At 35.1% G+C, this 144,179-nt stretch overlaps 1 pseudogene; it reads right to left on the bottom strand.

Annotated features, from left to right (window-relative positions):
- Positions 1–66,421: 66,421 nt before the first annotated feature.
- On the bottom strand, positions 66,422–129,342 carry LOC125113256 (spermine synthase-like; annotated as a pseudogene).
- Positions 129,343–144,179: the final 14,837 nt, after the last annotated feature.

Raw genomic sequence — 144,179 nt, 5'->3', positions numbered from 1 at the left:
ATCTGAGCCACATTTGTAACCCATCCTGCAGCTCATGGCAATGCCAGATCCTTAACCCATTAAGCAAGGCCAGTGATCAAACACACATCCTCCTTGATACTAGTCAGATTCTTACCCACTGAGCCACGATGGGAACTCCACACAAGATATCTCTGAGGCTTAGATATGGTTTGGTACATATCAATATAATTAAAAGATTTATGTCATACAATAGAATATACATATAAAATATAATATGTTGCATATATATTATATAATATAGGACATATAACATGCCATACAATATAATATATAATCAATACAATTAAAAGATTTGTGTCATACAAGGATATGTTCTTTGGCCACAATCAAAATAAAATTCAATAGCAGAAAGATAATTTGGAAACTAAGTAACATTCTAAATAGCTCAGCAGTTACAGAATAAAACCAAAAGGGAACTTTAAATTATTTTAAATCTACTAAAAAGGAAAATGCAACATAATAAATATTAAATAACTAACGGAAAAACAAATGCGCAGTCAGACAAGATTTAAACACTCCTCTCTCTACAATTACAAGAAAAACTATGAGTTCCTGTCATGGCTCAGCGGAAAAAAATCTGACCAGCATCCATGAGGATGCAGGTTTGATCTCTGGCCTCACTCAGTGGGATAAGGATCCAGCATTGCTGTGAGCTGTGGTGTAGGTAAGACTTGGCTCAGATCTGGCATTGCTGCGGCTGTGGTGTAGGTTGGCAGCTACAGCTCTGATGAGACTCCTAGCCTAGGAACCTCCACATGTGGTGGGTATGGCCCTAAAAAGACAATAAATAAATAAATAAATAAATAAGAACAACTAGTCCAAGTATGAGAAAAATAGAGAATTTGTAACAATATTGACTGTCTTAGCCAAGTTATTATATGTAGGACACTGTAACAAAAGCAGAATATTCTTACAAGCTGTACAAGGTACACTCACTAAGATAACAGGCTGGGCCATAAAAAACAGAAAAGACTTGGAGTGTGATATCTAATACAGAACAAATAAATTAATAAAAAATATAGTAAATTTTCAAATATTTGGAAACTATTTCATTGAAATAATGCATGGGTCCAAGAAGCAATCACAAGGGAGTAATTCATATATCAGCTAGTCCATTGGTTATTTACAGTTGCCAAGATATGGAAGCAACTAATTGTACATAAACAGATGAAAGGATAATGAAGATATGATACACACACACACACACACACACACACACACACACACACACACACACCCCAGAGGAATACTACTCAGTCATAAAAAGAATGAAATGCTGCCATTTGCAACAACATGAATGGACTTGGAGGGTATTATGCTAAGTGAAATAAGTCAGAGAAAGACAAATACTGTGTAATATCATTTGCATGTGGAATCTGAAACAGAAAAGAATCTAGTGAATATAACAAAAAAGAAACAGACTCACAGATATAGAGAACAAATTGCTAGATACCAGTGGGGAGATAGGAGACAGGGAGAGAAAGATAGAGGTAGAAGAATAAGATGTACAAGTGGCTATGTATAAAATAAATAAGCTACAAGAATATATAGCACAACATGGGGAATATACTCAATATTTTATAATAATGTAAGTGCAATATAGTCATTAAAAATTGTAAATCACTAAGTTGTACATTTGAAACATATAATTTTATACATCAACTATATCTTAGTTTAAAGAAAATAATAATGATATCTGATGGTGGGCAAAATACCTGCTCTCATTCAATGTATTGATGAGTATAAAACTGTATTTCAAGTTACCCACAACTGTGCTATGATTTGAAAATGCCATTTATTTCTATTACAACAATCACAGATACTGCTATATTGTTGCCTATATTAATGACTGAAGGAACTATTCAATTTCATTTCAAAAATAAGGATGCAATTTTTCCTGTCTTTGAATATTATCACCCCCCCCCAAAAAAAAAAAAAAAACTGCAGGGAAAGTCATCTTTAGGAGAATCAGAGAAGCCCTACCATAAAGGCACTTAGGGCTTCTTCTTGGCAATAGAAGAACATCGGAGAGTAGTATTCATAAAATTGATGACAGGATAGCATCTTCTCACACTCATGTCACATTGGAGTCTCTACAATGGTTCCTCAGAATGGTTACTAGTCATGATTCAAACACACACACTAAAGACTTCAACCACAGTGATAAGCTCCAGTCCACCCAGGATGCTGAATTGTTGCCAAGGCTGTAATTGCCATAAAATAGTTGAATCCTGGTCAGGACAAATCATGGCACTTTCAAAGACAGAAGGACTATCTCTACCCCTCATTGTAATTTATCCCAACACTGCCCTGATACTCCTAGAACTCTTGGTGCTTCTCCAACAAACCTTCACTGCTGACAGCCCTAAGCTCCTCGTTATCTTTCAACTTGTTTATTAATTGCCTATTCACAGTGCAATCATAATTAAGAGCTAGAAGAGATGCCTAATGAAGTTTTTGGGTTTCCAGACTTATTCTACCCTGCCCATATTAAGTATTTAATACTCTAACTTCTCCTAATGATAAAGATGAGGTACTCCATTTCTTGCCTACTTCCTTTTTTTTTAATTAGAGTTGATTTATAATGCTGTGCCAATTTCTGCTGTACAGCAAAGTGACTCAGTCATACATATACATACATTCTTTTTCTAAATATTGTTCTCCATCATGGTCTAGCCCAGGAGACTAGATATATATTTCCTGTGCTATAAACTAGGACCTTGTTTATCCATTCTAAATGTAACAGTTTACATCTACTAACCCCAAACACCTAGTCCATCCCACTCCCTCCTGCCCCCACCCTGGAAATCACAAATCTGTTCTCTATGTCTGTGAGTTTGTTTCTGTGCTTAGACAGGTTCATTTGTGCCATATTATAGATTCCACAGAAAAGTGATATCATATGGTATTTGTCTTTCTCTAACTTATTTCACTTAGTATGATAATCTCTTGTTGTATCCATGTTGTTGTGAATGACATTATTTTGTTTGTTTTTATGGATGAGTAGTATTCCATTGTATTTTTGTGCCACATCTTTTTTTTTCCCAGTGTCTCATTAGCTTTATTTTTTTCTGTGTGTATACTTTTTTTTTTTTTTGCCATTTCTTGGGCTGCTCTCACAGCATTCTCACGGCATATGGAGGTTCCCAGGCCAGGGGTCAAATCAGAGCTGGCCACAGCAATGCGGGGTCCAAGCTGCATCTGTGACCTACACCACAGCTCACGGTAATGCCAGATCCTTAACCCAATGAGCAAGGCCAGGGATTGAACCCGCAACCTCATGGTTCCTAGTCGGATTCATCAACCACTGCACCAAGACGGGAACTCCCTATTTTTTTCTTAATTGTAATCAATTGTTATTTCCCCAATACACTATTTTTTTTCTACTGTACAGCATGGTGACCCAGTTATACATATATGTATACATTCTTTTTTGTCACAGAAATGGTATTGACCTCTTCTAGAAAGATTCCACATCAGGCATAGAAAAACGGTTAAACATATAAGTCCGTTGTGTGTACCATCTTCTGCCATGAACTGTTTTATTCAGAGGCTAAACTATAAAAACAAATGGTGATAAGACAGGGACAGCCAACTCATCATCCTTTAAGCCTTTGAAAGTGGCAGTAATCTCTGGCTTTTTACTCAATATATGGCACTGCTTCTGATTTATAATCTTGGGTAGATGTGGAAGTTTCAAGAAGCCTTATTTCAATATTCAAGGAAATAACTGAAGCCATTCCAGGTGCTAAGTATATCCATTTTAAATACAAGCTTGAGGACTAGTACATGGCTACCTTAGATACATTGTAACTACTGAAAGGCACACACTGGCTACACTTTCACTTACTATCTGAATTTTATCTACCTCTATGTAAATGGCACTTTCTGGTATCAATGTTACCTTGGACAAAATGTTTAAAACCTCTTATAAAATCTGAGTATTTCTTTCCTGTGTACTCAGGAAAATGGCCATACTTCCCTTTGAAGAAGACCCTGAGAGATTACTATCACATGTGGTTGGATCATGTTATGATCCGTCAAGTGATATTAGCCTCTTCAATTAATTGCCTCTGGTGTGAGAAATGTCTCATATTTGGTAATGTGTGAGAGAGGGTTACTTTCCATTGGAGTAGTTGTTATCAACCTTATAATCATCCACTTTTTAAAATCAACTGTACCAGCTAATATTTTTGGCTCTGAATCCATAATTTCCCATGGAATCAGTGGTCCACTGTATCTTATTATAGTCTTCTCTATGTGTATGTCCTATGATTTCCATCTGATCAGAGGCTGTTAAAGAAATTACGTTTCTTTTGACTCCAGTGGTTAACTGCTGCCACCTAGCCTTCACTTTTCCAGAATTCTATCTCCTCTACTGACAGGGAGCCCAGGTTCATAACAGCATCTCTTAACATCTTCCTTGGTCTACTGAGCCTGACTTGAGCAAGAGGTGATTTGCTAAAGCTTCCAAGTTAATCTCTCTAGTTTGCTAACCTTATAATAAAGTTCCTTTAGATGTTTCCATGGAGGCATTCTGACATGCTCATTATGCCCTGAGTTGGAAATTAACTAACTTGATTGCTTAGCCTTCCTTAATTCAGGGCAACAAAGAAACTTAGCAAAAACCTACTAACTCCATAATCCCTTTAATTACTATTTTCTCATATCTATCCAATGCTAGCAAATTTTTTAAGCAAGAAGATCCCTGTTCAACTCTTCCAAACTACCTATAGGCAGTTCTAACAACATATTACAATGCTGCAGTATAGCAGCAGTAAGCAACACTCTACTTACTATGAACAATATGTAATCTAGCCAGAGAGGGATCCAACCCTAGAATCCCATCCTGACAGTGAGCTACCTAGAAGCACTTTTGGAACCAGGTTCGAGTTCCTCAGAAGCAAATGCTGAAACATGGATTTATGTGGAAATGCATAAGAAATGTTCCAGGAGTTGGGTGGCTTGTGGTAATATGAGAGCAAGTGATACTGAGAAGCTACAAAGCTCAAGCAAAGATGCAACAGCAAGTAAAGCTTCACAGGTGATAAGTTTGACTTAATTTTTCATTGGAATTTTGGAAACAATGTAGATTCTACATAGATCATGACGAAAGGAGCAAAGAAGCTAGAATATTTATTCCCCATAACCTATCAGTCAGAATTTAAGTGGTATCTGCTGGGAACATGAATTCCTTGTCACTTAAGGTTCTCAGTACTCCGGGGCACAGTAAGCTCTGGAAGGCTAGGACAGGTCTCTGAGAAAGATATGCAGGGGCTGGCTTTTGAGAGTGAAATCACACCAGAAGTCCAAATGCATGAAAATGGTAAAGGCATCAGAAGTGATCACAGATGGAACATTAATTTCATTTACAATTATATTTAAAGTTCTTTGGAAATTTCTGGATTTTTCAAAACTCCAGTAGTTTAATAAAACATAGCAATCTCTTAGCAGCTCAAACACTCATGATTGTTTTTAGTGCTTTGGGACAAAATTACTTTTATAAGGTTAGCACAGGGTTATATACTTGCAATTCCATATAACTTGTAATAATCTAATATTATTTTCCACTTGTGCCAATGTTACAAGTTATACAGTTTAAATAACCTTGATAAATCACTTAAAATATGATTTTCTCTCCAAACAGATATTAGATGTACATACATTTTTTCCCTTTTAAGAAGTCCTATATTTGTATCCATAACCAAAATAATGTAATAGAGTTTCTGATGGGTTAAAATTCAAAATGCATTTTATCAAATAGGGATAATTCTCACAATTCATAATGATTACTAAAAGAATATAATTCAACCTACATGGTTATATTAAAACACGGCATCCTTACCAGTACAATAATGGCTATGTCGGCTTCATTCATTTTTGTGTTTGTCATTGGGTTGAGGGTTGGGCATAGTTTTATACTGAAGGGAGTTGGGATAACAGAACTATCGCTTTTCCTCCTAGAGATTTCTTCAAGTAGCTCCCCAAAATAAATTTTAGAGTAATTTTAAAATATCAGTTTTCCATGATGTATATATTTACTATAATGTAATCTTCACTTTTGCCAAAAAGTTTTGTGGTATAAGGGTTGATATGACATTAGAAAATAGCGTGTTTTCACTCAGCATCCAGAGAAAATGTTAGTTTTCAATGAATATATCAACTAGGATTGAACACAATGTGATTGTCTTACAAACAAAATACTTGTCAAGAGGACAATGAAGAAGTGAAGTGGTTCATAGACTAAAACCAAAGAAGAGTAAAATTGTATTGGATTTATGTCATGAATAGATAGTTGCACTTGAGGAGGCAATTTACTACACAGTGACCCCCTTCCTGGTCCTCTGTCAAATTCAATTCCCCTCACTCAGATGACATGACTTATTTATAGTTTCTGTCTATACAAGCAAAGTGAAACGGACACTTGAGCATTTATCCAGTGATTTTAATCAATGCAGTTACTTTATGAATTCTCCATCTTTAAGAGAAGCAAATCATTTTTTATTACTTATCTTGAATGGTCACCATTCTTCCTCAAATTTTGACTCTCCAAATGTTTTCTTAGGCACTAATTTATTCATAGTAACTCTATGTTCTATACTAATCCATTCTATGAAAAAGAACTGAATAATTATATACACTACTTTTATTTTCAAAACCCAATTACTTTGCCTGCTATTAATTTTTTTTAGTCATTAATATTTTAGCAATATGCTAAAATAGGAATTATACAACTTGAGATGGCTAGTTCACTTTCCTCATCACATTTGGTAGTGGGAGTGGCTTTAACCTCTACAAGCACCATTTCTAGATGTAGGAAGAGCTAGTCATTTGTCGTCTTGGCAGATGTCTATGTTTGCTGGCCTAACAGGTACAATACTTTGCAATTTCATATTTTAATATGATTTCATATATGTTTGTTTACAACATAAGTTGACTTTGAGGAATTCCCATTGTGGCTCAGAGGGTTAAGAATCTGACTAGTATCATGGGAATTAGGGTTTGATCCCTATCCCTGCTCAATGGGTTGAGGATCTGGCATCACCATGAGCTGCGGTGTAGGTCACAGACGTGGCTCAGATCTGGCATGGCTGTGGCCAGCAGCTGCAGCTCTGATTTGACCCCTAGCCTGGGAAGGTCCATATACCATGAGTGTGGCCCTAAAAAAAAGACAAAAAACAATAATAATAATTTGACTTTGAAACCTAATATGCCATTTAATAAGATCTTTAATACCTGACATCTGCAAATAGAAAAGGGAAATGTCTGTGGAACACTGATATACTTTTAATATTTGCAAACAAAATTTGAAAGATGAAAATTCAATTTCTCTACTCTCATTGACTAAAAAAAAAAAAAAAAAGATTTTCCAAATGGATTCATAAAGCCATACAGGCCTCTGATGATACTGTATTTGACCCTAAGAATATGTTACTATCCCCTGAAGGATTAGTAATGCACATAAATAACAGATCTTGCTCATATGGGGCATGGGCCTTTAAGAAGGAAACAGACAAGTTGGTCACAGAAAAGGAAGAAGAAAAGGACATGTAGAAATCTTGATCAAAACTTAACTAAAAGCAATTTACACCAGCTAGAGACAAAGACAGTCACTGACAGAAGCCTAGTGATGACTTTTCAGTATGTTAAAAAATATCTGTTTCCCTGACAAGTTGGTTAGGAAATAACACAATAGTGTTTGGAGTAATCTTTACGGATAGATACATACCAAAGAGTCAAAGAATTGACTGCACATTTTCACCTTTACTAAAATTCCAGATTAGGCTCCACAATGAATTGATTTTCATATTAAAAGTGCTTAAGTGTTCACATTTCTACAAATTCCTCTCAGCTTTCAAACCATTACACTTCTATTAAAAGGTATATTTTAATATTATGAAACATCCCAAATATAATGACACATAATATTTATGTGAAGTTTACAACTAAGATGAAAATAAATATGCCTATGCTCAAATCAGGTTAAGAAAAAGAAATATGCCAAACCCTTGTAATCCCTGTGTGCACCTGTTTAATTTCAAACTCCTTATTCCTCCTAAGAGGTATCTTTATCCTGAATTCATGCTTGCTTTCCTTTTTTTAACCAAAGATTCAGTTATTTCTTTATATGAAAATCATACTATGTGTATTTTATGCAAATTGTCTTTATAGTCAACATTATATTTTAGATTTTAGGTTTGTGATGTTGATCAATTCAGGTCTTAGCTGTGGTTTAATCCTTTTCATGATTAAAGTAGTCTGATGTGTTAATACTGAACAATACATCTATCCATTCTCCCAATGATGAACATTTGCTGCCATTTTTAGGGTTTTTTTGTGTGTGTTATTTACAAACAAAGCTGCTATTAACAATATTATTCATGGCCTGGAGACAAATGAAAGTAGAATTGATGATCAAGAACCACATGTTTGAGAACCAACTCACTTTGTCTTGTATATATAACATGTCATATACAGATCAGCTGAAATGTATTTGGAAAAGAGAAGATAAAAGTCTGCAAGATAGAGCTATGAGAAAAACTAAGAGATTTTTTCTCAAAGAAGGAAGAGATGTCCACCGTTACAAAACTGTATCATTAAGAACTGAAGATATATTTCACAAGTGTTTTTTTTTAATGCACAGAAAAAAGTATTAGAATTGGAGAATGATCAGACAAGGGATAAGTCTTATAGGAGCTTTCTCAATTATTCTGATCCATCAACTACATGTTACATTGTCAAAGTCTGTGTCTATCAGACAAGAAGGGGCAGAGACAGAATTTCAAGGTTTTTGAATAGTAATCAAATATAGATTAAAAAGTAAGCAACGAGGTCTTACCTGTACAGTACAGGGAACTATATCCAATCTCTTGGGATAGAATATGATGGAAGATAGTATGAGAAAAAAGAATGTACATTTATGTATGACTGGGTTACTATACCATACAGGAGAAATTGAAAACACCGTAAATCACCTATACTCTAATAAAAATAAAATTAAAAATAAAGCATAAAAATAAGTAAGCAAGATCTGTATTAAAAAATAAATATAACTCACAGGGAAAAAACAAAAACAAAAATTAAACTGTTATTGTCATCACTGCCTATGTATGCTCAGAATATTCTTTACCTGATATCATTACTGTACTCTGAAAAAAATAAAGAAGAGGAAACTAGGCATGAATTCATATAAATTACACTCACCACTGAGAATATGCCAAGGAGGTGATTTCTTGTTGTCAGGAGGCATTTACTTTCAAGGTGAATTTTCATTCTCTTTACCGTGCTAAACATAAATCCATATGTAAATGCATTATGATGGTCTTCTAGAGGTGGAATTTGTCCAACAGTGCAGAATTTTATTTAGTTAATATTTGTTAAGTAAAGTGAGGAACTCATCTAGCCAAAATCTTAGGGATAATCTGTTAATTTCATGTTAACTACCAATCCCTATATTCTGAGAAGTTCAAAAAAAAAATAAACCTTAAGGAGAGTTCAAGTTTTCCCATAATTAAACTGGTTCCAATTAGTCTATCATTTGTCTTTCAAATTTATGAATGTGTATCAGTAGGGTTTGGTCAGAAAAACAAAACACTAAGTGAAAAAATACATTTTTTCCATGCATTTTTTCATTTAAATTATCCCTATATGATTTACTATATATAAAATATACAGATCTTGACTTTAAATAATTAGTAAAGTTCACTGAACAGTTTATGTTACATATGCAAGGCTATTGTCTTTGCATCCGGAGAGTTAGAGTCTCAAGTCTACAGGCATGCAGTCGAGAGGGAAAGATGACATAGAGTAGGCAAAACAAGGACAAACTAGAACCTATAAGTTCAAGCTATAACCCACACAGGACAGAATGCAACCCATTTCAGTATCTCATCATCTTCAACCCTACAACTTCAATGATCCTGCAGAAGTTTACACCTCTCATCACAGAACTAGACATGCACCTGGTCCAGCAGTCATAGGCACTAGAGGCAGCCCTGGAGAAAGATGAATAAGCTGCATAATTTAGACAAATTTTTGGGCAACAAGACAGTTTCATGTGTTGGTTTAACCACGACAGCTATGTTTTTGAGTTGCCAGTGTCAAGTACAGTATGAATAAACATACGCTTTTATTCTATTTGTATATGTTCTTCCTGAACTTACACAGCTGCATTACATCTACAAGATGTGCAAAGATCATGAAAAAAATGTATATTTGTTTTCTAAATTGAATCATTTTGACAAACTTTGAACAGTAATTATGTTAGCCTAAAGACAGTTTCACACTATGATTAGACAAAACCTTAGACTTATGCTATATTAATTTAGTAAATATTCATTAAGTATAATTTCTACATAAGGTGTAATACTGTCCTAACAGCCCCAAAGCTATCTTATTTTGAAGTTTTTCATATCATCTAGCATTCCAGACTGCTTCAATTGTGTAACCTGCCAAATTTCTTCCTAAGAAATAATTTTTGCTTATATCGAATTGGTTTTGAGTTAGAAAGTTATTGGAAAGTAATGAGACTTTCTTGTTCTGTGCCTGAATGTTGATGGATTGTATTTTTGTATGTCTTTGTTTGAATAGCAGGTTCTTGTAGATTTCCAATAAATAGCCTATATCACTTAGAAATCTCCTTGCCTTAAAGTAAGAACACTCTCGATTTTCTGTGGCTTTTACAAATTTGAGATTATTATTCACACATAACATTTGAGAGGCTGACTGGGGATTTTGAGTTGAAATGTAGAATGTGTACTTTTAAAATAATATTGTCTTTAAGTTACCTCTTCAAGCAGAACATCTGAATCCCAGAATACATCATTGATATTATGTGGGAGTTGCCTATATTTTATTTTTTGTTCTATATAATTAAAAGAAGCAACAGAGAAGCCTTGAAAATGGCTCAGGAAATTAGGTCTATTTGCCATAAACCATGTATCAGACAGTCCACCTCTGTTCCCCTCTTCCATTCCTCATATGCTATGAGACGTTGTGTTTGGTTGGTTTCTGTCTATTTTGAAGAGACTGTTTTCTTTTGCAGAATGCTGATGCAGCATATTTCACAGATGACAATCAATTAACAATGCAAGAGTTACAGTCAGATTAAGAACACAGTCTTAGAAAGAAGTACAGAAACGGATTTGTGATTGTTTGAGAATGAGGCCCTAAAGTCATGTATTCATTAGACTTACATGAAATGGACAATGTTCTGTGTCCCAATATTTACATCAGCGAACTCCCACATCAAACATATCTCCACTACTGCCATATTCCAATCCATTTCCACAGTGCATACAAAGCTTTCTAGATTATAATTCTGATTCTCTTACATCCTAATCAATATTGTTTCAAAAAGTAACTACCTCCCTTCTGAACAACATCCAAATATGTTTTCATCATTTATATTTGTTTTTCGGCCATAAATCATCAATAATGTTCATTAAGCTTGCAATATTAGGAGAAACTGAAGTAGGAAGTCTGAAACAAAGGTGAGAACAGCCACCAGAGAGGTTCAAAATCTAGGACAGTATTGGTAACTGAGAAAGTTTCATGAGGTAAAGAGTGTTCAGGGCACTGTAAAAAGTTAACCAATAGGGTAAACAAATAAACAATAGGGGGCCTATTTAAGGGAGTTAACTTTACATAGATATGTGATACTGCATATATATTTCATGATAAAATAACACCAGTCTCCTTTGGAAGATGTGTATTCAAAGATAAGTGTTTTGAATTGCAGATCTTGAATAGTTTTAAAGGAAGTAATTGGTATTGAACCCCTGTTGTCAAAAATATGGGAAACCAAGAAAATGTACATTAAAGCTAACATATTTTTTTCCCCTGAAAATTTGTAATTCAGTGTATATACTAAATAGATCAAGGGTATAACAGATAGGTCATGAAAATAATTTGAAGCTGCAATTTACAGCAAAAGAATAGTTAATGTTTATATAACTGATCTTTGTATTGGCTCAGAACCTGTCTAGCATTATAGTAACACAGGAGGCAAAAAAAAAAATCATAACTCTTAAATACATTATTTGTATCTGAAGCATAAAGTTGTTTTAAAAAGTGAATACATTTGGAATTTGAAAGGATTGTTAAAAAAAAAACAAAAAAAAACTGGAGTCCCTGTTGTGGCTCAGTGGGTTAAGGACCTGGCATTGCCACAAGCTATGGTATAGGTCATAGATGCAGATTGGATCTGGTGTAGGCCCCAGTTTAAGCTCCAATTCAACCCCCTGTCCTGGGCACTTCCATATGCCACAGGTATGGCCTTTAAAAACAAAAACAAAAACAAACAAACAAACCAAAAAAAACTTAATCACTGAACACATAATTTTAGCAAATAATTTCACTTCTTTAACCATATTTTGTAGTTTATGAAATTAAGGGTAACAATTTAAGTTCATTAATATTAGTCCCCTTCTTTTCCTATAATATAGAAAGAACATTTATACTTTACTCTTGTTTCTCACATAAGTAATGAGTTAAATATGAACTTATTTTTTTGTTAATTTTAGCAAGAAAAATTTAATGAAATATATTCATTCTATACCATTTTTAAAGAAATTCTGTTTCTTTGTTTACAAATACAACTCTTCCTGGCAATGAACAGTTGCAAATAAAACCATGATTAGAAACTAGAGTTTTAGAGGAGAATAGGTATTTCAGTAAATAGGCAGAGTTTTTCTCAGTCATGAGGAAGAGTTTGAACATTCTCCAGAGGGGTTTAAATGTGTATTAACCAGGAATATGATGTGAATTATAATTTAGAAATATTTCTCTATGTGCAATTTTGTAAACAGATTATGACAATTCTGAGGCAAGAGGCAAATTTAGCGGATGTGGCAAAATCCTGTAAAGAATTACAATGTCCAAAACTAAAAATTGGAAATAGAGATAAAAGGTATGGATAATAGTCCTGGAGACTGAATGGGAATGGAAAGTTGGGCAGAATAAAGAATTCTATGACAGTCCCAGAAAGTAAATTTTTAGGATGACAAGTAGCAGGGATTGTTCTACTGAAAATGAGAGGTAAGATCTGGAAACATTTCACAGCTTTGTTACTCAAAGTGTGGTTCATGGAACAGCAGCACAGGCTTCGCCTGGAAGCTTATTAGGGTTTTGGAGTTGGTGCTTCTATCCTAAAACCACAACATTTGAATGAGAATTTTCACAGGAGGAACTGACCTAGTGATTACTAGGTACAAGGATAAAATTGGGGGTAGACCCTCTCTCACAGTCCCTCGTCATTGAGAAGTTTGTTTCCTAACACTACAACTTGAGTTTCTACAGATGTAGAGATCCCGATTTCTGGAAATGGGACAGAATGCTTATACTACAGGACAAAGTGTGTAGTCCTGTAAAATTAAAGCTACCACAGCTAAGGCTCATTTTGGGCTCTTGTAATAGTAGACATGTGGGTCAAGAAAGGAATTATACCTTCTGTTAGTGTAATTACTATCAAGGCACAAGTGTTTCTGTCTCAAAATGTCATTTTTTTTAATCCATTAGACTCCTGGAGGGTATGCTTGAATGTGTAATTTCAGCCTGACAAAACATTGTAATCAGGGACTTAGATCACCCCAGAGATAAAGAACTAGACTACCTACTGAGGAAACATTAGAAAGAGTGACAAAGATAATAGATACTGACTACAGATTTGGGATCAACTTCATCAATCAATGAGGAATGCTGATTGACTCAAGAGACATTCTTTTACCATTTTAAGAAGTTATAAATACCCACTACCTCAAAGAACCAGTGATGGTACAGTATAAACTTTATGTGGTATACGTAACTAGACCAGAGTGATATGAAGATGGCCTGTAGCAGATCCTGAGTCTTACCTATCCAAATCCCAGCCTTTTCCATTTCCATACATGCAAGCCAAACATGCAGCATTTATGAATCTTTGCCTGAATATTTTCTTGACATTAATTCTATCTGCAGATAGGCTGAAAGTCCAGGAAAAATAATAAGTTCCCTACAAGGTAATGGATAAATATGCCTGCTCTCTGGCAGGTCTATCAATATAATTCAATCACATATTCTACCCTAAGAAACAGTCCACAGAATTTATCTCCAGTTGCTCATGGTAGTAAATTATCTGATAATGCACTCTTTTTGGCCTATTTTCCATTCTTATCTCATTTTCACACTCACCTACACTATGTTGAGATCCTCTGACCTATAAACTACTAGTGCCCAAAGCACTGTTTCAGGTGACTCCAAACTAAAATGGACACCATCAGCATACACTTATATTGGATTCGTGAACTTGGAAAACACTGCCAATGGAAACTTAGTAAAGCACAGATGTACAAAGATATTCGTAATAAAAAATAGCAACATTTGTGAAAGAGAAGAGGAAAAATGTCTACAATGGTTCTAAGACATGCAGTCAATAAAACAGTGGGAAGTCACTCTCGACTAGCTGAAAGGCAGCAAGGACGACAAGAAATGTCCACAGTGCCAAGAATTTCAGAAACGTGAAGTATTTTAATAACTAAAATCTGTCCATTCTTTTTAGCACACTGATAATATCTGTGGCCATGTACAGGCAGGGGTCAGATTCTAGCACATTTCAGAGGTTAATGGGAGGGAGACAGATGAGGTTAATAGGGGGAGGTTACAGAGAAAGGCAATGGGAAAGAATAAAACTTGACAAAGCGATTGTACGAGAGAAACTTGGAAGAGAAACTTTCTGTCTTTTTGAAGGCCGAAAACTAATGCTTTAAAAAAATATAAAGGGACACCAGAAGTATCAAGCCAAAGATCCTTGAGTGAGGGTGTAGTGTGATAAAGTAAGAAATATAATAAAAGAATGAGTTTAGGGCACGGGATGTAATGCTTGAAGCTAAACTAAAAAGGTGAGGTTAGGAATCACTTTGTTTTCCTACGTTTACATGTTTTTCAAATGAAAGCAATGTTTTTGACCTGTAATCATAAAAATCTAAATAAACCCCTTCAGAGCTCAGTAAAATAAAAGGTTCCCCTTCAAATACAGGGATTGGAGAAAAATAAATATTTAATGGGAAGATACATTTTTTGAACTGAATTTCAGGTATACACTATCAAAACAGCCTAAATTTATGAAATAAATAAAGATGTCCCACTTGATGAAAGCTTGGTAGGCCATCGCTTGAGACTGAGGTAACTGGCATTTGCCAAAATTACTTTAGACTCATCAGGTAGCATAGAGGAGTCAAGTAATTCTTGTAGGATTCTGGTGCTAAATACTACTACTTGATGATCTATATAGGAGGCTTACCAAATAATTGTCATTGTTTCATTTAAACTTGATTTTGACTTACTGATTCATTTTTAAATTATAAAATATGATCTGTGTACAAAAATGAAAGACTTATCAATATCGATTTCAATGCATTAGAATAATGTGAACATGTGTTTAACCACCATTGAAGAAAGAAACAGTCTATTTGCAGGAACCCAGAAACTACCTTCTTTCATTTTCTGATCAATATCCATTCCCTATCGCCCAAAGGTAACTTCTATCTTTACTTCTAACACTATAATTCAGAACTGCCTGATTTTGTACTTTAAGCAGGATAGGATTTCTTGTATCCAATATTAACTTTGTGAGGCTAACCCATACAATTCCATGAAGCTGTAGTGCATTACATGCAATTGAACTATAATATCCTTATAGTGTGAATACAGTGTAATATCAATCCATCCATTCTACTTCTGATGACTGTTTGAACTTTATCGATTTTGTACTGAAAACATTCTATTCCTTTGTGGTTAGAACTTATATTTTTCTTTGCCATTATATTTAGATCTATAGTCCATCCTGAATGAATTACGGATAATACTGCTTTGAATCTTCTCACACATGCACCTTGTTGCACAAGGAATTGCTAGGTAAGTTGCATATGCTCAACTTTAATAGACAATATCACCAGTGTTTGAGAGTTTCAGTCTCTCTCTATCCTACCTGCATATGAGTCCTGATGGTTATATTTTAGCCATTTTGGTTTTAGCTTTTATCCAATTTCCATATTCCCATTACCAGAAAAAAAGTCTTAGATTTAACATGCTATATCAAGTAAGTTAAAAAGGATCCCACACTCAGTAATAAATGTAAATCATATTTAGTCACCAAGGTTGACCATAGCTAGATATGCTAACATATGGGAATTTTAGGATAGCAAAGATCCTATGATTGGTCTAACATAACCCTTTTAAACATAAAAATACTAACTGTTGGAGTTAGCCAGACTGGAGTTAGACCTGAAGAATTCAGGCAAATTATTTAACTTCTTTGAATTTTTCTTCTCATTTAAAACAAGACTAATAGGACTTACCTCAAGATATTGACCAAGAATTACATTAAATAATATAATAGTATGTAAGATCTTTGGACATTATATGTAGTTAGTTATTAACATATTCTTTATCTCTTTATTTTTCAAATGTTTAAACAGGATCAGAGATTTAAGTTGACCAAAGACATATTATCAAAAATGTTTAACAGATACCCTGGTGCTAAAAACAGGATGCTAATTCACTTCCCAGTATCCTTTAAATCTCTGTAGTTTCACCTTCACTGCATACAAAATGAACAAGGAGGAAAACTGTTGTACTTTACTCTGATGATATATGAATTAAGAACATATAACTAGACATAACTTTAAACCCCCATTTTTAAATGTAAAAGTCTGTAAAAAGATAAACTAGAAATACTAAGATTTTTATATTTTGTATAATCTTTTTTCTATTTATTCAAAAATGTTCATTAAATACTTAGTTTACTGTTTATTTATAATAGTTAAACTAGTTTTATACCTCAGGCCTAAGATTTCATTTACTATCTTTGAGAGATCTATTTTTATTGCTTATGAGACACCTCTATCTATATGCCTAGATTTTTTCTTCCTTCTAGCATGATCCCATTCATCCTCCTATATATATTTATTTATGTCTGACTTTATAACATGACGCAACAAAAGGGACGTATAAGAAAAGTGTGATTCAATGTCATTTCTACAGAGTTTTGAGAAAGCATTCTTATTCCTTCACATAACTGTGTTTTTTCCAAGCCTCTCTAAATAATTAACCCAGACACTGTAGGTTAGCCAGAGAGATGTTAACTCCAATGAGATGAGTTAACTTCTTCTGAACCCATGGATATTGTCAATAAGAACAACTAAGAGCTCATTTGGGCTGTGGAATATTCTAACGCCAGCACTAGTCCCTGCCATTTTAGTACCACTGTAAAAAAAGAGAGCAATTTCTTCTACAGAAAGATTTAATTTAGATGTAGTGTCCATCACTTAAATAGCCACTTTTTACATCTCCTGGCAGCCCCCACTACACATTCTAAAAAATTCTCTTTTGCTGTAGTGCTTACAAAATACATCTCATTAGTACTGTGCATCAAAGCTCAGTACCTTGACAACATTAAATATATGCAGCTTTGTATCCATGGTCTCATGATTCTTTGCTTCCAATAAAGAAAAGCAGCATTTTAATGCTATTGCTATTAATCATAATTTTCTGTTGATCCTTCTTTCTCAATCCCCCAATTGCTAGGAGTTTCACATGTTTTACATAACCCCAGGGCTGGGTAAAAATTACCTTGGCTGGAGATCCTATTGTAGTTCAGTGGTAATGAACCCGACTAATACTCATGAGGATGCGGGTTCAGCCCCTGGCATTACTCAGTGGGTTAAGGATCTGGCAGTGCCAAGAGCTGTAGTGAAGGCTGCACATGTGGCTGGGATGTGGTGCTGCTGTGGCTGTGGTGTAGACTGGCAGCTGTAGTTCCCATTCCACCCCTAGCCTAGGAACTTCCATGTGCCATGGGTGTGGCCCTAAAAATATTAAAAACAAAGAATTTACCTTGGCATGTATTTTTAAATTGAGCACTTGCAGTGATTTTATCCTACAGAACACTTAACTGAAATTATGTCACATTTTCTTTCTGATTTCTTCACATGATAATGTGAAGGACAGAAACAAAAATAAAAAAAAAAGAAAGAGGCTGTTGTTAAGATGCTCGGGACATTTTTTCCTCTGAAGGTCACATTACTAACACAAATTTAGGATAACCTGTATGCTTAATGAGAACAATTAAGCAGTCAATTTGCTATACTGTTACATCTGACCTTCGATGGATCAAGCTATCACCTAACACTTTTATTAGCTTTTGATTTTTTTTAATAATTCAGATTTTAAAGTGACAATAAGTCACACACTGTATCCTAATGATGGTATTAAAATTCAAACCACTGCTCATAAAAGAGTTTGTTTCTTCACCCTTTATAAGCCACATTTCTGTAGTTTTATCAGTTGGCAGTAGAGAATTATAAAGGTTCCCTCCGGCTTTTCTCAGCAGGTAAGTATGTTTCTTGAAAACTCAGTGGCACCAATTCCTTCTATGCCACTGGTTTACCTGGAGATACACACGTCCAGAGGCAGATGGATTCCATCTTGACTACTCTGGCTTCATCTTTGTTTTTCCATAAAGGTGTGACAACTACTTTTGAGCTTCATCTTTTACAGCCTCTCCAGAAAACACATTTGATTCAGATATTTGCTAAAAAGAAACTATATTTAGGTCCTAATATCAAGTCACTAAAAAATACTCCAACACTCCTTAGAGATAGTGAATGTATAAGGACTCACAAGTCTTCCTGAAAAGAGCTAAGCGATATGTCTGCAGTACAACGGCAGACACATTTCAAATCATTTCATGAACCAGAGACTGCAAAATACATTGAAAAATCTCTTTTAATTTACATGTCCCTAAAAGCCCGTGTCTCATCCAAATAGTATGTTTTATTATAAGTGGTATTTTAGCCTCATTTCAAACCTGATACTTTTGGACTGAGAGACCTACACATTGGTTTTCAGTTTTCATTCAGAGATTAAATTGCCACCCACATTTAAGAAGATGTTTCTCGATTAAGACAGCAGAGTAGAAGGACTGGAGCTCAATTTCTTGCCTAAAAACAACAAAATTCACAACTAAAGACTGAGTAATCTCCACCCAAATGGACTGGGAACCTTAAAAAAGATACCCTACTCCAGAAGAAAAAGAGGAGGCCACATAAAGAAGTAGGAGGGGTGATTTTGCAATATAAACAACCCCATACCTCCTGGGTGGAAAGCTCCACAGACCGAAAACTAACTGGTTCACAGAGAGAGATTCACCTACTGGAGTGAGAGTTCTGAGCCCCACATCAAACCCTCACGTGCAGGGATCTGACACTGGTAGAAAGAGTCCCTGGAGCATCTGGCATTAAAGGCCAGTGGGGCTTGTGCACAGAGCTCCATGGGACTGGGGGAAACAGAGACCCCATTCTTAAAAGGTGCACATGGACTTTCACATGCACTGGGTCCCAGGGCAGAGTGAGGTCTCCACAGGAATCTGCAATCCTGACTGCAGTTCTTGGAGGACATCCTGGGAAAAGAGGGGTGAATGTGGCTTGTTGTGAGGGAAGGACATTGAAGGCAAAGCTCTTGGGAATATTCAGCAGCAGTGCCTTTCTGTGGAGGTGGCCATTTTGGGAAAATCTGGCCCCATCATCAGTCAACAGTCAGCGCTGAGAAGCTCCAGGGCAAACAACAATCCAGGTGGGATCACAAAACCCTGCCCCTCAGTAAACAGGCTCCCTAAAAACCCCCAGGCACACAGCCACCTCTAATCCCATCCAGAGACTAAGCCCCACTCACCAGAGGGATTAGAATCGGCTCCACCTACCAGTGGGCAGGCATCAGCCCCTCCCATCAGGAAGCCTATAGTAAGCCCCCATACACACTTCAGCCATAGGGGGGCAGACATCAGAAGTAAGAGAGGCTATAACACTATTATCTATAAAAAAACCTATAAAAATGAAAAGACAGAGAACTATAACTCAGATGAGGGAGAAAGGAAAAACCCCAGAAAAACAGCTAAGCGATGAGGAGACTCTCAGCCTCCAGGAAAAAGACTTTAGAGTGTTGATGCTGAAGATGATGCAAGACATTGGAAATAAACTGGAGGCAAAGATGGATAACTTACAGGAAACACTGACCAAAGAGATACAAGATATAAAACTTAAATAAGAAGAGATGCAAAATACAATAACTGAAATAAGAAAATCCCTAGAAGCAGCTAACAGCAGAATACAGGAGGCAGAAGAACAAATAAGCGAGGTGAAGGACAGATTAGTGGAAATTACGGACACAGAACAGAAAAGAGAAAAAAGATTGAAAACAAATGAGGAGAGTCTCAGAGAATTCCGGGACAATGTTAAACACACCAACATCCATATTACAGGGGTTCCAGAAAGAGAAGAGAGACAGAAGGGGACGGAAAAAATATTCCAAGAGACAATAGCTGAAAACTTCCCTAACAGGGGAAAGGAACCACTCACTCAAATCCAGGAAGCACAACGAGTACCATATAAAATAAACCCAAGGAGGAATACACTGAGACACATCTTAATCAAACTGACCAAAATTAAAGACAAAGAGAAAATCTTGAAAGCAGCTAGGGAAAAGAAACAAGTAACATACAAGGGAACCCCAATAAGGTTATCAGCAGATTTTTTAGCAGAAACTCTGCAGGCCAGAAGGGAGTGGCATGATATGCTTAACCTGATGAGAGGAAAAAACCTCCAATCACGATTACTCTACCCAGCAAGGCTCTCATTCCAATTTGAAGGAGAAATCAAAACCTTCACAGATAAGCAAAAGCTGAGAGAATTCAGCAACACTAAACCAGCCTTACAACAAATACTAAAGGAACTTCTATAGGCAGAAAAGAAAAGACAGCAACAGGAAACAAAAATTCCACAAATGACAAGGCTCACCAGTAAAGGTATATATACAGTAACAATACGAAATCATCCATGTACAATTATACCACCAAAATCAAAAATCATGAGAAGAGGTGGGTACAAATGCAGGACACTGGAGATGCACTTTCAATTAAGAGAACAACAGCTTCAAACAATCTCATATACATATAGGCTCATATCAAAACTTCAGAATAACTGCAAACCAAAAATCTACAGTTGATACACAAACAAGGAATCTCTGGAAAAGAAATATATCTCATAGTAAATAAGTGCATAATCCATCACGAAGGGGGTCATTTGATATCATTCTTGGAATGAAGTCTTCTTAGATCTGATTCTGATTTCCTCTCCATCAAAGAATTTATGATAATTATAAGTAAACAATGCAACTGTACAATTAAATAATACAGTTCCACAACTATATTATTAATAACCATTGCTCTCCATGGTACATTGTAAGGTCTATAATGTCTTGTTTATCACATCACCTAGAATGGTGTAATGCCTATATTGAAGAATCAATAAGATGTAACAAATTGTGAGGACATGTTTATATAGTTACCCTGTTTTTAAACCAATTTATGCATTTTATATTTTACTTATTTTCAGAGGGTGTATTATTTTTGTTATTCTTACCAGTTGTTATTCTTTTTATTATGCTATATAAAATATTTAATGGTATATAAGGCTTTCTTTATAAATTTTAGTTGAATGATATACACAATTTTAATATAATACTACTTTTTAAAGAAAAATTGAAATTTAATATATAATACTAAATAGTAAAGATGAAAGCCATACAAAATGGGATAAAGTATAGAATAAATTTCCTATTTGTCTCAGCATATTTTCCATTCCACTTCTCCAGAGGGAGTCATTTAATCTGTTTCTTAAGATCCATGATATAATAATCTGTGTGAATGTAATTGTGTTTAAATGTATGTATTTTATTCTGTAAAAAAAAAAATTAAAAAAAATGCTATTTCTCTTTTCAAGGTCCAAGAACATAGATAATCCTCTAAGAAGGCACAATATCATCTCTTCCATAGTCATACTGCTCTAAGTATCTCACATATTTAAGAAGAAATCAGATTATACTAATAAAAACATTGTCTCTACTTATGAATTATATATTTCTGAATATCCTCTCTTTCTAAAATGCCATAACAATTACATATAAGGACTGAGTGCATTTGTTTATACATTTTCATGTATGTGAATCTTCTCAATGAATAAACAGGCTCACTTTGATAAATTATTTTCCCTCTAATCCTCATTCCATATTTCTTGTTAAATTATTTATTTAAAAGAGCACTATAATACATATTAATAGAAAACAATACAAATATAATTGGAAAGATGTGTATCTGTTAGAAGGCATATTCAGCATGATCGGCATAAATTTTACATGAATTACTTAACTCCTCTATAGCGTTGATTTTTCTAGAATAATTCAGGCAAATAACAATTCCTCAAGGATCCTCTAAGAAGCTGTACAGTTTTCTATTTTGTTAACTACACAGTACTTCTGATGTTTTCAGTTTCAGGCTCTTTTACTTGCTACAATTCTTCAGACACAACTCCCTCCTTTATCGTTCATTGTGGCAGCTGGAGTTCCAATGGAGGAAGGGAATCATATGTATGTAGTATATCGCTGTATGTATACACATACATACACACTTATGTCATTGTCCAAAATTCGGTAACATGGCCATACCAACTATAAATGAGGCTGGAAAAGGCTGTATTTTCTCTGAATGAGTACCATCAATGAAGATAAAGTAGGAGGGGATCAGATTGTGAGTAGGCAACCAAAAATGATTTTCCACGCAAGTGGATTAGAACAATGAATCTCTAAGTTTAGAATTCTCTTTCTGCAGTTAATTTTCCCTCTATTTCACAATTATTTATTTTCTCTGTAAATTCAAATTCTATAATTCATTTATACATATTTTTCATATCATAACAGTTGAGGTAAATATCAAAGTAAGGATATCTAATAAAAGCAGGCAGCTAAAAATAGCAGTATTATTTCTATTATTTATTGCTTATACAGTAATATACTAATATTTGTACCCAATCATATAAGGTATTATGTATGAGAAGTATGAAAATGTGTTAATACGTTTAAAGCAAATTTCTCTTAATAAAAGTACAAAAACTACTTTAATAAAATAGTTCGGAATAAAATTTCAAATTATTTGCGATTAGCATAACTTAACATGCCTTTATCACCTTATGTTTAAAACTAGAGGCCACAGAAGTAGTAAAAATATATTACAAGAACACAAAAGCATAGAATCAATCATATCTAACAGAATATATTTGCATATACTTTAAGGTCTTTATGTGACCTTATGTTTGGATTATTTATAAATGATCAAAAAATATATCGTGTTGGAGTTCCCGTCGTGGCGCAGTGGTTAACGAATCTGACTAGGAACCATGAGGTTTCGGGTTCGGTCCCTGCCCTTGCTCAGTGGGTTAACGATCCGGCGTTGCCATGAGCTGCGGTGTGGGTTGCAGACGCGGCTCGGATCCCTCGTTGCTGTGGCTCTGGCGTAGGCCGGTGGCTACAGCTCCGATTCAACCCCTAGCCTGGGAACCTTCATATGCTGCGGGAGCAGCCCAAGAAATAGCAACAACAACAACAAAAAAGACAAAAAAAAATATCGTGTTCAACTTAGTACCTGATGCGGTTGGACCTTCTATATATTAGACTTTAATAACCAACAATGAAAGTAACATTAAGTGTTGATAGTGAAGACTATTTTCACATCTCTCTAATGTTCCCTACTTCGCATGTACATTCGATATTAAATATAAAAAAATTTTTCCCTGAGGAAAAATTTTAATGTATACTATTTTTTTTTCTTAAGACTCCAGTTATCTTTTAAGAGCCAGTGATATTTTCATGGGTGGGCAGATTTTATTTTTCATTTTGATGCTTTCCCAATATTTGAGATTTTTTTCCCAAATCAACTATCTTCCTCTAATCCAGTTATAAACATAATATACTGCTATTTTCTTTAGAGACTTGATTCAAAATATATTCTTAGCTTTACCACAGAGAAAAAAAATATTTTGTCATACCACTATAACTCTTCATACTAAAAATTAATAGGGCATAAAATTTGAACTTTAAGGTTATGAAAGTATAACCCAACTTGACATGTATTCTCTCTAAATAGCTTTCATCTTCAATTAGGACGAAAAAATTATTGTCTTAAGTGGTCAATTTAAAAAACTTAAAATTTTAGTGTAATTTAATACAAATTTAACAATAGGGTTAACAAATTAAGTGAAGCTTATTATTGGCAAAGTTCATCTTAGAGGAAAATTAGAAAGTCTTGGAAAATCCTAAAGTACATCTAATTAAGCCTACATCATTTGAAAGATTAATCTTACTACAAATCTATCTGGTATAATGAGAACTAGAATGGGTGTTTTAATAATACTGAGAAACCTAAAAGCAGCTCAAAAAAAAAAAAAAAAGGCAAGAATGGTCTTAAACTACTATAGACCTCTGGCTATAATAAATACCTTATAGCAGGCCAATTCTGCCTGAAAGAAAAACAAAAGTTCAATTTTTAAAAAATCATTTGATGTCATTAGGGAAATGCAAATTTAAAATATTAAGATCCCTCTCTATCTATTACAATGACTAAATCCAAAACATCAAATGCTGGCAATGACGTGGAGCACAAGGTACTCTTCTTCACTGCTGGTAGAAATGCAAAATGGTACAGGTACTCTGGAAGACAGTTTGGCTTTATTTCACAAAACTCATCATATTCTTACTTTATGGTCCAGTAATCATCATACTTGATATTTACCCAAAGCAGCTAGAAACTCCCATCCACACAAAACCTGCACGCAAATGTTTATATAAGCTTAATTCATGATTGCCAGAACTTGGAGGTAATCAAGATTGCTTTCAGTAAATGAATGGAAAAATTCTGTGGTATATACATACAGTGGAATATTTTTCAGTAATGAAATGAGCTATCAAACCAAAAAAAACAAAAACAAACAAACAAAAAATCCCACAAAGAAACCTTAAATGCACACTGAAAGGTGAAAGAAGTCAGTGTGAAAAGGTTACATATAAGTGATTCCAAGTATGTAGCATTCTGTAAAAGAATGTATAAAGGTATAAAGATAGTAAAATGGTTGGTGGTTGACAGACGTTGAAGAAAGGGAGAGTGGAGCAGTGGATTTTTAGGACAGTAAAATTATTCTGTATGATGCTATAATGTGGACACTGGTAATTACATATTTGTCAAAACCCACTGAATGTAAAACAAAAGGTGACCCCCCAATGTAAAGTATGGACTTTAATAATGTATGCATGTTGGTCTATTAATTGTTACAAAATATACTAATGTAAAATATTAATTATAGTGGATATTGTGGGAGGTTGGGGGGTTTATGAAAACTCTGTGAACGTTTTTGCTGAATTCTGTAAACCTAAAACTGCTTAAAATTACCGATTAATTTAAAAAGCAAGAATACTCTCCAAACAGCCAATATTAAATTCATTTCATGGAACCACTAGGAACAACAGCCATTTTGAAGAACAAAGCAGCACTTAAAACACAAATGTAGTTTATAAATCAATGCTTGACAAAATGCTGCAAGCAAATTTGTTTTGTCATTCTTTAATTTCAAATCTGTGTTCTTTTGGGCAGTGAATGTATTTTATTTCCTCATGGTTTGCTAAGCCTTGTGTATTAGTGTTTTAAAGAGAAAAAGAATCAATAGAATTTGGGTATAGATATAACAGATACATGAGGAGACTTATTACAGGAATTGGCTCACTTGATGTTGGAGTCCAAGAAGTCCCATGATCTGTTGTCTGACATTTGGAGAAAGAGGAAAGTCAATGGTATAATTCAGCCCAAGATCAAAGACCTGAGAGGCAGGGAAGTCCAATGAGTAAGTCTGAGTCTAAACCCAATTACAGGCAGGTCAATATTGAAGTCCTGGTTTAAGCCCACAGACTCAAGAACGAGGAGCGCCAATGTAGTAAAAGAAGATATGCTAATTCAAACAAAAAGAGCAAATTTTCCCTCCTTCTGCCTTTTTTGCTTTATTCAGGCACTCAATGGATTGGATGATGCCACCTCCATCAGTAGGAATGGATCTTCTTTACTCAGTCTACCTATTCAAATGTTAACTTACTTCATAAACAGTCTCACAGACACACTCAGAAACAACGTTTTACCAGCTATCTGGGCATCCCTTAGCTTCCTCAAATGGAGACATAAAATGAACTATCACACACTGCATTCCACACAATTAACATACACGTTTTCTCCCTGGCTCTTGTAGCATTTTATGTTTCTGCTTCCTAAAACAGGAACAAAAGGAATACCCTTTTGAAAATTGGATATTTTAGAGGAAGTCGAAAGATTGAGCTTAAGTATCTCTACAAATGTTTCAATGCTAGCCCTATGTTTAAATTATTTTAAACCATCCCAGTGCTCTATTTTCTTATCTGGAGAGCACAGAGAGGCATACCATTTCTGTGATCAGTTATTTTAAAACATGTATTCAACAAATATGCCTTGTAGTCTCTGTAAACAGAAGTTGATTCTCTGAAGTTTAACATCAAGTGATGGAGACAAAGTTAATAAGTAGACAAAATAATAAAATTATAATTTTAGATAGTGATAAGCGCAATAAAGAAAATAAATGTACCATGAAATAAAAATTACTTCTTTATCAGATGTTCACGAAGGCCTACTTGCTTTTCTTTAGTTCTCCTAATTATTTCACTCTTGGCTGAGAATTTTTGCCTCTTTGTTACAATTACATAGACTCGAAATTATAAAAAGTGGATATTCTTTTTGTACTGCAAATATAACTTTGTATCACATACATATTTACAAGAGAAATAAACTGGGTAATGTTGGACAGAGATCCATATATTGCACATAAGCACACAAAATACATCCACAGAGCTTAAGATATAAAGCTAATTAAAGGAAAGGAAAGTTGCCTAAATTTGAATCACTCCTATTCAGATACTGTATAATAGGTACATACATAAATGTATATATATTTTTGTATATGGAATTATATTATTTAGATTATGGAATATACAGGTCAGGTCAATACTTTGTAACAGTGTTTTTAAGTGGGAAAACTCTCAAAATTATACCTTTTATTAATAAATATATATGTACACAAGAAACTAAATTATTAAAGAACAGGTTTAAATGCTGAAAAATTTAAGAATATACTTCTTTTTGAGATATGTGATGTCCAGAGCAACAAGGTAAATTTAGATTGCAGACATATAAGCACAAGGTAAATTTAAAATACAGACATATATATATTTGCACACATATACAAAAGCCAGATAGATACTCTATAATCACTTAATATGAACATGTACACAAAATGATTTAGTATACATAAAATTTACTTTTGAATTTATGATTCAAATACAACCATAAGGGAAATTATAGGTTTTTAAAAAGTGTTTCAAAATAATATTACTACTGATGTTTGATATTGGAAAGAAATTATGATGCTTCTTAGACTTAATTAGATAAAAGAAAAAAAGCACTATCTTTTAAGGTTTTGGAAACTCTTTACCACATATTTATACATTAAAAAATGTATAAAAAATGTGTGAGATATAAAAATATAAAAAAAAGACATTTGTTAAGATTTATACATAAATACAAACAAACTACTTGCTGCTCATGTGGTAAATCTGGCTCTCAGCAATTTTTGCAAATCAAGTTTTATTTGAACAGTTCATAGCCATTGTTATCATACTGTGTATGTTGCTTTTACGCTACAATAGCAGATTTGAAAAGCCGTGATAGATACCATGGGCCCTAACATCCAAATATTTATAGTCTGGAAATCTACAATAATAGCTCTCCAACTCTTGGATTATACCTTAATAAACTGGGTCATATTAAAGTAATTCTAAAGTATTCATACTTTATTCATATGGAGAAAACTCTGAATATGTGTAGGTTTGTAATTACACTCCATTTTTATTACATGATTGTGCTACAGCAGTTCACAACTATTTGCATTTTCTGCAGACCTATTGTTTTAGAAGCTGCCAACGTGAAGAAATCTGAACCTAAGAAATAATCCTGCTTAACTTTGAAGTCATTTAAGTTGCTTGATCAAAACAAGAAATCACTTTTCTTCTTCAGAAGAAAAAGAACATGGTTTAATTTGTTGATAATTTTTCAAATAAATCAATTTCCTCTAATAAGGGGAAATAACTTACCATATAGCTCTATCAGTGTAGTATAATAAGTTACCACTTACACTTGATGCTACCCTGACTAGCTGTTTGCAACACTGATGAGGGAAATAGACCTAGGTTCGCCTCTCAGCTCCCCAATTAATTAGCTGGGATCCTTGGATAAAATTAGTTATACCTCCAAAATTCAATGATAAAAAATTTTTTTTTCCATTCCCTATGCTATAGTTTTGTGTGTATGTGTGATTCACAGAACATAACACACATAAAGCATTAATATATTATAGTGACAAAATCATTTCTATTTATAAATATATACAAATTATATAAGGTGAACTATAATAAAGAATTTCTCATTTCAATGATTGACAATAGTGGCCTCCTTACACTTACATCAGTGGACAAATTATCCAGATGGGAAATCAACACAGCACAGTGGTCTTAAATAACACAGAGACAAGCTGGACTTAATATATATCTACAAAACATTCTATGACATTCTTTTCAATGGCACATGGAATGTTCTCTAGAATAAATCACATGCCAGGACACAAAACAAGTCCCAGCCAATTTATGAGGCCAGAAATTATATTGATCAATATTTTTCTAATGATAACAATAAGAAATTAGAAATCATCTACATAAAGAGAAAACACAAAAAAATACAAACACATGTTAACATGCTACTTAAAAACCAGTGGGTCAATGAAGAAAACAAAAGGAAATGAAAATAGCCTGAAGCAAATTAAAACAAAAATGCAACTTTGCAACATCTTTGTGATATAGCAAAAGCAATTCTAAAAGGGATATTTATAGTGATGCATGTCTACCTGAAGAAACAAAAATTTCAAACAACCCAGTCTACCATCTATAGGAATTAGAAAAAGAAGAATAAACAAAGACCAAAGTCAGCAAAAGTAAGAAAATAATAGAGAGGAAATTTTATTAGTTTGTTTTTGTTTTTTGTCTTTTTGTAGCTATTTCTTGGGCCACTCCTGCGGTATATGGAGGTTCCCAGGCTAGGGGTCTAATTGGAGCTGTAGCCACCAGCCTATGCCAGAGCCACAGCAACGTGGGATCCGAGCCGCGTCTGCAACCTACACCACAGCTCAAGGCAACGCCGGATCGTTAACCCACTGAGCAAGGGCAGGGACCGAACCCACAACCTCATGGTTCCTAGTCGGATTCATTAACCACTGCGCCACGACGGGAACTCCTAGAGAGGAAATTTTAAAAGAAACCAAGAAATTAAAAAAAAAAATCAATAGAAAGGATCAATGAAATCAAGAGCTGATCTTTTGGAAAGATTAACAAAATTGACAAACTGTATCGAGCTCATTAACAAAAGAAAAAAAAGGAGAACCCAAATAAAATAAGAAATGAAAAGAAAAATAACAACTGATACCACAGAAATGCAAAAAAACTCAATACTATAATTACATGCCAACAAATTGGACTACATAGATGAAATCAAATATCTAGAAACACACAACCTGCTGAGACAATCAGGAAGAAACAGACAATCTGAACAGAAATAGTGTGATTGAATTTATAATAAAAAACTTCCAGTAAACAAATGTACAGGACCAGATGGATTCACAGGCAAATTCTACCAAACATAAAGAAGAGCTAGTTCCTATCCTTCTCAAACTATTCCAAAAAAACTGAAGAGGAAGGAACAGTCTTGAATTCATTCTATGTGGCAACCATTATCCTGATGTTAAAACCAGCAAAGACACTACAAGAAAAGAAAAATATGGGCCATTATCTCTGATGAATATAGTTAGGAAAATTATCAACAAAATATTAGAAAACCGAATTCAGCAATATTTAAATTGGATTGCATACCATGATCACATGGGATCTGTTCCAGAGATGCGAGGACTGTTCAATATTCACAAATGATATGATACAGATTAACAAAAGGATAAAAATCAGTCACCTCAAAATAGGAAGAAAAGGCATTTGACAATATTCAACATCCATTCTTGATAAAAACTTTCATCAAACGTGGTACAGAAGAAACATATTTCAACATAACAAAGGTCATTTATGATAAGCCCACAGCAAAAAATAATACTCAATGGTGAAAAGCTGAAAGTCTTTAATCCAAAAATCAGTCAACATATTGTTTGCTTAATTGAATATTTGGATAATCTATATTATTGACTGATGATATAAAACTTTTAAAAGTACAGCCATTATTGAATTCTCATTTCACTTTTGTACATGAAGAGATACTGAGTCATTAGAGCACAAAGCAGGGAAATGTAGACACCATACTGCTTATAAAGGTTTTCCTGACTAAGATTGTGGTCTGTTAGAATTTACATTTTGGTCTTCATGTCAATAAGCAGTCTTTAATTTTCTTCATTGCCTGGATGAGACCTTCTGAATCATGAAGACTATGCTTTAGGTAAACAATCTGAATCTAGTTAAAACACATTTTAATTAATCTGTAATATTGCACATTGGAAAAGAAGGCAGGTAAAAAGCATCTCATGTAACAAGACCCTTGTTTTCCTATAATGTCACATCCAAAAGAGGGTTGATAATGAATATATAAATCTTAAAAGGAAGGTTAGAAAATGAATACCTTTCTCCACCAAACTAAATGTACAGAGTATCCCTAGTACTCTGACCCACTTGTATGGTCCTACTCTCAAGTAACCACCTCTCCTCTTGCCCATTCAGACAGAACCTCTATGCTAATTTTTACATCAGTCATCGTCCTGGCTTTTCTTTAGAGCTTCACATGGTTAGGCATCCCTCTCCCTGTCCTCCACACCAGTATTCCTCCGTTCTGACATATTACATAATGAAAATGTTAGAATATAACTTCTGCTATTGCTTTTTTTTTGCCTTTTTTTTTTAAGGACCGCACCCACAGCATAGGGAGGTTCCTAGGCTAGGGGTCTAATCAGAGCTGTAGCCACCGGCCTACGCCAGAACCACCAGAGCCACAGCAATGCCAGATCCGAGCTGCATCTGCAACCTACACCAGAGCTCGCCACAACAACCAGGCGACACCTGTGGCATACGGAGGTTCCCAGGCTAGGGTCAGATCAGAGCTACAGCTGCCGGCCTACACCACAGCAACACCAGATCTGAGTCATGTCTGTGACCTACACCACAGCTCACAGCAACGCCTGATCCTTAACCCACTGAGCGAGGCCAGGGATCGAACCCACAACCTCCTGGTTCCTAGTCAGATTTGTTTCCACTGCGCCACGACAGGAACTCCAACTTCTGCAATTTCTTGATTTGATGTTCAACATGTTTTAAAATTCCTTCATGTAAAATGACCTCTAGTTATATTTTAATTGATATGTATTTTATGAACATTTTACCATCATTTTTGTGATTATACCTGGAATTAAGTATTTATTCAGTCTGCTATTGATAGGTATTTGTATTTCCAGTTTTAATTAAGTGCCTGGTGTTGAACATGTGTGAGCGTCCTGATTGCAGTTAGGCTACGCCTCTTGAGATCTCACCAAAAGACTCAGCAATACATCATATTCATATCTGGCCTTACCATAGATATTCACTCTTCTCATATGTGCATTGGCAACCCTGAACTTCTCTGAAATGGCTCTTCTTGACCTTTTTCTATTTGTGATTTTTTTTTTTTTTGTATTTTGCTTTTTCATTCACAAACACTTTATATATTCTGGTTACTATTCTCTTACTGTAAATGCTTCTTTCCAGTTTGTGTCTTTTCTTTCATTTCATATATTTTTATGAACAAATGTCACAGTTTAAATATATTCGAATATATTAAATATCTCCTAGAATATTGGCAAGTTTTATGTTGTATTTAATAGACTTAATATTCCTAAATTTTTCACTGCTCTTCTAATTTATATTATGTTGACTTTGATTTTTTTCAACAAGGAGTTGCTTTTAGTGAATACCGTACAGTAAAAATAAAGTCTAAAGTTTTTTTTCTGTGTGGATTACCCATTGTCCTAAAACATTTATATGAACGTGCTGGAAATTTTTTCATTTACAAGTCCAGCTGTGCAATAAATTGAGGTTATTTTGCTTTTTCATCAGTTTTCCCATCCCTATACCAATATGACATACTATTAATTACTATCATAATAATGTAAGTCTAAATATGTTATAAGGTAAATTTTTCATTTGTTCTCTTTGCAATATTAGTGTGAGCTTGTCAAGTCTCATAAATCTCTATTGGGCTTTTGCTTGTATCCTTTTGAAAATACGTAATTTTTTTTCTTTGAAATGCTCTCAGCTCTCTGATGACACTCATATTTTACCCAAGTGTAGAATGCAAAAGAGTGAAATTAAAAAAAAGACATAAGTGGCTATCATGGAGTTCCATGTTCACTTGTTTCCTCAGAATATACAGGCATTTTACAGGTTCTTTAATAACTCTCAAACTCTTCTCTTCTGACATGTGAATTTTGTTTTGTTTTCATGTATTTCATTATGAAAAATATATCTATTCTATCTGCTTAAAACAACAGACTTTTAAACTAATGCTTATTTCACTACTAACATTAATCTAGTTAATGTAAAAAATAATCCAGTACAATAGCTGTTGTTACCCATAATAACATAATAATCTATGAAAATGAATTCCCATATGCTTAATGTGCTTATTCACTAAATTGGAATCTTAAATTATTTTAAATTTAAAATTTCAGATTACTGCTATAAGTAAAATATATTTACTTATGCTTAAAATTTCTGTAATCTTAGATATAAAATTAAAATAATATTCCATATGCCAGCAATAATATGCTAGGCATGAAGAGATATGAGGAAGTTACTTAACTGAGCAAACTAGTTATTCTAGTCATTCCATATGAACATATAATGTGCATTCATTCTATCTTAACATATGTGTCTAGGAGTTCCCGTCGTGGCGCAGTGGTTAACGAATCTGACTAGGAACCATGAGGTTGTGGGTTCGGTCCCTGGCCTTGCTCAGTGGGTTAACGATCTGGCATTGCCATGAGCTGTGGTGTAGGTTGCAGACGTGGCTCGGATCCCACGTTGCTGTGGCTCTGGCGTAGGCTGGTGGCTACAGCTCCAATTAGACCCCTAGCCTGGGAACCTCCATGTGCCGTGGGAGCGGCCCAAGAAATAGCAAAAAAAAGACAAAAATATATATATATATATATATATGTGTGTGTGTCTAATTGAGCATATACATAAAACTGCAGTAAAATATGTGTTTTATGACAAGAATGACATATATAAATATTGTTTAACGACACTAAGGAAAATTTAGGGAATTAACAGATATCCTAATTTTTCAGAAAATAAAGTTTTTAATGTTAATATTTAACTTCATTCAAAAATTAACTACACTTGCATATCTCTTTCTATAGCTGTACAAAGTTTCAACCTTTTTTAAAACTAAAAGGCCAGTTCTATTATTTAAAGAACTATGAACACCGTGTTCTAGGAGTCTGAAAATTTAAGTGGAAATAATATTTCTCTTTAAATCTGGAGTTACAGAAGAGTTGGAAGTACAATGAATTCTCTCAATCTGTGGATAGCTGAAATTCAGGTTTATATCATGGAACATGAACAAATGGAATTTTTACCATATGGGTAAAAATAATTAGTTGATAGGCATATATTTATTTGCAACTTTTTAGCAGTTCCTTCAAAATAGATAAAGCTCAAATTTATTTCCATTTTATTCTTTGTGCATAACAGTTATTCACTTAGATCAAGTTTTCCTGGGAAGGGCTGTATTTTTTGTCATAATGCAATCTGGTGAACCAAGAACAAAACAATGACACTTTTACAAATGCACAGTTCTAATTTTTCAATTTAACAGATGTCAGTTTTTTATTGTAATTAGAAGTTTACCATATATAAATTTAACGATTACATTTTCCTATTTTTTTCCTAGAGTTTTCAAAGGGCATTTATGAGCTTAGCATCAGATATATTCTGATGTATGATGATCTGACCAGAAAGTGACTTACATGGAAATATATAGATATTATGAGATCACTGCTGGAAATTTTATTGGCTCTCCCATTAATATGAATATAAGATACATAACATCAAATAAAAATTAGTAGGCTTATTGGCATTAATAAAATTTATGAATGAGAATCAAATGGAGACTAGACTTCCTTAATTCCAAAGATTACTACAGTGCAAGTATTTAAATTGAAAACTATTATTTTATTTCTAACAAATGTTTAAAACTGAAGCATGGAGAGTTCCTTTTGTGCTCAGCAGTAACAAATCTACTAGACTGGTATCCATGAAGTTGCAGATTCAATCCCTGGCCTTTTTCAGTGGGTAACGTATCCTGCACCCTGCATTGCCATGATCTGTGGTGTAGGTTCTCAGATACAACCGGGATTTGGCATTGCTGTGGCTGTGGTCAGCGGCTACAGCTCTGAGTCCACCCCTAACCTGGGAACTTCCACATGCTGCACGTGTGGTCCTAAAAAAAAAAAAAAAAAAAAAAAAAAGATGGACCCACAATGGGAGAGAAGAAATAGTACAATGCTTAAAACTTTGGGTCCAGCAAAAGTCTCATAAAGCTGAAGCAGGGAATATTAGGGCTTCAGGTAATTTCTCCTTAATATATATGCCACAGTATCATACATCTTTCTTATTTTGAATTCCTGACCTCTACTATATAAATCATTTTTCCTGCTGGCAATAGAAAGTGCCAAGTGCTTCCTATTTAGCACACCAATGCTATACAACACAAATTGGCTTAATGCCTACTCATTTTTCAAGGTCTAGTGCAAATGTTATTGCTTTCCTGAAGCTTTTCCAAAAGCTACCATTACTAGACAAATTTAGTTATTAGCAAAATCTGAGATGTTAAACATATAATGTGATATTCACACCTGTGTTTGAAGACAGAATAAAAATACTTTATATTTCATTCATAATCTATGGAATTATTTTATGGAGAAATTTCTCTATGTACACAAAATGATCACAAGGGACCTTGATTATCTAAAGTCCCACTGTAAATTCAAATAAAACTTCAACATGAGCAGCTTTAGACATCTCTCAGTTCAAGACACAGACTCTCCTTCAGTATAGAATATGAATAAAAGTGATCAGAAAAATATTAGATATTAGAGATTAGACAGTAATGAAGTTATATAAAGGTACAGAGTATTATGTACAAGGTAGTATAATAAGAAAAAAAAATATATAAAAATCACTGTCCACTTAAAAAATAGTTTCAAAAAGACTATCTTATTACCAAGGGAGAAAAACATCACTTAGTCATATATTTCCCTATGGGAAAGAAAAAGATGTCATAAATTCATGGAAATTTGTGCCAAAGGGAAAAGAAGTAACATCTTGACATTTTTCTTTATACATTCAGCCTTTTTTTTTTCAAAAAAAAGAGAAAATTAAAGTATTTAAAGTTACCATTTTTATAACATTATTCTTATTCTAGAAAAGTCTACTTGATATAAAATTTATTCTAAGATTTATTTATAGTTATATCACACTGATTCTCTCAGGTTTTAAATAAGCATTCTTAAACAAGTTACGTAGTTTATAAAACAGGTTTTTTTTTGGTCTACAACCTTCCTTTTCAGAAATTATTATATGATATTCAGGCTTTTTATAACTATTCAATATATTAATTTAAATTTGTTTTCTTATATTACCTTTGCTTTCCCAAAATTTCTCGGTTGCCCTTCCAAAGTAATGTCTTTTTGGCAGCCCCTCTCAGGAAAGGTTTGATTAACTTATGAATGGGCATGATGCCATGTAAACAGATGGGGAGAGTATAAACAGAGTATATCTGTCAATATACTCACTGTGCTGGTATAGTCCATGATTCCATCCTAAGTAACTATATTAATAAACAGATTAAACCGTACACACCTAATACATAAACTCTTTAATGGTGAACAGGGACTTCTGGAACTGCTGCAAATTTTTTAACCCAGTAGAGCAATGTTCTATGCATTAAAGCCGCTTAATAAATTAGACAAGTACAAAAATCTGCAGTCTACCAATACTTTTGAAAAGCAGTGATTGCCTAAGACAGTCTAAATCCCATACATTGTTTTATTTCTTCTTCAATCAGCTATACATGTCTCCTAATGTTTAGGCAATATGACATTCATTTTTATATATGCTATTTACTAGGCACAAAATTCAATCAAGCAAATATAATTCAAACTTTTAAAAGATGAGACACATAGGTACAGGGATCACTGCTGTCTTGTCATTATAACTATTAATTATGACAAAAATTCTCTTAGCTCTATGTAAAACTGACAATCAACTGCTAATGAAGAGCTTGGATTTTTTTTTACCTAAGAGTCAGATTATGTGAATAAGTGTAGATAAACTGCTTTGGGTGCTGCTGATACTGTAGGATAAGATTCTTCACCACTGAGATTTTGCTTTCCTTACAAATTGAGCATGACGGACTTGGTAATAAAGGTAAAATCAAGTACCATATTTAGGAATCTCTTTGAGATCAATGATTTGCTCTAAATACTCAGTTTGACCCCAAAGTAAACCTTTAGGCTACTGCTTCTCAGTCAGGGGGGAATCCTTAAGCAATCCCCTCTTGATACCCAGGTAATGTTAAGGTAAGACCAGAATGAGACAAGGCTACCTTTTACCTTTCCAATTAGTCAAAGTGAATGAAAGATTGGGTTTCTGACAAAGCTCTGAAGCCAATTCACTTCAAGACTATACCTGAATACTTTAAATTAAAACAACCACCACCACAAAACCACAGTCTTTGACCAATGCCTGTTTTCCTCTTTTTTAAATCCAATATATAATGGGTACAAAAAATGTTAAATAACAAGGTCAGTGAAATACAAGGAGACAGTTTAAAACTACTCCCTCCTACACAGTGAATAAATAGTAAGTTATAAAGTAAATATTCAGAAAGGAAAGCCATTCAAGTATTGAGGTGAGATATCTGAAGTGCACCTAAACATTAAAACATTAATCTATTTCAGACTAAATACAGAGAGATCTACAGGGCCCTATCCCCATCCAGTGCTTAAAAAAGGCACAAATCTGGACAAAAAAAAATAGTATTTACGTGAAGAAAATAGCCATTCAGCCATGGTAGGTGTGGCAGAAAGTCTGCTCTGTGCACCCTAGACACTAGCTATGAGAAATGACAAATGAAAATTTGTTGCCAGTTGGAAGTACAAGCACTGCTCATTTGTTCCTCTCTTCCTTTTCTTCTTTTCCTCCCTCCCTCTCTTCTTTCCTTTCTTTCAATAGCAATACCTCACTCTGCTCCAACTTCCTTTTATGCAGTGCCTTCGAGTAACCATAAACTCTAGACCCCCAAAAGGTAAAAATTCCTAAATCTTACTTTGACATGAAAAGGTACTAATTAGTCACCCACAGGAGTATGGGAAACAGCAACTTAAATTCCAATTACCCCTTACTGTTTTTAGTGAAAACCCCCAAAATATTAAGTATAAATTAATTTCAGTTATACTCAAACGTTGCATAAATGATGTTTTAAGGAAGGATGCATCAGGTGGCAGTAATTTTAAATCTCTAGAAAAAAAAATAGGTTTAACAAAATTGTTCATTACCCTATAACAAAAAGGTTTTAATAGAAAATATAAGGAGAAAATCTGTTTCTGTAATTGCCATCTTAGAGTTGACCGGCACTTGCTGAGAACCATTAGAGTACAGCTGTGAGAAATCCCACTACAGATGCTATCATTTCACCTTAAGTCATATTTTAATCCAAACATTTAGTTTATACCGTAAATGCTAAACAGATTTTTATTACATCACAAATCTCAGCAAATACTACAACTACGCTGCTTAGTAATTATGAAGATAATGCTGTGATTACTTCATCTTGTTTGGGTAACATGTTTTAAATAATTTGGCTAATCATAGTTTTGGCACCTCAGCAAATGTTAACAACAGTTAATGAACTTGGCTAAAAGAGGCTGGTGCATAATAAATAAATTACTTATTAATTGAAGGATTATTTCATGGAGAAGAGGAAAATGTTTTACCTTTTTTCTGGTAACATTAATTTGTATAATTTAAATGACAACAGAGTGCACAGCATCAGCAAGTTTTATGTTACATGATGTGTCCTCCATGTGCCATCAATCAGCTCATATGTCAGAAAACCCAAGAATTTAAAATCAAAACTACCATGAGGTACCCCCTCACACCAGTCAGAATGGCCATCATTAGTAAGTCCACAAGTAACAAGGGATGAACACTCCTGCACTGTTGGTGGGAATGTAGGTTGGTACAACTACTATGGAGAACGGTATGGAGGTACCTTAGAAAACTATACATAGAAATACCATTTGACCCAGCAATCCCACTCTTGGGCATATATCCGGACAAAACTTACCTTGAAAAAGACACAGGCACTTGCGTGTTCATTGAAGCACTATTCACAATAGCTAAGACATGGAAACAACCCAAATGTCCATTAACAGACAATTGGATTAGGAAGATGTAGTATATATAAATAATGGAATACTACTCAGCCATAAAAAAGAATGACATAATGCCATTTACAGCAACATGGTTGGAACTAGAGACTCTCATACTGACTGAAGTAAGTCAGAAAGAGAAAGACAAATACCATGTGATAGTACTCATAGCTGGTATCTAATATATAGCGCAAATGAACCTTTCCACAGAAAAGAAAACATGGACTTGGAGAATAGACCCCTGGTTGCCAAGGGGGAGAGGGAGAGAGTGGGGTATATTGGGAACTTGGGGTTAATAGATGTAGACTATTGCCTTTGGAATAGATAAGCAATGAGATCCTGCTGTGTAGCACTGGGAACTACATATAGTCACATATGGTTGAGCATGATAATGTGAGAAAAAGAATCTATACATGGATTATGTACAGTAGAAAATTGATAGAACACTGTAAACCAGCTATAAATAAAAAGCATTACATATAAAAAAAGAAAACCTATGCATTTACACTTAAATTATATTTTATAATTATAATTCTCTAAAACACATTTTCTTGTTATGCTTTATTTCTAAGCTGCTTTCCCAGTTATTTAGAGTACTCATAAAATAGACCCCCTTCTGTGTTGCTCACACCACTCTGCTTCAGAGACATTAAGTCTATTGTGAAGAAACATGACATTTTTACATGCAGAAATCACTTAAGAGTGCTTCAGTTCTATTTTATTTTATAATATGCTAGTTGATAATAGACATGTTTTAATTTTTACTCTTAAGAAAATCTGGCATTATGAAAACTGAAATGGATGATCTGTTTGTTATCTTAGTAACAAAGATTATATGGCCAGTGATCTATATCTATTTATCTACATATGTATAATTTTATATACACAGCCATTATACACATATACAATAGGTAATATATCTGTGCTAATGTCATATTAATAAGAAATATCTATACTTGTACGTATATCTATATATAAATCTATAATATTACATATGATACAGTTTTAGAGTGTTGGTATTTATTTATTTATTTATTTTATTTATTTTTTTTTTGTCTTTTTGCCTTTGTTGTTGTTGTTGCTATTTCTTGGGCCGCTCCCGTGGCATATGGAGGTTTCCAGACTAGGGGTCGAATCAGAGCTGTAGCCGCGGGCCTACACCAGAGCCACAGCAACGTGGGATCCGAGCCGCGTCTGCAACCTACACCACAGCGCACGGCAATGCCGGATCGTTAACCCACTGAGCAAGGGCAGGGACCGAACCCGCAACCTCATGGTTCCTAGTCGGATTTGTTTACCACTGCGCCACGATGGGAACTTTGTATAGTTTTCTAAGGTATCGCCATACTGATCTCCATATTGGTTGTACCAACTTACATTCCCACCAACAAATCAGGAAGGTTCCCTTTTCTCCACACCCCCTTCAGCATTTGTTATTTGTAGACTTACTAATGATAGCCATTCTGACTGGTGTGAGCTGGTACCTCATAGTAGTTTTGACTTACATTTCTCTAATAATCAGGGATGTTGAGCATTTTTTCATGTGCTTCTTTGCCATCTGTACATCTTCTTTGGAGAAATGTCTATTCAGGTCTTTTGCCCATTTTTCCACTGGGTTGATGGCTTTTTTGCTGTTGAGTTGTTATAAGTTGTTTGTATATTCTAGAGATTAAGCCCTTGTCGGTTGCATCATTTGAAACTATTTTTTCCCATTCTGTAAGTGGTCTTTTTGTTTTCTTTTTGGTTTCCTTTGCTGTGCAAAAGATTGTCAGTTTGATTAGGTCCCATGGGTTTATTTCTGCTTTTATTTCTGTTGCTTTGGGAGACTGACCTGAGAAAACATTTGTGAGATTGATGTCAGAGAATGTTTTGCCTATGTTCTCTTCTAGGAGTTTGATGGTGTCTTGTCTTACATTTAAGTCTTTCAGCCATTTTGAGTTAGTTTTTGTGCATGGTGTGAGGATGTGATCTAGTTTCATTGATTTGCATGTACTTGTCCAGGTTTCCCAGCAATACTTGTTGAAGAGACTGTCTTTTTCCCATTTTATGTTCTTGCCTCCTCTGTCAAAGATTAATTGACCATAGGTGACAGGGTTTATTTCTGTGATCTCTCTTCTGTTCCATTGGTCTGTCTGTCTGTTTTGATACCAGTACCACACTGTCTTGATGACTGTGGCTTCGTAATATTGCCTGACGTCTGGGAGAGTTATGCCTCCTGCTTCTTTTCGTTCTTCAGAATTGCTTTGGCAATTCTGGGTCTTTTGTGTTTCCATATAAATTTTTGGATTGTTTGTTCTACTTCTGTGAAAAATGTCATAGGTAATTTGATAGGGATTGCATTGAATCTGTAGATTGCCTTGGGTAGTATGGCCATCGTTACAATATTAATTTTTCTAATCCAGGAACATGGAATATCTTTCCATTTCTTTACATCTTCTTTAATTTCCTTGATTAATGTTTCATAGTTCTCGGTATATAGGTCCTTTGCCTCAACGTCATACACCACATTAACAAAAGAAAGGTCAAAAACCATATCATCTCAATGCATGCAGAAAAGTATTTGACAAAGTCCAACATCCATTTATGATCAAAACTCTCACCAAAGTGGGTATAGAGGGAACATTCTTTAACATAATCAAAGCCATTTATGAGAAACCCACAGCAAATATAATACTCGATGGAGAAAAGCTGAAAGCCTTCCCACTAAAATATGGAACAAGACAGGGATGCCCACTCTTACCACTGCTCTTCAACACAGTATTGGAAGTCCTAGCCACAGCAATCAGACAAACAAAAGAAATAAAAGGCATCCAAATAGGAAGAGAAGAGATAAAACTGTCACTGTATGCAGACGACATGATACTATACATAGAAAACCCTAAGGACTCAACCCAAAACTACTTGAACTGATCAACAAATTCAGAAAAGTAGCAGGATATAAGATTAACATTCAGAAATCAGTAGCATTTCTGTATACTAACAATGAAACTTTAGAAAAAGAAAGACCTTTTAGAATTGCACCCCCAAAAATCAAATACCTGGGAATAGACCTGAAATAGGTTTCTTATCACCTACTCCTAACAATTCAGTGCAAAACTTGTCATCCACTCCTATGCAGCTAATTCAGAATTACTTGCGTCTTGCTTGTTAAATCATTTCCATTGGTACCATTCTTGAATTTTATTGTGTTGTACTATTTTGAAACCATTAATTATAATTCCATCATTATCACCCTTTCCTCATATTTTTTATTTAGATTCACTTCTTTGTTTTTATTGTAAAAGTACAATTTAAAATATATTAAATCTCCCTGTGCCTACCTTCATGACACATGTATGGACAGGGTAGTTTGGGGTAACAAATGTTTAACACTAGTGCCAGCACACTCTGACTATGGACTCAGACCAAGGCCTAATTTAGTAAATACAGTTTTATTGAACTCAAACATGTTTATTTGTTTAAATATTTTCTGTCTGTGTTTGTCAGTGTAGTATACTCTCTTTTTTTTTCTGAAAAAGACCTGAGAGTAAATAATTTAGGCTTTGCAGACTCTAAGGGCTCTGTCACAACTACTAAACTGTACAAGTGTACAAAATATACACTAAAACACCTCACACTTCACAAGTCACTTTCTACCTTCTAGGCCAAGTTACCATTTACTTGAAATAATGCTATAAACTTATGTCATCATATCCATGAGTAAAGTATTCTTTCAAGTTTGAGTGCCTACAAGGTAAGCAGAGCATCTTTATATTAGGATATAAAGATGACTATCTCCTTAAATACAGAATAGTTATTTCACCTTCCACTATATTTCCTTTCCCAAATATAAGTGTTGTCCTCCCAACAACATGAAGGCCATCTTTTCCCTATTGCTATTATAATGGAGAAAATATTTAAACCCTGAAGAGTCAGGCCACTGCTGTAACACACCCTCTGCAGATCCTCTACATTCCAGCCTTGGGAGCCTTCTTTCCTTCATGGCACCTTTATCCTTTTCCTTCCTTCAGCTGCCATCTGCCTTACTCCTGAATGTCTTGTCTTGAAGGAGTTAAAATCTGTTTACCAGAACTCAGCTCTAATATTTTATCAAGGAAAGTTAGAATAATATCAGTTTTTTTTTCTCTTTCCCCCCAATAGTAACTTTCACTTTTCTTTTATAGCACTTACTAGAGTTGTCATTTGGTTTGACTGTGTCCATTATTCATGGGCTCAATTGATGTCTAACTCATTAGACTGAACTTGAGGAAAGCAAGACCTTTAAATATTTTGCTCTCCATTTTATCTTCAGTGCCCAGCACAGTGCTTGAAACTGAGTAGGAAATGAAAACGTATTTACCTACTAACATATCTCACAAATAATCTAATGAATAAATCAAAAAATTCTAGTGCTGAGTGTACTTGACATTATCTTGTCCAAACTAAGGAAATTTCAACTATCAACTCTAGTTTTCTACCATATATCCATGTATTTTTCACTAATGTATAATAAGGAAGTACACCACTATTTAAAAAGGCAGTGTGAGTTCCATGGCTGAGCTGTTCAAATTTATTGGAACAATCTTTGCAATGTTAAAATAATATCTTTCTGAACTACTACTCAACCATACAGTGGCTTTTATGAACAAAGTAGAATCTACTCTATTGACTACTACATGGTTTTATATGTGAAGGTTTAAAAGTACCTTTTTTTTTTTTTTTTTTTTGCTTTTTAGGGCTGCAGCTGTGGCAAATGAAAGTTCCCAGGCTAGGAGTCGAATGGGAGAATAGGAGCTGCAGCCGCCGGCCTACACCACAGCCACAGCAATGTCAGATGCAAGCTGCGTCTTCAGCCTACACTACAACTCACAGTAATGCCAGATCTTAACCCACTTAGTGAGATCAGGGATAGTTGGGTTCGATACCCACTGAGCCACAATGGGAACTCCTAAATTGTACCTTCTATATGTAGTTCCTTTTCTATGATAAATAAGATAAATATCTTTTTATTTTCTATATAAGACATCTTTGTTTGGGCTGCTATTACAAAGTAACAGAGTGGATAACTCATAAACAAAAATTTATTTCTAACGGTTCCAGAGGCTGGGAATTCCAAGATCAAGACATGCCAGCTTGTGCACCGAGTTAGAGCCTGCTTCCTGATTCACGAAGAGCCATCTACTTTTTCCTCACATGGCAGAAATGTTGAGGGAGCTCTCTTCTGTAAGTGCTCCAATCTTACTAATAAGAGCTCTGCCCTTATGACCTAACCATTTACCAAATGCCCCACTTCAACATATGAATTTGGGAAGCACACAAACAGTCTAACACACAACTCTTGTATTTCTAATAATATTTATCCAGGGCAGAAAATTTTATGGTAAAATCTAAATATTTAAAATGTTAATTGAGTTTAATTGTAGAGTCACATAGGAAATAATACTGAGAGATGACACGCTCATTTTACAGTTTCCCCTGATGGTAACATTTTACAAAACAATAATACCACAATAAGGATATTAACATTGATAAAAACCACTGACTGCATTTTGACATTCTGTTTTGATGTCATTCTTTTGTATTGGAGTGTGCATTTAGTTCTGCCTAGTTTTATCAAATATGCAGCCTCTTGTATCCACCACCACAATCAAGATAAAGAACAACCCAATGTGCCAACTATGGCTGGTGTTATCTTAGATCATCACACTCACTTCCCTGGAATCTCCTCTGACTTTTCCCACTAAACCATGACTCTACTGTCTAGTTTCCATGTTTAACGTTTTGTCATTTGAAAAATGTTATAGAAATGAAATCATAAATTATGTATCTTCTTGGAACCATTTTTTAATTTTTTTTTAATTTTTTTTTCTTGTTTTCACAAATCAAATTTATTCTGACTTTGAGCTTTAACTCTTTAGAGGGTGAGAAATTAGATCTCAGTCCTGTTTGGAATGTTGCTCCATTTCCATTCAGGTACAAAATGATGGGGGGTGGTGAGGATTGCAGAAGGACCTCTGGTCTATAGCCCATTTTTATGATGACTAAGATCCTCATTGTACTAAACTTACACAGTCCCTTAGAAGGTGGGTTACTTTACTGCTTCCCTGGCAAGCATTGGCTTTGCTGTCGTTGGCTACGTTGGCAAGGCCCCCTTTTTTAATATTCTGTCGCTTCAACATCCCTGAGCCAACTCTAGTATTTCTTCTTTTTTTTTTTTTATTTTCCCACTGTACAGCAAGGGGGTCAGGTTATCCTTACATGTATACATTACAATTACATTTTTCCCCCACCCTTTCTTCTGTTGCAACATGAGTATCTAGACAAAGTTCTCAATGCTATTCAGCAGGATCTCCTTGTAAATCTATTCTAAGTTGTGTCTGATAAGCCCAAGCTCCCGATCTCTCCCTCCCCCTCCCCCTCCCATCAGGCAGCCACACGTCTCTTCTCCAAGTCCATGATTTTCTTTTCTGTGGAGATGTTCATTTGTGCTGGATATCAGATTCCAGTTATAAGTGATATCATATGGTATTTGCCTTTGTCTTTCTGGCTCATTTCACTCAGTATGAGATTCTCTAGCTCCATCCATGTTGCTGCAAATGGCATGATGTCATTCTTTTTTATGGCTGAGTAGTATTCCATTGTGTATATATACCACCTCTTCCGAATCCAATCATCTGTCAATGGACATTTGGGTTGTTTCCATGTCTTGGCTATTGTGAATAGTGCTGCAATGAGCATGCGGGTGCACGTGTCTCTTTTAAGTAGAGTTTTGTCCGGATAGATGCCCAAGAGTGGGATTGCGGGGTCATATGGAAATTCTATGGATAGATTTCTAAGGTATCTCCAAACTGTTCTCCATAGTGGCTGTACCAGTTGACATTCCCACCAACAGTGCAGGAGGGTTCCCTTTCCTCCACAGCCCCTCCAGCACTTGTTATTTGTGGATTTATTAATGATGGCCATTCTGACTGGTGTGAGGTGGTATCTCCTGGTGGTTTTGATTTGCATTTCTCTTATAATCAGCGATGTTGAGCATTTTTTCATGTGTTTGTTGGCCATCTGTATATCTTCTTTGGAGAAATGTCTATTCAGGTCTTTGGCCCATTTTTCCATTGATTGATTGGCTTTTTTGCTGTTGGGCTGTATAAGTTGTTTATATATTCTAGAGATTAAGCCCTTGTCTGTTGCCTCATTTGAAACTATTTTCTCCCATTCTGAAAGTTGTCTTTTTGTTTTCTTTTTGGTTTCCTTTGCTGTGCAAAAGCTTTTCAGTTTGATGAGGTCCCATGGGTTTATTTTTGCTCTAATTTCTGTTGCTTTGGGAGACTGACCTGAGAAAATATTCATGATGTTGATGTCAGAGAGTGTTTTGCCTATGTTTTCTTCTAGGAGTTTTATGGTGTCCTGTCGTATATTTAAGTCTTTCATCCATTTTGAGTTTATTTTTGGGCATGGTGTGAGGGTGTGTTCTAGTTTCATTGCTTTGCATGCAGCTGTCCAGGTTTCCCAGCAATGCTTGCTGAATAGACTTTCTTTTTCCCATTTTATGGTCTTGCCTCCCTTGTCAAAGATGAATTGACCATAGGTGTGAGGGTTTATTTCCGGATTCTCTATTCTGTTCCATTGGTCTGTCTGTATGTTTTGATACCAGTCCCACACTGTTTTGATGACTGTGGCTTTGTAGTATTTCTTAAAGTCTGGGAGAGTGATGCCTCCTGCTTGGTTTTTGTTTCTCAGGATTGCTTTGGCGATTCTGGGTCTTTTGTGGTTCCATATAAATGTTTGGATTGTTTGTTCTACTTCTGTGAAAAATGTCATGGGTAATTTGATAGGGATTGCATTGAATCTGTAGATTGCTTTGAGTAGTATGGCCATTTTTACAATATTGATTTTCCCAATCCAGGAACATGGAATATCTTTCCATTTCTTTACATCTTCTTTGATTTCTTTGATTAAAGTTTTATAGTTCTCAGCATATAGGTCCTTCACCTCCTTGGTCAGGTGTATTCCGAGGTATTTGATTTTGTGAGGTGCAATTTTAAAAGGTATCGTATTTTTGTATTCCTTTTCTAATGTTTCATTGCTGGTATACCGAAATGAAACTGACTTCTGAATGTTAATCTTATATCCTGCTACTTTGCTGAATTTATGAATCAGTTCAAGGAGTTTTGGGGTTGAGTCCTTAGGGTTTTCTATGTATAGTATCATGTCATCTGCATACAGTGACAGTTTTATCTCTTCTCTTCCTATATGGATGCCTTTTATGTCTTTTGTTTGTCTAATTGCTGTGGCTAGGACTTCCAAAACTATGGTGAAGAGCAGTGGTGAGAGTGGGCATCCCTGTCTTGTTCCAGATTGGAGTGAGAAGGCTTTCAGTTTTTCCCCATTGAGTATTAGATTTGCTGTGGGTTTATCATAAATGGCTTTGATTATATTCAGGAATGTTCCCTCTATACCCACTTTGGCGAGGGTCTTGATCATGAATGGATGTTGGACTTTGTCAAATGCTTTTTCTGCGTCTATTGAGATGATCATATGATTTTTGACTTTTTTTTGTTAATGTGGTGTATGATGCTGATTGATTTGCGTATGTTGAACCATCCTTATGAACCTGGGATGAACCCAACCTGGTCATGGTGTATAATTTTTTTGGTATGTTGTTGGATTCAGTTGGCTAAGATTTTGTTGAGAATTTTTGCATCTCTATTCATCAAAGATATTGGCTGATAGTTTTCTTTTTTGGTGGTATCTCTGTCTGGTTTTGGAATGAGGGTGATGGTGGCATCATAGAATGTCTTTGGGAGTATTCCTTCTTCTTCAACCTTTTGAAAGAGTTTCAGGAGGATGGGCACCAATTCCTCTTTATATGTTTGATAAAATTCACCTGTGAAGCCATCTGGTTCTGGACTTTTATTTGTAGGGAGTGATTTTATGACCTCTTCAATTTCATTTCTAGTGATCGGTCTGTTCAGTTGGTCTGTTTCTACTTGATTCAGTTTTGGCAGGCTGTAAGATTCTAGATAATTGTCCATTTCTTCCAGATTGTCAAACTTGTTGCCATATAGTTGTTCATAGTATTCTCTTATGGTTTTTTGTATTTCTGCTGTATCTGTTGTGATTTCTCCTTTTTCATTTATAATTTTGGTTATTTGGGTTCTTTCTCTCCTCTTTTTAGTGAGTCTGGCCAGGGGTTTGTCAATTTTGTTTACCTATTCAAAGAACCAGCTCTTGGTTTTATTAATATTCCCTATTGTTTTTTGAGTCTCTATTTTATTGATTTCTTCTTTGATCTTTATAATTTCCTTCCTTCTGCTGACTTTAGGCCTTTTTTGTTCCTCTTTTTCTAATTCATTTAGGTGGAGGGTTAAGTTGTCAATTTGGGATCTTTCTTCTTTTTTGAAAAAGGCCTGTATTGCTATAAATTTCCCTCTGAGCACTGCTTTCACAGCATCCCATAGATTTTGAGAGGTTGTGTCTTCATTATCATTTGTTTCAAGGTAGTTTTTGATTTCCTTCTTGATTTCCTCATTGACCCATTGGTTTTTTAGTATCATGTTGTTTAGTCTCCATGCAGTAGGTTTTTTCTCTTTCCTTTTCCCATGGTTGATTTCTAATTTCATGGCACTGTGGTCAGAGAAGATACTTGAGATAATTTCTATGCTCCTAAATTTATTGAGATTAGCTTTGTGTCCCAATATGTGATCGATTCTTGAGAATGTTCCATGAGCATTTGAGAAGAATGTGTATTCTACTTTTTTTGGATGTAGTGTCCTGAAGAGATCAATGAAGTCTAACTTTTCTATTGTTCCCTTTAGGATCTCTGTTGCTTTATTGGTTTTCTGTCTAGAGGATCTGTCCATTGATGTGAGGGGGGTAGTAAGGTCTCCTACTATGATTGTATTCTCATCAATATCTCCCTTTATGTCTGTTAATATTTGTTGTATGTATCTGGGTGCTCCTGTATTTGGGGCATATATGTTGACGATAGTCACATCCTCTCCTTGGATGGATCCCTTAATCATTAAGTAGTGTCCTTCTTTGTCTTTCTTTATGTCTTTTGTTTTAAAGTCTATTTTGTCTGATATGAGCATTGCGACTCCTGCTTTTCTGTCATGTTTATTGGCGTGAAGTATTTTTCACCACCCTTTCACTTTCAATCTATATGTATCTTTTGTCCAAAGGTGAGTTTCTTGTAGGCAGCATATTGAAGGTTTTTGCCTTTTTATCCACTCAGCCACTCTGTGTCTTTTGATTGGGGTGTTCAGTCCAATGACATTTAAGGTGATAATTGATAGATGATTATTTATTGCCATTTGAACCTCGTGTTCCAGTTGATTCTATGGTTCTCCATTCTTCCTTTCTTCCTTTTTTTTTTTTTTGGTTGGATGGTCTCCTGTTATTATCTGCTTGAGTGTATTTTTTTTTTCATTTTTTGCAAATGCAATATTTGGTTTTGGGTTGTGGTTGCCCTGTTTTTTAAGTATGCTAACCCCTTCCCATAATTGTGTGTTTTAGCCTGATGGTCCTGTAAGTTCAAACACTTCATTACTATATTAAAATTAAGAAGAGAAACATACAAACAAAAACGGTTATTTACTTCCTAACATCCCTTGCCCACATTTTATGGTTTTGATGACTTTTTTTCTTTTTAGTTTTATTTTGTTTGAGGCCTGTTCATGATTAAATCTGTATGCTGGCTTATTTGAGTGACTGCTCTCTGATTGTGGTTTCCTCAGTCCTAGTTCTTCCTCTTCTTCTTTTTTTTTTCTTTTCTTTTTTCTTCCCTTTCCTTCCTTTCTTTTTGGTTTAGAGAAGTCCTTTCAATATTTCCTTTAACCTGGGTTTTGTGTTGCAGTATTCTTTAAGTTTTTGTTTGTTGGAAAACATTTTTATTTCCCCTTCTATTTTAAATGATATTCTTGCTGGATAGAGTATTATAAGTTGCATATTTTTTCCTTTTAGCACTTTAAATATCTCTTTCCATTCCCTCCTGGCCTGTAGTGTTTCTGTAGAGAAGTCATCGATATTCTTATGGGGGTTCCCTTGTAGGTAACATTCTGTTTTTCTCTTGCTGCCTTTAGGATCCTCTCTTTATCACTAACTTTTGCCATTTTTATTATGATGTGTCTTGCTGTGGGTCTATTTGGGTTCAGTTTGTTTGGGGCCCTCTGTGCTTCTTGTATCTTGAACCCAGTATCCTTTAGATTTGGGAAGTTTCCAGCGATAATTTCTTCAAATATATTTTCCATCCCCTTATCTTTTTCTACTCCTCTGGAATTCCTATTATGCATTGATTGGCCTGCTTTATATTATCCCATAGGTCTCTTATATTGCTTTCCAGTTTTTTGATTCGGTTTTCTGTCTGTTGACCAGATTGAGTGATTTCCATTATTCTATCTTCCATATCACTGATTCATTCTTCTGCATTATTCATTCTGGTTTTTACTGCCCTTAGTTCAGTTTGCATCTATGCAAATGAATGGTCTAGTTTTTCTTGGCTCCTCCTTATATTTTCTAGTTTCTTTCTGAGGGTATCTGCATTACTGTTCATATCTTCTCTTAATTCCTTCAGTATTTTCACTATTTCTCTTTTGAACTCCAGGTCTGTCTGACTGCAGAGATCTGTTTCATTGTTGACTGTTTTAGGTGAGTTCTCCTGTTGGTTTGACTGGGGGTGGTTTCTCTACTTCTTCATCTTGCTTGTTGTTTTCTTTCTCCTGAGGGAGTTGTACTCTCCATTATCGGGCAGTGTTTGCCTTGTCACTGCCGTGGAATATTTCCTGAGGGCTGGCGTTGTTGGTCAATCTTTTTTGAGGCAGTGTGGCTTTTCTGGAGTGTTGATGCGGCTAACAGTGTTTCTTTGAAGCAAAGGAGGACTTCCTGAGGGCAGACAGGACTGGGAGGTCCACAGCACGATGGTAGCAGATTTCACTTGGTCATGCAGAGCTTGCTCTGGTGTTTTTAGGCTGTGGGGTTCTTGCAGGGGGTTGGCGGTGTTGGGCAGCTGTTCCTCAGGAGTGCAGCACCTCTTGGGGGCTGGAGCAGCTATCTGGGTCACTGAGAACCTAAGAGGCTCTTCCCTAGGGCAGCCCAACTCAGAAGGATGGCCTGAGAATGTAGGTGGATCTTTTCACAGTCTGGCCAATCTTGTTGCAGCTTTTCTGGGCTGCAGGGGCTCTTCCAGGGGGCTGGTGGTGCTGAGCAGCTATTCCACGGGAGTGGGGCACCCCCTGGGGGCTTGGGCGGGTAGCAGGACCACTGGAAACCCAAGAGGCTCCTCCCCAGGGCAGCCCGACTCAGAAAAACCGTCCGGGAATTAGGCAGATCTATTCACTGCCTGGCTAGGCTTGCTCTAGCTTTTCTGGGCTGCAGGCCTTTTCTCGGGGGCTGGTGGTGTTTGGTGCTGCTCTGCGGAAGTGTAGCCCCTCCAAAGGGCAAGCAGGCCTGTGCAGGGACAGCCCCTGCGGTGGTAGGCTTCAGGCAATTGTTGACGCCAGCCCTCCTGGATGGCAGGCAGCCCCAGGTTCAGCGATAGCGTAGTGGGTGGCGGGGATAGGGGGAGGGAATGCACTGGGAAGCACAGCTTTCAGCTAGCTAGCGGGCCTGTAAGCTTACTGTGGCGTGGGGGGTATTCTATGGGGACCCACCCCTTCTTCTCTCCCCTCCCCAGCACAGGTGCAGACCAGGCTCTTTTCCCAGGTTCCCTCTGATGTGGCTTTCCACTTCCCCGCCCCTAGAGTATTGCTCCCTTCCTCTGCGACAGCTTTGTTTTCTAGTCTCCCAGGCAGTCTCTGCCCTGTCAAATGGTTTCTAGACCTCCCAAGCAGTTTCCGCTCTGCACCGCGCCCCCCCCAGCCCAGGGACTAACCTCTGGAGCCTAGGTCTCGGTGCCCAGCCCCCACCCAGGCGTCCCCCAGCCCTTTCTCGGCGGGCGACCAACCTTTGGAGGCGAGGTCTCAGTGCCCAGCCCCCACCCAGGCCTCCCCTGGCCCTTTCTCGGGGACTAACGTCTGGAGCCGAGGTCTCAGTGCCCAGCCCGGAACCATTTTTTTATACTCTTAATTCCCCAAAGCCATGCCGACACATGAACAGTTCATTTTTTTTTTTTCTAATGATGAGTAACCCATGGTGTGTACATACCAGAGTCTGTTGAAACATTTACTCCTTGCATCTGAGGTATTCCCAATTTGTGACTATTATGAATAATATTACAATGAACACTCATATGAATTTTTATGTTTACAGTGTTTTGAGATAAATGTGAAAAAATCTAATTGCTGGGTTGTATAATGATTACAAGTCATATTTTTTAAAAAATCTTCTTTCTAAACTTTCATCAACTGCTGCAAGAAGGTGTTTTCTGAAGGGCAGTACTAAATGATCTTGGGATTATTAATTAGCATCTTTGAGTAACTCATAAGTCCAAATCAAGAAATGACTTGATATACTAACTGGAATAACAAAATGATCAACTCACAGAAAGCATATCTTTTACACACAGGTAAGTTTTACTAATAGTTCACAGGATGCAATCACAAGTCACAGGTAAACAAACTTGCCTAATGAACATTTGAAATGAACATTTTAACTAAGAGATGCATCAGGGCATCACGTGAACAGAGTTATTTTAGTCATAAAATATCTTCACTTATATTCTGATAATTACAATCCATTACTAACATTTCTAGCAGGCTATGCCTTAGAAATTCAAAATTTCAATGTTTGTTTATATGCCATTTAGACAGACAAGGTATGGCCTACTGAAACCAATAGATTAAAATGTTCCATTATGTTTCCACTAGCAAATACCATCAGGAAGTCAGATTAGTTTATTTACAGGGAGGCCTAACTATATCACTGCTCTATATTTCTGAATATTATCAAGGTAAAGGAGTTTCTATCTAGTTCCTAATAACTCTCTTAATTTTTTTTAGAATACCCTAAAAGTATTTTTACGATATATGTGAATGAAATGGAATTTATACACCTACATATACACATACACACCACACATATACATACTTCTGTACTTTTTGTGTCTAGTGGGAATAAAAAAATGCCCTCACCTCCATAAAAACTTTGTCTATTGGTAACTCCGTCCTAGTAGAATTTATCAGTTTTTTTCAGGCAGAAAAACATTGATGATTCCTACCATAAATGTGTTTTCAACCTTTCCTCTCATCTCTAAAACTTACTTGTAGTCCTGACTTATACATAATATAAATGCCACCCTTCCTTGTATTGATTTTGCTTTTGTCTGTGGTCATGTTTTACAATGCCTGTGGTGGGAATTTTGCAACATAAACTACCAGAACTTTTCTTAGTGACTTTATTTTATAGGATATTTTCAGGTAGTATTTGATATGTATTTTAGAAAGTCTTCAGTGAGGGTAGAGAAAAAAATCAAATAAAAATTATATTTAAATGCATGGTCATAAGTGTAAAAAAAAGGCAGTCACTGGCTTTTATATTGAATATTAGAAAAGCAAATGACAAAAAATAATGTTTTAAAGTACAAAGCAAGAAGTTGAAATAGTCATGGATTTGTTGCTGAAACTCTGCTTCTGTCAACCAGTGCCAAGCAGAAATGCTAAGACAGAGTTTTGAGTAAAGGAGAAAAAAAAATAGCTTTTTTGCCACAGCAAGCTAATGTCTTAAAGACTGTGCCCTCCTTTGGCGAAGAATTGTAGAGAGGTTTATAGTCTAAAAGGAGAAAAACAGGGTTTCAGATAGGAATCAGGATCAAGAAAAATGTGCATTCTTGCTTTGGGGGAATCTTAGACATTGAAGCTGGTATCAGGAGATATTGGCATGATCCTGGTGGTGGTCTTCCGTGTTACTGCGTAGAATAACAGCACTTGCAAAAAGGGCATACTGATCAGAGATTACAACATCCTGAAAAACATCATGTGCTAAAAATCTTCAGCCCAATAGGCAATTGTGCTCAGGGTGCCTAAACTTTAGTTTACAGGTGCTTGTGTTTAGGGTTCAATCAAACAAGGGAGACGCACAAGGAAGGACTTCAAGCTGTTCTATATTAACGTATCCATTCCTAAAAGAAGCACAAAGAATATAACTTTTCTCTTAGGTGTAGAAGATGCTTACATCATTATGTGTACCCCTTGGGATGGGGGGACTAGGACTCTGCCCCAAGGCTGTACCATTGTTGCTCCACTCTTCCTACTTTGTCATTGCATCCCTTCCCTGATTGGCAATGGTCCCTTGGAACTCAGGGAAGGCCTTGGAGGCTGAATGAGGCCCATTTCCTAAAAATAAGAAATGGAGACACCGAAAGTCTTTTGTGCTGAGAAGCTCCATAGGGCCCTGCTCAGTTATAGATCCATACATCAAGATGAATCCCGTATTAGATGGAATATATTCCTTCATATAAAAGTAACATGACATGAATTTTGTCATGATAGGGACACAGCATCTTAAAGAGTAGTTTTAGAAGATGGATTATCTCAACTTTAAGGACTCATTCATAAATACTTCTCTATTTCATTGTTGATAATCTAAAAACATTCATTTAAATAAATTCATTGAGAAGATTCATCTAATTAAAGTAATATGTAAAAGCTAACATTGACAGTGTCAATGAAGCAAAATAAAGACAACAGAGAAATAGCAGCCGTTCATAATATTCACAATATCTAAGGAAATTTTTATATAATTCTTATACACATGTAACTATGTCTTTGACCTTTTGGATATTATTTTTATTGTATATAAATCTATGAGACAATAAAAATAAAATATTCTGCTTTTGAATGTATTTCATTTTTAAATGATTTTTACTTTTCCATCATAGCTGGTTTACAGTCTTCTGTCAATTTTCTACTACACAGCAAGGTGACCCAGTCACACATATACATATACATTCTTTTTCTTATATTATCATTCTCCATCACAAGTGACTAGCTATAGTTCCTAGTGCCATACAGAAGGATTTCATTGCTTATCTATTCCAAAGGCAACAGTTTGCATCTATTAACCACAAATTCCCAGTCCATCCCACTCCTTCCTCCTCCCCCTGGCCACCACAAGTCTGTTCTCCAAGTGCCAGATTTTATTGTCTGTGGAAGGTTCATATGTGCCATATATTAGATTCCAGATATAAGTGATATCATATGGTATTTGTCTTTCTCTTTCTGATTTACTTCACTTAAAATGAGAGTCTCTAGTTCCATCCATGTTCCTGCAAATGGCATTATGTTGTTGTTCTTTATGACTGAGTAGTATTCCATTGTATATATATACCACGTATCGTTAATCCAATCATCTGTCACTGGACATTTAGGTTGTTTCCAGGTCTTGGCTATTGTGAATAGAGCTGCAATGAACATGCGGGTGCATGTGTCTTTTTCAGGGTAAGTTTTGTCCAGATATATGCTCAAGAGTGGGATTGCTGGATCAGATGGCAGTTCTATGTTTAGATTTCTAAGGTACCTCCATACTGTTTTCCATAGTGATAGTACCAATTTACATTCCCACCAACAGTGAATGAGGGTTCCCTTTTCTCCACACCCCCTCCAGCATGTTATTTGTAGACTTACTAATGATGGCCATTCTGACTGGTGTGAGGTGGTATCTCATAGTAGTTTTGATTTGCATTTCTCTAATCAGGGATGTTGAGTATTTTTTCATGTGCTTGTTGATCATCTGTCTATCCTCTTTGGAGAAATGTCTATTTGGGTCTTTTGCCCATTTTTCCATTGACTGATTGGCTTTTTTGCTGTTGAGCTGTAGAAGTTGTTTATATATTTTAAAGATTAAGCTCTTGTCAGTTGCATCATTTGAAACTAATTTCTCCCATTCTGTAGGTTGTCTTTTTGTTTTTCTTATGGTTTCCTTTGCTGTGCAAAAGATTGTCAGTTTGATTAGGTCCCATTGGTTTATTTCTGCTTTATTTCTGTTGCCTTGGGAGACAAACCTGAGAAAGCATTTGTAAGGTTGTCTGAGAATGTTTGCCTATGTTCTCTTTTAAGAGTTTGATGGTGTCTGTTTAAGTTTTTAAGCCATTTTGAGTTTTTGTGCATGGTGTGAAGTATTCTTTTTTCATGTTATCTTTGCCTCATTTCGGTATTAGGGTGATGGTGGTGTCATAGAATGTCTTTGGGAGTGTTCCTTCTTCTTCAACCTTATGAAAAAGTTCAAGGAGTATGGGTATAAGTTCCTCTTTGTACATTTGGTAGAATTTTCCTGTGAAGCCTTCTGGTCCTGGACTTTCATTTGTAGGGAGCGTTTTTACGACATATTCAATTTCATTTCTAGTGACTGGTCTGTTCAGCTGATCTACTTCTTCTTGGTTCAGTTTTGGTGGGCTGTAAATCTCTAGAAAATTGTCCATTTCTTCTAGGTTGTCAAATTCGTTGGTGTGTAATTGTTCATAGTATTCTCTTAAGGTTTTTTGTATTTCTGTGGTTCCATTGTGATTTCTTTGTCATTTCTTTGTTTTTTTTTTTTTTTTTAATCTCCTTTTCTTGGTGAATCTGGCCAGAGGTTTCTAAATTTTGTTTACCTTTTCAAAGAACCAGCTCTTGGTTTGATTTTTTTCTATTGTTTTTTGAATGTCTATTTTATTGATTTCCTCTCTGATCTTTATGATTTCCTTTCTTCTGCTGACTTTAGGTTTTGTTTGTTTTTCTTCTTCTTTTTAGGTGATGGGTTGGGTTGTTGATTTGAGATTTTTGTTCTTTTTTGAAGAAGGCCTGTATCACTATGAATTTCCCTCTAAGCACTGCTTTTGTGGCATCCCATAGATTTTCAATGGTTGTTTCTTCATCTTATGTCGTGAGATAGTATTTTAATTTCCATCTTGATTTCCTCATTGACCCACTGGTTTTTTAGTAGCATGTTGTTTAGTGTACTTGTTTTTTTCTCATTTATTTTCCTGTGGCTGATTTCTATTTCATGCCATTGTGGTCAGAGAAGATAACTGAAATAATTTCCATACTCTTAAATTTGTTGAGGTTAGTTTTGTGCCCCAGTATGTGACCAATCCTTGAGAATGTTCCATGTGCACTTGAAAAGAATGTATATTCTGATTTTTTTGGATGTGAGTTCCTGAAAATGTCAACTAAGTCTAACATTTCTATTGTGACATTTAGGATCTCTGTTGCCTTACTGATTTTCTGTCTAGAGGATCTGTCCATTGATGTGCATAGGGTCTTAAAGTCTCCTAATATTAGTATATTCCCATCAATTTCTCCTTTTCTGTTAGTATTTGTTGTATGTATCTGGGTGCTCCTATATTAGGTCTATATATATATATGAAATATTTATATATGTATAATATTTATATATATATAAGACATATATATAGATAGATGATTGTTACAGCCTCTTATTGTATGGATCCTTTTACCATTAAATAGTGTCCTTTTTTGTCTTTCTTTATGGCCTCCATTTTAAAGTCTATGTTGTCTGATATGAGGATTGAAATTCCTGATTTCCTGTCTTGTCCGTTGGCATGAAATATCTTTTTCCAACCCCTCACATTCAACCCACATGTGTCCTTTGCTCTAAGGTGAGTCTCTTGCAGATAGCAGATTGTAGGTTTTTATTTTATCCAATCTGCCACTGTGTCTTTTGATTGGAGCATTCAGTCTATTGACATTTAAGGTAATTATTGAAAAAATATGTATTTACTGCCATTTTAAACCTTGTTTTTCAGTTGATTTAATATTTTTCCTTTGTTCTTTTTTGTTTGGATGATATCAACTTATTTTATGCTTGTGTACTTTTGTTTTTTGTGAATGTAATGTTTAGTTTTGATTTGTGGTTGCCCTGTTTTTTAAGTATGTTAACCCCTTCCTAATTACAAAAAAAGTCTATATTTTCTTACTTTCCTTCCCCACATTCTATGATTTTGAAGACCTTTTTTTAACATCTTCATGTTTATCCTTTTGCTGTTCCTTGTGTATATCATCACTTTTACAGTATTTTTTCCCTTTTAGTTCTGTATGCTGGCTTATTTAAGTGATTGCTTTCCAACTGTGATTTCCTCCATCCTATTTCTTACTTTTTTTTTTTTTTTATTTAGAGAAGCCCTTTCAGTATTTCTTTTAGAATGGGTTTAGTATTACTATACTCTTTCAGCTTTTGTTGGAGAAATAATTTCCCCTTCTATTTTAAATGATATTCTTGCTATGTAGAGTATTCTGGGCTGCAAATATTTTCATTATAGAACTCTGAATGCATCTTGCCACTCTCTTCTGGCCTGTAGTGTTTCTGTAGAGAAATCTGCTGATAGACTTATAGGAGTTCCCTTAAAATTAACTTTTTTTCTTGCTGCCTTTAGAATTCTCTAACTTTTGCCATTTTATTATGTCTTGGTGTTGGCCTATTGGGTTCAATTTGCTTGGGGCCCTCTGTGCTTCCTGTATCAGTATCCTTTAGATTTGGAAAGATTTCAGATATAATTTCATCAAATATATTTTCAATCTACTTTTCCTGTTCTTCATCACTGGGAATTCCTATTATGCATCGATTGGCCCACTTTATTATCCCGTAGGTCTCCTATATTGCTTTCCTCTTTTTTCATTTGGTTTTCAGTCTTCTTTCCTGATGGAGTGATTTCCATTACTCTATGTTCCAAGTCAAAAATTCATTCTGCTCTTTAGTGCCTTTAGCTCAGTTTAGTTTAGCTTTCTGCAAATGAACTTTCTAATTTTTCTCTGCTTATATATTCTAGTTCCTTTCTAAAGTATTATGCATTACTGTTTATTTCCACCCTTAATTGCTTGATCTTCAGCCTTAATTCCTTCAGTATTTTCACTTCCTCCCTTTTGAACTCAGTGTCTATCACACTGCAAATGTCTGTTTCATTGTTTGCTGCTTCAGGTGAATTCTCCTGTTCTTTTAACTGGGAATGGTTCCTGAGCTTCTTCATCTGACTTATGTTTTTCTTTCTCTGCAAGTTTAGGGAAGCCAAACTGTAGTCTTGGAGGGCTACTTCTATGCAAGAGCACCCCTTTGTATTTTATGGGAAGGTACTAATTTTTGTCATGAGAGTTTGGATATTTGCTGTCTCTTTCTTTGGTGTGAGCAGGTTGTTTTCCCCAGGGTGCTGTGTATGTTTTCTGGGAGAAGGAGTCAATGGGTAGGACTAGTAGTGAATGCGTTGTTGCTGGGCTCTTAACAGCAGCAAGGACCTGCAGGAAGGTGGCACAGGGCCACTCCTAGTTGCAGGGCCCTGGGAAGTAGTAATGAGCCTTAGGCAGATTTACAAGGTGCCTAGGGTATTTGGCAGTGGCAGCAGCAGGGTGTGAGCACCCATGGGAGTGAGAACTACAATAGGTAGTGTTTGGTTGCAATGTCCTCCTCTGGTGTCCACTGAGGTGACTGAGGCTGCTAGTGGTGCCTGTTCAGAAACCCCTAGTGGTAGCAGGCCATGCCCACCTCTGGAGTCAATGATAATTGTGGTGGTTTGCCCCCACCACCTGTAGACCATGCAAGAAACACCCCATCCTGATTAGCCCACACCAGAGGTGCTGCACCAACTGCTACTAATTGCAGGGTTTCAAGAAGGGACAGTGATCAAGTGCCTGGGTGCTGCCTGGAGTGTTTGGCAGTGGCAGCAGCAGGGCAGGTATGCTCCTAGGGGAGTGCAAGCAAAAACAGGTGGTGCTCAGTTGCCATACCCTCCTTTTTGGCCAACCGCTGAGTTGACTGGGTTTGCAGGAGTCTGTTCACAGACCCCTGGTGGTGACAGGCCATGCCTCTCTCTGGTTTCTGGATGACTGCTCTGGTTTGTCCCTGCTGCCTATTGATCATGCAAGAGGCACCATGTTGCAATTAGCTGCCTGCTGCCCTTAGCCCATGCTAGAGGTGCCTAGCCACCCATAGCCCAATCAAGTAGCTCCTCACCACCCATAACCTGCACCAAAAGTGCCCCACCCTCTGAGAGCCCGTGCATGTGCAAGGAGGTTTCTATGGTGGTCCGCCCCTGCTCCTCTCACCCCAATAATGACACCATGCTTCTCCTATGGGCCCAGACCTCTTCCTGGGTTCCCTCAGCTGTGGCATTCCACTCCCCAGCCCATAGCACACTGCTACCGAGCCCGTGGCATAGCACTCCTTAGCCTCTCAGGCTGTCCCCACACAGCCAACCCTAGTTCTCTCTCTGGAACTGACCTCTGGAACCCGAGTCTCAGCACTCAGCCCCTCCCTGAGCATCTCAGGCTGTGGCGTCTGGGGAGGTGGCGCAGATGATCTGTGCAGCTCTCTTCTCTACTTTACCCTCCTCTGTCCAGATGCTGCACTTTTCCTCAGAGACTTTGAGGTCCCTCCAGCTCGGCTGATCTCCTGGTCAGTTAGGTGGCTTCCCAGGATGTGGGATTTTTTTCTCTTTCACAACCCCCTTGCAGGAATGCTAGTCCCATTGATTCCCTTTCTCTCTTTTTTTTTTTTTTTTTTTGTTTTTTGTTTTTTATTTTACTCAGTTATGTCAAGAGTTTGTTGGCCTTTTTGGAGGTTTAAGTTCTTCTTCCAGCATTCAATAGATGTTCTGTGTGAATCATTTTACATATAGATGTGTTTTTTTGATGTGTTTGTGGGAGAGATTGAGCATGATATCTTACTCCTCTGCCATCTTGATCCTTCTCCTGAATGTATTTCATATTACTGAAATATGATTCAGTCTTGATTTAAAAAACAGGGAAGGACTACATTCCTTAACTTTTTACTATATTTATCATAAGAAAGAAGTTCATTATCTCCAGTAATGAAAGAACAAACACATTTAAACCCTTGAACTAGCTTGAGTGTGTGAGCATAAGGAACAAATAAGAAAAAGCTCTTATTCTCAATCTTCAAGATCACCTACAGAAGAAAGATCCTCACAGTTCCCATTATGAAATGTCAAGGGCTCTACAGAAACTAGAAACAGAAAGTGACTACCTGAGTAGATTATCTTTAACATACCTACCACACCTGAGTTATATGTTTCTACTATAGCGGAATATGCAAATATCAAAACATCCCATAAGGAGCTATCATTCTGAAAGTGTGTCCCACTCTCCTGTCCCTCTGCCATTCACAGGCATACTGATCAATGTACTATTCTTATAACTTCCTTTTATTCACCCTGCTCCACACTTCATTTAGAACATTAAAATCTAGGAAATAATTGCTTCTAAAGGTCTTACCAATATTTGAGACATAATTCAAACTCATTCCCTTGAAGATATTTTCCTAAGCTTAAATCAATCTCTTTATCTCTGTAAAAAATTAGCCTTATGTACTATATATGTATGTATATTTTTATGTATATATTTACTGATTTACTCTATTTACTAGACTCAAGCCCTTTAGCTGCACTTGGAGTTTAAAAAACTAGTCTTATGTACTACATACGTGTGTGTGTGCACGTGCGTATGTATATATACTTTTTTTTCATCTATCTTGGAATCCTCACAGGATCAACCAAGCACAGCATTTTCCCCATAGTATAGACTTGATCAACTGAACTACAAACCATCCAGATGTAAAGACCCAAGTACATTCAAAGTGTCAATATCACATCTGGGGAATCTCAGGTTTCCTAAATTACCAAGAACCCTTTTGAAATTAATTAGTGAAAATTTCCTAAAATACCATTATCAAAAGTTCAATGTGTCAGTATTAAGTATTCCGTCTTGCTGAACCCTGCATTTCAAGACAGATGGAAAGCAGAATAAATCTAAATTGTCAAAAAAAAATCAGGAATTAAAACTTTTATTTTAGTGATTAAAGGTATCTTTCCAGACAACCTAACTTAGGTTTTTTGGTTTAAACATTCTATTGTAGATATTTGCATTTGTAGTATTCTTTATTTTTTATGTATGCAAACAGAAGTAATTTTTCCTGATTAATTTGACATGACCACTTCTAATTCATAGGTTGTATTTCTATTTTTAGATTATTATTTCAGTGTTAGGGATTAATTTCAAACGTCTTTTTTAAGCCTTGCTATAACCTAAGCTCTGCAAAATGAGGCACACATTATATAACCCCCTTAATGTTACAAGATTAAAATGTATGCACCCAGCATCATTTTGCTCATGTATTGAAAGAAGCCTTGTTGACGTGAACTGTTTGAATTCGCAAACTGGAGAGCTGATGATTCTACAGGCTCTAGGTTATTCGAAAATTATAGTTGTACTAGATGTATAGCTTACCAATAAATTCTGCAATCACCTAGGACTTTTCTGAAAATCTGGGCTGCCATGGATTTGGGGGCCCACTCATAAATGTAAGTAGATTTAACAAAAATAGCATCAGTTTATTCCTGTTTTTTTTCCATACTCTTACAAATTTTGTGACAGAGGCAATAATCTAAATTCTCCTTCAATGGATACAATTTTCATTTTAGAAAGCTCCATGTCTTCTTTATTATGAAGACTATTATGTGCTTGTGTGCGTGTGATCCCAAGGATACAATAGATAGTAGGAAATACAAAACTGCAAATTTTCTCCTGCCAAAGAAGTGGATGAAAATGCAGTCCCCTATAATGAGGAGAGAGCATGTAACTCACTAGAGTACAAGCCAGGCAGTGATTACATGAAACAGATACTTTAAAGGGATGGTTCTAGAAGATACCATTATGTTCAACTGATTTCTGAAAAGGTCATTTGATTTTCTCAGTCCAAACAACAAAAAACTAATGTTTTCATTGCATGTAAACAACAAATTGTAACAGTTAGCTAATTTAAATGCATTCATCTTTAGATGAAAAGAAAAAGGTATGAACAAAGAATGAAAGAAATTTGAAAATTTCTACATTTCTCTAAGAACATTTATGAAGGAAAAGCCATCAATTATAAGGACTTACTTACATAAAAGGTATAATCTACTGGTATTCTAAAAATATAAATGTGTTCACTCCTCTACATTCAAGCTTGCATTGATTATATGGGGGCAATATATAGCATGCATATTATATAACATATATAATGCTAATACAGTAGCTGGCACATGATAGGTAGTCAAGGAACATTTGTTGCTGGATTAATAAGGTTTGATATAATAAGTGGACTTCTACTATCACGTATTAATTTAAAACAACACTTCAAAAATGTTGGGAGATATTTTGCATACTGTTCCTTTTAATAAAACCCCATAAAAATAATATTCTGTCAAAATTGCCAATATATGATTTATTTATTCTGGGAATTATTTACTGGGCACATTTTATGTGTTACAACTGTGATGAAGGCAGTGAATGCAAAAAAAAATTCCTCTCATGGTGCTTACATTGACGTTTGTTTCAACCGTCTTAAATTAGATATCAAGAATTTCTTGAACACATAAATTGTTCCAACTAATTTCTTTATAGAAATTTCATGTAGTTTCTGAGTGTTAGAAATCCTAAAACCATAGTCAGTCTTAGATGTCCCAGCAGGCAGCTTCTAAAAGACAAAGCCCCTCCTAAGTTGGCATCACTCCTGTGGTTATCCAGTTCTCAAAGTAACATGATTCAGGTGTGTGTGTCTATATTTACCTCCATGTATATGCATGTATATCTGTAGCAAAACATGTAAAATATACATCATAAATGTGCCATTGATTTAATATTAAGAATACATAATCTATATTTTCAATCTCCACTTAAGTAATATGATTGATCTTTCAAAATCATTTTTTAAAAAAATGAAATTCCCAATTCTCTGCTTGACACACTGGTTTGTTATGTTGTATACACCATTTTCAGAATCTCACAGTCAAACTGATTCATTTTCTAAATAAGACACTAGGCAAGATATTTGGAGATGAGATATGTATGTATTTTTGCAGTATCAGCAATTGATACTTTGTTATTAATGCTGAAAAGTAATGTCTGAACTGATGAATCAAATAAATTGTGCTCATCAATCATAATGAAGGCTAAAACAAAGACAATAAATATGATCTTAAATCATTAGCACTTTTTTATAAGAAAATAATCTGGTTGGCAGACAAGAAATTTTGTTGTAAAGATGGATTATAAATAATCATTTGGAATGACTATATTTTCTCATACAACAAAATTTGATCATTTTTCTGGATTCTAGCTGTCTCAACCAAAGCTTTTAGATTTTGAGGCCTAGTATATTGCTATAGTTATTTTTATCAACAACAAAATATAAGTCTCTCTGACAAAATATTTGATTGACTTGCTGAGACACTGGTGTTCACATGGAGATACTGTAATAAAAATAGAGGAGTTCCCATCATGGCTTAGTGAAAACGAATCTGACTAGCATCCATGAAGACACAGATTCAATCCCTGGCCTTGTTCAGTGGGTTAAGTATCCAGCATTGCCATGAGCTGTGGTGTAGATAACAGACATGGCTCGGATCTGGCATTGTTGTGCCTGTGATGTGGGCCAGTGGCTACAGCTCATATTCACCTCCTGGCCTGGGAACCTCCATCTGCCACAAGTGCAGCCCTAAAAAGCAAAAAAAAGAAAAAAAGAATTTGTCAAAATGTACTGGTTAGGAGTTCCCGTTGTGGCTCAGTGGTTAACAAATCCGACTAGGAACCATGAGGTGTGGGTTCCATCCCTGTCCTTGCTCAGTGGGTTAAGGATCCAGCACTGCCCTGAGCTGTGGTGTAGGTTGCAGACGCAACTCGGATCCCATGTTACTGTGGCTCTGGCGTAGGCCAGTGGCCATGGCTCCAATTAGACCCCTAACCTGGGAATCTCCATATGTCATGGAAGCGGCCCTAGAAAAGGCAAAAAGACAAAAAAAAAATGTACTGGTTAATCAAAATTCAACTAATACAGTCTCAATTCTGTCCTCTCTATATTTGATTCTATATTTCAGGTAGAAAAGACATTGAGGAACTCTATATTATAAAATAAGATTAAATAACTAAATTATTTAATCTAAGTGTGCCCTTATAAATATATCAAAAAATCAATTTAAATGAATAATTTTTTTAGGTGACTTAAGGTCTAATCAGTTTTTGAAAACATACCATATTATGCTGGATTTCTTTCTTTTTTTAAAAATTCTACAATAATGACTACTCATGACTCATGTATCAAAATAAGAAATTTCCTAAAGTTACTTTTGAACTTTCATGGAAATTATACCTCATAGATTAACTTGAAAATCACAATAGTCTTTTTAAATATTCACATATATATGTAAAGAATAAAAACTGGGAAAATGATTTGTGTAGGGAAAACACACTCAGAAGACATTGTCAAATGGAAAAGAAACTATTAGTAACAGTCCTCACAATTTCAGTGGAATTTCTTTTGCAGAGTAAACCCAGAAGCTTGAAATTCAACTTTTTTATTCATAGAAAATGGGAAATGGGTATGAAGAAATGTACTTTTAATGGCAAAATGTTAATACATCAGAGGCACTGTGCCAGGAGCAAATGAAAAAGAACGAGTTCCTGACACCAGAGGATTCCTAAGCTAGTACTGGTGTTGGTGTCAGACTTATTAAACAAGACTGCTACTATATAATACAGGATGTAAAAGTCACATATGACAACTGCAAATATGAGGAAATACTCATTTCTGCCCCCAAAATCTCCAAGGAGCAATTTACCTATAGATATACCTCGGCAAATCAAATAACAGTTAAGACACGAAAAATTAACTATGACACTTGGTATAATAATCTTAGTTATGATTTAAGAGAAAATCAAATAATAGAAAAGTTATAAAAATTCAAAAGCATGCTATATCTACTTATATCTTATTCAGAGAATTCATGTAACTTTCGCACTTCAAAGGCTCTCTTTGCCTCAGCTTACTTACAGCTGAGAAACCAAAACATGTAGGCATTAAGTGACACACCTTTTGCGGTGAATTTGCAATGTGCAACTTTCTTACCCTTATTTGATGCTGTTTCATGAGAGCCCCTATGCAACACTGTTACATTTGTGTGGCATAACCTTTAACATTGAGGTTATCATTTTCTCTTGGAACAAATACCTTCCCTCCTTTGTTTAATTCATGAGCCTGATCCTTTTTTTTTTTTTTCTTGAAAAGATATCAAGTTCCTACATCTGCCCCAGCTGTTTCTTTTATTATTTTTTTAACTTTCACATATTAAGTGGTTTAAAAAAATCACAAAATCTACCTAAAACATTTTAGAGGGCACATTATTTGTTAATAAATCAATGCCTTAATTACCATATATAAAACACGGAAGCTACCTGTCCAAAATTTATAGGACAGCAGATCACAGTACCTTCATATCTTATGCTTATGTGTCAACACTATGACTCCTCTACATATGGATATTTATTTCTATATAGTAAAATCAGTTTTTAAAATAAGTTTAAAATCATGTTGGAGAAATCAGGAAATCCAGTTTGTCTTCTTAATACCTACTTTAATCCTATTTCAGAGATTGAAAAGAAACAAAACCACAGACATTTTTCAAAAATTTTTGTGTTACTTTCCTAGAATTAGACACAGCTACTGACTTATAAAGTATCATCACCTGCCACATTTTCCCTATGATTTTTTTTTTGTCATTTATAATTTTAATCTAAGTAATGCTATTTAATTTTGTTAGGTCTTTTCTTATAAGCACCAAATTTTAATAACTGTCAATTTTGGGGGAAAAGAACTCCCTGAAGAACACCGCTCCAGAAAAAAAACAATTATGTTCATTCCTCCAAAAACCAAATTCAAAGTCCACCAAAACAAGATAAAAAAAGAGTCCACACAGAAAAAAAAAAATCACATTCTAGGGGTTCAGTGTATTTAGCAGTCTACACTGTGCTAATAATCCTTCAGCTGACTTTCAAAAATGTAGCACCCCAGCTCATCAAAATATACATTTTCCATTTGATTTTTAAATTAAAAAATAATTTAGAAAAGGAAATTGAAGGAATTCACAATCAATTGCCTGAGTCCTTTTGATGTCATGTACAGCATGAAGGTCAGGAAGGCTATTTGCAGCACACTTGATCAGGGGAAACTGATTTTCAAGGCTTAGCTTTCTTCCAAACACCGTAAAATACCCACAATTCCAAGTATGAAGGGACACAGAAGATCTCCTTTGAAAATTCCACAGGACAATACAGGCACCCCAGTTGTTCTTCGTAGAGTGGCAGGGCTTTCCTCAAATTGACACAGCTCCCCTGTGTAAAATTTTCCCATCCTGCTTCAGTACTTTCATTGAGAGGTCAAGAATCAGACTGAGGAACTCTCCCATATGGAATATTCTTCCTGAGATGAGATGGGAATGGCCGTCGAATCACTAATCACGTAATCAAACTCTCTCCCTTCTCTGGCGTACCTCTTCAGTACTGGAATCAGTCTTCTATTAGAACCTAGCCATGTTCTAGAGCAGCCTCCTTTAAGATTGTCTAAGAGGTCATGACACGTTTCTTGCATGTATTTCTTACATCCATCAGTCACCCTTTGGTCAATCTCTACCCTAGTGACCATCTTTAGTTTCAGTTTGACTTTCACATACTATGCCCCCAACTTTCTCACAGAATCAGTACATCTTTGCCAGTGTAATCTTCTTTGCCACTGCCCATGCAACAAAGAAGATTAACATTACGTTCCGCCAAATTAACATCCCTACTGAGGAAAAGAATGTTTCCAAACTGTTTCACATGTAAAATTTTAATGCTGTTGTAAGGTGAGTGTTCATCATATACAAACTCATCTATGTCATATTCCACCAGGCAGCCGTCGGCTGTGGTCCAGTAGCTGTGGATGACCCTTCCTCAAACTATGAGTGGTAATGGCTTCATCTGCTCAGTACTGTCCTGACTCAATTCTTTCTTCTACTTTGTTCAAAAGACTATCAACCTCTTTGCCTTGTGCATCATCATCATAACTCTGAAGGTCCAGCATCACCAATCTGTGCATTAAATTCTTATATTTGACAAAGCTGCCATTTTTTTGTTTATGTAGGTCACTAAATAGCCATGGTCCTGCCAGGTGTGCACTGACTCTGTCATCCCCTGCTCCTGCAAAATGGACTGGAGGCCTTTCAGAATGGTTTTGCCATCAGCGCTGGCACAGAGCATGAAGTTGAGGGTGCCGGGCAGTGCTGCTGCTGTAAGGAGGCGAGACGCTGTACATACATGCCTGGGGGGAGGCAGCCAGGGAGACTGGGGAGCTGCATGCTATGTCAGGCTGCAACCCACAGTGGGGAGTGCCTCCTATGAATTTTTGCATATTTTCTTACATTCTAGTTCTCAGAGACAAAGATCAAACAAATTAATAAATGTTGCCACTGTCTGAAAATCTAGATTATACGCAATGGCTAAATATAGCCAAGTTTTTTGTTTAATATTCTTGGGAATATATGATGTTTGAGAGTCTTCTTTGTTCCTCATTTGTACTGTGGGTGGGACAAGTGTCTTATCTGTTTTTACTTATCAATAATCCTTTCATGTAGTAATAAATCAGTTTTATGGACAGATTCTTTTGTGCTAAAAATTCAACATTTGTGGAGGTAAATCAATATTCTATTAATCACTACATTCATGGATGTCTGCATGTATTGCATATGATTTATCCTTTCTATTATGTGCCATGCACATGGTGTTTTCTGCTGGTATGCAAAGCTCTACTATAAGAACCCCAAAAAAAGTGAATTCAGAGGCATTTATGGCCAATCATCCACTGCCATTATGCCATTTAAAAAATAGGTCATTTTCAAAAAGACTTTTACAGCTAGCCTTTGTAACTATGGGAGAATATGAACAAAGTTACATAAATGTAGTTTCAAACACATCACTGATAAAAAATTGAACTTTTTCCAGTTTAAATCCTAACCTCAAATGCAATGGCTTTGAAAGACCTGATCAAGAATAAATTACTACTAGCAGCACTACCCCAGAGTATCACAGGATTACTCAAGCCTGTGTAAGCAGGGTGTCAAGCTTTTCAGCAACGTATTTTGGAGCAAATTCCTATTAACAGTAACATTTAGCGAATATGTTACAAAATAAAAATGTACAAAGTATATTACATCATTCTTCATTTTCTGGAGGGTAAAAACAAATATTTTTCATGTCATAAAATAAACACAGAAGGTCAAAGCTTTCAAAGCATCAGATTAGGAATTCTAAGCTGTTACTAAGGGCACTCACCCAGATGCTGAGCATCTTTGCAATCACTTGTGTAGACTATCCTGCTCCATTCATACAGACAAAAACAATAATTTTCATGTAAAAAAGTCAGCATGCTGAACATTACCACAGTGTTTCTCCACAGTCTTTCTCACTATTTCTTTTTCCCTTTCTCTGAGGGCATAGCATTTATTACTGTCCTGTGGCTAAACAGAAGTTCCCTTCCATATCATCTAAGCTAGAATTTGTCTTTAGTGAGCACCCAAACATCAAAATAGGAACATTACTTCGACCTTAAAATACAGCAGGTTCAACTGATTAACATAAAAAATGCAAATGACTCATTCTTGAGGTGTTAACCTTCTGACAGTTATTTACACTGTTAATCCAAAAGAACAAGCATTGCCTGGATCAGAGAGAATGGAGAGATCAAACTGAACATACAGAAGAACACTGTATATAGGTTTGTAACTTCTCTGCTTATGGGCAAATGGTTCTCTGTCTGCAGAGTTAGCCAGGAGACGCGGTAAAGATGTAACTTTGTTCTTTTTCCTTTCGGTCTAGTATAATTTACTCTGGAAGGCTTTTAATACATTTCTCCTATCCTTACCATCATGGATTGGGGAGTATGGTTACCCCAGAGAAGAGAGAAGACGGGAAATGCCACAAGAAGGGAAATGTCATAAAGTTTTATAACATTGGGGATGATACATACATTTCTTGTAACTGTATTACTTTTTATACCTTTTGGTTACAGTATATTTATAAAAATTCAGAAGGACAAGCCCTACCGAAGACCTTAGGAATTCTAATATCCAGGCATATGCATGTTTAATAAGATCTATAATACTTCTCACCTAAAAAAATTTTAGAATCACCAATTTAAATACTGTGTCTCACTGTTTCTTTGTTTCATTTCCTTCAGGAAATGCAATCATTTTTCTGAATTACACCTAGTTAATGCAATAAAATATTCAACCATACTATGGTATTTGATGTTTGTTTACTCCTTTTAGACAGTATTATCTCCTTGGTGCACTAGATTATGTATTAGTTAGAAGAGTTGCCATGGGATATGAAAGTTCCCAGGCTAGGAGTCAAATCAGAGCTACATCTGCTGGCCTAGGCCTCTGACACAGCAACACCAGATCTGATCTTCGTCTGTGACCTACACCACAGCTCACAGCAATACCAGATCTTTAACCCATTGAGCGAGGCCAGAGATCACATCTGCATCCTCATGGATACTTGTTAGGTTCTTATTCCACTAAGCCACAACAGGAACTCCTCCACTTCATAATTATATTACTGAGTTATTCTAAAATATGCTATAAAATTGGGTTGTGATGATCATTGTATAAATGTAATAAATTCATTAATAAAAAAAATTTCAGGTCAGACTTTAATGGGGAAAAATATGATGACTTGTAGTCACATATGCTTCTTGACATATTTTAAAATTACACATTACTTAAAATATTCAAATAATGATACTATTTTAAATAATGAACACAGGCACACTATTTCCTATGGAGAATGTTGTCTTGATAGCATTATACATAAATTGTCTCATAAAATTTGAAAAACTACTACTCTACTTTGTACAGGCATAGTATGGGTTACATTTCAGGGAAGTTTAAATTTGACAGGTAGAGAACTTGAAAATATTAACTGAAGAAATAACTGAATGAAGCCACTTCACATTTACATATATGTCAACCACCAAAAAAAGCACCACTTGATAGAATAATGTAACTATTTAAAATGAAACAAAAGGAAAACATTCTTTACAAAACCAGAGTCTGAGTCATATAAATCTGAGGTGAACTATACTGTGTATCTTTTAATCATTTTATGTATCTTCCTATCTTCTTGTGGTGGTTGTTTTCACTTAAGAGTTATAAATCCTGCCCATTATATTTGTACTATCCAGGCCAATAGAGTTTTAAGGAATAGCAAGCACACAACTGTAACTAGATAATATAGTTATTATTTATGATGTGTGTTTTTGACAAAGACAGGCATAGTGAGTGCATAATCAAAGCAGTTAAAATGCAGTTTTATTAGATTCAATTTAAAATATACACCTTAACCACTTTATTTATAACAGACTAAATAATGCAAAATTCCTCATAAAAGAAAACACTAGCAAACCAAATTTAACAGTAAATTAAAAGTGATGATTTATCCCTGAGATGCAAGAATGGTTCAACATATCCAAATTTAAGAAATGTGATACATTCCATTAACAGAACTAAGGATAAAAATTACTGAATCATCTCAATATGTAAAAAAGAATTTGAAAAAACAAGGTACTCTTTCATGATAAAACATTCAACAAACTAGGTATAAAGGGAACTGATCTTAACATTATAAAGGCCACAACTAACATTACACTGAACTGTGAAAAATGAAAAGCTTTTTCTCTAAGACCAGGAATATGGTAACTATGCCCATGCTTGCCACTTCTATTCATCATAGTACTGGAAGTCCTTGCTAGAGCAATTAGGTAAAAAAAGGAAGCAAGGTAAACTACAAAAAATAAATTAGGTATATTGAAGAGGAAGAAGTAGCATTATTTCTCATTGCAAATGACATGATCCTATGTGTAGAAATCCCTAAAAACTCCAAACAAACACAAAATTTCAAAATAAAACAAATTCAGTAAAGTTGCAGGATAAAAAAAATCAATATACAAAAATCAGTTCATTTCTATTCACCAACAACAAATTATCTGAAGAGATGATTAAAATTCCATTTACAATAACATCAAAAAGAATAAAAACTAATTAGGAATAAATAAATTTAATAAAAAAGGTGAAAGATTCACACACTGAAAACTAGAAAAGATCAATGAATAAAATTAAAGTTCACTCAAAAACATCTCATGTTTACAAATTGGAAAAAAATATTAAGATGTCCATATCATCCAAAGCAATCATCAGATTCAAGAAATCTTCATCAGAACCCCAATGTCTTATTTTTTTACTGAAACAGAAAAGCCAATCCATTAACTGATTCTTTTTCTTCAGTTATGTTTGAAGCAAAGATACATACAAGTCAGTAAAGAAGCATAAGGGAGTTTCTAAAACTTACTCTTACTGTACTATTTTATTTTCCTTTACAGTAAGACAAGGGGAATAACAACACAGTTGCTAAAGATAGCTATTTTTACCTAGCTATTTCAGCATCTAAATCTGCTTAATAGAAAGAGCCAACAGGGAAGAGGTAAGTTAATGCAATGTGCAAAAAGAGGCTAAGTGATGGAGAACAGTTCGGAATAATAAACAAGAAATTCTGATAGTTTTCAGTTCTTAGATTCATTTCAAAAACTAGTCCTCTAACATACCTTGTTTGTCTTTTTTTTTTTTTGTCTTTTTGCCATTTCTAGGGCCACACCTGTGGCACATAGAGGTTCCCAGGCTAGAGGTCTAATCGAAGCTGTAGCTGCCAGACCATGCCAGAGCCACAGCAACATGGGATCCGAGCCATGTCTGCAACCTACACCACAGCTAACGGTAACACTGGGTTCTTAACCCACTGAGTAAGGCCAGGGATCGATCCTGCGTCCTCATGGATCTTAGCTGGAATTGTTAACCACTGAGCCACAATGGGAACTCCAACACACCTTTTCTTGATTCCTACTTATCTAGGCTGATATCCAGAAATCTGCAATGTTTTAGAAAAGCTAAGAAACAACATTTTTTCAAAGTGAACTAGAAAACATTTCTTTTAGTGGATTTCACCCCCTTCTTTTTATTGTTGCTAAAGTTTGAAGTCTTTCTTCAAATGAAAAATTATAAATCACCTAGCTGAGATTATGACTTATCTATTTCATGTCTGCTCCTTCAGTTTTGTTATACTTGCCTGTGTCTTTTTATTTTTACAACAATTTATCCTGGAAGAGATAAAGTAAATGCTTTCTTTAACCTTCACATCACAGAAAAATCCAGTAGGGTTTTATTTGGCCCCAAAAAGATATTAAGGAATGAACTATAAGAGTATACATCAATTATTTTAAGTTGTCCATAAACAACACATTCAAGACTTTTGAAAACATTAAGGTCAGCATATTCCCTTACGTCATTGCAAAATTCAATTTCCTTTTGTTTAACCCAAGCAACTATCTTTTCCATTTTTTTCCCCATTCATTACCAAAGTTTCTAGTCCACAGTACTTTGTCCAGGCTATGCGAGCTCCACACACATAGTCTGTGTGAATTCACTGGAGCTATCAGTCTCATCTTTGAAAATGTACTAATTTGAAGTGCTTTCATTCCACACTATTATCAGATAATCACAATCTCCCTGAATATTCAACTCTTCTCCTAAAACTCTCAAAGAAAAAAGATAACTCTCTCACACCCGTGGTAGATACTACTTGGGGTTCTCCAAACATTGATGTATTCGATACGCTGGGAAAAAAAAAAAAAAAGTCTTCCTAGGGAAATGTTTCTACCATTTCTCATGTGAAAACTGGTTAGAAGACATGACATTGAACTTGGGGAAGGGGTTTCATCTGGTTATTTGTTGAAACTCCACTGCAGAACATTGCCATGCTTATGGTTCTGAGCTCTCTGGGTCTTTGCATAGTTACTCAGTAACTTTGAAATTCTATTTTAATCAAGTATAGAAACAATTTTACTATCTGTTTATGTTTTAACTGTGCAGAGAAAAAAATAGAGCAACTACATTCTGAAATCTGGAAAAGCTAAGATAGCATTTCTGAAATTACACATCTCATTTTAAAGGTACATTTCTCTGATGTCTCAGTCTTTGCTGTGGAATTCAGTAAATAAAGATGTTGCTCATTATCCATCTGACTATGTTTAGGTTTGTTTATTTTAACATGCTAATGTATTTCATTAAAGCAGCACCTGTTACCATCACTGAATTTAAGGGTCTCATGTTTCTAGTACACTCTTCTATTTTTAGAACTATATCTGGCACATCAGCTCTGTCAAACATTTTCAATCCCATAATTATTCAAACTAGATTTCACTAAATAGCCAAGAATATTCCTGTAAACACCTCTGTTGCTATTATTGTTGGTAATCCTCATACTTTGCTTTTGAAATCTTTCACTAAAGTGTTGGATAGTTACTAGGTTTCTTTATGAGATAATGCATGATGTGGAAGCTAAAATATATATAAAACAACACCATGTTTCTCAAAAGATACTGGGTCCCACATGCCTTACTTTCTTGTTCTATTACTAGAGATTCTCCAACATGCCAGCAAAAGGATCTTGCATATGACAAGCTCAGAGTTAATATTTGTTGAATTAGGAAGCAAATGAAAATCATGACAAATTTTAGGTTCACTTCATTATGCACAAAGCCTTATACTCTGCAAGTGTAGTTACAGGGATGAGTCATGTAACATTTTCCCACAGTCATTCCCAAAGCAAGTCTTTGCATATTCAGTGTGCTTCTTTCTTTTGATAACTAACTCTGAAACTTCTTCCCTTCAGGTTTCTATTCATTCCAGACTACGTGCTATTTATTGAAATAGCCAACATTTGAAATGTCTAAAAAAAACAAATGTACTTTACCACTTAAAAGGCTTAAACTTAACACTAAAGTAAATATATATATACACATGTATATATATATGTGTGTGTGTGTGTGTGTGTGTGTGTGTGTGTGTGTGAGAGAGAGAGAGAGAGAGAGAGAGAGAGAGAGAGAGAGAGAGAGAGAGAGAGAGAGAGAGAGAGAGAGAGAGAGAAAGGCCTGGAATTGAATTCACATCCTCATGGAGATAGCATCAGGTCCTTAACCCACTGAGACACAATGAGAACTCCAAGAAATACTTTAAAATGAAAAGTGCACAGGACAAAGCATTCTATGCTCCCATTTATTAGTCCATAAACATAAAAACATGTAAAAAATATCAGATACTGAAAACTGTTAAATATTTCAATTTTAAATGTAATACCATTAAATTTTAAACTCCCAGCAATTATAAATATCCCATAGTTTCCCTGTTTAATAGAAATACAGTATGGCCAAAATATTTGATAATAATAGAAATGAATCAGTAACTAACAAAATACATGCATTTAGTTTATGTGGGGAATAAAAAGAATTTAGACTTACTATAGGCTTGAAGATGGTGGAATAGAAGGACTGGAGCTCAACTTCTCTCATAAAAACAACAAAATTACAACCAAATGCTGAACAACCATCAACCAAATGGGCTGGAAACTTTCAAAAAGATATCGTACTCTAGAAGACAAAGAGAAGGCTGCATCAAGAGATAGGAGGGGAGATTATACAATATAAACAACCCCATACCTGCTGGTTGGGAAGTGGACAGACTTGAAAGTAACTATCACAGAGACTCACCTACAGGAGTGAGAGTTCTGGGCCCCATGTCAAGTCCCCATACCTGGGGATCTGGCAATGGGAGAAAGAGCACCCAGAGCATCTAGCACTGAAGGCCAGTGGGACATGTGTGTAGGAGCTCCATGGGACTGAGGGAAACAGAAACCCCACTCTTGAAAAGCACACACAGGCTTTCATGTGCACTGGGTCCCAGAGCAAAGCAGAGGCTCCACAGGAATCTGGGTTGGACAGGACCACAGTTCTCGGAAGATCTGAGAAAACAGGGGGTGACTGTGGCTCGTTGTAGGTGAAGGACACTGGAAGCAAAGCTCTCGGGAATATTCTTCACTGTGTGTTTCTCTAGAGGTGGCCATTTTTAGAAAATCTAGCCCCACCTATCAGCACTGAGAAGCCCCAGGTCAAACAAGAATCCAGGTGGGATCACAGAACCACCCATCAGTAAACAGGTTGCCTAAAGACAGCCCAAGGCACACAGCCACCTCTAATCTCATGCAGAGACAAAGCCCCACCCCCCCAGAGAGACAGGAATAATCCCTCCCACCAGTGGGCAGGTGCTAGTCCTTCCCATTAGGAAGCTTACAGCAAGCCCCTGTACCAATTTCAACCACAAGGGGAGCAGAAATCAGAAGAGAGGCTTCAACTCTATTGTCTATTGTCTATTATCAGCCTCCAGGAAAAAGACCTTAGACTGATGATGCTGAAGATGATGCAAGACATTGGGAATAAACTGGAGGTAAAGATTGATAATACTGTGCAAAGAAATCCAAGATTTAAAACTTAAGCAAGCAGAGGAGTTCCCATTGTGGCGCAGTGGTTAACAAATCCGACTAGGAACCATGAGGTTGTGGGTTTGATCCCTGCCCTTGCTCAGTGGGTTAACAATCTGGCGTTGCCATGAGCTGTGGTGTAGGTCACAGAAGTGGCTCGGATCCCACATTGCTGTGGCTCTGGCGTAGGCTAGCAGCTACAGCTCTGACTGGACCCCTAGCCTGGGAACCTCCATATGCCGCAGGAGTGGCCCAAGAAATGGCAAAAAGACAAAAAAAGAACAAAAAAAAACTTAAGCAAGCAGAGATGCAAAATACAATAACTGAAGTAAAAAATTCATTAGAAGCAACAAACAGCAGAATACAGGAGGCAGAAGAACGAATAAGTGAGGTGGAGGACAGACTAGTGGAAATCACTGATATGGAACAGGAAAGAGGAAAAAAAGATTGAAAAGAAATGCAGAGAGTCTCAGAGAACTCTGGGACAACGTTAAACACACCAACATCTGTATTATAGGGGAGCTAGAAGGAGAAGAGAAGGAGACAGAAAAAAATATTCAAAGAGATAATAGCCAAAAACTTCCCTAACATGGGAAAGAAACCACTCACTCAAATCCAGGAAGCACAACAAGTACCACATAAACAAACAAACAAACAAACAAAAACCAAGGAAGAACACCCCAAGATACATGTTAATCTATGTGACCAAAATTAAAGATAAAGAAAAAATATTGAAAGCACCTAGGGAAAAGAAACAAAACAAATAACACTTCAAGGGACACATACAAATTGAAAGTGAGACGATGGAAGAAAATATTCCACGCAAATGGGAATCAAAGCTGAAGTAGGAGTACTCATATCAGACAAAATAGACCTTAAAATAAAGAATATTTTAAGAGACAAGGAAGGATATTATTACACAATGATCAAAGGATCAATCTAAGAAGAAGATAGACCAATTTTAAATATATATGCACCCAACATAGGATCACCACAATATATAGGGCAACTGTTGCCAACCTTAAAAGGAGAAATTGACTATAACACTACAATAGTGGGGGACTTTAACATCCCACTTACAGCAATGGACAGATCATCCAGACAGAACAGCGATAAGGAGATACAGGCCCTGAAAAAAGCATTAGACTAGATGGACTTAATAGATATTTATAGGATATTCCATCCCAAATTAGCAGAATACACATTCTTCTCAAGTGCGCATGGAACATTCTCTAAGATTGATCACATTCTGGGCCACAAAACAAGCCTTGGTAACTTTAAGAAAATTGCAATCATATCAAACATCTTTTATTACCACAATGCTATGTGACTGGAAATCAACAACAAGAAAAAAACTGCAAAAAACACAAACACATGGAGACTAAACAACATGCTACTAAACAACCAATGGATCACTGAAGAAATCAAAGAGAAAATTAAAAAATACCTAGAAGCAAATGACAACAAAGATACAACACTCCAAAATCTATGGGATGCAGCAAAAGTTCTAAGAAGGAAGTTTATAGCAATACAAGTCTACCTCAGGAAACAAGAAAAAGCTCAAATAAATAACCTAACTTTACATCTTATATACTAAGAAAACTAACTTAACATCTTATATACTAAGAAAATTCTTATCACTATCTTGAAAAACATTAATTTCTTCATTTATTGCATAACTACTGACCATTTAATATATGACAGACACTATGTATGATACATGATAGGGAATATAACCCTGGTCTGTCATCTCAGAATTATATCTATTTTAGAAAACAGGAAATGGGTCATTTTCATAAATAAGCTATGATCAGTTAATACCCATTATTTTGTGGGAAAACTTTGAGGAGCACCCTACAACAGACTTTTCTTCTTAGTCACAAGTTCTTCTGTTTCCAGAAGGATAACCATGAATTTCCAAAACTGATAGCCACTGGATGGAAAATTAAGAGTTCAGAATCCATACATTAGATTTGTGTTAAGGGCTAAGGCTGATAAATTTAGGGGAGATGAAACTCAAATATATTTCTTAGAAAGTGAATACACAATAATCACAAGAGAAACTCAGAAACATAGAATTAAAAAGAAGAGTATATGGGGCGCTTGGGGTTAATAGACGCAGACTATTGCCTTTGGAATGGGTTAGTAATGAGATCCTACTCTGTAGCACTGGGAACTATGTCTGGTCATTTATGATGGAGCATGATAGTGTGAGAAGAATGTATACATGTATGTGTAACTGGGTCAACATGCTGTACAGCAGAAAATTGATAGAACACTATAAGTCAGCTATAATGGAAAAAATAAAAATCATTATACATATATATGAAAAATAGAAGAATATACATAAACCTAAATATTCTTTAAATAGAACCTATGGGATATGTAAAAACTCACATCATTATGTAGCATTTGAAATTGTATGTATGAATTAATAACAACTAAATTGATGCAGATGCTATTTCTTTTCTTGAAGAATTCAACACCTCCTAAATTCCCTTTCTGTTCTCCATCTTCTGCCCAGCATATAGCAACAACAAAGACCACAAAAGGGAACTCTCATCAGCAGGAGAAAGTCACTGGAAAGAATAGGAAACTCTATTTCATTTTCTCACTTTGATTAGGTTCACAATCAGCAAGAGTCTAGATATGATGAAAAAATGTTTGTCTGGGAGTGATGGGAAAACTGGCAAGATAACCCTCAGGTCACAGAATAGTCTTATTTATCTTTAAAAAGCATGGGCTAAAAGACACTTAAAAAATAAGTACACTGTGGTATGTGAAGTATTTAACTGGAAGACTAAGTGATCTGTAACAAAATGCAAGCTAGTAAGATTGTAATTGCTTGTGGCTTGACTTCAGGGAAGCATAAGAAGCACAACTATAGGAGTTTCTCTTTTGAAAAGAAAAAAGGAAGTAGGAAAAAAAACTAAAAAGAAGGCATTCTAGTTGGTAATTGGAACCCCTTGTGACCTGTGAACAAGGGAATGAATAAGAGCCCAATAATTTGAACAAACCAAAAGGAGACTGATTCATTCTAACAGTGACTAACCCAGGAAACACTGAGTTCTTTCTTTCTGGAAATGTTAAAGCAAAAGCTGAAGAATAACTCTCCAAAAACGTTGTAAATAGAACTTCAGTTCTGCCCTGCAAGAGTAGTTGGATGAAAAGAATGAAGGTCAAAGGTGTCAAACTTCAAGGAAGAATCTTCTTTCCCTGCAATAAGGTTATCAATTCTGTTTGTCCTATAAATTGTCAGCAGTCCCACTTCTGCCATAAACACGTAATAATAATGATTGGACCCCAGGAAGATGCTTCTGTTCACCTTTTTCTTTCTTTTTTCTTTTTTTTCCATTTTTGAGTGCCTGGGTTTCAGTGTACTTTGTCTTCAAATACATGGTAGCAATGGCTCTTTTTAGCAAAAATGCCCCAAGACTACAGAAGTGCATTATCTCCCATATGAAGAGAGAAGAGGAGTGTCTTGAAATGGTAACTTCCCCTTCCCTCCCATTACACATACGCATGTACCATTTACCTAAACACTGATGGGTGAGAGATTTAAAGCCCCTGCTCCTTTTTCCCAGTTCAGAGCAACTCCAGATTGTAACAACTCCCCAGAGTTCTTCTTTGGGATCAGGCAAAAATTTTACCCATGACATTTCACAGAACTATAACAAAACAATCCAAAAATTTATACGGGACCATAAAAGACCAAGAATCACCAAAGTAATTCTGAGGAACAAAAACAAAGCAGGAGGCATAATTCTCTCAGACTTCAGGCAATATTATGAAGATATAGTAATCAAGACAGTGTGGTACCAGGAAACCCAGACACCTATGGGCAATTATATATATATATATATATTTGTGTGTGTGTGTGTGTGTGTGTGTATATATATATATGACTGTGGTACCAAAACAGACATACAGACCAATAGAAAAAAATAGAGAACACAGAAATAAACCAGACACCTATGGGCAATTAGTCTTTGACAAAGGAGGCAAGAATATAAAATAGGAAAATGATAGACTTTTCAGCAAGTATTGCTGGGAAACCTGGACAGCTGCATGCAAATCATTGAAACTAGAACACACCCTCACACCATGCATAAAAATGCATAAAAACTCAAAATGGCTGAAAGACTTAAAGATCAGACAAGACACCATCAAACTCCTGGAAGAGAACATAGGCAAAACATTCTCTAACATCAACCTTATGAATATTTTCTCAGGTCTGTCTCCCAAGGCAGCAGAAATAAAAGTAAAAATAAACCAATGGGACCTAATAAAACTGGCAAGCTTTTGCACAGCAAAGGAAGTCATAAAAAAAAAAAGACAACTTATAGAATGGGAGAAAATAATTGCAAGTGATACAACAGACAAGGGTTTAATCTCTAAAATATACAAACAACTTATACAGCTCAACAGCAAAAAAGCCAACAACCCAATGGAAAAATGGGCAAAAGACCTGAATAGACATTTCTCCAAAGATATACAGATGGCCAACAAGCACATGAAAAAATACTCAACATCACTGATTATTAGAGAAATGCCAATCAAAACTATGAGGTACCACCTTATACCATTCAGAATGGCTATCATTAGTAAGCCCACAAATAACAAATGCTGGAGAGGGTGTGGAGAAAAGGGAACTTTCCTATACTGTTGGTGGGAACATAAATTGCTACAAGCACTATGGAAAACAGTATGGAGGTACCTCAGAAAACTAAATCTAGAACTACCATATGATCTAGCAACCCCACTCTTGGGCATATGTCCAGACAAACCTTCCTTTGAAAAAGATATGCGCACCCACATGTTCATTGCAGCACTATTCACAATAGCCAAGACATGGAAATAATCTAATTGTCCATTGAAAGATGAAGGAATTAAGATGTAGTATATATAAACAATGGAATACTACTCAGCCACAGAAAAGAACAAAATAATGCTATCTGCAGCAACATGGATGGAACTAGAGACAAGAGTGAAGTAAGTCAAGAAGAGAAAGATAAGTACCATATGATATTACTTACATTTGGAATCTAATATACAACACAAATGAACCTTTCCACAGAAAGAAACGCATGGACAGAAAAGAACTCTTGGACTTGTCGTTGTCAAGGGGAAGTGGGAGGGAGTGGACTGGACTGGGAATCTGGGGTTAATAGATGAAAACCATTGCATCTATAGTGGAGTTTAGTATATTGATAATATTCTCTGGTTATTTAGAAACCCAAAAATTTCAGATTATTGAACAATTTAAAACAAAATTAAAAATCAAAATACAAAAGATTTAAAAAATTTGCCTATATATATGAAAGTATTTAAAATTTATTTCACCCTTTTTGAAAAATGACAAAGAAATATAGAAATATAAATAAGTCTATAATTAAATATTATAAATAAAAGAGAAAATCTATTAGTATTTTCTCAAAAGTATGTATTATTTATCATCTAATTCATGTGTGTGTGAGAAAATAATTTAAATGAGTTATTTTATACTTCAGTGAATTTTTTAAAAAGTAGGAATAGACAGTAAAGTTCACATTTTTATCATCCTCAAAGATACTGAAAAAGATATATATATTTTGTCTTTTGTCCTTTAGGGCTGCAACTGAAGCACACGGAGGTTCCCAGACTAGGGGCTGAATTGGAGCTGTAGCTGCCAGCCTACGTCAGAGTCACAGCAACACTGGATCCGAGCCTCGTCTGTGACCTACACCACAGCTCATGGCAACACCAGATCCTCAACCCACTGAGCAAAGCCAGGGATCAAACCTGCAACCTCATGGTTCCTAGTCAGATTCGTTTCCACTACTCCACGACGGGAACTCCTGAAAAAGATATATTTGATATACTGCAGAGTAATAAGTAAATCAGGGAAAATGGAGAAAACCAGAAAATAAAATAAAAGGGAAAATAGGAAGAAAAGAAAGGTTACATTGCCAATGAAACTTTGTTTCTATGTTAAAGCTGATTCGTTACATTTTTCAACAAAATTTGTAGCTAAAGCTGTGATGAGAAACACTAGACTTGATCTGTGTAACATTTTTATGGAGAATATAATGAAAGTGCTCAGTAAATCAACATAAAAATGAACACTGAACAATATATGTATGAACATCAAAGCTATTTTAACATCAGTTTTTTTAAGCACATAAATAGAAAGAAAACTAAATTATATGGAAGAATAGTATTATGGTATAATCCTCCATTGGCATCTCACATTTTCCTCCACATGAAATATACATTACATTAACCTATGCAATCACAAGCCAGTCATTTGTCACATACAAAAAAGTTTTCATTCTCTTGTTCCCGTCTCTCCCTACGTATATTCCTAACTTCATGGGACAACTTCACCTCCTACTAGTCAAACATATGCACTCACTGTGTAGCCTATCTTGTACCAAGCAGTTGACACTCCTGATGTGCAGTTGACACTCCTGATGATATTTTTTTTCTTTTAATTTTGAAGTGATTAAAGACTTACAAGAAGGTGCAAAAATAGTACATACATGGAGTCCCAGGAGACTTCCACACACTTTTCCTCCAAATAGAATCTTATGTAACTAGCACATTATCAAAACCTGGAAACTTACATCAGTGCAGTACTGTTAATTTATGCACTCATGTGTGTATGTGTTTTCATCTATGTGTACGTCTGTGTGTATCTTTAGGCAATTTTACTATATATATATATATATATATATATATATATATATATATATACATTTGTGTAAGCATTGTTTCTATTAATACCACTAACAATCTCCCTGTCATGCTATTTTTGTAATTACAACCCACCCTTGTCCTTAACTGCTAGCTGCCATTAATCAGTTTTCCTCCAGTTTTGTTATTTTGAGAATATTGTGTAAATGGAATCATAAGGTATATAATATTTCAAGATTTTTTTCTCTAAGTATAATGCCCTGAGGTCCATCAACAATGTACCATATTATCCATAGTCTGTTTTCTTTCATTCTTTAATATGATTTCCTTGTATGAATATATCAGAGTTTTATTCACCTAGGACATTAGAGTTGTTTTCAGTTTTAGGCTGATACACATAAAGCTGCTATAAAAATTTTCGTACAGGTTTTTGTTGTTCTTGATCTTATTTTAGGCTCTCAAAATGTCTATGAAGATGAAGACATAATTACATAACCAGAAAAAAATAGAGTTTATGTTCTAGCCCAGACCTGGATTACTTCAAACCAAACTTTCAACCACACTGTGATACTTTTCTGATTTTCATACATCATTAGATTTCATATTTCAAGACTCCCAATGATAACTAATGAGTAGGATTTTACACTGAGAATGCCTTTAGCACTCAATATTTAACAATTATTATTCATGAAATCTTTGCTTGCCTTCAATGAGTACTACAAAATACTAACTTTCTGCTTCATAGTGAACTTATATAATGACATTTTCTAAAAGAGTGATCATAGTCCTGTGCCTTTATGTTCTATTCCTCTCAGATAAGCACACATCATGTTTATTTAATAGGGAAAAAAAACATTTTAAATCCTTTTTACTGGTAGTATTATCTCTTTGTTGAAGAATGAATGATGCATATCTTTTCTGTTTGCTCAGTTCTGTTGAATTGCTATAGACAATCATTAAATACCCCTAGACCTCTACGAAATATATATTTAATAACTTTATACCAATATTATAAAGTTACTAGAGGTTAAAAGAGCATGTAGGTGATAGAGAATGCAATAGGCAGACTAATGGCCCACCAAAATGTATACATGCTAATACCCATACCTATAAATATGTTCTGTGATAAAAAGGTGTTGAGATTGCCAAAGGAACTAAAGTTGCTAGTAAATTGACCTTAGATAGGGAGGGGATCCTGGATTACTCAGGTGGGCTGAATATAATCACAGGAGCCTTTTAGATTGAATAAGAAGGCAAAGGAGGAGCTGGGATTAGAGAAAAAGACATGATGATTGGGCCAGAGAGATGGTGATGTGAGAAAGACTATCCGATGTTGCTAGCATTAAAGAAGGAATAATGCGGTCAGGACCCAAAGAATGCAAGTGACCTCTAGAAGCTACAAAAGGCAAAGAAATTGATTCTCCTAGATGATCCAGAAGGAACATACTCTTTTTATCTACTGAATGCAGTCAGCAACTTGAATTTTGCCCAGTGAGAAACACTTCAGATTTCTGACCTTTGGAAATGACTGAAGTTTGCAACAATGTGTTATCAGTAATAGGAAACTAATACACATAGGTAGTCAGAGAGATAAATAGATCACTAATTTTACGTGTCAACTTGTCTAAGCTGTTGATGTCCAGATGTTTGGTCAAATTACTTTGTGTATTTTTTTTTAGAAAATCATTTCTGGATGTGACTAAGATTTGAATCAGCAGACTTGGAATAAAGCAGATTAATCCTCAGAATGTGAATGGGCCTCACCCAATCACTTGAAATCCATGAAAGAAAAAATGACTGAGTTTTCCTGAAAAAAAAAAAAAGAAAAAAAAAGTTCTGCCTCCAGAGTGTTTTTGGATTCATGACTGAAATATGAACTCATTCCCTGGGTTTCCAACTTGCCTTTCTGTTCTATAGATTCCAGACTTTCAACTTGATATTTATGCGAACTAATTCCTTAAAAATCTGTGTGTTTACATACATGCATATACACAGGTATATATGTATGGATATGTATACAGAGATATATTCTACTGTACTGATTATGGGTTTCTGGGGGGAACCCTGACTAATATAGATGAGAAAGAGCGAGCAGGGAGAAGAGAAACAGAAAAAGAAAGACAGAAGATAGACAAAGTAGGAAAATTATGGTTTAAGCTTGCATTAGAAACCTAGACACTTCTTAAAAAAGAAAGCTCTAAGCAACATTTTTCTAGTACATCATACAGTTAGCTGACCTTCTCTTCCTATCGTAAATTCAATTTGAGGTAGTAACAGAAAAGTGATTTTGATTGGCATGAAACTATAAGGATATCCAAGGGCTGGAGCAGGGGCAGAGAGGGCAACACAGGGGTAGAGGGGGCAACATACTTCTTAGCAAGTTTCATCTTTGGAATATGTTAAAATTTAGTTCATACCCACTGGAACAAAACAACAGTTTCTAGTAGTATTGGATATGAACGTAGTGGAAAACAAGATTGGTCCAAGACGTTAATGAAGAAATTTGAATGCAAGGATTACTTACATAGATCCAGGTACAGGTAGAGGCCAAACAAAACCATGTATGTGACTCAAATATTAGCAACAGCAGGAAGCCATTACTTCACCTCCAGAACTGAGGGAAAGAGGGAGGAAAGGGTTTCTGAAGGCCCCTGGGAGCTGTAACAATGGATAAAGACCTACACAAGGCAAGCTACAGTCATGGCAGACATAGCTGGAGGTATCCCTGCTAGAGACTTGGCACTAAAGCACAGTCATCTTTCTTTGCTCAGTCTTGTAGGGCAGAGAATGTGGCAAGGAATAATAGACACAGGGGGACAAATTCAGAATAAGCAGTGTTTTCTACCCTTGGTCTACACACCACCACAAAATGCCCTGAATGGAGCTTTTTCTGTAAATTTTACACTGATTTTTACATCCTTCTGTGCCTCCGCTTCCCCCTATGTATCATTTTAGATGTTCTATTAATCCCCTGCCTGTTTATTCTATTTTAGGGCTTATTCATCTCATTTATCCCAATGTCTCTGACTTGCTGTGAGAGAAATATGTTGGATGGTGACCAAGCATTTCAATATTCTTTTCCTGGACACAAAGGAAAACTGTTTTCCAGTCTTCCCTGCTGTGCGCTAAATAAGGGGATGTGAACAAAAATAGTTTGGATCACAAAACAAAACAAAAAGCCGGATTCCTGAACTACTAGGGATACTGTGGGTAAGAAATAACCCTTTTTAATGTTAAACACTGAGATAACTGAATTGTTACACAAACTAGCACTAAAACACTGTGACTAACACACCTTCTAAACGACAATTTTTCTCCTTTAGATGGCTACTTTCCTCATTGCCTTTGAGTTGTCTAATGAACTAGACCCTATTCTAATCTACATTTGGTGTCTTAACTCAAGTGAATGTAATGCTCACAAAACCAACACAAATTCTGAGAATGAAATGTCATTTAACCATCTTGGTAGGAGGGGAAATCTTCTAGTAGACCCCTAAATGGTTCATCAAACACTAAAGAAAAAAAGCTACCCCCTTTTCTCTCTCTTCCCCAAAATGATTATTTTCAGATTGACAAATTGCACAAAACCAAGCAAAGAATACTGGCCTACCGTTGACTTGCTAAGATGATAGAGGGAACTAAATTATAAAAAAAAAACTGCATGGACTAATAAACTTGGAGAATGAGCTTCTCAGATAAATTGTGAAATCACAATGCCATTCTTGCCTTGATTCTTGAATGACTTTCTTTAAAGTAGCTTGGGGGAAGTCTTTCACGAGAAATGGAAATACCATATTATAGACAGTATCACTTACATTTAATTCTCAATGCCTTTGGTCTGAAGCTTGATTGCAATCGAATTGTTCAAACCATGGATGGCAGAGTTTCCATGATTTTATCATGATAATGATTGGCCTATCTCAATGACTTGACTACAGAAGGAACTTTCTTTTGTGTTTTGTCTGAATAAAAAGCACCAGAATTCTTCCCCTTAATTCACATTTGATTTTTATGATATATAACATTTGCACTATTAGAAAAACTAGAAATTTATTTTCATTCATGAAAAGGACTAAAAATTACTGCTAAATAAAGTGAATAGTATTTTTCATCTTTCACAAGCAATAAAAGCAATATAGCATAATTTGTATATAGCAATGATAGTATTCATCTCATTTTCTAATAATGTACACAGGTATTCAAAGAAAAAATTGTATTTTATTAAATTTATATATTTTAAAAAACAACCGAACTGAAGTATATCTTCAAAATATGTTTTTTCATATTTGTAGATTATATCCAATTATAATTTTATTACTCATCTTTAAGCCATTTCAAAATAAATTTGTAACTTAAACACAGAGCCAACAATACATAATGCTTTTAATTTTTGCTATTAAGCCAATTTGAATATAATTAAGCACTTAATAAGGTCAAGGTTTTCTTCAATTGATAAGAGGCCAATTTTAGATGGAAACATTCAAAACTCTTTACCATTTGGCATCTATTACATTTCAGTGACCTTAGTCTACTGCCCAAGTGTGATAGGTAAATTGGTCACCCAAAATAGTTATATCCGAATCCCTGGAACTTTTTGTCTTTTTTTTTTTTAAGGGTGTACCCATGGCCTATGGAGGTTCCTAGGGAAGGGGTCAAATCACAGCTGTAGCTGCTGGCCTACACCAAGGCCACAGCAATGCCAGATTAGAGCCATGTCTGTAATATATACCACAGCTCATGGCAACACCGGATCCTTAACCACTGAGCAAGGCCAGGGATCAAACCTCCATCCTCATGGATGCTAGTCAGATTCATTTCCACTGAACCACGACGGGAACTCCCCCTGGAACTTTTGAATATGTTATGTTTCATAACCAAAGGGACTTCTGAAGATTATATTAAATTTAAGGATCTTAAATTAAGGAGACCATTTATGGGGGGGAGTCCAATATAATTTCATGAGACTTTAAAAAAAGAGAACTTCTCTGATAGGAATCAGAAAAATGCAGTGCAGAAGGGAAGAGAGGTGTGGCAGAAGAGAACATCAGAATAATTCTAAGAGTGAGAGAAGTTTCACATACCAATGCAGATCTAAGTGCACCACATACACAGATCTAAGAGAGGTCAACCAAGAACCTTAGTCCTACAACCATAGGAAACCAAATTCTGCCAACAACCTAAATAAGCTTGGAGATATATTCTTCCCCAGAGCCTAGAGAAAGAAACTCAGCCTTGCTTTTGATACTGTGAAGCTGGAGCAGGGGAACCAACTGTGCTGTACTGTGACCACACTCCTCACCTACAGAAACAGAGATAATAAAAAGGGTTTTGTTTTTTTTAACTGTTAAGTTTGTGGTAATTATATACATTGAATAGTCTCACTTATCTAGGCTATTTGATTTTATCTACTACATGTATTTTGAACACCAGTTTTAAAATATATCTTAGGCGTCAAATATTAAAAGTCGAAGGTATGATGAGTCAAATATTATTTCTCATGGAGAGTAAATTAGATTTAGGATTATTTTTGGAAGTAACATTCATTAAGACAATGAAACAAGAAGGACATTTTACATTAAGTGGTAATTATGTGAGGGAGACAAAATACAGAATGGTCAGAAAATAACAGCTAAATCTTAGACTGTAATAAATATTTAAATTACAAAATACCACATATATAGGAAACTCTAAAAGGTTATGAATATTACATAGTAATAAGTGATTAAATGTGACTTATAGCCAGGAGATTATATGTAATTATTATGCAATAATATTTATAATACTGTAACATTCAGTTCACAGAGATCGAATAATTTAGAAAATGAGTCCAGTGGAGAAAAATTATACACTCTGTATTAAAGGTAATGAAAATATTTTAATATTTTATATGTAACATTTTCTAATAATTATATGTACAGCTCAATATAAAAACAGGCAGAAGACCTAAAGAGACATTTCTCCAGAGAAAACATATGTATGACCAGTAGGCACATGAAAAGATGTACAACATCGCTAACTATTAGACAAATGCAAGTAAAAACTACAATGAGGTACCACCTCACGCTGGTCAGAATGGCCACCATCAAAATTTTTATGAAAAGTAAATGCTGGAGAGCATGTGGAAAAGAGGGAACCCTCTTACACTGTTGGTGGGAATGTAAATTGGTACAACCACTATTGAAAACATTGTGGAGTTTCCTCAGAAAACTAGAAACAGAACTACTATATGATTCAGCCATCTCACTCCTGGGCATATATGCAGATAAAACCATAAATCAAAAGGATACATGCAACCCATATGTTCACAGAAGCACTGTTCACAATAGCCAAGACATAGAAACAACCTAAATGTTCAATGACAAATGAATGGATTAAGATGATGTGGTATATATAAACAATGGAATACTACTCAGCCCTGAACAATAACAAAATAATGCCATTTGCAGCAATATGGATGGAACTAGAGATTATCATACTAAGTCCGAAAGAGATAGGCATATACCATATGATATCACTCATATGTGGAATCTAAAGTACAATACAAATGAACCTGTCTACAAAAAAGAAACAGACTCACAGACACAGAGAACAGACTTGTGGTTGCCAACGAGAAAAGGGAGGGAGTGGGATGGACTGCATTGTGAGTTTGGGGTTAGTAGATGTAAACAATTACATTTAGAATAAACAATAAGATCCTACTGTATAGCACAGGACACTGTATCTAGTTTCCTGAGATATATATGTATAACTAAGTCAATTTGCTGTACAGCAGAAATTGGCACAATATTGTAAATCAAATATACTTAAATAAAAAATTTACCTTTGATTCCAAAATGCAAATTATAAACTATCATTAACAAATTTTAAAATATATCTGTAACTTCATACAATTTTATTTCAGGCAATCAGTATAAACAGCAAAATAACATTCTTTGAGGTTGGCTTCCTGTTTCCAAATTGAACATGTTTTTCTTACAACAAATCCTTTATTTAGCTACAATCACAGTTTAGTGGTCAAAATAAAATGTTCATGTTTTGGCAAACATTTTCCAACTATCGGTTATTTCAGTGAAGAAAACATCTGTCTTAGGACAATTAAAGTAGCAACACATGTTTGGTCATGTCTTCTTGTGAGCCTTGGCTAGAAATTATCATAGGAGGACTGCCAATTAAAATATTGCAGTGAGTTAAAAGAAAAATGGTAGAATTTAAATGAAAATTCAATACCCTCAGAAAACAACAATCATTTTCTTAAAACCATTTGACTAAACAGGAATGGAAGAAGATATATGGGTGGAAAATCAGCATATGAAAAGATGCTCAACATCTTGCATTAGGAAATGCAAATTAAAAGTCTTATTAAAATGGCTATAATTCCAGCGATGGCAATACCAAATGCTGGTAAGGGTGCAGAGCAACAGGAACTCTAACTCACTGCTGAAAGGGATGCAAAATGCAGCATTTTGTGAGGAACCCTTTTAAATATATCAGACCCATCAACCACATTCTCACATAATTTGCCCAACCGAAATCCACATAAAACATGAATGTAGGAGTTCCCGTCGTGGCACAGTGGTTAATGAATCCGACTAGGAACCATGAGGTTGCAGGTTAGATTCCTGCCCTTGCTCAGTGGGTTAATGATCCGGTGTTGCCGTGAGCTGTGGTGTAGGTTGCAGATGCGGCTTGGATCCCGCATTGCTGTGGCTCTGGCATAGGCTGGTGGCAACAGCTCCAATTAGACCCCTAGCCTGGGAACCTCCATATGCCGGGGGAGTGGCCCAAGAAATGGCAAAAAGACAAACAACAAAAAACAAAACAAAACATGAATGTATATAGCAGCTTAATCCACAATTGCTATAAAGTGGAAACAAACAAGACATCCTCTAGAAGGCTAATGGCTAAATAAGCTGTGGTTCAGCTACAAATCTGAACAGTCAATGATGAAAAATTAAGGAGTTATGGATAAATCCTAAAGATAAAGTGAAAGGAGTTAGACTAAAAAAACTATATAATATGAAATCCCATTCATATGACATCTTGAGAAAAGTGAAATTACAGGTATAGACAATAGAGCAGGTACAAGGGTATGGGAATATTGTACTAGGGGACATTAAAGGATTGTTTTAGGGTTGGTGGAACTAATATGGGTGGCACTGTGGTAGCAGATATATAACACTATCCATTTTTCATAAACCACTAAACATACAGAACAGGTAGTCCTTTATTCAAATTAAAAATCAACCTGGAGATCAGAGGATCCCAGAATAGAAGGTACAATATGCCACAAGAATAAAACTTTATTAAAATAATTACAATATGGAGTTCCTGTTGTGGCTCAGTGGGTTAAGAGCCTGATACAGTGTCCATGAGGATGCAGGTTCAATCCATGGCCTCACTCAGTGGATTAAGGATCCCGTGTTGCTGTGACCTGTGATGTAGGTCACAGACACAGCTCGGCTCTGGCATTACTGTGACTGTGGCATACATAGGCCAGCAGTTGCAGCTCTTATACGTCCCCTAGCCTGGGAACTTCCATATGCTGCAGGTACAGACCTAAAAAGAAAAAAGAAAAAAAAAAGAAACAAAAAACTAGGATGTGTGTATAAAGAACACTGAATCTGAAATATTGCTTTTGTTTTGCCTACTTTTTTGATAACTTTTAGGCCAAAATTACGGCTATAAAATATTATAGCTCTCAGAGAGAAACAACTTTCTATGCTTTATAGAGCTGAAACACCAATGTCTGCATGCATTTGAAGATTTAAGACAAAAATTCAAAGTGTCCTTTAATGAGTTTCACTAGTTGCTAGTTTTTGAAGTTTGTTATCTCAGAAGACTCTCTTCATTCGGCTTTAATGACTGTACAATGTAAATCCTTGTTTGAACCTTTTTAATGTTTCATTGATATACATATCTCCCTCTATAAGGAATAAGAAATATGTTCCTATCTATTCAAAATGAATTAAAATTTCAAATAGTTTCAGATTATAATTACATTTCAAAGAATAACAATTTTAGCCAGAAAATTTATAAACAATAACATATAGATAATTATATATAATATACATAATTACTTCAACTGAGTGGCTCTAACAAAGGGATGCACTTAAAGCCACTCTCTCACCAATCCCTAAGTCTGGCCCCAATCTCAATGAGTACATTCAGATCTTGGGACAATTCAGGCAATTAACATCATTTACCTTCAATCAACTATTCAAAAGTAATGCAGATTTTATCTATATATTGTTTAGGTTATGCTTAACTTAAGAAGAATGCATATCAAAACCTTTGCAACTGTCACTGTCATCTAGCGTCCTGAAGTTTCCTTTCACTACATAATAAACAAAGTGTATTGTGAACAAGAGGAGCAAAATACCCAAACATTGATAACACATAAAATCTTGCAATAATTTTTGGAATCTTCTTACACATTGGAACAATAAAAGAATCACTTCTGTATTAGTCTACTTTGTTCAATAAAAATATGGACTTTATTTTGTGCTCTGAGGGCAAAATGGAGAAACATATGGTGCCAGGATACTACTTCACTTGTCCATTTTAAGGGCAAACATAGTTTCAAAGACTATTTAAAATTTCTTGTCAGTGAAGGAAGAAATGCATATTTTAGAAATTTTTGTGCCTTAGTTTAAAAATCTTCTTAATCATTTCATTCTATGAACTTAAGTTTTTAAATGAGTGAATAGATCTAGAAATTAGAAACATTTTATTTACAAATGAATATTCCTCAGAAACACCATTTTACCTTTCCTGAGGGTGTTATTATTACTACATATCATATACATCCAATCATGAGTACCCTCGCAATGTGAAACATACCAATTCTATTAACATTTTTGTCAACCATCTTGGGAAGATAGACTGTTGAATCCGAATAAATCAAATTGGTTGAACACACTAGATGTGTGGTATCATTTGAACATAGTTCATGTGACTTTGCTATGTTTAAAAAATCCATTATACAATAGGTACATTCTATTTACTTTCACTCAAGCATCACATCTTAATTGTGAAAATTAAGTACTCTTTTTGCTATTTCCAGAAACAGATTAAGTGATGCCTTTCAAACTCATTCTGATTTACCCACTGACCCAGTAATAAACTGTTACAGAGCAAAAACACCACTGTTGATTAAAAACTTTACGTAAGCTAAGCGTGATAGATATTTACAAATTTACTATTTATACATTCTTAAAAATGAAAGATTAAGATGTTTGAGCTTATAAAATAGATGAAATTATTCAGGCATTGGAAAAAAACATAATGGTCAAGATTTTTTTTGAAGCAGCTTATGATTTTCTCAGAATGAAATCTTGTTTTGCTTTATCAGAATGAAAAAAAAAAAAACAACTCAAGAAGCAGAATACTGGAAAATATAACAAGGATACATATGGAATAATATTAGGATACTTGAGAAGTTTTTAGTCAACTCTATTCATATTGAGTTAAGTCTACTGATCAATTTGGGAAGAAATTTCATCTTAAAAATATTTTCTTCAAATCCACGAGCACAATACCATTTGTTTAGGTAGTCTTTGATTTCTTTCATTCGGATAACTTTATACCATGTAAAAATTTACAAGTATTTCATTTTTAAAGCTATTTGAAATGATGCTGTTTCTAAAAATTTAGATTTCTAATCTTCATTGTAACTATATAGATGTATAAATCATTTTCTTTTACTGACTTTGTTTTCTGCTACTTTGGTAAACTTATTGCTTAATTCTCAGTGTTATTTTTTCGATTTGTTGGGATTTTCATTGTAGCCAATCATAATACTTTTGAATACTGTATGATTTGTTTTCCTTTTTAACTGGCGCCTTTTTATAACTTTAATAGACACAAGTGGACTACAATTAATATGCATGAGGGGTGAGAGTGGATATTATAGCCTGTTAATAACCTTAGAGGGAAAGTATTCAGTTTTTCACCATTAAGTATGATACTAACTGTATGACTTTTTAGATGTTCTTTATCGGATTAAGGATGTTCCCTTATTTCTAGTTTACCAAGAATTTTTATCATGAAAGTTATAGCATTTTGTAAAATGCTTTTTCCCAAATCTATTTAAATCATGTTTTTTCTTTAGTCTGTTAATATCATCAACTACATTTATTATCTGTTGTACTCTATCTGGCACTACCAATCAGGCTAAACTGGGCATCATAAAATAGGTTAATTTTAGGTAGGTAGTGTTACATACATTTTCTGTGGGAGATTATATGAATGGCCTTCTTTCTCTTTAAATGTTTGTTGGAAGGTTCCAATAAAACAATATGGCCTGAAAATCTTCTTTGTGGGAAGTCTTTAAACTACAAATTTAATTGATTTAAGAGAAAGGACTATTCAGATATCTACTCCTTGAGTTATGACAGTTTGTGTCTTTGAAGAATTTGGTTCATATCACAGGCAGTTTCACAGGCAGTGTTGTTTTTAGTAGTATCGTATAATCTTTTCAATGTCTTTGGGAACTGCTCCATTTTAGTTTCTGATATTAACAATGCATTTTTTTCTTTATCAATCTGGAAAAAGATTTATTGATTTTATTAATGTGTTCAAAATAGTAGCTTTTGTTTATACATACATATTTTACTGTATTGACAGTTGGTTTCTTTATCATTACTTCCACAATAATCTTTAAACTTTATTTTGGTTAGTGTTTAGGTTTTTTTTTTTTAAGGTAGAGGCTTAAATCATCAATTTACGATATTCTTTTCTAATACAGTTTTAAATACTATTGTGATTCCTCCAAGTAAAGACTTAATTTCATTACATAAATTGACATATATTCTCATTTCATTCACTTTAAAATGTTTTACTTTAAGATTTCTTTCAAATTACCTTATTTATTTATTGTCTTTTTAGGGCTGCACACACAGCCCATAGAAATTCTTAGGCTAGGAGTTGAATCAGAGCTGTAGCTGCCAGCCTACACTACAGCCACAACTGTGTATCATTTAAGGTCCAAGTATCAGTTGGGTAATATTAATTGAAACAATTATTCCTCATTTCTCATTATTACTTTCCTCTCTACTTGCTCTATTAATTAGCAAGACAGGAGTGTTGAAACCTCCAAGTAAAAGAATGAATGCACCTATAAGTTTAATTCTTCCTTTTTATTTTTTTTAAATTAAGTTCGAAACTCTTATCTTAGGTGCATACACATTTAGGACTGCTGTGTCTTCTCAATGAATTAACCCTGTTTTCATTATTTAGTGTATCTCTTTATTCCAGGTATTTTATTATGAAGTTGATTTTGTCTGATATTCACTTTCCTTAGATTATACATATCATTTTCAATCCTTTTAATTTTTAACCATCTATAATTACATTCAAATTGTGCTTCTGTAGACAATATGCAATCCCCGCCCAAAAAGATAATATCTTTTTGCTGTGCTTATTAGGTCATTTACATCTGACACAATTATTGGTGGATTTGAATTTCAGTCTATAATTTTACTTGTTTTCTAAGTCTCTCCTTCGTGTTTCACCTTTTCTGCAACTTTGGGGTTATTTTTAAAAAGTATAGTTGATTTACACTATTGTGTTAGTTTTACATGTACAGCACAGGAATTCAGTTATTTTTTCAGATTTATATTCCAGTATAGGTTATTATAAGACATTGAATGTAATTCCCTATGCTACAGGAAACTCTTGTTGCTTTCAATCTTATGTGTAGTAGTTTGGATTTGTTCATCCTATATTTCTAATTTGACCACCCCTTCTCTGGGGTAATCATAACTTTATTTTTTTTTTAATATCCATGAGTGTTTTTGTTTTCTATATCCATTCAATAGTATTATTTTTTTCAGATTCAAATATAATATTGCACATGTAAATCAATGAAATTAGAACATTCCCTCACATAATATACAAAAATAAACTTAAAATGGTTAAAGATCTAAATACATGACACCATAAAACTCCTAGAAGAAAATATAAGCAAAATCTTCTGACATAAATTGTAGCAATACTTTCTAGGTCAGTCTCCTAAAGTAAAAGAAAAAATAAACAAATGAGACAAACTCAAAAGCTTTTGCACACCAAAGGAAACCGTTGACAAAACAAAAGGATACCCTATGAAATCGGATAAAACACGTGTAAATGATGTGACTAACAAAAGGTTAATATCCAAAAACTACAACAGCTCATATAACTCAGTATCCAAAAAACAAATTACTCAATATTTAGGTCTTCTCCCCATTTTGACATTTCTCCAATAAAGATATACAGATGGCCAACAGGTACATGAAAACATGTTCAACATCACTAATTGTTAGAAGAATGCACATCAAAATTACTCCACACCAGTCAGAATGGCCATCATCAAAAAATCTACAAATAATAAATGATGGAGAGGACATGGAGAAAAGGAAATTCTCATTATACTGCTGTTGGGAATGTAAGGGTGCAACCACTATGCAAAACAACATGGAGATTCCTTAAAATACTGAAAACAGAGCTACCATATGATCCAGCCATCTCAACTCCTGGGTATACATCTGGAAAAGATCAAAATTCTAATTTGAAAACAAAAACCTTTGACATCTTGGCACTATTTATCACTGCTGACAACTCTAAACCTCTCTAAACCTTAACTTTTGAATATTCAACTAGATTTTTTGCTGTTTTTTTTTTTTTAATTACAGTTGATTTACAATGTTCTTTCAATTTCTGCTGTATGGCAAAAATCTAATTTTGATTTATCTTTTCTTTCAAATCTATGAGAAACCCTATGGATTCTAATTTAATAAAAAGTACCAACATCTATTCATTTGCAAATGCTGAAATCCATGGCATCATCTTTAAATTTTTGTTATCTGATCCATTTTTATCACAAAATTGTAGAAGTGGAGGTTTGTATTGGTCTAGTTCTCTCCATCTCTATCAAATAACTTATCTCTGCATAGCACTTTTGAAATAACACCATAACCACTTTCCCAGCCTTTATTTCTCTGCATTCCTGTAGAAGAGGTTCTTTTTTTCCCCCACAAGACACATATTTGAAAATGCCATTTGCCTGATTAAAACCTGTTGGTAATTACTCTGAAGTAGATAGTATCATCTCTCAGTTAATGCTCACACAACAAAAATTCTACAAATGATTATATAATCTTGATTTCAGTCCTTCTAATTTCTATTCCTTCCTTTGCATTACCCCAGCCATATCAAACTTTGACTTTTTTTTGTGGGGGGGGGGTGTGCTTCATCCACAGCATGTAGAGATTCCCAGGCTAGGGGTCTAATCGGAGCTGTACCCACTGGCCTACGCCACAGTCACAGCAACGCGGGATCTGAGCCGCATCTTGGACCTACACCTCAGCTCATGGCAACACTGGATATATAACCCACCGAGCAAGGCCAGGGATCGAACCGCAACTTCATGGTCCCTAGTCGGATTCGTTAACAAATGCGCCATGACGGGAACTCCAAACTTTGATATTTATTAACATTCCTCATTCTCTCTAAACTCTTTGCCTTTGTGTATGATGTTCCTCTCCTTACACATTCCTAACCACAACACTGAATACTATTTATAAATTTGTGTTCCGCCTTCATATCCCAGGTCCAAAGTCAACACAGTCTTTCTAATATAGTTTGTATACTTAGCGTTTTATATATTCCCTATGATATGCAACAATACTTTAAATAACATAAGGAAGAAAGGAGAGGAGGGGGAGGGAAGTAAAAAGCATCTAAGTGCTATTTATCCACCAGTTTCATTTAAAATTTCATGATTTTTGTAGACACTAATTTTACACTTTCAACTTATTTCATTCTGGTCGTTAACAAAATGAAAGTCTAAGACAAAACTGTAAGAAAAACCATATTTTTCTTTAGAATCCACCTTAAAAGTTTCACAGTTTCCATATTCAAACCTATTTTAATTGAAACCTGCTCTTTCCTATGTAAAGTATATGCCTCTTTTTTATTTTACTTCCTTCTCTTAGACAAGTATACTACTTATGGTTTTCATATTTAGTTCCATCTCTCAGTGTTTAAAATTGTATTCAAGTAGTTTGAGCACAAAACAGATGTTTTCACATTTTTCCTTCCCCTCCCATTTCCTGCTCACCTTTCGCTCCCTGTGTAATTTCTGGATTATTCTGTCTCTTATTGTATGTGACTTGAAATTAGTAACATTATAAAGGGTATATCAGACATAAATACAAAGCCACGAAATTTCACAAAGTTTATTTTGCACATATACCATCAGTCAAAAGAAGAAAAAAAATCTCAAAATCCCACTATGGTCTCCCACATATCTGACCCCAAATCAAAGAACTAAACTCCAAAAACACTGCATTTCTCCATTCAATTAACAAAGGCCCACTGAATATTTTATTGCTACAATAAAACTGGAAATTCATAAATTCAAAAACATCACTATCCTTTATGAGATTCAGTGAAAGAGACCAATAAGTAAAGTATATAGAGGTAATACAGAGGTACAAGTAAATGACAGATTGCAAAATAGACATGTGAAGCTCTAAGATAACACATTAATCACAGAATATAATGGTGTTATTGGAGTCTGAAGAAGAAATATAGTTTTCTAAACAAAAATCTGTGGCTCATCCTAAACAGAATCATCACAAAACACTAAAAACAACACAGCAAGCTTGGCCTTGCTGCAACAAAAATTACCAAAGAGAAGGTAATATAAGAAAGGTGAACCTAAAGGTAATATATAAATGATGAAAGACCAGCTGCCTAGTGAAGACATCTGCTTTACACGACAAAAATACCTTAAGTGAATTTCTCAGACCTTCATCATTGGTACCAGAACAACGAAACACTAAAAAATTTGCAGTGGCACATTGAATACCTGTGTTTCTGAATTCAGGTAAGTAGCTGAAAGTTCATGTACTTGAATAAAGAGAATATATAAGAAAATACTACTAGCTAATATTTACTTGTTTTCAGGAATGTTTTACCTGCTTTAAGTCATTTAGTTTTCATAAAAAATATACTAATTCAATGAGGTGCTACACTTACTATTCAACTTTAAAGATGAAATTATAGGATATTGAGCTGATATTAAGTCATTTGCTTAACGACATACCATTCACAATAAATGAATATAGGCTGCAAATTCAGGCTTTAAGACTGGTGCATGTCAGTAAAATGTTATATGAAGAACAATATTTGATAGAAAAGTAAATTATCATCAATTAAAGAAAACAAAGGCACAACTCAACAAGGTTAAGTAAGAACCAGTATTTTTTTTTTGTCTTTTTTTTTTTTTTTGCCATTTCTTGGGCTGCTCCCGCGGCATATGGACTTTCCCAGGCTAGGGGTCTAATCCGAGCTGTAGCCGCCAGCCTATGCCAGAGCCACAGCAATGCGGGGTCCGAGCCGCGTCTACAACCTACACCACAGCTCATGGCAACGCCGGATCATTAACCCATTGAGCAAGAGCAGGGATCAAACCCACAACCTCACGGTTCCTAGTCGGATTCATTAACCACTGCGCCACGACGGAAACTCCAAGAGCCAGTATGTTTCTTAAATGTGTATTTGACTTGAGTCAAATTTACAAACATTAGCTATATCTTTTTAAAAATGAAGATAACACAAAGTAAGGCATTTTAAGTGATCTGCATCTATGGGTGGTTATACTGGATTGTGTCTCTTGTGAGCGTTCCATTGTTAGAAGATTTCTTGTGTAATTATAAGATGAAAAACAGATTACTGATATTACCCTCTTTGATGGGACTCCTTGCTGTTACAAATGGAAGGAGAGGGTTTTTTTTTTTTTTTTTTTTTTGAGTTAATTGAAAACACAGCTTGATGTCCCTTGCTGTTTAAATACAGAAATTCAATGCATAGAAAAATAAATAATCTGTGCTAAAGTAATATGAACTGATAAATTAATGGACAAGGAGAATTCTGAATTATAGTTGTTTTATCGTCTTTGACTACCTCAACACATAATGTGTACATTGTCACTGAAAAAGGTTTATTCTTGAGTGAATGTTCATCATTCGTAGCAAGCATTCAAATTAGCACTGACACTCAATATCTACAGTGACAGGGAAGTAAAAGATTCTTCTAGAGCCAATATGTAAAGAAGCATTTGTGTAAGTGCTTTCTGAGATAGTATGTCACTTTTATACAAATGAATTATCTTTCTGGGAAGATACTTTCTTTATTCCCATTCTGCAGGTGTTAAAACTGAGTTGTAAAATTATTAAGCATGCTTACAACGTAATGACTAATTAGTGACAAAGCCAGTAACATATTTGGGACTATTCAACTTAATGATTTTCCTTTCTAAATCCACCCAGTGTTTTTCTGTTTTTTGTTTTTGTTTTTTTTGTTTGTTTGTTTGGTCTTGTTTTTGCCTTTTCTAGGGCCGCTTCTGTGGCGTGTGGAGGTTCCCAGGCTAGGGGTCTAATCCGAGCTGTAGCCACCGGTCTACACCAGAGCCAGAGCAACGCGGGATCTGAGCCGCGTCTGCGACCTACACCACAGCTCACGGCAACGCCGGATCATTAACCCACTGAGCAAGGGCAGGAATCTAACCCGCAACCTCATGGTTCCTAGTCGGATTCATTAACCCTTGCGCCACGACGGGAACTCCCACCCAGTGTTTTTAAAACAGGCACTGTCCTATGTGTTAGGAATAGAATCACAAACTACAGCTACAAAACTCCTATCTGGACATTGAAATAGGACATAAACAATTATATGAATCACTATGTAAATGATTTATATGAATGAACTAATTCAGTTTATGAAAAAAGAGCAGTTAGTTGGAGGAGAGGGGATTGATTTTTCAGAGAAGTCAGGAAGGTCTCTTCAAGGAACGAACTCTTTAGGGATGTCAAACTAGAAAAGAACCACAAAGATACCATTTGAGTATTTATATCCTATATACCTCTTTACACATATATTCTGTATCATTTTTGCATATGTTCTATATATACACACATACATACATGTACATATAAATACACGAACACCTGTGCATTAGTCTCTCAACTAAATTTAAAGTCCCTTCAGGGAACAAAATGGTAATTATTTCAGGATCAAAATAAACTGATAATTATTCCAACCCTCACTTTCTGCCCCTCATCCTGTATATAACCAAGCCAAGCACAGACATGGTGGAAACCGTTGTTTTATTGAATGTAATTTTAGAAAAGGAAGTACAAAGTATGAATATTTATTAGAACATACTGTGTAAGTGTGTGATACTTGGTATCCATGTATATACACATTTGTCGAGAGTATACATGCATATAAACACATTGTACATGCATGAGAATAGTATATATACATAGCATGAACATCCATGAATTCTGTTCCTATTTCAAAATGTCAATCCAAACCCGAAGGCATTCTTACGAAAGAAGTTACCATGTTATTCCCCAATTTCTGACTATCCAGCAAAGCCCTTACTTCCAGATCACAGGTATAAGGGTATATACATTTGACCATTTCCCAATTCAGACAACGAAGACACACAAATGCATTACTCTCTTTGCAAGTGTCTTATAGGGATGCTTCTCAGACTGCCATAGTCCATTGCTAGTTTCAATGAAAGTACTGTGTAGAACCTAGACTTTAAAAACAATTCTAACAGATATTCAAAGAATTCCCTGTGAGACAATAATTGTGAACTGAGGGCAAAATGGCAGACAGCTAAGAGGTGACTATCAGGAGTGTTAAAAACATTTATAAACTTACTTGTGCCTGGGGAACTGTTCTTGCTCAGTCAGGAGAATATATGCAAAGCAATTTCAATTAAAAGGTATATTGTTACTACATCAAAGCCTAAAATGTGACAGTTACTTACAATTTATATTAACACCTCAGTTTATATATGGGATCCTTGTGGCCCAAGGACAAGCATTAAGTTTCCAAAGCCTGGTAGCTAACCATGAAGAATCTCTCACATATCTGAAGAACTCAAATCTCTAGGGATCTTCTCTGTGAGTTTTCTATTGGAGCTTTTCACAGATTTTCATGACAAACCTATTTATTAAGGTACATCTGTATCTGCTGAGTTACAAAGACTAGTCAAGAAGAAAATCTTAACATTCTACCCTAGAAACGCTGCAGAATCTTTTCTGACTCAGGTTCCTACTCAAACACTGCAGCCTTTATAACTACTTGGATGCAATGTATGCTGGCTCTAAAATTTAAGGCGCCCAACCAAGGTTTGCGCATCTTTTTTAGTTATATAGGTTGTACACATTATACTAATTTGTGCCCAAATTTGAAGAGGATATTATGAAAATTTTTTAGACTACTGGATCCTTTAAAATTTCGCTGAAGTGAAAGGACCTTGAATTTTCATGAGGTTTCTCACCCTTTTATGAGGTATGTACCATAACTTATTTGGTTATTTTCTCTTTCTTAAGTCTAACCAGAACGCTACTGCCAATACGATACTGTGTTACGTACATTCTATGCTATGTCAAGGAAAACAGGATCTTTGTACTACTGTAGTACATTGCTTCTAATAGCCCTTAAAGTAGTGAAAAAAGCAACTGCCAGATCAGGTCAGGGGCTTCATACTGAGTTCCAGTCCTTGCTCCACGAAGGGTATCACACTTGAAACTGGGGTGCAATTTAAATAAGAACCAAGTAAAATTTCACTATTGTTGATAGCCATTCTTAGAGAGTAAGAAACCTTCTGAATAGACTAAATGCATGCTATAATAAGAATGTGGTACTAACCACTGACTCCTTTTTCAAAGTCTTTTTTTTTTAAATAGCATCAATTTACTGGATCACCTCATCTATTCATTTTTTTTTATTTCCTAGATTGCTAATAAAAGAGACTATTGAAGGGCTCCCATAGAGTACTATCTACCATAAAAGCCTTCAGTCCATTGCTTGGGAACCAATATGGGAAAACAGTTGGTTGCCAATAAATGCTTATCATTCAGGAACTAGAGAATTAATGATAGACTGGCTCCATGAGCCCAGTGATCTATACCCATGTATAAAATGTGTGCCCAAACTTAATTCATAGAGGTAGAGAAAACTCAATACTAATTTGTGGACCAGAATCACATTGAGTGCCCAAGGAATAATATCAATTCAAAACCTATGTCTACTAAAACATAGAAGCTTTATTTTACCTTGGTAGTTATCACAGTTAAGTGGCCATAGTTCCTAATGAAGACAACCAAGGGAATGATTTATAATATATAAACTTTAAATGACCTTGCTATTCTACTGTGTATATTTAAGTCAGATTTGTATCTTCAGATCTAGAAATTATTTAATCAAACCACACTTTAACACAGCATTCATATATTTCATCTCTTGGTAAACTTGGGATCATTTTATCACCACCAAATTCTCCACAGTTTAGATCTTTATGTTACCCTCTCCCTGCTTCCAAATACAGTAAATTTATTCCCTTTATTGCTGGAGATTAAAAAAGTAACAAAGACTCTGTCACTCTGAAATTACCATTGAAATTAGGGGGATCATCTTCATAGAGTATCTCTTACAATCATACCCACCAAAAGGGTCCAGCAATTACAGAACTTTACATGAAAGCTGGCCCTCTCTAGTGCATTTCTTGATTCTTTAGTATAGGGGTATTCTCCTAACCTGTCTGAGTATGAAACAGGATATTTTTGTGCAAGACTTTCATAAAGAATACACACCAATTTTCCCACTGCATTAAACATTCGATCCATTCCTTGGCATTATATCACAGAACTTTTGGCTCTCATCTCATTAAAAAACAACTACTATTGAGTTCAGCTTTTCATCAGTCTACCACATAAACTAAGCCTAACACATGAGTATATACAATCCAGAATCTCTGGTAAGTTAGCTACAAAGATAAATTTCTCCCATCATTATGTCTTAACCTTCTCACTCTGAATCTCAGTGTGAGATTCCCTGACATCACATTCGGAGTTTGAAATCTGCCATGACAAGAGTATTCATACCTCAGAAAAAAAGCAAGTCATGCAAACTGTAGATCCCCTTGCCCCATACCTACCAGAGAGTCAGGTGTTAAACATTTACCATCATACCACTGCTCTTACCTATTTAAAGAAGTAGTTTAGACGGAACTGATTAAACAAAATGAAATTGATGGCAAGGAGAAAAATGATGTCCTTACTGTTATTTAGAAATCAATAATTAAGTTCCAACTCTTAAAGGTAGGAAGCTAAAAGGAAGATATGGTGTTATGACAACTGAGTGGCTCAAAAAAGCGGTATGATTAGGTAGGTCCTTGGAAGGATGCTGCACTCCTAGAACTCTAAGTTGTTGAGACCAAAGAGAGAGAAACAGGTTTTAGAGGGGGCTCATACTGCCATACAGGAAACAGTCTCTTACGACCTCAGGGCAGTTTTTTTCCCCCAGTGGATTGGGAGCGTGGCCTGGTTGGCACTCTGCTTCTCTGCTTGACAATAGGACACGGCTTATTCATTCTTGGTGCTTCTGAGTGAGCCCAGTGCTGCTGGTGTTGGAAATGCCACTGCAAGCTGATGGCAAATGACCACTATCACTGAAGGAATACTGATAGGAACTTGGAAATACAGACTTCCTTATTCTTTCGTCTTATCTTCTGATAATCTCCTAATGTTGCCTATTAGTAGACCCTAACAGAAAGCCTGCTGGTCAGAGAAATTAGAAGTATCACTTGTAAAGTCAAAGCCTAGGAAAATAAGTTCTGGTATAAAAGACAGACCTGGAATTAACATAATGTTTAACTTAACGCATCTCATAAAGGGGTTTAAAACTGAGGGCAACTGAAAAGGCATGGAATGCTTGATAGTCAATGAATGAGCTTATCAAAAATTACTCTAAAAAAATCACTTGGTATCAGTTGGAAGACAGGATAGGAACAATGGAAAAGGAAATATTTAAAATTCTCTTACAATAAGTTGGGTGAGAATTGAGAGCCTCAATTAGAGCAGTGCCAGAGCTGGAGCAGAGCTGTTCCTTGAAGAACAGGGTAGTCTGAATAGAAAATTAGGACATCAAACTTCATTTCTCTTCTCTACCACTGAGGCAACATTAAGGAAAGGCTAGCTTTAACTTTTTATATGGTTTTCCTAACGCAAAAATTTTTCAATGTGCTCAATATATACGAGAAAGAAGTTCCTGAACATAGAATTTCTTTCCGTGCTTCTAATTTTGTTTTCAGCCCAAGGGCATAATTTTCAATAGCAAACGGAGTTTTTTTAAGAGCAAATTTTAATTATCACTTGAATTTGGGGATAAAACATAGAATTCCAAGCTAGAAATGCCATTATTTCACCTGTATACAGTTATGTTGGAAATGAAATAGTTAAGTAAATTTATATAGTAACAGAAAAGTTAGGTTTAATAATTACTTTCATAGCTTCACTGTAACTTATGCCCTAATAAATATATTCAGATCTAAAGTAAAATTTTTTTCTATTTAGTTTCCACTTCAAGCATAGGCATAATAGCCTATAACATGCCAAAATTATTTAAGGCCTTGATTTATTCAGACAGCAATAATCTAGAGTCATCATCTATCCTAATTGGCATCAGATATGGAATTAAGAGTATTAATGTAAACTGAGAATAAATGTATATTGTTGGGGAAAAGTTTACTGATGAATTCATGTACAAGCTGCTCACAAGCCTATTTACCACTAGTGCTTCAGAAAGCCAGGATTAGCCAGAAATCTAGCAGGGATATTGAAATTATCAAAATTGCAAAGGTTGGCCCCCAATAGAAATAGCCAAGTGGTCAAATGAATACTGTTGAAAATATTACTATTTTGGATACTATTCAGGTAATCGTTGGCCTCTAGAGTTCCAACTAATAAGGAGAAGATAGAAACAAGGCATCCTAGGCATCAGTTCAATTTTGAAAATTAGGAGATCATGCCAAGGCAGAAGTCCAATGCCATAAATGGATTCAGTACTGGGAGGGGGAGATCATGAAGTGCTATTACTGGGCATGACATGAGTTTTTGTTCATCCATCTGATTAATCAAATTATGCCTCTCATTAACAGCAAAGTATGTGCAGGATACTGGCTTCTGGTTTCCTGAGCTACTCTGAGTCACCATAGCCCTCTGCATTTCTGTATGAGTTCTTGGTAGAGGAGTGAGGAGTTTGTTGACATATACACAGTTCATGAAGGGAGTGCCTTAGAATCAGGCGGACCTGTACTAACTGATGGCACAAAAAGATACCGCCTCGGGGATAAAGGAAAGGCAAAGACATGTGACACAGGGTGGGGTTACCTAGTAATGACCAAAATTATCAAGAAATTCTGAGGACAACACAATTACAGGAGTAGATCTAATCCATCCTTAGCTGTTTATTCAGAGACAAGAAACAATGCCAAACTTTTTTTTTTTTTTTTTGGCAGAGTTGACAATAATGGTGGAGAGAAGGGAATACTGACAGGTAAAAAGAAAGATGAAGGTGCCTCTGCATACTTTGCCAAAACAGTAAATAAAGCATTAAGTAGCAAAGAAACAAAATAAGAAATTTTAAAACACTGAAGACCCGAAAGCAAACTAGTTGGACCTGATTTCCCCATGGACTATGCAGTTTATTCAAACAAAAGAAAATCTGACATACATTCTTTGATAAGGAGCTACTTTAATTTTGAAAACATAAAAGAGCTGATATATGCTTTAAACAGATACAAGCTCTGAACTTACTTATTAGCAGAACTCAATAAAAGTTGGCCTCTTTATGGTTATTTCAGCATGTTGTTGAATTCAGATGAACATCCAAAAGCAACGATGAAGCAACTGAATCCTTTACAACAGTCTTTTGAAAAAGGCCAAAGATGCTACAACAGCACCTGAGGAAAACTTCATAATATACTTGTCACCCAAGTATCTTTCAAAAGCCCCAAGCATTGATACTGGATCCCTCTCTCTCCCCCCACCCAACAGTATTTCCCCGATTTCCTGAAATTCAGCCCAATTCTGTGCTTTCAAAAGGGCACTTCCACTCTCTTTTTGGTCATCATCTTTTCTCTCCTAAGAAAAGATATGCTGAGTTTTCCAGTGTAAAAGAGACAAATCAGCTTGAGGGCTTTTCAATTCTCTCAGTCCTTACTATGATCTGAACAAAAAGGCCTAGCAACCACACATTCATGTGTTGTACTGTCTCTTTATAAACTGAAGATGTGTCCCTTAAAAACAAATTACTCATTTCTCTTCTCACACTGTGTACATGTAATCACACTGACCCCCACAGAACCCCCCCTGAACCTCTACACTGAAGTAGAAATTATACCTTTAGAAGAATTTCTATGCATGTAGTAGTTTTATCATCCCATCCCACCCCCGAAGATCTTATCTGCTGTGTTTGAAAGAAACTGCTTCTCTGAACTTTATAACTCTTCATTTCTGACAATTCCACTTTATTTTTGACCTATATTTCTCTCAAGTCCACTTGGTAAAGCATTTGAGCATGTATGTATGTATGCAGGTACGTATGTGATTTTTCAACCAAATTTTAAAAAATTGAAACAAATGAAGTATTTCAATGGATACTGATTTTGTGCATTTTTAAAGAGAATGTGCTACAGATTTTATAACAGTTCTAAGATAATGTTCTGACACTTGCCAGCTGTGAGGATTGTATTTCAGAATAACAACACTGGTCCCATTTTAGTCCACCATCATATTACAGCTGGTGAGTAAAGAATACGTTTAGATTTCTTTAAATTATTTTCCCAAGGGAGAGGGTTATAAACACTGTATGAATTAGTAATGCAGGCATTAAAATAGTTTTTGCATGTAGTTCATATTTCAAATATAGAAACAAATTAAAGTTTCAAAGCTCACTTTCTGTATACTCAGTGATCACATTGTCTCTATAAAGAGTAAAGTACCTTCTGGATTCTAAGGGATTGTTCCCTATCAAGAAAGCAGTGACCTTAAGTTGGGAAAACCAATTAAAAAAAATGGAACTGGTTGTATTAAATAAAAAATAGAATAGATATTAAAAACATAATACAATTATCAGAATGCATCCCAACTATAAGAATATAGTCCCTGATATTTTGGAGAGGGAAATGCATATTTCTATACAATGAATTTTTAAATTGAAGTTGGTTTTTTATTGCTACATTTACATATACAAATACACTGATCTTAACTGTACATTTCATTGAGTTTTGACCAGTCTATACATCCATGAAATCAACATACGATCCAAATACAGAGCACCGTCATCACCCCAAAACCTTTGCTTATGCCCTTTTCATCTGTCTCTACGACAGAGACAAGCACTATTCCATTTCAATAGACTAGTTTTGCAATTTCTACTACTTTCTATAAATTGGGTGACACAAGATAAGCCCTTTTTTTCTTTCTATGTATGTTGGGTTAACTGTGCTATTTCAAACTCTAAAGATGACAGATTAGAAGTAACATCTCTACGTTTTCATAATATGTACATTTATAATTTTCAAATTATGCATTTTTCTCATCATCCTGCTTTAGATACAAGGCATAAAATTTGATATACTGTGTTTTTATTAGTATTCAGTTCAAAGTATTTTCTGATTTCTCTTACTATTTTCTCACTGACCAGTGGGTTTAGAAATACACTGATTTCCAAGTAACTTGGGATTGTCTACATGTTTTTATTAATAATTTCACTTTTAATTCTGTTGTAATCATAGAACATATTCAGAAAGTTTTCAGCTTTTGAAGTTGATTGTGGCTTGCATTATAAACCAATATAGTGTTTATGCTGAGAAATATCTTAATCTGCTAGGGATCCCATAAAGTAACACAAACTAGGTGCTTAAACAGAAATATATTTCTTAGTGTTCAGGTGGTTGCATTTCAGAGGTCAGGATGCCAACATGATCAGGTTGATGTGAGAGCCCTCACCCTGGCTTATAGGTAGCTACCTTCTCCATGTGTCCTAACACGGCAGAGAAAAAAGGAGCTCTGCTGTCTCTTCCTCACCTTACAAGCACAATAACCTCATCATGGGGGCTCCATCATCATATCCTCACCTAAATCTAACTGCTTCCCAAAGTCCCCACCTCCAAATATCACCTCATTGGGAGTTAGGGCTCTAACATCTATTTGGAGTACATAAATGTGTACTCCATAAAAGGGAAATTTCATTTATTTAATTTACTTATTTTGCTTTTTGCTTTTTAGGGCCACACCTGTGGCATATGGAAGTTCCCTAGCTAAGGGTCAAATCAGAGCTACAGCTGCCAGCCTATACCACAGTCACAGCATTGCAGGATCTGAGCTGCAACTGTGACCTACACCACAGCTGATGGCAATATTGGCCAGATCCTTTAATCCACTGAGCGAGGCCAGGGATTGAACCTGCATCCTCATGGATACTAGTTGGGTTCGTTACCACTGAGATATGATGGGAACTCCAGAAATTTCATTGATTTTAAACAGTATATATACTTCATCCTTTGGCTATAGTGTTCTGTATCTATTTTCAAATCTGTTGATAGTGTTGCTCAGAGAGTATATATCTGTACTGCTTTTTTATTTCTTGCAATCATGGAGAGGAACATTAAGCCTCAAGTTCATTTATGGTATGTCTATATTTTTCCTTTTAATCTGTCAGTTGTTTCCACTGTTAAGAAAAATGTGCACAATTAGAATTATTCTGGTTATGTGAAGCTGTATTAGGGGCATATACATAATGTAAGTGTGATGGTGTTTATGTATCTCTGCTTGGTAACATTCTTTGTTTTGAAGCCAATTTGTCTTATAATAATACACATGAAGTTTTTTATAATTATGATTTACATGATGTATTTCTCTCTAGCATTTTAACTGCAATCTATTTGTGACTTCATGTTTAGAGTTTCTCTCTTATAAACAGCATATAGTTGTGTCTTTGCTTATTGATGCTGATAATATCTAACTTTTTAATTGGAGTTACTAGCCCATCTATGCTTGTGTGTTCATTGGTAACAGTTGACCTTAAATGAATCACTTTTTTCCTATTTATTTCCACTCTTCTTTTTATCTTTGACACTCTTGATATATTTGGAATTGAGTAATTTAACATAGAATAATAACTATTCTCATATGAAGTACCGTCTATAATTATTATTATTTGAGATTACTCCAGGTTGTAACATTGTCTTTTAAATTATTACAGTTTATACTAAATATTAAAGCATTTTTTTTAAATGAAGACAAGGATTCTGTCTGTTGTCTGTCTGCTACCTCTCTAGCACCTAGAACATTGGTACAAAGTATGAACCAATACATATTTATGGAATAAATGTTATTTTTATTGCCTATGCTGATTTTACTCTAGTATTTTAATCGAATTCTTCATAGAAGATATGCAGCAATTTTTTTTCACTCTATTTTCAAGATTCTCTATTTATCTTTGGTTTCCAGCCCTCAGTTTGATGTGATACACCTAAACAGTTTTCTTTCAATGTATCCTACTTGGGGTCTGGTGAACTTGAATTTTAAATTTTTTTATAATATTTGGAAACCTGATAACCATTTTTGGCCTTTTTTCATGTACTTTATTCTCCCTATTTTCTTTTTCTTCTAGGTCTCTAATTACATGTATGTTAGACCTTACAATATCATTCCACAGTTCTATGAGGTACTGTTTTTTTAAATCCTTTTCTCTCAGTTCTTCAGACTGGATAATTTGTTCATCTATCATGAAGTTAATAACTAGTTTCTCTTTCTTTTCCATTCTGTTGTTTAATCCATCCAGTAATTTTTTATCTCCTGAGCTATCTCAGGTATTGTGTGCTTCTGTTCTTTTTATTGTCCCTTAACTTGAAAAAAATATTCTTCTATTAAATCAAAACAATAGCATTTTGACATGGGTAATATTTTAACAAAATATTACAATGGTATGAAAAATGGAAGGATGAGTGAAAGCATATTACTTGTATACTATAGATTCTTACATTAGAAATAGTTATTGAATCTCATCAGAATGTTTCATTAAATTAGTGCATGATATTTATTTTTATTTCTAACTCTGTTTTTATATTGGCTCCTTAAAATAGCCACATTTGATGAAACTCTTCTCTACATTATAACCACTACACTACATTTAATCACAAAACACTAAGTTTCAAGATAAAAATCAGAGTTAGCCACTCTCATTTCACTAATATACGCTTCAGAGCTCTAGACAATATACATTACATTAAATTGCTACTAAAAAAAATCAAAATAATTTACAAATATATGTCAAATTCACCAACTAGTATACAAGATTATATAAACATTTATAATTACATAAACATCTTCTGATGAAATTGTGAGATAGCTAAGTAGAAGAATAGCATGGAATTCAAAATTGCTTATATCCATGCAGTTATAATTACTTAGAACCTATAAAAAACAATTATTATCTCTATTTAAACCACCACAAGCATCTGAAGAATAAAAATCATTTTTCAAAAATAGTTGATCAGTTCCACAGTTACACAAGAGACTTCTGAATAACAGCTTGTATTTAGACAATAACTTGAAGAAAGGGTAAAATCTTCACTTGCATTGTTCCTGGGGGTCATTTTCAAGAACTGCAGAACCTACATACATCTCTCTCATCTTTGTTCTACTATTGCTCGATTTTTTTAAGTGGCTTACATTTATTGCTTCAAATAAAAAAGTCTTTCAGTCATTTCAGGACTTCAGTCCACTGATCACATACTTAGTTGTGCTTCACCTGCTTATATGTGTTTGCATTTGTTATTCACTGATAAATAAATCACCTGAAAACATAGGGGCTTAAAACATGTATTACAAACCTCCAGTTACCCAACACTAGCTAATCACCTGTCTTTATACTCTGTAACAGGAACTGCTTGAACCTTTCTGTGTGAACTTAAGTTGTGCCATATCCTCTTTGAACTGATGATCTATTAACTGAAACACTGTTCAGACTAAAGTGCCCACATGTCTAAAGGCCACTGATGAAATTATATTACACACTAAGTCTTTGACGAAAGCAATAGTTTAAAATGGATGGTGTCTTCTAACCTTTTGTTAAACAAATTACCCAGTGATTCTGAAGGCAGGGGCATGAAGGGATATTAAAAGAAGATACAATGTATGGAAATCAGTAAAGGATGAGGGCAAAAGAGTCTAAAAGGAATTAACTTACCTAAGACACTGAAAGAAAATTAAAATAATAAATTTTAAAAAGTAAAATAAAATACTAAGTAATTGGTATTTGAAAAATACTAGAATGGTCAGAATTATAATAAAGAATAGCAATAATATCACAGAATAATACTTGTGCTTATTACAAAATATTAGTATTTTAAAAGAGGGAATAAATATTTTCTGTTGGCAGTGATCAAGAAATCACTAACAACTGTCAGCTAGCATCTCGCTTGTTACTACCAACCAGGCCTGCTGTTACCGTGCAGTACATAAACAATTTCACAGAACTTGAACATCAGATGCAGTCGCTCTGGTACTATAACAGAATGAGATAAAAGTATAGCAACACTCTCTAATCACATCTGAGCACAGACAAAAAAAAATCCTAACCATAAAAATAACCAAACATCCCACTTGCAACTGCTGTCTTTTCACTATGGACATTATACCCACTCTATTTCTCTTTTCTTCTAGGTAAATCATAGAATCAACCTCAATTTATGACAGCACTCACTCCATAGCAAATACTTCCCTGAAACACATAAAATCACTTACTTTCCTAAATCACCTAGAAAACAAGTCTGAATTTCATACAATGTTCATCTAACACCCTCTTACTGAGACTCTCTAAGGCTTCCATTGGTTTGTACTCTTTCCTGATTCCTGGAATATAATAAGTTTAACTTTATTTTACTACAAGTATATTCACATTGGTATTTAACAGGTAAACATAAATAGTATATAATTGTTTTACTGAAGAGGAAAATTAATTATACCATATTATATTTAATTATTTGTAATAAAAATATACAAAAATAGAAAATCAAATATGCAAGGAAACATCAACTGGACTTAAATAAATACCCTATCTTGAAAGAACAGGCAAGTATCAATTTTTGAGGAAAAGAACAAATCTGTAGGCTTCATTATTCCTGATTTCAATGTGTTCCAATGCAATAATAATTAAAACAGCCAAAACTGAATCAAGAAGAAATAGATCGATTGGACAGACCAATAACTAGTAATGAAATTGAATATGTAATAAAAAAAATTCCCAAAAAAACAATGTCCAGGACCAGATGGCTTCCCAAAAACATTCTATGAAGCCACCATCACCCTAATACCAAAACCAGACAAAGATACTACCAAGAAGAAAATTATAGGCCAATAAATTTGAAGAATTTAGACACAAAAATTCTCAACAAAATTCTAGCCAACCAAATCCAACAACATCTAAAAAAGATCATACACCATGACCAATCAGGATTCATCCAAAGTTCACAAGGGTGGTTCAGCATATGCAAAACAATCAAGTCATACACCATATTATCAAAAGAAAAGTCAAAAACCACAGAATCATCTCAATAGATACAGAAGAGGCATGTGACAAATCCAAATCCAATCATGATAAAAACTCCTACCAAAGTGGGTATAGAGGGAACAAACCTTAATAGTGAAAGCCATTTATGACAAACCCATAGCCTATATAATGCTCAGTGGAGAAAAGCTGAAAACCTTCCTGCTAAAATCTGGAACAAGACATGGATGCCCACTCTCACCACTTTTATTCAACATAGTATTGGAAGTCCTAGCCACAACAATAAGACTAACAAAAGAAATAAAATTATCCAAATTGAGAGAAGAGGTAAGACTGTCACTATATGCAGAAAACATGTCACTATATGCAGATATCATGATATAATACACAGAAAACCATAAGGACTCCATACAAAAACTAATTGAACTGATAAGCAAATTCAGCAAAGTAGGAGGGTACAAGATTAACATTCAGAAATTGGTTGCATTTCTATATACAAACAATGAAATATTAGAAAAGGACAATAAAATACCTTTTACAAACCACACCCCAAAAATTAAATACCTAGGAATAAACCTGTCCAAGGAAGTGAAAGACTTATATGCTGAAAACTATAAAAGTTTAATCAAGGAAATTAAAGAAGACTCAAAGAAATGGAAAGATATTCCATGCTCCTGGATTGGAAGAACTAATATTGTTAAAATGGCCATTCTACCCAGAGAAATATACAGATTCAATCCAACCCCTATGAAATTACCCATGACATTTTTCACAGAAAGAGAACAAATAATCCAAAAATTTATATGGAACCACAAAAGACCCAGAACTGCCAAAGCAATGCAGAGGGAGAAGAAAAAAAAAAAAAAAGGTAGGAGGCATAACTCTCCAAGACTTAAGACAATATCACAAACTACAGCAATAAGACAGTGTGGTACTGGTACAAAAAGAGCCATACAGACCAACGGAACAGAAGAGAGAACCCAGAAAGAAACCCAGACACCAACGGTCAATTAATCATCAACAAAGGCGGCAAGATATAAAATGGGAAAAAGACAGTCTTTTCACAGAAAGTGGTGCTTGGAAAACTGAACAGCTTCATGTACATCAATGAAACTAAAACACACCCTCACACCAGGCACAAAAATAAACTTAAAAGGGCTTAAAGACTTAAACTAAACATAAGATGACACCATCAAACTTCTAGAAGAGAACATAGCCAAAACAATCTCTGACATCAAACATACTAATGGTTTTGTAGATCAGTCTCCCAAGGCAATCAAAATAAAAACAAAAATAAACCAATGGGGCCTAATCAAACTGACAAGCTCTTGCACAGCAAAGGAAACCATAAGAAAAACAAAAAGACAACCTATGGAATGGGAGGAAATAGTTGTAAACAATGCAACCAGCAAGAGCTTAATCTCCAAAACAAATAAACAACTCATACAGCTCACCAACACAAAAAGACAAAAGAATAACAAAAAAAAAAAAAGAAAAAAAGAAAAATGGGCAGAAGACCTGAATAGACATTTCTCCAAAGAAGATATATGGATGTCGAACAGGCACATGTAAAAATGCTCAACATCACTAATTATTAGAGAAATGCACACAAAAACAATAATAAGATACCACCTCACCTGGGTCAGAATGGCAATCATTAATAAGTCTACAAATAACAAATGCTGGAGAGGGTGTGGAGAAAATGGAACACTCTTACACTTTTGGTGGAAATATAAATTGGTACAACCACTATGGAAAACAGTATGGAGGTCCTCAGACAACTAAATATATAACTACCATATGATCCAGCAATTCTACTCGTGGGCATCTATCCAGACAAAACTTTCACTGAAAAAGATACCTGCACCCCTATGTTCACTGCAGCACTATTCATAATAGCCAAGACATGGAAACAACCTAAATGTACGTTTAAATATCCAGATGAATGGATTAAGAAGATGTGGTATATATACACAACGGAATACTACTCAGCCATAAAGAAAAACAAACTAATGCCATTTGCAGAAACATGGATAGAACTAGAAATTCTAATACTAAGTGAAATAAGTCGCAAAGAGAAAGACAAATACCATATGACATCACATATCTGAAATCTAATATATGGCACAAATGAACCTATCTACAGAAAAGAAACTCCTGCCCATGGAGAACAGACTTGTGGTTGCCAATGGGGAGTGGGAGAGGAATGGGATGGACTGGGAGTTTGGGGTTGGTAGATGCAAACTACTACATTTGGAATGGATAATCAATGAGATCCTGCTGTATAGCACAGGGAACTGTATCTAATCAGCTGTGATGGAACATGATGGAGGATATTGTAAGAAAAATTATGTATATGTGTAAATGGGCTGTACAGCAGAAATTGATAGGATATTGTAAATAAACTATAATAAAATTATTAAAAATTTTTAAATTAAAAAAAGAAAACAAAACTCAAAGAAATATCTGCATTCCCACATTCATTGACTGGTACTCATGACAGCTAAGATGTGGAAACAACCCAAGTGTACCATGAAAGGTAGCTGAATAAAGAAAATGTGATACAGGATTTCCCACTGTGGCACAATGAGATCAGTGTTGACTTAGGAGCACTGGGATGCAGGTTCTGATCCCCAGCCCAGCAAAATGGGTTAAGGACCCAGCATTGCCACAGCTGTGGCTTAGGTTGCAACTGTGGCTCATATCTGATCCCTGGCCCAGAACTCCATATGCTGCAGGGTGGCCAAAAAAGAGGAAAAAATAAGGGGAAAAAAAAAAAAGGAAAGAAAATGAAGTACATAATACAATGAAATTTTACTCAACCTTAAAAATGAAGAAACCCATTTGCATCAATACTGATGAGTCTGGACGATACTGCTAAGTGAAACAAGCCAGATACAGAGGACCAATATTGCATGATTCTACCTACACTGGCATCTATAAATAGCCAAACTCATACAGAGAATCCAGTAGTAATTGCCAGGGGTTGAATGGAGGGTATAACTATCACTATTTAAAATAAATTCATTAATTGTTTCAGTTCACATTTTACAGTGCAATGATATTGTATTGTTTTAAGAAAGAATTTTAAAATTCTGTTGTTGCCTATCAGTTAAACTGGCTTACTATAACTTTCACATCTTTTAATGAAAGTGACTAAATTATGATATTCCTGGTTGTAAAGAGAAAAGGAATGAAATCTATTTCAGGGTTTAACTTTTCTAATATTTAATAATGGTGCAACTTAGTGCATTATTTCCAGCTGACTGGAAATAATGAATTATTTTTATCATTTATCATTTGTCAATGCAACTGAAGTGCTGCATTTGAGAATTATTTTATTACCTTACCCTAAAGGTATTTTGAAAGTATACAGGGAAATCTTTTGCTGGCCAGTACTTGAACTCTCAGAATAATTCTCATCCTTTTCAGTTTCTAATTTTCCCCAGTGCACTGACTTAAGCAATTGTACTTTTTGAGGCATAGAAAATATGGATTTTTTATTGTTTTGTCTACATTTTCATACTTTCATGTAAATATATAAACCTATTTCAATAATGTAAGTAAATTTTATTTCACTTTAATAATTAAATTGATATCATTAAAAGCCCCAGAAAATGTGAAGTTTTTTTTTCTTTGTGGGTCAATACGATCGTTCATATTCTTTAATTGAATTTTGCAGTCAATATTCTGTGCACTGGGAAATTACTAGAAATGAAAACTTTTCATGATATTCCTGGTTTAAGAAAGGGTAGTTACATAATTCCCTTTATAGTTTATTTTATAAATGATTTTTAATATATTTTCCCAATATTATTGTATAAATAGGTATGGTGAATTAGTATACTAAACTAACATAATTTCATGGTAACTATTATAGAGATTATAGATTCAAAGTATGTATATTTAATCATTTCATATTTCAAAGTACTATTGCTGATAATCATTTTTCTTTTTTAAATTTTTTAATGATTTCTAATTTTTCCATTATGATTGGTTTATAATGTTCTGTCAATTTTCTACTGTACAGCAAAGTGACCCAGTCATACATATACATTCTTTTTCTACATTATCCTCCACCATGCTCCATCACAAGTGACTAGATACAGTTCCCAGTGCTATACAATAGGATCTCATTGCTTATCCATTCTAAATGCAACAGTTTGCATCCAATAACCCCAGATTCTCAGTCCAGCCCACTCCCTCCCCCACCCCTGCTCTACCCCCACAAGTCTGCTCTCAAAGTCCATATGTTTCATTCCTGTGGAAATTTTCATTTGTGCCATATATTAGATTCCAGATATAAGTGCTATCATATGGTATTTGTCTTTCTCTTTCTGACTTACTTCACTTAGTATGAGAGTCTCTAGTTCCATCCATGCTGCTGCAAATGGCATGATTTTGTTCTTTTTTATGGCTGAGTAGTATTCCATTGTATATATATACCACATCTTCTTAAATCCATTCATCTGTATGTAGATGGACATTTAAGTTGTTTCCATGTCTTGGCTATTGTGAATAGTGTTACAATGTGTGTATTTTTTCAAGGAAAGTTTTGTCTGAATATATGCCCAAGGGTGGGGTTGCTGGATCATGTAGTAGTTCTATATTTAGTTGTCTGAGGTACATCCATACTGTTTTCCATAGTGGTTGTACCAATTTTCATACCCACCAACAGTGAAGGAAGGTTCGCTTTTCTCTATACCCTCCCCAGCATTTGTTATTCATGGACGTTGTTGATAATTTTAAAAATTAGAAAATACACAATCATCTGTTTTTGAAATAACATCACAACACTATTTGCTAAAATGAAGTATTTTAGAATAAACAGAGCACTACTGAAAAGCTATGTTGTTCATAATTTTTGTCCTAATCTGCTTTACTCTCAAACTCTGTCTTTTGTTCCTTGGAATTATTATGATGCAACCAAATGGAAATGTGCAATATGAGAAACTTAGTTTTCACTCTTATTTCAAATGATAATATACAACAATTTGGAAGCAATACTATTTGGGTCATCATCTTTAAAGTGGTTCTAATAAATCTTCACTAATCTTCCTTTTGAGGATAAAAAATTTTAAGAAAAATCAAGAGGACACTACATGATGGAACATCAATGAGATAGTGAAATAGGTGATTTCAGCCTGTGTCTCTCACAGAAAAACTGATATAAACAACCACCCACACTTGAAAATACCGTTGTAAGAGCTCTGGATTCCAGGTGAGAGATCAAAGCACCCAAATGGAGCACAGAAACAAGAAAAAGCCCATTGTAAAGGATAGGAGGTAAGTCACCCCTTCTCCTAAGCCCACCCAGTACAGACCTGAGAGCCTTTCCGCCATGAAGCACTCGAATGAGAAAAAGAAAATGAAGTGAACATCTAAGTCTGTCAGCTCCAGTGAGCCCCGGCTGCAAGCACACTCCTTCAGATTCTGGTTCCAGAAATGTCCTGGTGAAAAAGCCAGCCTAAGGGGACCCAAGTTCCAGGCCAGTTTCTGCAATTCCAGGATTCAGTCCCAAAGTCATGGACCAAGTGACCAGGCCTGACCACTCATGGATCATACAGCAGGAGTGCTCACAATCTCTGGCTAGTGAAGAGTTCTTTTTGGATAAGCCAGTCATAAAGACTGAAAGAAATAGTTATTACTTCAAAAGTACAGACAATACCAAAACGCTGTAAGAAAAATGAAGGCTCAAAAAAGCATGATACCAGCAAAGGAAGAAACAGCACCTTCGCTGACCCTAAAGAAGTAGAGGTCTATGAACTGGCTGACAAAGAATTAAAAACAGTCCTCTTGAGGAAGAAATGAATTGGAATTAGCAAAACAGTAACCAAAATGTGAGTTCACAAAAGGAGATAGAAACTGTAAAAAAAGGAACCAAACAAATTCCAGAGCTGAAAAACAAAATGAACTGAAAAATTAAATAAAGCTTCAACAACGGTTTCGCTCAAACAGAAGTAATCAGTGAGTTCAAAGACACATCATTTGAAATTAGCCAGTCTGGAAAAAAACCAGAGAGAGGAAAAAAAAAAAAAAAAAGGAAGCATTAAGAAAGTCTATAGCACTTAGTGCACCGTAACAGCCAAATCACTGCACGCATTCTGAGTCCCAGAGGAGCACAGAATAGGAAAAAGGGTGGAAAAACATAAAGAAATAAGGGCAAAACTTCTTAAATGTGGCGAGAGAAATGGGCACCAATATCTGTGAGACTCAAAGAACACCAAGTATACTGAATTTAAGGAAATTTTCACCAAACTGTTTTTTAATCAAATTATAAGGGCAAAGAGAGAACTCTGAAAGCAGCATGGGGGAAAAAAGGCATCACTAAAGAAACTTCCATAAGACTGTAAACGCATTTTTCAGTAGAAAATTTGCAGGCTAGGAAAGAGTTATATACAAAGTGCTAAACAAAAACGTTCCAACCAAGAATTCCATATTCAGTAAAGATGTCCTTCAGAATGCGAGGAGAGATAAAGACTTTCCCCCCAAAAAATGAAGAGAGAGTTCCCGTCGTGGCGCAGTGGTTAACGAATCCAACTAGGAACCACGAGGTTGCGGGTTTGGTCCCTGGCCTTGCTCAGTGGGTTAAGGATCCGGCGTTGCTGTGAGCTGTGGTGTAGGTTGCAGATGCGGCTCAGAACCCACATTGCTGTGGCTCTGGTGTAGACCGGTGGCTACAGCTCGGATTAGACCCCTAGCCTGGGAACCTCCATATGTCGCGGGAGTGGCCCAAGAAATGGCAAAAAAGACAAAAAAAAAAATCAAAAGAGGAGGGAATGCATCATCACGTTCCTTACAAGAAACTGAAGGGTGTTCCAGGTAAAACAAAGGGATGCTAATTAGAAACATGAAATATATAAAAGCATAAAATTCACTGGCAATGGAAAATATATAATCCAATCCAAAATACTCTATACTAAAATAGTGAAATGTAAATCACTATTAACTATAATAGTTAAAAGGTGTTAAAATTATAGCTACAGTAATTCCTTAATGGATACACATTATAAAAAGATGCAGCTTGTGATATCAGTAACAAAATATGAAGAGGACGTAAAAGTGTGGAGTTTTCATATATGATCAAAGCTGTATCTGCTTACAACAGATTATTGTAAGTAAAAGATGCTACATATAAGCCTCATGATAATCATAGTATTAAGAAAAACTAGTAGATACACAAAACATACAGAAAAAGATTATAGCATACCTTTCCAAAATGTCATCAAGTCATGAAGAAAGAGCTCAAAAGAGGAAGAAAAAATAAACTACAGAATAGTCAGAAAATAACAAAATGGCAATAGTAAAACCTTACCTATCAATAATTACTTTAAATGCAATTGGATTATCCAACTGGGCATTTGGCCGAAGTCAAACTATACTTTCCCTACAAGAGAATCAATTTAGCTTTAAGAACATACACAAACTGAAAGTGAAGGGATGGAAAAAAGACAGTCTACATAAATGGCAATCAACGAGCAGGGGTGGCTATACTTATATCAGACAAAATAGACTTTCAGTCAAAAACAGTCACAACGAAGGTCATAATATACTGATAAAAGGGTCAAATCAAGAGGATTTACAAAATGTAAATATATATGCATCCAACATCAGAGCATCTGAATATGCAAAGTAAATATTAACAGAAGTAAAAGGTTAAATAGATAGCAACACAATAATAGCATCAAACCATAACACCCTGCTTTCAACAATGGATAAAGCATTCAGACAAAAAAATCAATTAAAAAAATAGCACATTTAACATTATACATCAGTGGGCCTAAAACATGTGTATGGAACATTCCATCCAACAGCAGCTGAATACACATTCTTCTTAAGAGCACATGGAGCATTCTCCAGGAACAAAACACGTATTAATAAACTTAAGACAATTTAAATCATATAAAGTATCTTTTACAACCACAATGGAATGAACTAGAAACAAATAAGAGAAAAATGAAAAAAAAAATTACATGTGTGGAAATCAAACAACACACTCCTGGATGACCCACCAATGAATCAAAGAAAGAATCAAAAGGTAAATCAAAATTATCCTGAGATAAGTGAAACATACCAAAACTAATGAGATGAGGCAAACACCTTATTAAAACAGAAGTATACAACAATATAATGCCTAAGCTCAACAATATTTCAAAAAAAAGAGTAATTATGTGATGTGATGGAGGTGCAGGCTAACACTATGGTGATTATCATTTTGCAATATATAAGTCATCAAATCAACACACTGTATACCTAAAACTCATGTCTGTCAGTTATATAACAGTAAAAGTAAGGATGCTACCCACTCATTATGGTGACAACAACGTTATTTGAGGGAATGGATGTTATAGCCATTCTGTAACGAGCATAGAGAAGTGTCTTAAAAACATGCTAATATAGATGTTTGCAGAAGTGAAAAAATTAATTATGTGGCAAATTCACAATATAGAAGAAATGGAGAAATTATTAGAAATATACCAAATTAACAGAGTAAAAGATAAAAATCATGATCATCTGAATAGATGCAAAGAGGCATTTAACAAAATTTGACCTCGGTTCATGACAAAAAACTCTCACTGGGTGCAAGAAGGGTGAGAGGGATGAACAGGTAGATTTGGAAGATTTTTAGAGCAGGAAAAACACTCCCTGTGATATAATGACGTACCCTTTATATTATACAAATGACCAATCTCATAACATGTACAACACAAAGATTGAGCCCTGATGTAAAATACAGACTTGGGATGATGGTAATGTGTCAATGTAGATTCATCAGTTTTAACAGATGTTTTATTCTGGTTTGTGATGTTGATAATGAAGGAGTCCATGCACATGCAGAAGCCGAGGACTTACACGAAATCTCTAGATTTTTCTCTCAGTTTTGCTGTAAACCTAGCTTGCTCTAAAAAAGTAAAGTCTTTAAAAAATACTTTCAGCCATAAAATAAGACAAAGAGATATAATGTGCACATAGAGAATATAATCAAAAACATTGCAGCAACTTTATTTGGTGAAAATGGTAAACGGTCTTATTGTGATCATTTGATGATGTATAAAATACCAAATCATTGTTGTATACCTGAAACTAATACAAGAAAAACAAGTTTGAACAAATATGGAAGTGATATACCTCAATTTAATAAAGGCCAAATATAAAAAAATTCCACAGCTAACATCATACTCAACAGTGAAAAGGTCAAAGTTTTTCCTATGACACAAAGAACACAAGGGTTGCCATTCTCACCACTTCTATGCAACAAAGTACTGAAAGCCCAAACCAGAGCCTTTAGGCAACAATAAAGTATACATAATGAAATGGAAAGGAAGAAATAGTCTCTGTTTGCATCTATAGAAAACCCTAAAGGCTTGACAAAAAGATTGTTAGTACCAATAAAAGCTTCAGTACAATTGTAGGATACAAAAATCAACATGTAAAAATTAGCTGCTTTTCTATTCACTCACAATACAATATACTAAAGACAAAGAAAAGTCCATTTGAAATAATGCTAAAAATATTCAGGAATAAATTTAACCAAGATGATGAAATACTTTAAAATGAAAATTATGAGACACTGAAAGAAATTGAAAATGGAAAGAAATCTCATGTTCATTGGTTGGAAAAAAACCATATTGTTTAAATGTCTGTACAGCATAAAATGATAAACAGATACAGTACAATCTTTTATCAAATTTCCAGTGGTATTTTTCACAGAAGTAGAAACTATTCTGAAGTTAGCTGGCAGTAAAGAAGGTAATGAGATAGCTGGATTTTGCATATATCAGAGAGTTACGACCAACAGATTTATTGACTGATTGGGTAGGAGCTGCGAGGGGAAAAAAAAAAAAAGGGATAAAAAGATGTTATCAAGGTTTCAGGTCTGATGGAGAAGATGAAGTGTTCAGCTCTGTGTTATTTTCAAGCTGTCTATTGGATATTTTAATAGAGATAGTGAATATCAATTTGAATTTATAAATCTGCAATTCAATAGATAAGTCTCGTCTAAAGATGCTCTTTTAGATGTCAGGAGTGTGTCTTTGGTATTTGAAACACAGAATGAATAAAATCACAAAGGAAGTGTGTGCAAAGAAAAAGTAACCAAAAGTGAAACAAACTACTTTTAGCTTATGTGTCAGAGAGATGAAATGTAAACCAGCAAACATAACAAAAAGAAGAGCCTAGTGAATTACAAGGAAAACTGGGTTAGTGCAGTATCCCGAAAGTCAAGGACTCAAAACTGTTCACTTGCGGTAAATAATATGAACATTACTTTTAGTCTGGAAAACAAATAGTTTGTGTTTGCTATAAAGTCTTATTGGAGCAGCTTTATGAGAAACAGGTTAACAAGAAAAGGGAGGAGTTCCCATCGTGGCACAGCAGAAATGAATCCGACTAGGAACCATGAGGTTGTGGGTTCGATCCCTGGCCTTGTTCAGTGGATTAAGGATCCAGCATTGCCATGAGCTATGGAGTAGGTCGCAGACGTGGCTCGGATCCCACATTGCTGTGGCTCTGGCGTAGGCCGGCGGCAACAGCTCTGATTGGACCCCTAGCCTGGGAACCTCCATATGCCACGGGTGTAGCCCTCAAAATGACAAAAGATAAAAGAAGAAAAGGGAAATACTGGAGTCTAAGTTCTTGAGTTATTGTTAGTGTACTAGATGAATGAAGTAAAAACAGTGGAGGAGTCCTGGGTTAAGGAAGTTGTAGTTTTTCCTTAGAACAGGAGGTTTGAAATATACTTTCATGCTAATAATGATAAAACTGACAAATAAAAACAATGATTCACAGAAAAGGGTAATAATAGACTGACAGTAAAATTTATTAGTTAAGAGGGATGGGAACCAGTGTAAAAGCACTGAAGCTGGGTTTGATAGGAGTATGACATTTTTCTCCACCATAGAGGATAGAAACAGGTAGGTTGGTTCAGATAGTGATGGCAGGCTGCAGATGAATTATTACTTTGATTGCTGCACTTCTCTCAGGAAAATAGAAAGAAGCACATATCCTATAGTAAGAACAACTGGAGGGTTGCTGGGACTGAGGTGCTGTTGGTAAAATTAGAAAAAAGTGAAAATATCAATTATTTCTAGTGTATTGGAATAGTAAAAATAAGGAAAGACATTCTGATGCTTGTTAACACTTGTTAGTGGCTAAATCTAAATTTATGTCCACAGATATAGTGGCTGCAGTAGTGGGAGAAGATATGCTAAATGGAAGGGTGAAAAGATAAAACTGAGAGACTAGATTATAGGAGGGGACATTGAAATTACCCAGAATTACTGTTAAGAGGAGTACTGAAGAGAACAGTGGGCCAATAATCAGTCTTTATAGGATGCTTAGAGCAACTGAGGTCTCTGCAGGGCCATGAAAAAGGGCAATAGGAGGAGGTACAACACATGATACAAGAATGAAATGGCAAGTTTGGGGGAAAGGGAAGGGCAATATTCTGAAAGTACCAATGAAAGAGCGATCTTATGCCCACACCCAGTGGAATGAGGAGTTACTAAACAGCCACTTCTGTTATTCAATCTCTTATTTCATTTTCTGCCTTTATACTCTGTTGTAAAGGCACACTGAAAAAGGAAATTAAGGATGAAAGCATTTTTAGAGCAATCCATACACGAACTAAAGAGATTTTATGTAGTATTATACATCTATACTAATTTGTTATAGTTTGTGACTCATAATTTTAATTTCAGTCAATGCAACATGTTGCTACTATATTACTATTCCATATAGTAGTGAAGACACCAGAATGAATAAAATGCTACCCTTCAAATTAAGAAGATCAAACACTAGGGCAAGAGACAAAAAAATTCCTGACTATAATTCAATGTTTGAGAGAGAAAGCAAAAATGTAACGTAAAAATGCTAAGCATTAAAAAAAGCTGTATAGAGTTAGTAAAACCTGGACTCTGTAACGATGTGTGAGTGGAAATGTGTCTGTGATATAGACTATTATTAAAATATGTATTTTGAATGAATTATTAAATGAGGAAAAGCACATAGAATGAAAATGATTTATCCAAGTATTTGGGAGATTTGCTAAATATTTAATGGTCTGATGTGGGTTCATATCTGAAGAGCAGCCCATACAACAGAAACAGAAATTAGTATGAGGTCAGACATGAGGAAGCTTTTTAGAATTCTAAGGTGTTCCTATGGTGAACTTTGTTCTTTGCAGGTATTATTAGTCATAGAGAATGTTCTGTGATCCAGTACACTTGTGAAACAACACAAACTGTTCCTCTTATACGTTATGGATTCTTACAAAGCTCTTGAACCTACAGTTAACACAGACTTTTCCAAAAATGTCTGACTACAGTATTGATAAGCACTTTGTTGTTCTTATAAGTAGCAAAATAAGTATACAAAATAGTCAAGAAGTGTACATTCTGTCTCGCATATGTGAAAAGACACAAAACAGCTCACAGAATTGAGAACAAACTCCAGAAACTATGGTGTCTGTCCCTACAACTGTGACTAGCCCTATGAATCTCTACTTAACAATGACTGATTTCGTTCTGCCCTCAGATGGATATACGGATAGGTATTTGCTCTATTCTGGCTTCTGGCTCTCCAGTATCACTTTACCACTTTTTTTTTTTTTTTTTTTTTTAGCAGTACCAACTCAAATCTCATGGAAAAATATAAGTGGATAATCTGGATTATGTGTCCACCAATGTGTGCTGGTGGTAGGGATTGTGGATTAGATATATTAAAGATAGAGAAACAGGATAGCTTACTACCACACAATTTCCACTACAAAACTAACTCCTACTAACATACTTTGAAATTTCTAAGCCTCTACCTTCATATTTGTTCATTAAACATCTCTCAAAACTTAGTAGTTAATGTTTTAAACATTTATGTATTTCTTCAGTCTATGCTATTCAGTTACGGTTAATATAGACCAATTTAAAAACAAAATTATGTCTGAAAAAGTAAATTTTATGATAGGAATATTTGGGTGCTTTGCATCATGCTTTTCTCTTTTTCTCTCTCATTCCTGGCCTTTCTATTCACCTACTTATGGAAAAGCTTAGTTTGTTCCCCTTAAATTAGTTTAAGAATTTTACAAGAATATGCTGCTCTGTAAAGTGTGAATTACCCTATGTACTCTCTTGACCACATTTCCATAAAAAGGAAGAGCATTGTTTCAGGTTCAATAAAAGTGCTTGTGCTGAAAAATGGAGAGAACTCTTCATGTCTCTCTTCTCATGGAGCTTCCATGTTAGCAAGGGGGATGGGAGAAAACTCTAAATAAATTTAATAAGAATATCAAGTGGTGACATAACAGTAAGAAAGAGTACAATTTTTTTAAGTGTTTTTATTTTTTGTCTTTTTTGGGCCATACCCATGGCATATGGATATTTCCCAGGCGAGGGATTGAATCGGAGCTATAGCTGCTGGCCTATATCACAGTCACAGCAATACAGGATCTGAACTGCGCCTGTGACCGACACCTAAGCTCAGCTCGCAGCAACATCAGATCCTTAACACACTGAGCAAGGCCAGGGATCGAACCTGCTTCCTCATGGATACTACTGGGGTTTGCTACCATTGAGCCACAATGGTACAATTTTTGATTGGCTAATTAAGGCATCTTTTGATTAGGTCATTTTAAAAAGAAATCTGAACAAATGTGAAGCTTTGTACAGCAAAGGAAACCAATGACAAAATGAAAAGATAACCTACTGAATGGAATAAAATACTTGCAAGTGATGTGGCTGATAAGGGATTAATAGCCAACATAAATAGTTCATACAACTCAATATCAAAAAACCAAACAAATGACAAAAAAAAAAGGGCAGAACAACTGAACATTTTCCCAAAGAAAATGCAGAGAAAACGCAGATGGCCAACAGTCACAGATTAGCATTGCTAATCAACAGGGAAACTGAAATCAAAATCGCCATAAAATATCACCTCATACCTGTCAGAATGACTATCATCTAAAACAGCCGAAACAGCAAATGTTGGCAAGGATGTGGAGAAAAGGGAACCCCTCCCCCCGCCACACTACTAGTAGGAATGTAAATTGGTACAGCCACTGTGGAAAACAATATGGAGGTTTTCCTAAAACTAAAAACAGAACTATCATATGACCAGCAATTTCACTCCTGGGCATATATCCAGAACAAATGAAAAGTTGAACTTTAAAAGATAAATGCACACAATGTTTAGAGCAGCATCATTCTATAACTGCCAAGATATGGAAGCAACTTAAGTGCTTCCATCAACAGATAAATGGATAAAGAAGATATGTGATACATATATACAATGGAATACAAATCAGCCATAAAAACAGAATAAAATTGTGCAATTTGCAGCAATATAGGTAGATGTGGAAAATATTATGCTAAGTGAAATAAGCCAGACAAATACTGTGTGATAGCATTTATATGTGGAATATAAAAAAAATTAATGAATAAATTAAAAAAGAAGCAGACACACAGAACAAACTTGTGATTATTAGTGGGGAGAGGATAAAGGGGAGGAGCAAGATGGGGGCAGAAGAAAAAAGGGTTATTATGGGATTATATGACATCATGTGTGTGAAACTTTTGAAAACTGTAAAGCACTATAGAATTTAAATAATCTTTCAATTATATAAAAATTTTAAAAATTAAAAAGAAAGCTGAGGGAAGGAGGTAATGAGCTTTGAAAAACACCTAAGGGAAGTGAGATCCAAGCAGCAGAATCTTGTGTTTGTAGTTGCTCAGGTGGACATGTGAGCAAAAGTATGTTTGAGGAAAACAAAGGCCAATTTAACTTAACTTAAAAGTTATGAGACAATGATAATGACCTAAGTAGCATACTAGATGTTTTGTCTACTTTGCATTTGTAAAATCCTAGCCCTTAACTCATTTATAGTAACGTAATTATCATAATGATCCTATGGCAAATATTGTTCTATCTCACAAGCAAGATATTGTTCTATCTCACAAACAGAAAGGTTAGGTAACTTCCTCAAAAATTTTAGCTGATATGTAGGGATCTAGATCTTAAATCTGAAGCACTCTGATGCCATGTTATGACAAATTTCCATTGGATTTTAGATAAATAATTGTTACCTAGCTAGCAGGAAATTATCCCATTCTACTCTCATGTCCAGTTCAGGCATTTATAGATCATGATGCAAAATCTCCCTACTGGTTTTGACATTAAATATGATGTACTGGTTAAAAAAATATATAGAATTTGTACATCAAGAGTTCTCTTTCATTTAAAATTTCACATTGAGTGAAAAGCTCCCATGTAATTTTCTTTCACTTTACTAATAGAGGAGTAAAGCCTTTTTTTTTTTTCTATCTCAATATATATAATTTGTTAGCAAAACTCAGTTTTGTAGAAATCACTATACCATTGTGTAAGCCAGATGTGAGCTAGGCACTTCGCCTCTCAGATCAGATTAAACGTGACCCAAATCACAATTTTATGAATATATAAAATTCCAGAAAAGGATTTAAAATTTTCAGCAATTCCTCTTCTTTTCTATCTTTAAGATACCTTGGTTATGAAATCCAGCATGTTAAGTGGTTTCTGTGAAAAATAATACCTTCACACCTTAGTTAGGAAGTTAATGGCTTTACAAAGATTTTCATGATGATTCTTCTTAGCTCTTGAGTCCATGCTATTTTCATTTTCTATTTACTTCATTTCTCATAGAAACTCAGGAATGTTTCCCCTGTTTCGTGCACAACAGTACTTTATAAATAGTCAGGCCTGAAATTTCTCACCTAATAACTCAAAATAATATCAGAGTTTATTCTTTACTACCTGTGTGCAAAGGTCAAATACACACATACTCTCTCACTATCCAATCAAAAAAATAATGAAAATACCTTCTAAAAGGGTAGAAAATAAGTTTTTTAGTTTGATAACGATGGTGTTAATGCTGTACCAAAAACTGTCATTTAACTTATCCCCAGGAAACACTGAATATGTCCAAATACATTTTAAATTGACAATGTCCCTGACATATGATGCTACCATAACAAGTACAATTTAATTTAGGACAATATTGCGGATGCTGTGTCTCTTCTTCCAGAAGGAAATGCTGGCAAACTCATTTATACAGACCATTGTCAATCTCGGGCTGCTTTTTTAGGCTTATGTGATTATCTCAATTGGGTGTTTTTGATAAAATAAACAGCTGGAGTTGACTTAGCACTGGGCTTGAAGAGGTGATAGCATAGTTAAAACTAAACCGAACCCTATTAGATTACATAAAATGAGAAGGGCGGGATGTATTAGGAAAAGAAAGAGAAATTTGTTAACTTAGCCCTTGAAGAGGTACTAGGATCAGGAGCTATGGCTCTAGACTGGAAAGTTCAAAATAAGATTGAGATGGGTAAGTTTTACTTAATTATAATGACACACACACACACATATATATTATGCACAACAGTATATACTGTATTTTCTGTATTATATATTATATATGAAGCATAGAGAATTTCAAATTGGCTTAGAGTTTGTCATGGTGTTGAAAAAACATCAGACTGTTTACCTTCAGGGTGGGTTGCAGACTGTGTGTATGAGGGAAGAGAGAGGTATAAAAGTGCTGTTGCTATTGCTCATTTCTGGGATTACCCCATCACGATTTTAACTAAAGCAAGTAGAAAATGGCTACAGTTATTCATGGTTACAGTAATAATAGAAGCAAAATAGTATTATGAAAACTTTCCTGGGCTAGTAGACAGAAATTCAGGCTTCTACTTACTTTCTACAATGAAATGCCTACATTATGTGAAAGCCATTGCCTTTCTGATCTTTATGTTCATTTATTTCTATCATTAAGATAAGAACCTCACCCAAATGAACAGTTGCATTATATTTTAGAAAAACATATTTTAAATGCATAAAAGTGCTTTAAAATGCTTGTATTTCTCTTGAAAATATTACATATTTGTATTAAACGCTTTGTTATTCTACAATTATCTTTTCTGTGACACCACATGTATTGATCTACATTTAGTCAATCTGGGATGACTGCTTCAGAGACTTCAGTTCAAGACTCTTGCCTCATCTGGAAAGTATTTCTGGGTTGGCAGAAACAAATCTTCATGTAGATATTCAGGAGATGTCAACTCCAATGGCATAAAGAAGGTTGAAAATGACAGGACATGGTTTGTCACTGGAAGTGGTTCCAAAAGAATGAAGTTAATAATATATAGGGCAGACATTCAATCAGGCAGCTGTCTCAGATCAGCTAGAAAATGGTCTTAACAGACAAATCTGTAAAATAGTTGCCAGATGTTTGACACCTAAATATTAAAGTGGGTCACCCATGACTCCCTCTACTCAGAGGAATTTCATAGAAGGTGATAGCACGAACTTTTATGATTAGAACCATGGAAGCTTGAAGTTGGGAGTTTAGCTTGAGACTTGACAGTGATTACCTTAACCCAATACATCAAATTTTTTCATGATATCCCCATCTGATGATTCAGTGCTGATAAAACAGATCTAGTCTTGTGAATCTCACTACCTTACCAACCATAATACAATATTTGGAAACAATTTTAGATACTATCAGTGACATTTTGAGAGACTTCTAAGCTATTTTGTCAGATTAGTTCTAAGGCAAATATTTTTCTTCCACAATGGTTAATAATAATAGAAAGAACACCAATAACAAATGCACCAATAGCAGAGAGGTAAGGAAGCATAACCTAAAGAAATTAATTTTTGAGTATTTTGATCAAAAGAGTTAACTATTACCAAGAGAAGAGCCAAAAGGTAGTGATATAAAGGCTCAGAAGATTGGCTTCTATGGAAAGGTAGCCAGTAAGATAGCCTCAAATGATCCCATCCCCTGGTATTCAGTAAATCTCCTTTGAGTATGGGCTGGACATTTCTAATAATAAAAATGTGGTAAAGTTATAAAGCATCCTTATACTAGGTTATAAAATGGCTTTGGCTTCTATCCTGGGTTATGTGTCTTTCTCTGATCATACACATAAGGTAAGATGCCATGTTACACAGCTTGTATGGCGAGGCCCACATGACATACTGAGAAACAGGCCATCAGCTCAACAAAACATGATGCACTAAAGACCACCACCAACTATGTGAGGAACTGAGAAATGCTAGCAAACTCTTCTAGACAGACCATTGTCAACCCTGGGCTGCTTTTTTAGGCTTATCTGATTATCTCAATTGGGATAAAAACCTTTGGCCTAAGTTTTTAAATGACTACTACCTAGATGATATCCTGACTTCAAACTGATGAGAATACTGAGGAAAAGCCATTCACAGCTAAGCTGCTCCTGAATTCCTCACCCACAGAAATTGGGGTAATTTTTTTTTTTTTTGGTCTTTTTAGGGCCAAACCCATGACATAAGGAAGTTCCCAGGCAAGGGGTGGATTCTGGGCCTTAGCCGCTGGCCTACACCACAGCCACAGCAATGCCAGATCCAAGCTGCATCCTTGACCTATACCACAGCTCATGGCAACACCACATCCTTAACCCTCTGAGAGAGGCCAGGGATCAAACCCATCCTCAGGGATACTAGTCGGGTTCATTACCACTGAGCCACGATGGGAACTCCCTGAATTTTTTTATTTGCTAAGTATGGGGATAATTTGTTCCACAGAAATGGGTAACCAATATACCTGCAGATCCCAGAAGTCATACTGACTGGAAAGTAAGTGAGTAGCTCCTAGAGAGAGAAAAATATTCAGAGAAGCAATGGGTAGATAAGGGAAGGACTCATGTTCCTTAAGTTCTGTGGCAAGGGAAGAGACTGCACAGGATCACATATGGAATCAGAAGCTTTGCATTATTCCCTACGAGAACGACATATATTTTAATCTTAAATAAAAAGAATCTTAAAAGAACAACAAATCAAGCATTTTAAAAGACCACACTACCAAAGCTAGCTAACTACTTCTCCCTTCATCACACACTCTAGTCTGACTCAGTTTTGTTTTGTTTTGAAAAGGAATAAGAAATATTCACCGATTTAACTGTGGCTGAGTGTGAAAAATAACAATTTCTCAGTTACCGTTTAAAAAAAAAAAAAGATCTTATTCATCCATATCAGAGACCTGTTAGTATAAGCAAAATTAGAGGAATGAATGCACCACCTAATCATATAATAGCACCCCCAATTCCCTACCATAACTCAACATAAAAGGATGATATTGAAAGGTGGAAAGTACAAATAAACAACTAACTTTCCACACAACACAGAAAGTTATTAAAGAATTACACTCAAAGCACCAGGCATAAAAAGTTTTTCAGAAAATTATTACCAAATGTTTAATTTCGGATGTAAACTGTATTACTAATTGTTTCAAAGCACTGAAAGAAAACTCCTTACTTCTTATAAAGTAAGCATAACATCAATAGCTGAACCTGATAAACAGAGTATAAATGAAAAGAACCAATATTGCTTACTAATATCTAGACAGAAATTAAATAACAGTAGTAATTACAATACTACATTAAGAAAATAGCATACTATGAGCATGATTTTTTCCAAGAATGTACGATTATTTCCATTTTAGAAAATCTATTAAAATCTTACAGTACTGGAGTTCCTGTCACGGCACAGTGGTTAATGAATCCGACTAGGAACCATGAGGTTGCGAGTTCAATCCCTGGCCTTACTCAGTGGGTTAAGCATTCGGTGTTGCCGTGAGCTGTGGTGTAGGTCCCAGACGTGGCTCAGATCCCTCATTGCTGTGGCTATGGCGTAGGCCGGCAGCTACAGCTCCAATTTACCCCTAGCCTGGGAACCTCCATATGCCGCAGGAGCAGCCCTAGAAAAGGCAAAAAGACAAAAAAAAAAAAATCTTACAACACATTAATCGTTCTAAGCAGAAAAACCATATGCTTATCTCTACAGATGCTGAACAAGTTTTGAAAATATTTAATATGCATTTCTGGTATAAGTACATTGGAAAATAAAAATTTAAAAATACTTTCTTAAAATGATTCACGCATGTGCATCTGCACAGACAACTGCCTTTTAGACTTCAAGTCATTATCTCACTAAATGAAGAAACACTCATATCCTGACCACCTTATAGCCTGAACACCAAGATCAGAAACAAGGTAAAGATTCCATTATCTCTTATACTTCTCAATGTCGTACATGAGATACCAGTCAATGCAATTAAATAAAAGTTAGAAGCACAAGAAATGGTGAGTAAATATCAAATGGTCTCTATTTGTGAATGATAGAGGGTTAACCTGAAAATTTGAAGAAAATCAATGATAAAACTGGTAGGAACAATGAAAAAATACACATTTAACAGAATATAAAAGTAACACAGGAAAAAAAAAAAACATGAAGCCTTCTTATATCCAATAAAGAGAGTTAGAAGGAACAGTGTAAAAGGAAACAATAATGGGAGCAAACAATTTGAAGTTGTTAAGAAACTTGTAAAACCTTTATGAGGAAAAAAATTTTTAAAACTTCTGGATGACAAAAAGGTACACTTGAGAAAATGGAAAATATCTCCCTAGTCGTGATTATGATGACAATATTATAAAAGATAATCAGTTTTCCCCAAAATACTTTATAAAGTTAATTCATTTCTAATGAGAAATACCCATGATCTTTTTTAGATTTTTAGGTAAGTTGATACTAAAGTTTGTATGAAGAAACAAACATACAGAAACAGCTATAAAAATATTGAGAAAACAGAGCATGAGAGGAGCAAGCCCATGTGGACATTAATACATACTATAAAAAAACTTTAAAATAACATTATGATCCTGGTCTAAGACTAGAAAAATAGAACAGGAAAGCAAAAATAGAACCAAGTACATATGGAAATTTAGTATACACTAAAGGTGACATCTCCTATGACAAGAGCAAATACGAACTTTTAAATAAGTGGATTTTAAAAAGAGATACAATTTAGACCAGTATTCTTAATAACACAAAATAGAATTCCAAATGGGTGAGAGATTTAAATGTGAAAAAATACAACTATGCAAAAAAAAAGTACATTTAGTATGGACAAGGGATGACTGTTCTACTTATGATTCAAAATGCAAGGCAAAATGAAGAAAATATTTTAAAAATCTGACTACATAATTCTTTTTTTTCAAAAACACCATCACAAAATCAATATACAACTGATAAAGTGAAAAATACATTCACCTCTGGTCACCATAAGGGCTCCACTGTCTTTTTTTTGTTGTTGTTGTCTTTTTGCTGTTGCTTTGGGCCGCTCCCACGGCATATGGAGGTTCCCAGGCTAGGGGTCGAATCGGGGCTGCAGCCACCAGCCTACACCAGAGCCACAGCAACGCGGGATCCGAGCCACGTCTGCAACCTACACCACAGCTCATGGCAACGCTGGATCCTTAACCCACTGAGCAAGGCCAGGGATTGAACCTGCAACCTCATGGTTCCTGGTCGGATCTGTTAATCACTGAGCCACGACAGGAACTCCTCCACTGTCTTTAAGTAGTGCCTCCACCTGCCAAAGTTGCCAGATGAGATACAAGAGGTCTACCAAAATTTTAATTTAAAAAAAAAGAGAGGTTTTTTTTTTTTTGGGGGGGGGGGAGATCAAGTGTGAACTCTATCTGTACAGTGACCTTGCCCACATACGTGCAGTACAGTGTGAGTGGATAAGGATAATAGCTTTAAGGCATATTCCACATGACAATTCAGTGCAGAGACAGGAAAACAGCCGTATTTGTTCATAATGACCCACTAATCACTGCATTCGGTAATGAATTATGTCCCTACTCTTTCACTTTCTCATTTCCTCCAGTGTGGTGAGACCACATCTGAAAGGAACTGGCCACATCTCAATCTTTTTATTTATTTATTTTGTCTTTTTGTCTTCTAGGGCCGCACCCAGAGCATTTGCAAGTTCCCAGGCTCGGGGTCAAACCTGAGCTGTAGCCACCAGCCTACACCACAGCCACCCCAGATCCTTAACCCACTGAGCAAGGCTAGAGATCGAACCTGTGTCCTCATGAATGCCCGTCAGGTTTGTTAACCACTAAGCCATGACGGTAACTCTTCCAGTCTTCTTTTTAAAGGAAACAAAACAGATACACTCCAGCAGTAATTTAAATCTATTTAATTTTTAAATAGTTGAAAATAATGTGTTTTACAGGGTGTTTATAAATATTTTACTTAATATGAATCTAACACCATTCTTATAAATGTATCCAATGAAATCTAAATACAATAGTGATTATATGTAATCTAAAAGCTATAAAAATTAATGTTCAAGATGTACAGTTTTATGAATTTTACCTCATATACAGATTCATAGATTCTTCATCAAAATAAGGGTATAGAACTTATTTTAACCCTCCCCCCCGAAAAAAAGTTTCTTGGACTTGACTTTTCAAGCTCCATTTCATTTTACCCCTAATCCTTGATGAGTATTGATTTATTACTCACTGCCGTAGTTTTGTCCTATCCAGAATATCATATGAATTGAATACAAAATGCAATATTTTGAGACTTATTTTACACACAATTTTGATTCATAAATGTTGCATGTTCAATGTTTTTGTTGATACTGAATGGATGTATAACAATTTGTTTATACAGAATCAGTTGAATAACATGCGATTCAACTTATTTTTGACAGTTGTGAATAAAGCTGCTGTAAACATTAATGTGTAGCTTCTGTGTGAGAATAAGCTTTTATTTCTTCAAGGAAAATGAGAAGGACTGAGAATGCTGGATCATATAAAAACTAGAGATTTAACTTTATGATAAACTTACAAGATATTTTCCAGAGTGGCTGGATGATTTTACATTATAAACTATATTAAAGTTTGTTATGTGTGCCTTCTTAACAGATGCTGTAGTGGTTTCTCTTTTTGTTTTTAACTACACTTTCCTAGTGGATAATGATGTTGAGCATCTATATATGTGCTTAATTGCTATCATATATCTTCTCTGGTGAAAGATCTTTTGAAATATTTTCCCTATAAGTCAGTAGTTTTTCTTATTGATATTTTAGTATTTCTTACATTCTGAATATGTCTTTTGTTGGATGCACAATTTACAAATATATTTACTCCAGTTTGTACCTTGTGTCTTCATTCTATTAGCAATATCCAGGAGAAAATTTTGATTTTTCATGAAGTCCAATTTATCCATATTTTATTTTAAAGATCACACTTTGGTTTCATATCAAGAACACTTTCTCCAACTCAAGGCCATGAAGATTATGCCCTATGTTTCCCTCTAAAAATGTTAAGAGGCCTGTGTTTCACACTAAGATGTATTTTGAATTAACTTTTGGTAAATGTGAAACAGATGAAAATTTATTTTGGTCTGCCTAATTAATACATCACAGTTTTCTGAAAAGACTATACTTTCTCCACTGCATTGTTTTTGGGATTTTTGTTAGATCAATTAACAGTATTTGAATGGATTTATTTATGGAGTCTATTGAGTTTCACTGATTATATAGATATTCTTTCACTGATACATTTTCACGGTTAATGCAACTTTATAATGAGTCTAAAAAGCACACTGTATGAGTCTTTCATATTTTTCAGTATTGCTTTGCTTATTCTGATTCTTTTTATTTTGCATATATAAAGTCAGATTGTATTTACAAATTTTCCAAGGAAATATTGATTGAAATGTCATTAAATCTATAGATTAAATTGGGGAGAATGGATTTGCACTATGTTGAATATTAAAATCCATGAGCATTCCTTTCACTCTTTTGTAACGTTTGGCACACAGTTTCTGCATATTTCTTTAGATGTACAAAAATATATTTCCGTTTGGGGGTGGAAGGCTATGATAAATGGTACTGGTATATTTATAGTTGTTGCTCCTGTTCATTTAATTTTCAATTATTTGTTATTAGCATATAGAGATATAATAGAATTTTATTAAATGATTGTGTCATGAGATTATCTTAAATCCACTGATTAGTTCTAGGAGATTTTGTGTAGATATTCTGGGGATTTTAACTAGAATATTCATGTAATTTGAGGACTGCATTTCTTCCTTCCCAAATTTTATGTCATTTCTTTTTCTTTCCTTATTGCTTTTGCTAAGATTTCAGTATAATGAGGAATAAGGGTAATAAAGAGTCATCACCCTTGCCTAATACTGATATTTTTAGAGGGAAAATCAAGTTATTCATCACTAAATATGTTAGCTGAAGGGCTGTTTTGGATGACCTCATTAGGTTGAAGAAGTTCACTTCTATCAAAATTGTCTAGGTTTTAAAATCATGAATGGTAGTTTAAATTATTTTTCTGTATCAATTGAGATCATGTGCTTTCATAATTATTAATATGGCAGAACTTACTAATTTTGAAAATAAAAAACTGAAACTGATTTTAGCCTCAAAGTAATGTTGTCTCATAAAAATAAGTTAGGAAGCATGTTCTATTTTTGGAAGATACTGTATATAATTATTGATATTTATTGTTTAACTGATGAACTGAATTTGCCAGTGTAACCACCTGAACTGGAGTTTATTATGAAAGTGTTTTGTTTTGTTTTGCTACGCTCACGGCATATGGAGTTCCTAGGCTAGAGGTCAAATCAGAGCTGCAGCTGCTGGCCTACCTATAGCCACAGCAATTCCAGATCTAAGCTGACTTTATGCTACAGCTTATGGTAACACTGGATCCTTAACCCACTGAGCAAGGCCAGGGATCAAACCCGCAACTTCACGGTTACTAGTTGATTCATTTCCACTGAGCCACAGTGAGAACTCCAATTATGAAAGTTTTCATGAGTCCATCTCATTTACATAGTTTCATAAGTTTATTCAAGTTATTTTTCTTCCTGAATTTGATATTTTGTACTATAGAAAAAGAACCCCAAACTTCGAAATCTAGGGGCTTATATAAAAACTACTATTAAGTTTCCCTTCCATCTCCCTGAGAAAAAGAAAGCTTATCTCCCTAAAGCAATCAAATTCTTTGGAATATAAAAGGACAGTTCTAGGTTTTATCCTCCTTTGAAATGTAAACATATAGATCTGGAAATCTCTATTCAATAACCACTTAACTTTCAAAGACTTCTCTTTTAACCTACATTCCAGTTTTATTCTGATCAGAAACCTTAACCATGCAGAAACATGAAAATATTTTTTTCCATGTTCCCACAAGTTTCAAATACTTGATCTTCAAAATTTCTTTTTCTGCATCATATCCATGCTCTGGTTCTAAAACTCTAAAGAATGCTAGGTCATTTGTTTTTATGCTGCAGGACCCTTTGTTTGCCACTTTTTTTTTTTTTTGGCCTATTGTTCAAATTGGGTAATTTCTATTGTCCTATCTCATTTATTAATCTCAGTAATCATCACTCTGAAATTTTCATGTAGTACTATATATATTTTATTTTCCTTCCAAGAATTTCTATCTCTGCACTAATCTATGAGCCTTTTTGCTTTACCTCTTTTGCATATCTATAACACCACCTAACATCTCTTGATTACCTTTCTGTAGAGAATTTATCATACTTTGTTCATATGGATTGTACATTGGACTTTTTGTTTGCTTTTTTTTTGTTTTGTTTTGCTTTTTAGGGCTGCATCCATGGCATATGGAGGTTCCCTGACTAGGGGTCCAATCTGAGCTGTAGCCGCTGGCCTACACCACAGCAACGCCAGATCCAAGCCATGTCTGCAACCTACACCACAGCTCACGGCAACACCAGATCCTTAACCCACTGAGCGAGGCCAGGGATTGAACCCACAACCTCATGGTTCCTAGTCAGATTCGTTTCCACTGCGCCACGATGGAAACTCCTACATTGCGCATTTTGAACATTAAAAGAATATGTATCTGTTTTAGTGGAGAACAGTAGGTTTTTATCTTTGTTTTTAAATTTGAATTTCCTTGTTTTAGCAGGAAATCAGTCCTTTTAGTTTTTATACCACATGTTCCAACCCACACTCTCTGTATTTTGGTTCTAATGTCTGTTCAACTTAACGACCTTCAGTGCTGTTTAGACCTGTCCTGCATGTGCTCCACACAGATGCCAAATCGAGACCTTAGACAACTGTTATTTCAGTCCTCAAATAATTTGGTATGGTGTCAAAAAATTAGCTCCCAAAATGTATAAATCAGGGATGAGCCATGCATTTACACACATTTTAATACCACCCCATTCTCACAATCCCTTCCTCTGTCCCTTCCTCTGTTCTCTGCTCAGTGCTTTGCGAACAGCAACTCTTCCTAGTTCTCTTGCTAGAAACTGAAGTTAGCATCCCTCTCTATTGCACATTCCCATGACCATTTGTCTTTGGGCCTAAAAGGCAAGATAATAGAGAGAGAACAGGAATTTTCCCTATCCTCTTCAGGGATCAAAATCTTTTGAAAGATAAAGATTCCCTTCTCTTCAGGTTTGAGATGCTAGAAAAGTCACTGTTTCACTGTTTCTGCCACTAGATTTCAAGTTTAGAAATGGAGCTTGAAGGCGTGAGAGAGATTTCAGGGGAAAAAAAACCAAAAAAAACAAAAAAAAAACCCAGAAAAACAAGCTAAGGGATTTTGTCCACTTTTTAAGTTTCACAGTGGCTTCTTTTTTACACCTTGAACCAGAGGGAAAAAAAAATATTTCTTTTGAAGACTTCTGTCTGTGCTCAGTGTGCAGCTAAAGATTTGTACTGCCGCTCTGTCTAGGCCAGAAGATAAGGGAGGGAAAAAATGCTCATGAAATTCACCATGAGTCATTCATTGTTTTTGAGTTCTGATTTTCTTTCTCAATCTACCTATTGCAGTTTAGTTCTCAGAGTTCCCAGAGATTTGCTGCATGCATTCTTTCAGAATTTTTAGTTGTATCCAGTGAGAGAGTAAAATATGGTTACCTCATTAAAACCAGAACCTGAAATTTGTTTTTAAACTGGAATTGGTATTGCTAGCTATATACCAAAGTATTTCATTTCCTCAAATGTATTTACTCAATCCCTATTCATTATGTGATATTAAGAAAAACAGTATCTAGCTCAAATCCTTTTTTTACCTTTGTTATTCCCATTAAGAACATCAAGAGTACAAGGACATGGCAGAGACATGTTTTTATGTTTTTAAGTTCTATTCTTCTTAAACATCACAGCAACTGTTACCAAACCAGAAATACCAAAGATAACATCTTTATCAAAACTAGATGAAAATGTATTCTAACTATCCTCACAATTGGAAATTAGGCTAAATCACAGATAGCAAAAGACCCATAACATATCACCCATGCGTAGAAGGAAAAGTCAAGAGATAAAAGGTTTCCTGGAGTTCCCATTATGGCTCAGCAGGTTACAAACCTGACTAATATCCATGAGGATACAGGTTCGATCTCTGGCCTTGCTCAGTGGGTTAAGGATCCTGTGGTGCTATGAGCTGTGGTGTAAGTTGCAGATGCAACTCAGATCCCTAGTTGTTGTGGCTGTAGTGTAGTCCTATAGCTGCAGTTCCAATTTAATCCCCTAGCTGCCTGGGGACTTCAATATGCTACAAGTATGGCCCTAGAAAGAAAAAAAAAAAAAGGGTTTCTGATGTTCCCATGAGGCAGAAAGCCAAAAAATTATCACCAGTCATCACTGGAAAGTTCTGTACTTACATCCGTTGATAACCGCCAAATCTAAACTTCTTTAGCCTTCCGTTGATAGAATAAAAAAAACAGGAATTATTTGGAAACAATAATCAGAATGAAAACTGAGAAAAAAGTGATAGAAATATAAACTTAAGTACATTTTTTCACTCCTACAATTAACTGAAAATGCAAAGACTAAGTTTTCCAGTTCTGACCTTTACAATCTGAAATAATCACCAACCCAGTAGAAACAAGTACTGCTTGATATTCACATCTGGTTCTCTAATGACCATTGTCTCCCCAAAGCTATCAAGAGAATGTGGAGGTACGCTGGATTCTTCTGAGGGCAGCACATGTACAAAATGAGCCTAGCAGACCTCTTAATACTAGAAAAAGAAGTTTGTCACTATGTGTGTTTTTATCAACAGGTGCCAACTTGATCCCTAATGATCAATGGCAAGGTAATTTAAGCATCAGCACAAAGAGCCATCAAAAAAGACTGAAACACATCAAATATGTTAAAATCAATGAATTAACAGTGACACTGAGAAATAACAACACATTGATCAACTTTGAAGAAATCGAGGTTCAACTCATTCTGAAAACTAATCATTATAGGAAAGAATTATATATTTGATTTTCTTCACAAGGTAAGTAAATTACACATGATGAGGGGAAGTTTTTATACAGGCGTGCCAACTATTAAATAAAGAACAGAATTAGAATATCACCAACTTCATACTGCTTATTTAATAAGCTAAACTTGCAATGAATATTAGAAACTACCAAAATCAAGAAAATTGGGACAAACGAAAGCATTTTCCTCATAATAAGAGTACATGATTTTACCTGTGAAGTAATCCTATAAAAATATTTAATGCACACTCAGCATCTCTGCATTACTAACATCTTAGCAAAAATAAAGAGCACACAAATATGTTAATAGGAGTACAAACGGTAAAATGTGGACTGTGAGAAACTCAACAAGGGAAAGGATTCAGTTCCTTCAATAAAAAATTTCAAGAACAATGAGGAAGAATTAAAGATTGAATCACCAAATTCTTAAAAAGAAACTCAGACTTATTAAAACAAATTATAATACATCAACTTTATTTTGGATCATAATTCTATCTGTTAAACTACATTATGAAAATAAACAGATTAAGTCATTTGATATTTGAGATTAACTTCAAAGCCATCAGGTAGAATTTAAGGTGAGGATACGGATGAAATAAAACTGAACATGAGTTAAAAGTGATAGATACAAGGGCACTGATAATGCTGTAGCTTCTTTCTTTATAGATGTACATTTTTTTTAACAGCTTTTAAAAGAAAATTCAATACATGAGGGTAACTCCAGGAATAACTGATGAGAATAAAATCCAAATACTATTATGGACTCATGTCTATGGCTGAAAATTTTCTCTGCAAGTCTTTTTTAAATCTAATATGATATTAACACTTGTCATTCATTTCTATACTACAAAGAACACAATCTAAGATTTCTGATTCTCACTCAATTTTATGGAAAAGGCCCTTGGACAGTGATCAAGAATTTCCTTGAAAATAAAGAAAAATTTTAATCATATACTAGTATGCTAAAGACTTTCACAAGAAATACGAATTAGTATAAATTCCATAGGTATATGTTTATTATGTGTGAAGTCAAACTTCCATTTAAATACAGTATTATCTTTTAATAGTATTATCAATTAATTTTTAATTAGATTCATTTTATATAAAACCTGTGCTCTTCATCATTCAGTTAGGAGTAAGTATAATTACAACTGAATAAAAATAAACATATTCCAGGATCCTTTCACTTTAAAAAGAAGTGATCCATTAAAAAAAGTCCATCTTAGAGTTCCCGTCGTGGTGCAGCACAAACGAATCCAACCAGGAAACATGCGGTTGTGGGTTCGATTCCTGGCCTCGCTCAGTGGGTTAAGGATCAGGCATTGTCGTGAGCTGTGGTGTAGGTTGCAGATGCTGCTCGGATCTGGCATAGTCCAGCAGCTGTAGCTCCGATTAGACCCGTAGCCTGGGAACCTCCATATGCCGGGTGAGGCCCTGAAAAGACAAAAGACAAAAGACAAAAAGCAAACAAACAAAACAAAACAAAACAAACCATCTGTAAACTCTCTCAATCACAGAAAAACTCACTTATTTCTCACCTTCACCTCACCACACTTTATATATCTCTGCTGGCAAAATCAGCAGGATTCTATAGAGCAGAGCTCCGAAAGAAAAAAAAAAAAAAAAAAGCAAGCACATCTAAACATGGCAGTGTAAAAGTTTTCCATTTGATTGCATTTTACATAGGAATAAAGTTTACTTATTGCCATGTTTATATAAAATCTTATTTGAACGACCAATGTGTCTAACCTTAAAGTGAACTGCAAAGTTCAAAACTATTTCCTGATGACAGGCAAAACAATTCAATTGAAGACCATCTGTTGAAGGCCCTGTGTTTTTACATCATTTGCTTTCCTACTTACAACTATTCACAAAGATTTTGGAGTTGTCTCCGCGCTAATTTTAAAAACATGATAGCTCACTCACTACACAGTGCAGAAGCACATGAATTTTTCTCTACCTGAAAAAATAAGAGACTATTAATTAGCACCCATTTAGCAAGTTTAAGGTCCTAAAAATCTCTTCTCAGACTTTGTGATTGGCCAAATTGGTATTATCAAGAATTCTATTTTTGTTTTGCTTAGTATCTAATTAAAGTCAAGAATCAAACAGTTATCTATATTAACCAAGTCAATTTGAATTATTACAGCTAATTTCATTCATTGATATAAACTCAGAGTACATCATTTCTGTCTGCCGTTAATGTTTAACTTGTCTCTTCATTTCTACCTTAAAGTGGTACCCTGATTTCATACTGTGATTTTCTTTTTCGAATTATATATTCCAGAGGACTCACACAAGTACTTGACATGCAATGTTAAACTTTTCTAAAATACAGGTACTGCATTCTTTTACACTGACATGAGAAACCACAGGTGCTTATAAAGGCACTTTTAGAATTATTTTCAACCCTGGAGTATGAACACATTTCTCTATTCCATCAAGTATTTTTGCCATACGGTTACAAGATCTTTTAGATTCTACAGAGCAGTACATAGACAAATGCTATGTGACCACCATGTCTATATTTGACTACAAATTCTTCTGTCCAGATAAATCCAACAATCCAGTTTTGATCTCATTAGGATCACCATTTTCCTCACGCAATCGTCCACCTGCTTTTCAATGACTTTAGCTCAGTCGATCTTGTCATTCTTTTCCTGTCAAAGGTTGTTTGTATTTCACTTTTATTTAACCTCAATTTTTCTCTTTTAAAATGAACCCAGAGGGGCATTCCCATGGTAAATGTTTTATTATCTTATGTGTGCACCTCAATTTTAAAAGTAAATTGAACATATTTGGAATACTGCACATTAATTTCTACATCTTTACTTTTCTCAGTAAATTCTTACTCCAGTTCAAATTAAGTTGAAAAGGCAATTTATGAAAAGAAGTTCAGAAGAATTGCAACAGTTTTTACAACAGATTCAAGTAACTATGCATGTTATCTAGTAGTAATTTATAATTACTAAAAGTCAACCTTTACATTTTCGGAAACAGAAATGTTAAGCGATTCTCAAATTCTCTTTTAAAATTATTAAATAGGCTGTTTATTCATAGTATCAATGGTATATATTGCTTTAATATAGATGATTTAGGGTAACTATTATAGCAGTCTTCAGAAACTTTAACTTTTGCAAACTGATTAACAAATCACTGGCAAATCAAATGCAAGTTATTTTTTATTTTCTCTGGAGTTTTATTAAAAACAAAATAAAACCCAGAGACACTTCCCTAAGGCAGGATAACTTTGATTCATCAGAACAAGTAGGCTCATCAGAACAAGTAGGCT

Source organism: Phacochoerus africanus, chromosome 13 (assembly GCF_016906955.1).
Source record: "Phacochoerus africanus isolate WHEZ1 chromosome 13, ROS_Pafr_v1, whole genome shotgun sequence".
NCBI lineage: Eukaryota > Metazoa > Chordata > Mammalia > Artiodactyla > Suidae > Phacochoerus > Phacochoerus africanus.
Note: the sequence above shows the minus strand (reverse complement) of the source record. Positions and strands in the feature narration are given on the sequence as shown.